This window comes from Rhinoraja longicauda, unplaced genomic scaffold (assembly GCF_053455715.1).
Source record: "Rhinoraja longicauda isolate Sanriku21f unplaced genomic scaffold, sRhiLon1.1 Scf000283, whole genome shotgun sequence".
Taxonomy (NCBI): domain Eukaryota; kingdom Metazoa; phylum Chordata; class Chondrichthyes; order Rajiformes; family Arhynchobatidae; genus Rhinoraja; species Rhinoraja longicauda.
Genome location: NW_027601501.1, coordinates 11,836 through 134,347, shown reverse-complemented (window position 1 = coordinate 134,347; position 122,512 = coordinate 11,836). Strand labels below are relative to the sequence as shown.

The following is a 122,512-nucleotide window of genomic DNA, read 5'->3' as shown; positions in this document are numbered from 1 at the left end:
GCCTCAAACGCTAGGGAATAGAAATAGGTTTTGAGCCTGACTTAAAGGAGTCGATGGAGGGGCAGTTCTGATGGGGAGAGGGATGCTGTTCCACAGTCTAGGAGCTGCAACCGCAAAAGCGCAGTCACCCCTGAGCTTAAGCCTAGACCGCGGACAGTCAGTAGCCCCAAATCGGCCGACCTGAGGGACCTGGAGTTTGAGTGGTAGGTTAGAAGATTTTTGATATGGGGGGGGGGGGGGGGCAAGCCCGTTTAGGGGTTTGTATGCAAATAGGAGGAGCTTGAATTCGATTCTGTACCATACTGGTAGCCAGTGGAGAGAGGCCAGAATCGGGGTGATGTGGTCCCTTTTACGGGTACCCGTCAGGAGTCTTGCTGCGGCATTTTGGACCAATTACAGCAGGACAGGGATGATTGGCTGATCCCAGTGTATGGGGAGTTGCAGTAGTCCAGGCGGGAGGAAATGAATGCGTGGATAATTTTTTCTAGATCGTCAAATTGGGGAATGGTTTGATTTTAGCTATGGTACGAAGCTGGAAGAAACTGGCTTTTACCACAGAGTTGACTTGCTTGTCAAACTTAAAAGCGGAATCAAATATCACGCCAAGGTTTTTGACATGAGGTTTGACTAGAGAGGATAGGCTTCCAAGGCTGCCTGTTATCGTTTTGATGGAATCGGGGGGGGGGGGGGGGGGGGGGGGGAGGGAACGGAACGGCAGTGCATGAGGCTGATTAAATTTAACCGGTTGTTGGGTTTCAGGGGAGATAAAGCTGTGTGTCATCAGCATAGCAGGGGAAAAGAAATGCTGTGCCTTTGAATGATTTGACCGAGGGAAAGCATGTACAGAGAGAAAGAATGGCGGGCCAGGATGGAGCCTTGTGGATCCCCGCAGGAGAGGCTAGCTGGGGAAGAGGAAATATTGCCGATATTGATGGAGAACTCCTATTTTTGAGGTAGGAAATGAACCAGCTCAGGGCAGTGCCATCTACGCCAACCCCGTACCGGAGACGGTCAATTAGGATGGTGTGGTCCACCGTATCGAACGCTGCGCTGAGGTCGAGAAGGAGCAAGATGGCTCAGTCGCCGGTGTCGATGGCGCGTAGCAGGTCGTTGTATACCTTCAACAAGGCAGACTCTGTGCTGTGGTGGGCCTGAAACCTGACTGGAAATTTTCCAGGATGGTATTTTGGTGTAGGTAAGGCAGTGGTTGATTTAGAACTACCTTTCAAGAACTTTTGACAGGAATGGACGTTTGGAAATAGGTCTGTAGTTGCTAGGCAAGTCAGTATGTTTGGAAAAATTACGATAAATATACTCTTTGGAAGAGCAGGTTGAAGTAATTCAGCGGTGAGCTGAAGAAGTATATTGGGCACTGCATGGAATACTAGCAGCAAAGGTAGTGCTACTTAAAGATGTCAAATGTCTCATTTAGGCACCCAGCCCCTTGATCAAACAATAAAGCAAATCTTAAAAAGCTTGATAAAGATTTGACTTGAAGTCAGTCTTAAGGAGCAAAAAAAGGTAATTCCAACACTTGTGTATTTACTGGTTAAAACACAAAGTAGTGGAGTAACCCAGCAGATCAGGCAGTATCTTTAGAGCGGATAGTTAGGAAATGTTTCGGGTTGGGAGTCTTCTTCAGACTCTGTGTAGGTTTACTATTGTCACGTGTACTGAGATACAGAGGAAAATCTGTTTTTTGCATGTGATTCGGTCAAATCATACCATACATGATTACATACATGATTAGATTGATCTGACATGGTCTGAAGAAGGGTCTCGACCCGAAACGTCACCCAATCCTTCTCTCCAGAGATGCTGCCTGACCCGCTGAGTTACTCCAATATTTTTTGTCTACCTTCGATTTATACCAGCATCTACAGTTTTTTTCCTACACTATATATCATACATGATTACAATCAAGCCAACAGTAGTGCATATAGAAAAGTCATCAGAATGCAGAATATAGTGTCATAGTGTTACAGTTTCAGAGAAAATGCAAATCAATAAAAAGTGCAAGAGTATCAATTAGGTAGATTGGGAGTTCTGGAAAACGCCTGTACTTTGTGAGAGTACGAAAATAACTGCAGATGTTGGTACAAATCGAAGGTATCACAAAATGCTGGAGTAACTCAGCAGGTCAGGCAACATCTAGGAGAGAGGGAATGGGTGACGTTTCGGGTCGAGACCCTTCTTCAGACTGATGTCGGGGTCGGGACAAAGAAAGAATATAGGTGGAGACAGGAAGTCAGTGGGAGAACTGGGAAGGGGAGGGGAAGAGAGGGACAGAGGAACTGTCTAAAGTTGGAGAAGTCAATGTTCATACCGCTGGGCTGTAAGCTGCCCAAGCGAAATATGAGGTGCTGTTCCTCAAATTTCCGGTGGGTCTCGCTATGGCACTGGAGGAGGCCCATGACAGAAAGGTCAGACTGGGAGTGGGAGGGGGAGTTGAAGTGCTCAGCCACTGGGAGATCAGGTTGGTTAAGGCAGACTGAGCGAAGGTTGAGCGAAACGATCACCGAACCTGCGTTTGGTCTCGCCGATGTAGAGAAGTTGACATCTAGAGCCACGAATACAATAGATGAGGATGGAGGAGGTGCAGGTGAACCTCTATCTCACCTGGAAAGGATGTTTGGGTCCTTGGATGGAGTCGAGGGGGGAGGTAAAGGGACAGGTGTTGCATCTCCTGCGGTTGCAGGGGAAAGTGCCCGGGGATGGGGTGGTTTGGGTAGGAAGGGACGAGTGGACCAGGGAGTTACGGAGGGAACGGTCTCTGCTGAACGCAGAAAGGGGAGGAGATAGGAAGATGTGGCCAGTAGTGGGGTCCCATTGGAGGTGACGGAAATGTTGGAGGATGATTTGTTGGATACGCTGGCTGATGGGGTGGAAGGTGAGGACAAGGGGGATTCTGTCCCTGTTACGAATGGGGGGAGGGGGAGCAAGAGCGGAGCTGTGGGATATAGAGGAGGCCCTAGTGAGAGCCTCATCTATAATGGAAGAGGGGAAGCCCCGTTTCCTGAAGAATGAGGACATCTCTGATGCCCTAGTGTGAAACAACTCATCCTGGGCGCAGATGCAGCGTAGACGGAGGAATTGGGAGTAGGAGATAGATTTTTTGCAGGAGACAGGGTGGGAAGAAGTGTAGTCCAGATAGCTGTGGGAGTCAGTGGGTTTGTAGTAGATGTCAGTCACTAGTCTGTCTCCTGTGATGGAGATGGTGAGATCCAGAAACGGTAGGGAGATGTCGGAGATAGTCCAAGTATATTTAAGAGCAGGATGGAAATTGGTGGTGAAATGTATGAAGTCAGTGAATTCTGCATGGGCACAAGAGGTAGCACCAATGCAGTAGTCAATGTAGCGGAGGTAGAGTTCGGGGATGGGGGCGGTGTACGTCTGGAACAGGGATTGTTCAAATTGTATGTCAGGAACAGGGATTGTTGTACTTTGTGAGAAGTACGTTCAGAGTTGAATAAGAAGGGGTTAAATATGTCTATGAATGCTGCTGCCAGCTGGCCCAAGCAAGTTCTGAAGACATGGCCGGGGAATCTTGGCCAGTTGCTTTCCACTGGATCATCCTCAGGATGGCAGACACAAAATGCTGGAGTAACTCAGCGGGACAGGCAGCATCTCTGGAGAGAAGGAATGGGTGATGTTTCAGGTCGAGACCCTTCTTCAGACCATGTCAGATCAGTCTCAGGTTTTCAGTTTTTCATTAAACATCAGTTTTTCATTAGACATTTGGGATTGATTTAATTGCAGATATTGAATCAGCTCGTTTCAACCATTTTAAAACATTTAAAGTGTATTCATGAGAGCCAATGATTTAATATTAAAATGGTGACATTTTATTAACAGCAGAATGCTGGTCTTCAATCAAGACGACAGGTAAAGTGACGAAACAAGCGTGTCCAGTGGAAAGTTTCAACGCCGTGGACCTGTCATCCATTGTGGTGTTAGAAAACGTAACGGTAAGCATTCTGAACACCAGTTGTGTAAGTCTTTTGGTAATAAAATGAGCCATCCCGCTAAGTACTGATGGAACAGACGATAAAATCATTAGGTTAGCTATTCAAACTGAGAGAGTTTGTCCCCCAATAGTATTATTGGTAATCTAGTAGATGGTTGATCAAAGATCTTCTCCTTTGCTCTACCTATTGTGCTTGAATTTGACTTGATTGTGTTTATATTATCTGATCTGATTGGATTGATTGCAAAACAGTGTGGCACAGTGGCGAGGCAACAGAGTTGCTACCTCTCAGCGCCAGAGACGTTCTCCATGTGACCACAAGAGATTCCTCCTGGTACTCTGGTTTCCACACACATTCCAAAGATGTGTGGGTTTGTAGGTTAAATGGCTTCTGTAAATTGCCCCAAGTGTGTAGGATTTGAAAGTGGGATAACAGAACCAGTGCGGATGAGTGATCGATGGTTGGCCTGGACCTGGTGGGCTGAAGGGCCTGTTTCCACGCTGAATCTCTAAACTAAATTAAACTAAACAAACCGTTTCACTCTACCTTGGTACAGGTGACAATAATAATCATAAACTTAAACAGATAACTAGTTAACAAGTGCTGAATCGGAATGGCATTTTCCCTCCTGATTCCCGTGTTGTGGACTATTTCTTTCAATAAAGGGAACAATGAAGAATTTTTAAGAGTTGGTCAGAACACACATAATTATCAAGGTAATTAAAACTTGATATGCGTATTTTGCAATTTGTTAGGGATAAAGAAAATGCCTTGACTTTCATTTTTTTTTAAACTTTGAGGATGTAGGTATATCATAACTAAACCAAAATTTAAAATCATTTGCAGACTTGGATTCTTCCTCTTTGCATTACTACAGCAATTCAGGCTAATGCTCTTAAATTTAATCCATGGCACGTCAGTTTTTTGGGTAATTTGTCATGATCATCTAAACACTAATTAATGTGCAGCATTTCCATTTTTCGTACAATAGGGCTTGAATTTTGTTGTTAATATTTGGCAAAATGAAAAATTTAGTTGAGATTCATCGCCTTTTATGAAACATAAAAATGAAATCAATAACAACATGCATATTCAAAATCTCATTTCATTACAGTTTAGGATTTGTTTGTGCTCCAGCACACTTTTATTTTAAGGTGAGTACAAAACAAAAAATACTTAAATGTAAAGCTGGGATTGAAGTGTCACTGTTCACAATCAACATTTAGAAAATACATTTGAGTCAATGTTGGTAGATTGAATGAAACTGTAGATACTGATGCGACTCCTTTGCAAACATGGTTCTGCATATGTGAGATAACAGTTAACATTACAGGCTGTGGGCATTGCCAACATCAAAGGACATGCTGGCCATTATGCTGGTTGCCCTTTCTAGCACACCCATGTTGTGACATCTAGACCTTCAAGGTGGGATGAGCATGCCCTCCATGAACTGATTATGCAACACCTCTTCATCATCTTTCCATGCAAATACTTAAAGATTAAACTGTCTGTCATCACTGCTCCACAAATGCAGCCTCATCTACTTGCACATCAGTACAGAATAGCCTTTCTCCTCATGCAGTGCTATGCTGAAGTGCTCTGTTATCTAAACAAGAAATGAGAAGACAAATTGTGCGACTTACTTTAGACTTAGACTTCAGAGATTCAATGCCGAAACAGGGCCTTCGGCCCACCGAGTCCGTGCCGACCAGCGGTCACCCTATACACCAGCACTATCCTGCACACTCGGGACAATTTACAATCTCACCGATGCCAATTAACATACAGACCTGTATATCTTTGGCATGTGGGAGGAAGCCAGAGCACCCGAAGAAAACCCATGCAGTCACAAGGAGAATGCACAAACTGCGGAGAGACAGGGCCCGTAGTCAGGATCAAACCCAGGACTCTGGCGCTGTAAGGCAGCAACCCTACTGCTGCGCCACTGTGCCACCCTTTCAATTCGAAGTGAGTGCTTGGAATTTTGTAGAGCAATGTTTCCATGTCTGATCATTTTGTTTTTACAATTTTAATTCAGATTCCTATGCGCACTGTAAACTCAGTAAGCTTTATTTTCTGAGGCTTTGCATGATTCCGTCAGAGGACACTTACCACCAGAACTTTTAGCTGACATAATAAAGAGCACTTCCTTACTTCAGGACTGATCAATTTGCTTATACTGGAAGATTTGTTAGGAAAGCTTTCACTTTGCAGCAAATTTGTGAATGGTCTCAACCAAGCAATTAACAGCAGCAGTGAGAGAAAACGCAAAGCAGTAAAGTACGAGCAGTCTTCACCATCACACCGTAAAAAATGACAGGAGTCCCATACCTGTATGGCTCCAAAATCAGGATCAGTGGATTTTAAATTGGAGAACCGCTTCATACAGCTTGCAGAATCTCTGCAGAAAATTTGTGACATAGCAATCCAAGATGACTTCTAGTAGGCAACGCAATGTAAAAGGGAATTAAATACTTGTTCAATTTCCATATGGACCATTAAGTATTCTTCTGTTTTTGTTCTCATCATTATAGAATGTACAGGGAATGTGCACCTTGCACACAGTGTATCTCGGCTTTCATCAAGGATAAAGGACTTTTTAATATTACCTACTATGCTTGTAGTGCCTCTCAAATTATTTCCCAAATCCTGGCAAGTGCATCTTAAAGCTGGTGTGCATGTGCTGCAGGAGCTCCTGTGAAACAGCTCACCAGGGGATCCATCTGTTTAATTCACTCTCATCCCAAATGCACCATTGCCTGCACACATTCATGAGTGATCCCTTTCTACTTTTCTAGCCTTTTTGCCATTTTAGTTGCAATTTCTGTAAGTGACATTTGTACCATCCCAGATTGAGGTTATAGTTAATTTATGTGCCAAGATGCGTGGGTGTTTCAAAGTTCAATAGGCAGTTTTTCTGGAACTCTACAACTCCGTTAATTACAGACGCGGGCATTTCTTCAATTTCTTCAAATCTTTGTCTTTTACAAATCTGAAATGTCTTTTGCTTTCCGCTTATGTTTTACCCTTCCGTCTTTGCTTAATACCATAATGCCATTAAACAGCTCATCCTACAAACAAACCAAATTGGTCAGGCATCCACATGCACAAATTATCTTTAAACCAAAGTGGATGGAAGATACAAGTTTTGCATATTTGACATCTATTGCCAGTACAGGGTGTTGCCGAAGGGGTAATAAAAATAATTTTGCTAAATTGACAACTGGGGATATTCTATGGAAATAACTGGGAAATAAAAAATGGAAGTTGCAATCACTGTCCTGCTACTTGTCATCATTCTTCTCTAAATAAATTGACTGACTAACATTCTTGAAGACCAAAACTGTTGCACCCTATAATCAGAGTGAGTAGAAATGTACACAGCACTCCAAATATGGCCTTGCTAACGTCCTGACGTCCTTGAGGTGTTCAATATCCTGAACATTGAAAGCAAGAATGCCAACGCTGTCTTTACCACCCTGTCAACCTGTGTGAATACTTTCAAAGAACTATGGACCTGTACCTCTTGGTCTCTGTCTACAACCTTCCCGATGGCTGTCTCATTTACTGAAATACTGACTGTGTTCTGTCATATTTGATCATATGTGAGACAAATGAACCTGCATTTAAATTGTACTCATTTGAAATCTCACTAAAAAGGATGGTGTACGGATCGATGCTGCTCATCCTATGAGTGAGTTTAGTTTAGATTGAGTTTAAAGATGCAGCATTGAACAGGTCCTTCGACCCACCAGGTCCATGGCAACCCCCGATTACCCATTCACACTAGTTCTATGTTATCTGAATTTCTCATCCACGCCCTACACACATGGGGCAATTTGGAGAGACCAGTTAACCTAAAATAGTCTTGAGGATGTGGGAGGAAACCGGAGCACCCGCAGGAGACCCATGCGGTCAAAGGGGCAACGCGCAAACTCCTCCCTCCATGATAAAAACAGAATCGTAGCTTAAACTGTTAAAATCAGGATTTCCTATTTCAGAGGAAACCTTTTGTGTAAAAGAAAACTTGTAAAGTGTGAGAAGGAGACTGGCATCGTTATTACTTTCACAGGCAGCTTACTTACATCAGTTCATTTTGGCTGCTTGATTCCACTATTGATCAGAGTAATTGAGATAGGGGCTTTAAAAGCTTATCTCCAATGACAATACATGTGGGAACAAAATACATTGGGCACTAGAAATCTGAAATAAAAGTGAACGATTGTCATAAAATTGAACAATGAGGCAGCAACAGCGGGAGGAGAGGGACCAGTCATGATGAAAGGTCATACGCTTGAAAGGTTAACTGTAATGCACAAATATTTGGCCTAGTGGATAAAGGGGTTTTGTTGTTCTCTTTACTACAGTAAATCGCAGGATTGGAAGTTTATCTTTCAAATTTAAGTTGTTATCTAATGTAACACCCAATGCAAAATATAGATATTAATGATCAAAGATTCTGGGAAATTCTGTTCCTCTGTCATTATCTAACATGCTTAGGACACTATTGCATCTTGTAGTATGGGCATGTAATATCAGTTACTTCATCCTGAGAAACTACTTGTGTGTAAAGAATTAGGATTACAGAATTAAAAGAATTTGTTAGAAATCAATATTTGTTGGGGAGTCTGTATTCGTCAATGTACAATTAAACTTAAACAGTACACAAAGTTAACAGTCCTTCACAAAAAAACATAATTGAAACAAATATTCAACAATATTTGGATTCATTATTGTTTTTCTAAAGTACATTTCTGTGGTATATGTAACTTGGCAAATTTTTGAGAGAGCTGGAAAGAGTATTGCCAAAGTTCATTTAAATCTAGTACAACAAAATTATATGTTTAACTGATCTGTTTAATTTAGTGTTCTTGTTTGTTTTCAAAATATTAAATTTGCATTTGACATTATTTTATATATTTTGAAATGTCTGCCTTTTTACCCAACATTGATAAAAGGGGTCATTTAGTCTTTATTACATAGTTACTTGCAGGATCTTGCTCTACAAATTGGCCACTGCTGCCTCCATTTCAGTGGTGGGTACAATTTGTAAATAAATATTTGGTGTGCCTTTAGGTGGGGCAGAGGGGATTGCATCAATGCCATGTTTTTTTTCAGGCCCTTGTGGAGTCAGAGCTCAGTTCTTGATTTGTAAAATCCCACGAATAATAAACAGAAAGCACAGTGGCGCAGCAGTGGAGCTACTTCCATATGGTGCCAGAGAGTCGGGTTCGATCCTGAACACGGGTGCTGTCTGTGGAGAGTTTGTACGTTCTCCCTGTGACTGCCTGGGTTTTCTCTGGGTGCTCCGGTTTCCTCCCACTTTCCCCAAAACATACAGGTTTGTAGGTTAATTTGCTTCTGTAAACGGTCCCTGGAGTGTAGGGCTAGAACTAGTGTACGGGTGATCGTTGGTCGGCACTGTGGGTTGAAGGGCCTGTTTCCAATATGTATCTCTGAAACTAAAACTGAACCAAATGGGTGAAGACTTTCTCCTCTTTCCCTCCCCTCCTCCTCGCCCACCTCAGGTTTTTGAAGGAATCTTGGCTGCAACTAGACGAGATTCCCCGTGCCTTATTTGAATTGTTTTATGGGATCCATTACCTGAACAGGTAAACTGGATTTTGATCTCACCTTAAGGTTTTGGTTCCTTGGTACTGCATTTCAGTATCAGTTTAGAATGTATTTTAATAGGAAAAATTAAAAACCAAACCCAGTTGCCACAAAATGAGTATGTTGATAGTTGAAGTGCATTAATCCATTGTAAACATGAAAACTTAATTGACTACAATTTTTGTATCAGTATAATGTGACTTGAGAGCATTAAGCATTTGTTAAGAATTTATTACAATTAATCATTTAGTGTGAATACTGCAAGTAAGCAATGCATGTAATTAACTCGCTGTTAAAGAATTAGCTGACACATTCAAATATTTCTGTGTGTGATAATGATGTTATGTCTGTAAATTTGCTCCATTTAATGTCTTAGGTAAAAGGATCCGATTTCTCTTGCATTATGGATGAGCAACCACAACAGTTTGCTGGTCATGTTGCAGTTTCTGCATTTCAGTCACAGGTAGCAGTTTTAAACTTTTAAATGTCATTGTGATAAAAATGATACAAAAAAGCAGTTTTTTTAGTGTGTTTTAAAAATAAACAATAAGTTTTCATAACTCGGGATTATTCCACTGGGTATTACCTCCTTTAGAAGTACCTTTGAAGTATACAGGTGCTCCCCAGCTTACGATGTTTCGACTTGCGATAGTTAGACTTTGCGATGGTGCAAGCAGCAGCGAGCAGCCGCTCGCTTCCAGCCACTTGATCGCGTATATTCAATGCATTAAGGCATACATTGAGGCATGCAAGAAGCTGAGGAGCACCTGTATGTACACGGAACTTTTTTTTCTTGTTTATTATATTGTTTGCAGTGTACTCTGTTGTGCTGCTGCAACTAAGAATTTCATTGTTCTATCTGGGACATATGACACTAAAACACTCATGACTCTTGACTAAAGTGAAGTTACTGTTGTATCCTATGCACTGCCAGGTTTTACAAAGACCTTGTGATGGTGCCCTGTTACTCTGCTTTTTTTTTTAGCAGGGTTTTAGGGGAGATCTTTAGTCTAAACATGAAGACCACTACCCTGTGAAGATTTGAATCTAGTTATGGAATCTTTTTGGCCTGCCTGTGGAAGGCAATGCATCTCTGCTTGCACCTCATCCAAAAAACGACATCTCTAAAAATGTAGCAACCACTTGCCCTTGCACCATGCGAGAAACTTGGATAATGCGGCAACATTGCTGGAGTTCCAGTGAATTACCTCACCAAACCTAATCTGACAGGATTTTAGCATGTACTAGACCATGTGGACCCGTTGGGGCCCAAACCTCTCCTGCATTGGTGCAGCACCCACTCCTCCCCCATTCCCCCCTCCCCTCCCCCCCACTACCACTCCCCTCTCTCCCCCTCCCTCCCACCTTCCCCCCCCCCCCCCCCCCCGCCCTCCACTCCCCCCTCCCTCCCTAGGAGATAGATTTAAACTTTAAAATGTGAATAACTATAAATTAACACCAATTTCAATGAAACTTCTTCCATTAGCATCAAAGGGACAATGGTGAGTAAGGTGGGCCTAAAATTGTCACCCTTTCGTGTACCGTTTTGGCTTTAGTTCAGGAACAAACAAACAACCAAAAGTTTTAGTATATAGATGCTGCTGATGCCACATAATCTTAAAAAAGAAGACACAAACACCATTTACTGTAATATATGTCTGGAAATTCACCTTTTCAGATATGTTAGCCAATCCTTGACCTCTTGAGATTAAAATGGGACATGCATTAGTGTGTTATGTGTTTGGAAATAAATCCATAGCAATATTTACCTCTGTGAAGCTGTGATTTAACTAATTCAGTTGCAAAGAAATTATACTTCAGAAACTTAAGAACATGTTTGATTCTGAAAGCATTTTTGATTACTTTTGGTTCAATGGTGCATGTGTATTTTATAGTCTTAGAGTCGTACATCATGGAAACAGGCCCTTCAGCCCAACTTGCCCAAGCCAACCATCAAGCCCCATCTATATTAGTCCTACCTGCCTGTGTTTGGCCCATATCTCTCTAAACCTATCCTATCCATGTACCTGTCCAAATGTTTTTAAAATGTTGTGATAGTACCTGCCTCAACTTTCTCCTCTGGAACCTGAGTCCGTATACCTGCCACCCATTGCGTGGGGGGGGAAAAAAGTTGCCCCTCAGATTCCTATTAAATCTTTCTGCTCTCACCTTGAACCCATGTCCTCTGTCTACTATTCAGTGTTTGAAGTCTGGGGAGTTCACAGATAGTGGTGGCTTGGCACTTTGGCTGCAAGTTCATGAATATGATTTCAGCCACCAACTAGTGATAATCATGCTGGTCATGAACAAAATTGTGCTGTATCTATACATCTACCTTCTATCATCAATTAAAGCTAGCACTACTGGTTAATATCATACCTGCACATTTCAAGGGCACTTCTCTCCTAGATGCTGCCTGACCTGCTAAGTTACTCCAGCATTTTGTGATACCGTCCTTTACCCTGAGAGTGCCAGGAGGTATACCAGGAAAATAGCAGATGGAGGTCGCTAATAGAGACCAAGATGAAAGAAGCATGGCAAGAAGCTTGATCTCTCAATGAGAACAATGATCTCTCGTGTCTGGCTAAAACTAGTATAGAGGTTAAAAAAGGAGAGGTATAGGAAAGAGAGTAACAGGCACAGGATCAGAAATCTCAGAAACATTCTCTCGTGCATGGCGAGTGAATACATTTTCTACCAACTGCACTGCCAACATTAAACACACATGGCATTTGTTTAACCTCTTGCAAATATTTCTCTCATCAATTGTTTGTTTCATTATAAACTTTGAAATGCAATTTAAAACTTGAAAAATATAACTAAACATAATTTTTCACTATTTACTGGATATTGTTGTACCAGTTCAACACATGCAACCTACTTCCTATGACAGGATTTTTCAAACCATTTAAAAGAAACTAACAGATAGGATTTCAATAAAATATGTGTGAAATGTTTCCACCAATTCTTAGACATGGCCCACTCCAGGCCTGAATACCAGACAAATTATTTGGACAAACCACTTTTAGCATGCTTGGACTAACTTGGATTTTTATACATTACAGCTGTTCTACTACCATGGCCCATAATAAATGCTGAAACTTTAACGATGAATTAAGCCTGGGTTTTGCCAGCTGTCATTAGCTGTTCAAACACTAAGTAATTGATATGATAGTGAACAATCCCTTCTTAGGAAGTAGGTTGACTGCGTTGAACTTGTGCATTAATCTCCAGTAAATAGTGAAAATCTATGTTTAGTTATGTTTTTCAAGTTTTCAATTGCATTTCAAAGTTTCTGACATTTCTGATCCTGTGCCTGTTACTCTCCCCCTCCAACCTCTCTACCCCTATACCTCTCCTTTTCTAACCTCTATACTAGAGACACTAAATGACTGCAAATGGTGTAATCTGGATCAAAAAAGGCAAAGCGTTGAAGGATCTCAGCGGTTCAGACAGCATCAGGGATGCAAAGGGATAATGGACATTTAGTGTCAGTACTGCAGAGTTTGTTCACCAGTTTGTTTTTCCACTAGTCTGCAATAACCTGGGTCTCATCCTTCTTCGCATCCTCTTCTACTCATCCCTAGTGTTCAGCCTTATCTGGTTCCAATCTTATCACAAAAAGCAGAGTCAACAGTAGGCGTTTTGAACGGAAAACCGTTGACAGTAAATTTGTGGAGTGGGTCACTGAGCTTTCATCAACTCTTTTATATGTAACCTCACACAAGAGTTGCTGAAAACAGGCACACAGGAGCAGCAAACTGGTCGGTCTGTTGTTGGTGGGAGGGCTTATGATGGGTGGGGTGGGGAGCTGGGAGCAGCCCCTAAATGAAGAAAAACATTTGCACCGTATCAGCTATTGTAAGTATAAGCAATGAAGCTGGGTGGTCACCAATTTCATTAGAATATCATTGAGGGAGTAAAATAAGGACAAGGTAAGCTTGGGAACTGCAAGGCAGAAGATGGTCTGGAATATTGGGAAAAATGCAGATTCACAGTGGGAATATTGGGGGAAATTTGGTCAAGGAAAAGAAAGGGAGCAGCAGACAAAGTTATGTAATCCTAAATGTAGTGCTGTAATTAGCCTTGTTTTTTATTGGGGATAAAGATGGAGGTGGTCGAGGAGGATGGTGTGAAAAAATAGAATAAATGAGAATTCTTTCCAGTGCTAACAATGTAATTATTTCAAACTCAAAACAACCCTGACAATCTCCAAATCTGTTTTGTTAGACATTTTTGAAATTCTAATTTTAATTATATTTTTAAAAAGAGATGGAAGACACTTAAGTTCTAGATGAGTTATTATTTTATAGGCCAATCAGAAGACCTATGTGTGAGAACTTGGAAATATTTTAAGACTTTACTCGTGTTGACCAGATAGAAGTATATATTATTATGAGAGGCATAGAGTGGGTAGACATTCAGAGTCTTTTTCCCCAGGGCGGAAATGTCAAAAGCTAGAGGGCATAGCTTTAGCGTGAGAGGGGCAGAGTTTAAAGGAGATGTGCGGAGCAAGTTTATTTTTATCCAGAGCGTAGCGGGTTCCTGGAACGCGCTGCCAGGGGTGGTGGTGGAGGTGGAGGCAGATACGACAGTGGCATTTGAGATTTTTAGATGGGCACATGGAAATGCCGTGGATGGAGGGATATGGGTTATTGCAGGCAGATGAGATCAGTTGAACTTGGCAGCATGTTCGACACTCACATTGTGGGCTGCTGGGCCTGTTCCAGTGCTGTTCAGTTCTATAAAATGTAGTTCTTTGGCCGGTTGTGAAAATGAATACTGCAATTTTACTTTGTAGTACATAGTTTACTATGTACTTCAATTGTTTTTGAAATATATTATAATTCTTTGTCTCGCTCAGTAATATTTTAAGTGCCAATATAATTATCCTGGTGCTCTTTAATTGTTCAGTAAGTTCTAAATGATATATTTGTACAATATTGGGAATTGGAATTTTAAACAGAAAGGAAGCGTCTTTCTAATTTACTGTGTGGGAAAGGTTATAAATTATGTGGCTGTAAATCATAATTTAACTACTCCCAATAGAACAATTTGCTGCTTTAAAATTAAGATGATAATTCATGTGCTCAGTTATCCTTCGTGTTTCCACCACAGATTATATTGTATAGCTGCTTTACAGATGACCTAAATTCCCATTTCATCAGGGGTCAAAGAATGGAATATAACACTTTTAATGAACCTGAGGGAGATTTTTGCATTTCATCTAATATTAAAAAGAATAACAATTGGTCAAAAAATGTATTTAAGTCTAAGTATCTACTTTTCCATAATTACGGAATTTTCTAAAATGTTCAGATATACATATTTTAGAGATACAGCACGGAAACAGGCCCTTTCGGCCCAAAAGATCCGTGCCGACCAGCGATCGCCGCACATTAACACACTATCCTATACCCACTAGGGACAATTTTTACATTTACCAAGCCAATTAACCTACAAACCTGTACATCTTTGGAGTGTGGGAGGAAACCGAAGATCTAGGAGAAATCCCACACAGGTCACGGGGAGAACGTACAAACTCCGTACAGACAAAATCCGTAGTCGGGATCGAACCCGGGTCTCCATCGCTGCATTCGCTGTAAGGCAGCAACTCTACCGCTGCGCTACCGTGCCGCCCCAATATAAATTGTAGTTTTATTTGTTGGTTCGCTGAGAATTAGTGCAGGCTCAATATTAGGGTGGCGTAGTGGTAGAGCTACTGCCATACAGTGCCAGAGACCTGAGTTTGATCCTGACTACAGGTGCTTGTCTGTATGCAGTTTGTACGTTCTCCCCGTGACCTGTGTGGGATTTCTTCGAGCTCTTTGGTTTCCTCCCACACTCCAGACATACAGTTTTGTAGGTTAATTGGCATGGTGTAAATGTAAAATAAAATTGTCCCTAGTCTGTGTAGGATAGTTTCTGCGCCGTATCCCTAAACTAAAAAATAAGTGTTCGCCATATTGTACATATCTGCAGTCGATAATGTGATCATGCAATACTGAGAATTCTGAGGTATTGGATGAGTTTAGTTCAGTTTATTATTGTCATGCGCACTGAGGTTCAGTTAAAAGCTTTTGTTCTGTGCTATCCAGTCAATGAAAAGACTGTACATGATTACAATCAAGCCGCCCATTATACGGCACTGGTTTGACTTTTCCCTGTCCTCTTCAGTTCACAACATAAGTTGCTGAAGGTGCAAGTTCACAATAGTACAATGATTCGAGTGAACAGAGAAAACAGTATTTCCTTGATCAGATTCAAGGATTGAGAAGTAATGGAAATTCAGTGAAGGGTAAATGCACTGTCAAATCCAGTACAAGAAAATTATTTGGATGAAAACATACAGGGCAAGATTAGCAAGTTTGCTGATGATACAAAAGTTAGTGGTTTTGCAGATAGTGAAGATGGTTGTGAACGATTGCAGCAGGATCTGGATCGATTGGCCAGGTGGGCGGAGGGATGGTTGATGGAATTTAATACAGAGAAGTGTAAGTAAGGTGTTACATTTTGGGACGTCAGAACAAGGGCAGGACCTACACAATAAATGGTAGGCCTCTGGGTAGTGTTGTAGAGCAGAGGGATCTAGGAGTAAAGGCGCATGGTTCCTTGAAGGTCGAGTCGCAGGTCGATAAGGTGGTCAAAAAGGCTTTTGGCATTTTGGCCTTCGTCAGTCAGAGTACTGAGTATAGAAGTTGGGAGATCATGTTGCAGTTGTATACGACATTGGTGAGACTGCATTTAGAATATTGTGTTCAGTTCTGGGCACCATGTTATAGGAAAGATATTGTCAAGCTTGAAACGATTCAGAAAAGATTTACAAGGATGTTGCCAGGACTAGAGGATGTGAGCTATAGGGAGAGGTTGAGTAGGCTGGGTTTCTATTCCATGGTGCGCAGGAGGATGAGGGGTGGTCTTATAGAGGTGTACAAAATCATGAGAGGAATAGATTGGGTAGATGCACAGTCTTTTGCCCAGATTAAGGGAATCGAGGACCAGAGGACATAGGTTCAAGGTAATGGGGAATAGATTTAATAAGAATCCTAGGGGTAACTTTTTCACACAAAGGGTGGTGGGTGTATGGAACAAGCTGCCAGAGGAGGAGGTTGAGGCTGGGACTATGCCATAGTTTAAGAAACAGTTAGACAGATACATGGATAGGACAGGTTTGGAGGGATATGAACCAAGCGCAGGCAAGTGGGACTAGTGTAGCTGGGACATTGTTGGCCGGTGTGGGCGAGTTGGGCCGAAGGGCCTGTTTCCCCACTGTATCACTCTATGACTCTATGATCAACATTTGTGAAAAGTATATAACATTATTAAAAGGATAGTTGCACTTGAAATGACCCAAAAAATTGCACACAATGAAGCCCACCATTTAGTGCATGTCATCGATGAGAAAAACAGTGAGATGCTAATGTAGAGCACCATGGACAACAATGTTGGTGGCTTTTGAAAATTGCATTTAAACAGGCATCTGCTGTCTGAAGTTGATGCAGCATGCATCTTTGATAGAAGTAAGTAAATACTAGCCCATTCAAAAGTCGTAAATTGCTGGAGTAAGTCAGCGGGTCAGTCAACATCTCTGGGGTACATAGGTAGATAACGTCTTGGGTTCAGACTCTTCTTCAGACTGATTGTATGGCGGAAAAGAAAGGCGGGAGAGGTGAGAGGCAGGACAAAGCATGGCAGGTGTCCCAGGCGAGGAAAGTATTTGGTAGGCAGATGGTTGGAACAAAGGCGAGAGATTAAAGCAGAAGGAAGGTGTGAGATGGGATTGAAAAGTTGCAAATTGTGAGGCCAGAAGAAAGAATTTAGGGGGAAGGGAAAAGTAAGTTCAAGTCCAGGTGGGGCACAGTGGAGGGAGGGGAGAGTAAAGGGGGGGGGGAGGGTGGAGTAAGTGGGAGCTTGGGGGACAGAAGGGAGGGGGAGAGGGGTGTCGATAGAGGTTATCTAAAATTGTAGAATTCAATGCTCATTCCGTTGGTTGTAAGCTCCCCAAGCAGGTGCTTTTCCTCCGGTTTGTGTGTGGTCTAACTCTGGCAATGGAGGAGACCAATTCCACTTTTTTTTAAAGGGTAAATGAAAATTAACTGTTTTTGTAAAGAAGGTTTACTGATAATAAATTTAAACTTGTTCAACAGCAATCTCAATAGTCAATAGTCGTTTATTTGTCACATACACATAAATGTGTAGTGAAATGAAACATTACCTGCAGTTGAACAATAAGACCAATAAGAATAATCAATAAAAATGCAATAACACATACAATCACAACTAACACCAAACAAAAAGAAACATCCATCACAGTGAGTCTCCTCCAGTCCCTCCTCACTGTGATGGAAGGCCAAAATGTCTTTTTTCTCTTCCCTGCCGTCTTCTCCCGCGGTCAGGCTGTTGGAGTTGCCACGTCGGGGCGGTCGGGGCTCCCTATCTAAAGTTAATCTTAATTCTTGGTTGGTTATAAAGCTGGTGTGTTGACTTGTCAAAAGTTGTTTTAGCTGATTGGCTTAGTTATAAAATAGAAGTAGTTTTGAGATTTATTGTTGCTCCCACAATTTGAAGATCTAACACGTTGAATGGGTGCCTGATTTGATTGATTAGTTCGGAAGCCACACTGGTTTATCTCTCTTAAGGCTTGTTAAATAGACACTCAATTTAACAACATTCACTTAGCAATGATAAATGCAAAATTTTTATAGATTTTAACTGAGTATCTTTAATGGGTAGAGCAGGCTTGGTTGAGCATAAAAATGTGAAAAAAGAAACTAGAAGGTTTTTTTTTCCTTTAGTAAATTAGAAATGTTCGTCGATTCAAAATTTAATGATTAGGTATGTAACTGGATATACCTTAAGTGCTTTGCTGATAGAGTGCTGCACTGTCAGAGATGCTGTCCAGGGATGAATTGTAAACTGGGAGTCCTGAGGCAGATGTAAAACAGCAGTGGACAACTTAAGTTTTTGGGAGGTCCAAACAATCCAAATTACTTCAGAGGGCCTTGGTTCGACTCACAGGAAGTTTGATGCCTTTCACAACACATTAATAATAGATAAGGTTTCGAATAGTTAGAGTACAACACACTGTCTTTGCCCCAGAGCAAGGGAATCAAGAACCAGAGGACGTGGGTTTAAGGTGAGAGGGGATATACTGGATATCTTAAATAAAAGCAGGAAGCAGTGTCTGTAGTTTTCAAGTCAGGTAGAATAAACTAAATGTAAGATCTCTGAGTCTGTACGTGATACAAAGCTGAGGGTTGGGTTATGAAGGATAAGAGGGAGATGGGAAAATACTTTATTACAAATTAGACAGATTGGGTGTGTAGCCAAATGCATGGCAGGTGCAGTGCAACATGGATGAATAAGGTTTGAGAAATCCAAGGGAGATTATTGTCAGAATGGTGAAAATCTAGGAAAAGGGGAGATGCGAAAGACCTGAATAACTTGAAACAAGAGTTGCTGACAGCAAGCATTCTGGAGCAGCAAGCTTTGAGGTGTATTATAAACTCTAGTCATACTTAGTTTAGTTTATTATCATAGAGCCATAGGTTTTGAATATACAGATACTCCCCGTCTTACGCAATAAGTGACTTAAGTAAACAATTTTGTGCTCGGTCCCGAGTGCAATCAAGGCCGTTTGTAATTTCCATAACATTGTATGATCACTCAAGTTTATATCGAAAGTAAGCTGGCCTTTACCGAGTAACACGCCATTGGTTTCTTTCCAAATAGGTATAGTGATTCATCTTTGGATGGATGGGAATTTTAGCAAGCCTCTGCAATATTTTGAGAACTATTTGAAAGCACTTTAATAATAAAACTTGTGGGCAGGTCGGGCCGAAGAGCCTGCTTCTGTGCTGCGTGACTCTATCGCTCTATAATCAAGCCTCAGCACCACATTCAAAAAGCAGTTTATACTGGTTATTGCTTCTACCAAACATCCTTTCTGTTTGATAAATTTGCATTGATTATATGTAGCAAGATGTTTATATGTGACCTGAACATTTTACTTTGCACGGACTTTGCTAATTTAGCTTGAGGGATTTGAGCTAGCAAAGATGTTAAAAAAAAAAAAAAAATTCTGGGAGTTGACTGTGTTTCTACCATTTCTGCATTTTAATTGCCTTCACTGAGGAGCAGGCTATTTTTAGTTACTAACATGAGAACAGCAGCAACATGCTAAAATAAATCTGCTGACCTGTCTCTGGATTCCTTGTATCACATAACTCCAGTGAGTGGAAAGGACCAGTAGCTGAAAAAATAATGAACACTTACCTTACCCATACATACTATAAAAATGGATCATTGAACTCTAATCATATTTGAGTTTCATGTAAATCCTAAGTCCATTAGTCATAAACTCCATGCTTACTCTTGTAATTTTACATCACCAGAAATTTTACTTGGAATGCATCTTTTGCTATTCACTATGGCATTGATCATATTGCTGCCTGTTTTATACATTGTATTGGAAAGATAATAGTGGTTTAATATTTGCAGTCTAAGAATGCTCAAGGGTCAATAGCAGTGAGACCGTGCAAATCTTTTTCTTGAAATACATATTCATGTCTACAACCCAGTAGTTTTTTTTTTCAGATCTAACTTAATGTTAGATTTTAATTAAAGGGATAGAACTGGGGGAAAAAAAGTTAGGTCCACTTGGGTTGAATATAGTGGCGTTGACTGAAATAAGTACTTTTCTGCAACTTCTGGCATAAAGCTATTTGCAGTTGTCATGACAACATTTGATCTGATCTCATTCGCACCCAAGTTAATGATATTTAGAATTACTTAACCTTTGCTACATTATCCGTTGCTTGAGGCTGACCATTTCATAATTAGTCAAAATCTTAACTGACATTTGGCATTACTGCATTGGGAACTTAGCAAAGACCATGTGATCTGAGTGCGAAATGATACCTCTCATACGATCTGCACAATCTTTTCAGAATAAAGCGGTTATGGTATTTTCCTTTCTATCTGCAGCTTGTTAAACCAGTAATTTGGCTTCGTCATTTGCAAAATGAACAGGAGTATGAGGGTGTGCAATTCCAACTTACTTTGCATTATTGATTTATAATTTTAAGAGAGTGATTTTACCTGAATTTGCTGCTTTGTCTCAGTAGTGTACCTGGATGCTTATCTGTGCCACGTTAATGGCACAAAGATGGTTGCCAATTTATCCTAATAGTTCATTGTGATATTTCTGATGATGCATTGGAGTGTGAAGAGTCCTTTGTTCCAAACTAATGTATGCTGATTCCTTGAGGTCTCTCACAGTGATATAGTGGCTTTTTAATTTGCCATGGTGAGACTGTATTACAAGGTTACAACACACTTTAGGCGTTCTGATTATTTCCTGAGCTGAGAGACTACAGCTCAAGCAGTTTAGAATTTCATCATCACCGTATGATTATATTACAGCGTGCAAAGCTGGCACATCATTTTTATGCTATGTTTACTGTTGTTGACTTCTTAATGGATTCCCCAGGAGTTTGCTAGCTGCTCTCAGTGAGCTGAGATGTGTACAATCTTTTGTTTCTTTCTATAGTAAGTAGTACAGTGACGTGGTGTGGCTAGTATTTTGAAATATGACAGGGATACAAACAGGAGATTTTACTGCAATAAATACACTGAATTACAAGGGATTAATTGATTTATGTTTTTCTGTATTTGTAATTTTTGCCAGTGGAAGAAGCCATAGATGAGATCTATCAGGAAATAGGTACTTTTGTTACTGATGAGCTAAGATAATGTTGTTGGTGTATTTCACCAGGAGTTTAATTCACTTCTGAAGTTGAACACTGAATACACTTTTGGTTCACCTTGCTTAGATGGCTTGATCAAAATTGTACTGCAATGTTTATTATGTGATTGCTTGGAATTTGTAGCTCCCTTTACAATTTTGGCCTAAACGTCTTGAGTTTTATTCTCATCATAGGGCATTGGCCTAAGGAGTGATTACAAAAAGCAATTATAATGTAGTGCTACAGAAAGGAAATGACAGTGACTTTGTGCAGAGTGTCGGTTCCCATGTCTTTTAAAAATTCATGTCATATCTGACATATGTTCTGGTTTAAACTCCATAAATGAATAAATTCTGAAATATTAAATTATTAATTTTCCAGTAATATCAGCTGTTAAATTCTGTAAATGGATTTTTTTGCAGGATGCAAATTTTTGTAAAAATTGGATATCTAAACATCTCACAAAATTTGAATTGTGTTTATTAGGTTTGAGTAGTGTTGCTTGCATTAACATGAAATGAAAAAGCTTTTAGAGTCACACAGCAGTGACCTGAATGAAAGCCCTTGTTGGTCCAAAATTCAGAATTTGGAACGAGAAACAAGCAAAATGTATTGTGAATAAAAGTGACCCAGTGGTGGTTAGGAATGTACAGTTATGTTGTTCCTCACGTCAGCTCTCCATGTCTAAATTGTATGACAGGACAAGGCAGCAAATGAGACGAGCTGTCGCTCAGCCTCTCTGGCCTTTTGAAGAGAGGCCATGGGAGGAAAAGGTGCTGCAAATAGGCTGTGAAGTTTACATACACTGCCCACTGTTAAACAGATTACCTCTAATGAAGTGTCTAATGCTCAGCCTGTATCAGCCTAATCCTAGGTGGCAGTTTGTCCCTCAGCTGCCAAGAAACACCACCCTCTGGCCTTATATCACCAATGTCTTCACAGTGCACTGGGAGGTGCGTGGCTTTAATAAACCAAGACAGTGTGTGATCTGACATGCAAATGTAGGTCATTGCATATGTAAATGTGTGATTACAGACTTGCATGCCAGAACACATTAGTGAGACTTTCCTCTCAGCATGCGGTTGTCAGAGTTCCTCAAAAGCTGATGCTAACATTTGTCAAGTTATCACATACGCCAATAAGACAAAAAATTTGCTGTAGATTACATCTCCTTAATGAATGTAAAATACCCAAATTCTGAAATAACAAAAACAATATATACTTATTTTTAACATTGGTCACTCTGTATTTTCAAATACTATGTAATATAATTGATGGGTGGCAGTGGCTTCTCATGTACGGTGCCCTCCATAATGTTTGGGACAAAAACCCATCATTTGTTTATTTGCCTCTGTACTCCACAATTTGAGATTTGCAATAGAAAGAAATCACATGTGGTTAAAGTGCACATTGTCAGATTTTAATAAAGGCCATTTTTATACATTTTGGTTTCACCATGTAGAAATTACAGCAGTGTTTATACATAATTCCCCCCATCTCAGGGCACCATAATGTTTGGGACACAGCAATATCATGTAAATGAAAGTAGTCATGTTTAGTATTTTGTTGCATATCCTTTGCATGCAATGACTGCTTGAAGTCTGTGATTCATGGACATCACCAGTTGCCAGGTGTCTTCTCTGGTGATGCTCTGCCAGGCCTGTATTGCAGCCATCTTATGCTTATGCTTGTTTTGGGGGCTAGTCCCCTTCAGTTTTCTCTTCAGCATATAAAAGGCATGCTCAATTGGGTTCAGATCGGGTGATTGACTTGGCCAGTCAAGAATTGACCATTTTTTAGCTTTGAAAATCTCTTTTGTTGCTTTAGCAGTATGTTTGGGACCATTGTCTTGTAGTAGAATTAACTGCCGGCCAATGAGGTTTGAAACATTTGTTTGAACTTGAGCAGATAGGATATGTCTATACACTTCAGAATTCATTATGCTACTACCTCAGGCAGTTGTATCATCAAAGTGAGCCAGTACGTTCAGCAGCCATACATGCCCAGGCCATAACACCCCCACCACTGTGTTTCACAGATGAGCTGGTATGCTTTGGATCTTGAGCAGTTCCTTCTCTCCTCCATATTTTACTCTTGCCATCACTCTAATATAAGTTAATCTTCGTTTCATCTGTCCGCAAGACCTTTTTCCAGAACTGTGGTTGCTCTTTTTAGTACTTCTTGGCAAACTGCAACCTGGCCATCCTATTTTTGCAGCTAACCAGTGGTTTGCATCTTGCAGTGTAGCCTCTGTATTTCTGTTCATGAAGTCTTCTGCGGACAGTGGTCATTGACATATCAGCACCTGACTCCTGAAGAGTGTTTCTAATCTGTTGGACAGAGAATTCTTCTGTCATCAGCTGTGGAGGTCTTCCTTGGCCTGCCAGTCCCTATACGATTAGTAAGCTCACCAGTGCTCTCTTTCTTTTTAATGATGTTCCAAACTGTTGATTTTTGGTATGCCTAAGGTTTGGCTGATGTCTCTAACAGTTTTATTCTTGATTCTTGGTCTCATAATGGCTTATTTGACTTTCATTGACACAACTTTGGTCCTCATGTTGATAAACGGCAATAAAGGTTTCCAAAGGTGATGGAAAGACTGGAGGAAAGACTCGGTGCTGAGAGCTCTCTTATACCTGCATTAAGGAGGCATTTAAACACAACTGAGCAATTACAAACACCTGTGAAGCCATGTGTCCCAAACATTATGATGCCCTGAAATGGGGGGACCATGTATAAACACAGCTATAATTTCTACATGGTAAAACCAAAATGTATAAAAATACCCTTTAATAAAATCTGACAATATGCACTTTAACCACATGTGATTTTTTTTCTATTGCAAGTCTCAAATTGTGGAGCACAGAGGCAAATAAATAAATGATGGGTCTTTGTCCCAAACATTATGGAGTGCACTGTAGTTTTTAAATGTTGACTTTTCCTCTTTGTTGTCCTATTTGCTTTGTTTTTACTGATGGGAGCTGCTAATCGTTTTCAAATTGCATTGCTTATATAAAAAAAATAGATACACATGAACGTCGCTTTCTATTTCCAGAAATCTAATTTAAATCGGAGTGTTGATTCTTTTGAATCTGTCATCATGACCATTTTGCTTTGTAAAACAAATTCCAAATGGACAAGTAATCTGTTTACACATTTGCCACATTGTCTCTGAATGAATTCCTTTAATCAGGACGAGGGAAGTTATGTGGTTGCCAAAGCAATCATTTTGGAGCTTGCTTTTTGAAATGTTACTTTTACTTTAAAAATGTACAATATTAAACTTTTCACTTTTCACTTATTAATCTAACGATAGTCTGGGTCTTATTAATCTAACGAGGGTCTGGGTCTGGTTGCATATTCTGTACATGCATAAATATCTTGAGTGCTACTGCGTTTAAAAAGCCTAGAACCTGACAGAAATTAATCAACATCACTCACGCCAATTTGGAGTTATTTTTACTGCGCTGTGGTGCTGAATGATAGAATACAAGGTTGATTTTATATCCACCACCCACCAACTTAAGTGTAACTGGTCATAAATGGCTAGTTGGAAGTGAACCATCCCTACAAACCCTGGGATCAAGTTGCTGTTTTTTTAAATTTTTTATCTAAAGTGGGAGATGGAAGTGGAAGATTATTATTTGCCTTAAAGAAAACACAAAATATGGGGAATGTTTCAACTATTCTCTGGTGTTCCAATGATTTGTGGTAACTGATAGTTTACAATGCTCCCATATCGTATAAAATAGTACGTATTAAATAAATAACATTGTTCAAAATGCATGTTTACTACATGATTGAATTCGTTGGTTGAATTTGTTTTGCGGTATAGCGTTTGTACCTACTTACAAAATTTGTGTGATTTTATTTTTAGTGAATGCAGGGAACACAGTGGTGTTAAATGCAAGAGTTCTGCATCTGTCAAAAAACATTAATCTTTACAGAATTTCCTTTTTTAAGGCATATGCTGTCTGTCATGTGGGATTTAAAACTCATCCCAGACTGATCAATTGTATTTCCATTTGTTTTCAGACTAGGTCCATGTTTTATATATTAAAAGAGAACTGTATCTAGCTCCTCGTGTGTATGTTGTGTTGATGCATCAACATAACATACCTGAAACTACTCACATGATTAAGAAGCACTTTTTTTTAAAAACTGGATTTGAAAATTTTGTAAACATGAATTGTGGGAATAAGGAGCAAATCTGTCAGCATCTGAAGTGAGCAATGCTCATGTTGATTACTGGAATCCTTTGGTAGAACCTATCTTTAAATTTTGATATTTAAAGTATCTCTTCTCACCTATTGGTGGAATTATTGTACATTTGTGCATTAACTTTTACATTTGGTATTAAATCGTTTGATACAGTGGTCGAATGTTTATTTAACATTTTTCTTAGCAGTTACTTGTATAGATTCAGAGAATGTCTGGGTTGAAGAATGCAAGGGCAAGTTTGGGGGAAGGGATAGGCAGGCACTGGCCCAATATTCAAGTAGGCTGGAAACGATTGGATCCAAAACTTGCACGGAATGAAAAACAAGATGAGATTGGCATTGACTGAGGAAGGAAGGAACGTAGACAGATTTAAGGGAGGTTCAAATAGAAAATTATGAAGAATTCAAATGGCAAATAGAAAATTGTGAAGAATGTAATCTAATATACTATAATTAGATGAATAATCAAATTGTTTTGGAATAAAACTTAATAACCAAGAATATTTGCTAATTAAATTACTATTTTGATATAAAATGAAAATTAGCAACAAATCAACAAAACAACTGGAGCATAAAGACGCAGTGGTGGAACCCCAGACGTTGCTGTCAGTTATTTTATACTCACCCACTCAACTTGTAAATTATTTTCACTGAAGTATCACAAATGGTATTTTTTTTTTTTTTAAACTGTGTAGATACAAGGAACTGAAGATGCTGGCTTACAAAGAAAGACAAAGTGGTGGAGTAACTCAGCAGATCAGGCAGCATCTCTGGGAAGCATGAATAGGTGACGTTTTGGTTTGGGATCCTTCTTCTGACTTGACCCAAAACATCACTTATCCATGTTCTCCAAAGATGCTGCTTGTCCAGCATTTTGTAATTTTTGTAAACCAGCATCTTCAGTTCCTTGTATCTACACAGTTTAGAATTTTTATTCCAATCATTATTTTGTGCACTCAAATCTTTCAAATTCATTTTTAAAAATTGGTTTCCATTCCGCAGTTTTTTCTCTGAGTTTGGCTGCTCGACCGGCTTCATGATAACGTTATCATTGCATTTCAGACAACGCCTTGAACTGATACCAGGCAACACAAGTCCAATTACAATAAAAACCTTGAGAGAAATCCACAGAGTTGAATACGATTTTAATCTTTATATTAATGCAAAGGTTCTGCGTGCTGCAGTGTTTAACTTCATGTACTTCTCATGTTCATAGAAACCTCTGTGTCCTGATTTGGGCCTCAATACACTGGGAAATTTCCAAATAGTGAAAAAGATTGGCCGCGGACAATTTAGTGAAGTCTATCGAGCATCCTGCCTACTAGATGGGATGCCTGTAGCTCTGAAGAAAGTGCAGGTATGTACACTTGGATGATCATAATTGGCCGTGAACCACAACAGTCAAACGTTGTAGGTACATAAATCAGAATCTACTTGATGTCTGACCTAACAATATAGTATATCTAGGTACAAGGAGGGAATATTGGAAAAAATAATGCATCTATGTTTAAGTAAAATAATGATAACTAATTCTCCCAGAAGCAATTGAAAAACCTTCCTAGGAGCATTGTAAGAAAGGTGGATGAGCTTAGAGCCTGGATTGACATCTGGAAGTATGATGTTGTGGCGATCAGTGAAACATGGTTGCAGGAGGGTTGCGATTGGCAATTAAATGTTCCAGGATTTCATTGTTTCAGATGTGATAGAATCGGAGGGGCAAGAGGTGGGGGTGTTGCATTGCTTGTCAGGGAGGATATCACAGCAGTGCTTTGGCAGGACAGACTAGAAGGCTCGATTAGGGAGGCTGTTTGGGTGGAACTCAGAAATGAGAAAGGTTTAGCAACACTTATAGGGGTGTATTATAGACCGCCAAATAGGGAACGAGAATTGGAAGAGCAAATATGTAAGGAGATAGCAGATATTAGTAGTAAGCACAGAGTAGTGATTGTGGGTGATTTCAATTTTCCGTATATAGACTGGGAATCACATTCTGTTAAAGGGCTGGATGGTTTGGAGTTTGTAAAATGTGTGCAGGATAGTTTTTTGCAGCAATAAGTAGAGGTACCTACCAGTGTTGGACCTCCTGTTAGGAAATGAGACGGGTCAGGTGACGGAGGTATGTGTTGAGGAGCACTTTGGGTCTAGTGATCACAATGCCATTAGTTTCAATATAATTATGGAGAAGGTCAAATCTGGACCAAGGGTTGAGATTTTGGATTGGAGAAAGGCTAATTTTGAGGAGATGAGAAAGGATTTAAAAGGAGTGAAATGGAACTTTTTGTTTTATGAAAAGGATATAATAGAGAAATGGAGGATATTTAAAGGTGAAATTTTGAGAGTACAGAGTCTTTATGTCCCTGTTCGGTGGAAAGGAAAGAATAATAATTTGAAAGAGCCGTGGTTTTCCAGGGAAATTGGACACGGTTCGGAAAAAGAGGGAGATATACAATAAATATAAGCGGCAGGGAGTAAATGAGGTTCTTGAGGAATATAAAGAATGTAAAAGGAATCTTAAGAAGGAAATTAGAAAAGCGAAAAAAAGATATGAGGCTGCTTTGGCAAGTAATGTAAAAGTAAACCCCAAGGGGTTCTACAGATATGTCAATAGCAAAAGGATAGCGAGGGATAAAATTGGTCCATTAGAGAGTCAGAGTGGACAGCTATGTGCTGAGCCGGAAGAAATGGGGGAGATATTAAACAATTTCTTTTCTTCGGTATTCACCGAGGAGAAGGATATTGAATTATGTGAGGTAAGCGAAACAAGTAGAGTAGTGATGGAAATTATGAGGATTAAAGAAGAGGAGCCTCCCTAATCGAGCCTTCTAGTCTGTCCTGCCAAAGCACTGCTGTGATATCCTCCCTGACAAGCAATATAAAAGTGGATAAGTCTCCAGGTCCTGATAGGATATTCCCTAGGACATTGAGGGAAGTTAGTGCAGAAATAGCAGGGGCTATGACGGAAATATTTCAAACGTCATTAGAAACGGGGATGGTGCCGGAAGATTGGCGCATTGCACATGTTGTGCCTTTGTTTAAAAAAAGGTTCTAAAAGTAAACCTAGCAATTATAGACCTGTTAGTTTGACGTCTGTGGTGGGAAAATTAATGGAAAAGATACTTAGGGACAATATATATAATTATTTGGATAAACAAGGCCTGATTAGAAACAGTCAACATGGATTTGTGCCTGGAAGGTCATGTTTGACTAATCTTCTTGAATTTTTGAAGAGGTTACCAGGGAAATTGATAAGGGCAAGGCTGTGGATGTTGTCTATATGGACTTCAGTAAGGCATTTGACAAGGTTCCACATGGAAGGTTGATTAAGAAGGTTAAATCGTTGGGTATTAATAGTGAGGTTGCAAGATGGATTCAACAATGGCTGAATGGGAGATACCAGAGGGTAATGGTTGACAATTGTATGTCTGGTTGGAGGCCAGTGTCTAGTGGAGTACCCCAAGGATCTGTGTTAGGTCCACTGTTGTTTGTCATTTACATTAATGATCTGGATGATGGTGTGGCAAATTGGATTAGTAAATATGCAGATGATACTAAGATAGGTGGTGTAGTTAATAATGAAGTAGAGTTTCAAAGTCTACAGAGAGACTTGGGCCTTTTGGAAGGGTGGGCTGAAAGATGGCAGATGGAGTTTAATGCTGATAAGTGTGAGGTGCTGCATTTTGGTAGGACAAATCAAAATAGGACGTACAGGGTAAATGGTAGGGAATTGAGGAATGCAGTGGAACAGAGGGATCTGGGAATAACTGTGCATTGTTCCCTGAAGGTGGAATCTCATGTGGATAGGGTGGTGAAGAAGGCGTTTGGTATGCTTGCCTTTATAAATCAGAGCATCGAGTATAGAAGTTGGGATGTAATGTTAAAATTGTACAGGGCATTGGTGAGGCCGAATCTGGAGTATGGTGTGCAGTTCTGGTCGCCAAATTATAGGAAGTATGTCGACAAAATGGAGAGGGTACAGAGGAGATTTACTAGAATGTTGCCTGGGTTTCAGCGCTTAAGCTACAGAGAGAGGTTGAGCAGGTTGGGTCTTTATTCTTTGGAGCGTAGAAGGTTGAGGGGGGACTTGATAGAGGTTTTTTAAATTTTGAGAGGGACGGATAGAGTTGACGTGGGTAGGCTTTTCCCCTTGAGAGTGGGGAAGATTCCAACAAGGGGACATAGCTTCAGAATTGAGGGACAAACGTTTAGGGGTAACATGAGGGGTAACTTCTTTACTCAGAGGGTGGTGGCTGTATGGAATGGGCTTCCGGTGGAAGTGGTGGAGGCAGGCTCGATTTTATTATTTAAGAGTAAATTGGATAGGTATATGGATAAGAGGGGATTAGAGGGTTATGGTCTGAGTGCAGGTAGATGAGACTAGGTCAGGGAGAGTGGTCGGCGTGGACTGGTAGGGCCGAACGGGCCTGTTTCCGTGCTGTAGTTGTTATATGGTTATATGGTTATATGGTCTTGGGTAGTAGGTTGTTACTATTTACAAATTCTTGAAATTAATGATTCTGTTAAATCCTCTCTTTACAACTGTTGACTATTAACATGTTTTAGATAATGCACTTTGCTGTGCGTAATATGTAATTAAATTACTGCATTGATATTAAACACATCCCCAAGCCATTCATTGGGTACTTTCAATATTGATTGGTGTAAAATTATTTTTGTGTATCTTTTGGTTGGATAAATATTGCTCAGATTTTTCAGTTGTATTTGTTAGAATATTCTCCTACCACATGTGCATACTTTTGCAGCAGCGTTTTATTATTTAAAAAAATACAGCAGATAATGATGCAGAGAAAACGGAATGAACCCTGCATCATTTAGTGATTTGTAAGCATTGGACATGAAAAGGAAACCTGAAATTAATATTTTATTCCAGATATTTGAAATGATGGATGCCAAAGCTCGTCAAGATTGCATAAAAGAAATAGATCTCCTAAAGGTAAAAAAGGCATCTTCAAAACAAAATTAGAAACATGAAGAAATAATTTAAACTATCTTTGGATATTTAATGGTTTGCCAGGTGTTCACTTTTTCGTTGGTGCAACAAAAAATGCTGGAGGAAGTACTTGTTAACTCTTTATCTTCTAACTTGATACTTTAGATTGTGTAAACTGATAGTAAGAGTTTGTAGCGGTATTACCATGAACGTTGTTATACTCTATCACTGTGTTATGCAAGTGAGAACATAGACCTTCTGTAATTGTGACAACTGTGATTATGATTATGGTCTGGTCCTCCATGTTACTCAGTGCGAATTATCTTGACAGTACTGTAGTGTGCAACTTTATGAGTTTATCCGTGGCAAGTTGATGTTTCGGCTAGTTAAATTGAACTGAACCATTTGCTCCATATACTTAAACACAGTACAAGGAAGAGTTGATCATAAGGTCATAAGGGATAGGAGTAGAATTAGGCCATTCAGCCCATCAAGTCTACTCCACCTTTCAATCCTGGCTGATCTAACTCTCCCTCCTAACTCCTGCCTTCTCCCCATAACCTCTGACACCAGTACTAATCAAGAATCTATCTATCTCTGCCTTAAAAAATATCCACTGACTTGGCCTCCACAGCCTTCCGTGGCAAAGAATTTCATGGATTCACCACCCTCTGACTAAAGAAATTTCTCCTCATCTCCTGCCTAAAAGAACATCCTTTAATTCTGAGGCTATGACCTCCAGTTCGAGACTTTCCCACTAGTGGAAACATCCTGTCCACATCCACTCTATCCAAGCCTTTCAATATTCTGTTTGTTTCAATGAGGTCCCCCCTCATTCTCACTCCATCAAGTACAGGCCCAGTACTGACATATGTTAACCTACTCATTCCTGGGATCATTCTTGTAAACCTCCTCTGGACCCTCTCCAGAGTCAGCACATCCTTTCTCAGATATGGTGCTCAAAATTTCTCTCAATATTCCAAATGCGGCCTTACCATCGCCTTACCAGAGCCTCAGCATTACATTCCTGTTTTTGTATAGAAGCCCTCTTGAAATAAATGCTAGCATTGAGTTTGCTTTCTTTACTATTGATTCGACTTGCTGATTAACTTTTTGGGAATCCTGCACCAGCACTCCCAAGTCCCTTTACACCTCCGATTTCTGGATTCTCATCCCATTTAGAAAATAACATTGTCGAGAGTGCAGAAGGGATTCACCAGGATGTTGCCTGGAAAAGAGGCCTGGAGTTATAAGTTTATTCTCAGTGGAACTTGGGAGTCTAGAAGTTTATAAATTTATGAGGGATAGTTCGTCTTTTTCCTCGGATAGGGGAGCCTAAAACTAGAGGGCATAAGGTTAACGTGAGGGGGAAACCTGTAAAGGAGTTCTGAAAATATGAAGAAGGGTTTCGACCTGAAATGTCACCTATTCCTTTTCTCCAGAGATGCTGTTCGACCCACTGAGTTACTCCAGCTTTATGTGTCTATCTGAGAATTAAGTTGTTCATGGAGATGGTGATTATGCAGAGTGAGCTGCCAAGGATGTGGTAAAGGCAGATCCAATTACAACATTTAAATGGCATTTGCGCATGTACTTGGATAAGAAAAGAGTAGAAATGATGTCTGAATTAGGGGGATATTATCCAGAGGGTTGGACAGATTTGAATCATTTTCTCTGAAATACCAGAGATTGAGGGGAGACCTGAGAGAAGTATATAAAATTATGGGACGCATAGACTGGGTAACCAGTCAGAAAGTTTTTCTCACGATGGAAATATCACATACTAAAGAACATAGGTTTAAGGTGAGAGGGGCAAAGTCAAAGGAGATATGCAGGGCAAGTTTTTTTACACAGAAGATGGTGAGTACCTGGAACACACAGGTGGTTGAGGCAGATATGATAGTGGTGTTTTTGTGATTCTTAGGTAGACACATGGGTATGCAGGGAATGGAAGGATATGAATATGGAACATATGCAGGCAGTTAAGAGTTGGTCTTGGCACCATGTTCGGCGCCATGGAGGGCCAAAGGGCCTGTTCCTGAGCTGTGTTCTGGAGGGAAACAGGTCAAACGTAGGCAGATGGAATTATCATAGATAAATATCATGTCAGCAGGGACATGGTGGACTGGGCTGTGGGGTGGAAGGGATGCTTCTGGTACTGTAAAACTGTAAAATTCAGTTCTATATGGTTTTGACTTACACGTGATAAATTCTTTTAAGCAGTATTAGTTGGTTCAATGTTTGCATTCCCAAACATTTACTGAACATGACAGTTGCTATTGGTAAAAGTTATGGACCAATGATATAATAAAAACATCACCATACCTCTGTAGAAAAGAATTCTTTGTATCTGCACAAAAACCCAAGAGGAGGCAGTCTGGCCCCTCAAAGCCAACCTTGCAATTCAATATGATCATGGCTGATTACTGAAAATCTTCAACACTTTCTCTTTTTTAATTTTATTTCAGATTTTCAGCATCTGCTGTATCTTTCTTTTCAGGGACCAATTGGATACTTCCCCAGAAGTGAGGGGCAACTTTTATCACACAGAGGGTGATGGGTATATGGAACAAGACAGGTACATGGATAGGACAGGTTTGGAGGGATATGGACCAAACGTGGGCAGGTGGGCCTAGTGCAGCTAGGTCATGTTGGTGGGTGTGGGCGTTGGGCCGAAGGGCCCGTTTCCACACTGTATCACACTATGACTAAGCTGCCGCAGGAAGTAGTTGAGGCCGGTACAATCACAGTGTCCAAAAGGCATTTGCACATGTACATGATAAGAAAGATTTAGAGGGATAAGGGGCAAACACGGGGCCAATTAACATGGGCGCCTTGTTGGGCATGGACGAGTTGGGCTGAATTGCCTGTTTCTGTGCTGCACGCCTCTATGTCACTGACTTTGCAGAAATCAATTTCTATGCACCTCTGTTTTAAATGATCTGCCCCTGATGTTGCAACAATCTCTTCTCATTCCAATCTCTCCCACTGTATAATTGTGAATGGCTGAAGTGAATTATCATGTTATTTTTAAGATTGACTAATTTATTAGATTAATCTAGAAAGATTAAAATGACCGTGTATTTTCATTTTATCTCTAGGAATTGATTAAAAAATCTGCAAAATTCTCAATGAATATTTGATTAAATGGTTTTATGCTTATGTATTTTACAGCAATTAAACCATCCAAATGTAATAAAATATCTTGCTTCATTCATTGAAGATAATGAGCTGAATATTGTACTAGAACTGGCAGATGCTGGAGACCTTTCGAGAATGATTAAGGTAAGCATTTGCAACTTCAAACAATCTTTTAGCCTTCTAATGTAATCATTGTTTGATATCCAGTCTTGTTTATGTAAGTCATTTATGGAATAAGCGATGGTGTAAACTATCGATGACAATATATTGAAGCAAAACAAATTATGTTGATCTGCTTTAATATTGAAGTAGACCTCACTTTTTTCTGGTTTTCACAATTAAAAATATAGCTTTTATTGCCAGCTTGGAAACACCATTCATCTCTAGTCCCATCCTTGGGAGTTGAGCAAGATTTTTGTTTGCTTGCCCAGAGTGAAATGCGTTTATGATAGCAATTCCTGTTGTGGCTTGCATTGATATAGCATCTGATTTGCACATAATACATTTTTTGTAAAACTTTGAAAACTGGTGATGGCCTAGATTTTGCTTATTGACGATTTTGATCACTGCGGAACAATAAACGTTTCCTGTCATTAATCTGGGAAGGCCATAAGACATAGGAGCAGAATTAGGCCATTGAGTCTGCTTGGCCATTCAATCATGGCCGATCTATTATTCCCTCTCAGCGCTATTTTCCTGCCTTCTCCCCATAACCTTTGACGCCCTTACTAATCAAGAATCTGGGAAGTTCGCAAGAGCTCCAAGATTTCCATCCATGTTTAGTTTAAAGTGGAAATTCCAAAGTTGCTGTCAACAATTCATTGTCCCTCCAGGCTGTATTGTTTGTAACTTTCAATGCTACATTCAAAGTTAATTTATTTCTACAGATTTGAATTTAAGTTGTTTATGAATGAGACCTACTGCAAAATGCTCTGAAAATATTTTGCTTTGTTGTATACACTCCCAAAGAGTGTTTTATGGCCTAATTATTACTCAGCGAAATATCTGGTTCTGGGGTAGATTTATTTCTTCTAACATCCTTGAATTAATATGTCATAACATAAGGGTTTTTTAAAAAGGCATGTTTAATGGAATGTGTATTCAATACATTACATTAATCAGCCATGATTGGATGGCAGAGTAGACTTGATGGGCTGAATGGCCTAATTCTGCTCCTACAACTTATGATCTTATTGTATTCATCTGTGTTTTGTTCGCTCCCTTCATGTTTGAACAGTTGGTTTGAAAAATGATTGCTAACTCCAGAAACGTTTTGATGTGATTCATTGCTCAGCCAAAGTATGTTGAGAGGAGCCAGGGATTCCTATGAAATGATCATTGACAGAAAATTCTTGTCACAGAAATTGGGAAATAGTTGAGAATTTTTTTTCCCTTTGAAGGCCAGAACTAGCTGATTACCAATTTTGGGCCACTGAAATATTGCACACTTCTCAATAGTAGCTATCACAATAGTTTGACATGCCTGCTAAAGCACATGTGCTTTAACTTGTTGCTTCTGTAATAAATAGTATTTGTCACTTGTCATTTTAATGGACTGGAAGATATGAGACAATCTAAGAGCTGTAAAACTGTCAACAATGCTCCATTAATACAATAAAAACGATTAAAAGCCAGCAAAGTCTGAGTAAAAATGCTTTGAAAATACTCTGGAGAAGTAAATACACCGTACATATCTGCAGTCTTTTGCTCAGAATAGGGGAATCAAGAACTAGGGGACATAGGTTTAAGGTGAGAGGGGAAAGATTTAATAGGAATCTGAGGGGGCAACTTTTTCACTCACAATGGAACGAGTAGTCAGAGGAGGCAGTTGAGCAAGGTATTAATATCCACATTTAAAAGACATTTGAACAGGGTCGAGAATAGGAAAGGTTTTGAGGGATATGGGTCCCAAACACGGGCAAATGTGATTCACTTCGATTGGGCATCTTGGTCTAAAGGGCCTGTTTCCATGCTATATGACTCTGTAATGCTATATGACTCTGTAATGCTATAATTCCATCTTCTGAAAAAGAACTTAATTATAAAGAAGGTAGACACAAAATGCTGGAGTAACTCAGTGGGTCAGACAACATCCCTGGAGAGAAGGAATGGGTGAGGTTTCGGGTCTAGACCCTTCTTCAGACTGACGTCAGGGGAGTGGCGGGACAAAGATAGGATGTAGTCGGAGACAGGAATTATAAAGAAACTCAAAACTATTAGCATGTGAAAGAAATGTAATTTCCACTTAATTCTCTTTTTGAAGATACTCTAAATTGGACACCAAACAGTACAGTTCTCCTCCAGGATATTTGTGATCTGTGTGAATAGGGCGTAGTGTACTTCCTTAACCATCAAATTCAAGTATTATTTGTAAGCAGCTGCATTTGAACTGAGCCTTACAAAGTCTATGACTGCAGTCAATGACCAACTTGTCATTGCCGAAAAGTCTGCAGCATCTCTGGAGAAAAAAGATGGGTGACGTTTTGGGTCGGAACCTTTCTTCAGACTGTGAAAGAGTTACAATTTGCAGAAACCAATTAACCTACAAACCTATACATCTTTGGAGTGCGAGTGGAAACCGTTTCACCCAGAGACATGCGGTCACAGGGAAAACATGCAATTTCCATACAGACAGCACCCATAGTCAGAATCGTACCCAAGGTACCTTACTGAGAGAGGTGCCTTACAGGTCTCTGGCGCAGAGAAAGGTGCCACCCATATGACAAGATGAACCCAAAAAATATGCTGTTGAAAGGATAAGTTTACACTCTTGGATGTAGTTTCAAATGACCATACAAGGAACTGCAGATGCTGGAATCCTGGAAGAACTCAGCGGGTCAAGCAGCATCTGTGAAGGGAATGATGAAACGACGTTTCAAGTCAGTCTGAAAAAGCGTCACCTGTCCATTCCCTCCATAGATGCTGCCTGCTTCTTGAGTTCCTCCAGCACTTTGTGTTTTATGAGTCTCAATGGGTTAGACTAATAAGCAGCTTTCCTTCTTGAAACTTATTAAAAATATAAGATAAAACAGTCCATAAAAATGCGTGACAGTACAAAGCACAAATATACATTAAGCTAATAGCTCTAATACAAATTATGAAACAAGTCTGTTTTTTGTTCATTGTCTCTTCCAATGTGTCTTCAAATTGACACCAAATTTTGTTACTGAAAAAATATATTGATCAATGTCATTGGTCTATTAAATCAACACAGTTGGTGAGATTAACCATAATACAATTTGAATGAGATGTATTTGGATTTAAAGTGATGAAAAAGTTGACTAAAATCCAAAACTGAGAAAGTAAAGTTGAAGTCATGCCCCGAGATGATGCAGATCATTCAGTTGATGTAACTTCTCAATATTAGCAGGAGAGTGGAATTGGGAGTCAGGAATATGGTATGGTCATGGAACCCGTGCTTTGTACCTGGAGCTGCAAAGTGCAGGGTTGTCTGTGTGTTCATTAGTAATTAAGTTTTTATGGGCAATACCTTATGGTGGCCTGTGACAAATGGGGTCAAAAGCAAGTGCAGGCTTCAACTCAGGAAAGTATAATTTGTCCAGGGCATTCAGATGTACTCCAGCCCCTTGTTTTTAAATATTTTTTTGTCATTTCCAAAAACTGCTCAAATTTTCATCGAAGATTAAATAGGCAGAAGTACGCCTATTTGGGAAGCAACAATTATTGATACTTTGGAGCTTTTCTTGAACAAGGGGGTTAAGGATGAAAATATGAGATGGCATTTGTATGTTTGTAGTGGTCATGTGCATACATAATAAGTTAACAAAGGAAATTTCGATTACACATGGACATTGAGGGGAAAGCAAAAGATGACGGTACAGAGGTAAGTTTAGGTCAACTTCTGAGTGGTATTTAAGATCTTTCCTGGCAGGAAGTTTAATATATCAAAACTAACTTGAGTGTAGTGCCGCAGGATAGTGTGAGGATGAATGAAAATGAAAGTGTGACTGGAAGGGGTAAAAATGTAAGCAAAGCTTTGTAGCAGAGTTTCAAAACCGAAAGGAAAAATAGTTTAAAAACATCAAAGCCTGTGGTTCCAGACTGCATCTAGCAATTGTAACAACATAGGTACGTTGATGGCACAAATAGAAATATATGAATTGTATTCAACTTGCAATTACAAAGATTACAAAGATGGTTCCATAGTAAGTAGAATGGAAAACCCTGTATTCCGGGTTGAAAATGGGCTTGTGGAAAGGGCAGCAAATGAGCAGACATTTTAACGATTTTTTTCATAATACTCAGTAGAAAAGATATCCTAATCACAAAGAGCGATTCAGGAAAAAAAGATTAAAAGTGATAGAAAATTGACACTGAGGAAATGACAAGTAAGATGAAAACAATCAGCAAGGGCCATGAGTATAAAAAAAGGAAGAGGGTGGCTGAGGTCAGTGAGGTCCCTGAAGAATGAGACTGGGGAACGTCATGAGGGGACTCTTTTTCCCAGGATAGATGAACCAAGAACTAGAGGGCATAGGTTTAAGGTGAAAGAGGAAAGATTTAATAGGAACCTGAGGGGGGACTTTTTCACACTGGGTGGTGGGTATATGGAATGAGCTGCCAGAGGAAGTAGTTGAGGCAGGCACAATCACAACATTTAAAGGACATTCGGACTGATACATGGATAGGAAAGGTTCAGAGAGATTTGTGCCAAGCGGGGGGAAATGGGAGTAGCTTAGATGGGGCTTATTGGTCAGCAAGGATCATTTTGGCCAAAGTGCCTGTTTCCATCCTGTATGTCCCTGACTCGAAGGGGGAAACCAAATAGTTGGAAACATGCATGTTAACATCTGTTATTGTAGAGTTGCGACAAGAACACAAGAAAATAGGAGCAGGAGTAGGTCACCTCGCCCCTCAAGCTTGTTTCCTCCCCATTCAATATGATCATGGCCAATGGCGTCACGTCTTATCCATATCCTCGTAGCCCTCAATCCACTATCTTTCAAAAAATTATCTAGTTCCACTTTAAATGCTTATATGAACTATGCTCCACAACTCTGGGCAGTGAATTCTAGAAATTCAGCATTTTAACAGACAATAAAATTAAGAAGCATCTACAGTGCCATATTTATCCCGTATTTATACACTGGGCAGCTTGGGTGTAATCATGTTATCATGTTTTTCCGCTGACTGGCGCGCAACAAAAAAGCTTTTCATTGTACCTCGGTGCAAGTGGCAATAAACTAAACTAAACAAATTATTGTTATTGGCAAAAGTATTTTATTGTCATATGTACCGAAACAGAACAACAAAATTCTCACTTGCAGCAGCACAGCAGATGTGTGAACATAGTACTCTGTAAAACCCCATTTAAACAAAAAAAGTTTTATTTGTATATATTTGGAGGTTGTGATGTTTAATAGCCTGATGGTTGTAGGGAAGCTTGGACTTTACCAAAGTGTTATTCTCTACATTATACTTTATTTACCAGTTCTTAGTACTAGCGTTATTCCCTCAATTAAGATCGCCTTTCTTTAGTTACTTCAATATTTTATAGTATAAGAAAATAACTGCAGATGCTGGTACAAATCGAAGGTATTTATTCACAAAATGCTGGAGTAACTCAGCAGGTCAGTCTGAAGAAGGGTCTCGACCCGTAACGTCACCCATTCCTTCTCTCCTGAGATGCTGCCTGACCTGCTGAGTTACTCCAGCATTTTGTGAATAAATATTTTATAGTACGTCATTTCGGAAAATAGCACTGAAATGTTGTTTGCTGTTCCCAACCTCCGCTGCTAACTGTCATGGCTGCTACCACAGGAGCTTTTATTTAAGCTTTGTTTGTCTGGCAATCAGAAGGATGTGGAATACTTTATGAAAGCTCAGAGAGCCAGCTCTGATAGTAGATACAAATCTCCAGCAGAGAAGTCAGCAGCTGCTAAGTTGGCATTGTTTGTCATTCATTGCCAGGGCAATGCCGTCGGGAGATATATTCTGCCTCAACAAAAAAGCACTTTTATGACTTGAATATCAATTCATACATAATATTGACAACATAGGGAGAACCGGGGAACTAATATAAGAAGGATATCCTTTGGTTTTAGAGCTAGAATTCTTCAAATTTGCAGAAATTGCTAAATTGTGAAACTCTCAATTTTGTTCTTGTCTGTCCTCTGAAGTGATTGTCCACTTACTTGAGATAGAAACAAAATGCTGGAGTAAAATAACTCAGCGGGACAGGGAGCATTTGTGGAGAAAATGGATATGTAACATTTCAGGTTGGGAGTCGCCTTCAGTCGCTACTCCAAATGTCACCTATCCATGTTCTCCAGAGATATTGCCTGAGCCACTGAGTTACTCCAGCATTTTATGTCTATCTTTTTATAAACCGCCATCTGCAGTTCCTTTTTATTACATTTAGCCCACTTACTTGAGCTCCTTGGCCTAAAATTTCATTTTTATTCCTACATTTTTAGGTTTTTTCTTTCACTTTACCTCCCCACCATTTCCCAATTCCTCCCTCAAAAAAGGATATACTTGTCTGTGAATTTTATTACAATTCTTAAGTCAACAAAATAATTTTGTTATTGTAAAATATAGACACAAACTGCTGGAGTAACTCAGCAGGTCCGGCAGCATCTCTGGAAAAAAGGAATAGGTGACGTTTTGGGTCGAGATCCTTCTTCAGACGAGTGAGATTGAGAAAAAGGGTTTCAACCCAATACACCATCTATTCCTTTTCTCCAGAGATGCTGCCTGACCTGTTGAGTTACTCCAGCATTTTGTGTCTATCTTCGGTGTAAACCAGCATTTGCAGTTCCTTCCCACACAATGTTGTTATTGTGTTCCGCTCCAGTAAATTGGCTCGCCCATAATAAAATTCAAGCTAACATCATCCACTGCATCACAAGTTCCAGATGTTTCACACCTGGTGAAGGAAGTACCAGCAACATTTATTTCTTTTTGGACTTGCATCTGCGCCGCAGGGATTTACAAATCACCTTCCTTACTACTGCCTGTTTGGGGCTACAACTAGTACATGTGTGCACTTAATTGGCAAGTTAGTCCATGAGCATCTTGACAAGAAGTCGCAAGTTCTCATTTTTGAAGGATTTGCTTGTTTACCAATGAAATGAAACAATTGCTTGAAGCCAGAGAAGATGCTCATAATTTATGCGTGCCAAATATCTCTGGAAATTATTGGCTTTTGAAGTGATTTTACCACTGTGGTCATGAGTCTTGGCTGGAGGACTGAGGAACTTTTTTTTTTCCAGTCATTATGGTAATGGGTGTATGATATTAGAAAGTGGATTTAATTAATATTTTTCAGACTGTTTGCCATTGCCACCCTGTGGTCTCTGGTGGTAATAGCACACCAGATACATATTCTGGCATTGAAAGGAAAAGTTTGGAACAAAATATTCTGTCAGGTTACATGTGCCTCCTTTGTCCTTAACAGCCTGCAGTGTGCACAACCTAACTGCATGGATGGAAGCTCTTCCAAGCAGCAGAAGATCAGGCAAAAATTATATTTTCCTTTGACATTCCTTCGTACAGAGCTAATTTTATTATCAAAGTTTAGTTTCGAGATACAGCATGGAAACAGGCCCCTCAGCCCACTGAGTCGTGCCAACCAACGATCACCCAAACGCTAGTTTTATCCAACACACCAGGGGGAATTTACAGAAGCCAATTCAACTCCAATCCCGCACGTCTTTGGACTGTGGGAGAAAACCAGAGCACCCAGAAAAAACCCACGCAGTCATAGGGGAACGTACAAACTCCCCAAAGACAGCACCCATAGTCAGGATTGAACCCTGGTCTCTGGTGCTGTAAGGTAGCAACTCTACCACTGTGACACCCCATTGTCATTTTTTAATTAAAAAAAAAAATTGCTTCCTTTGATCAGTTGATCAATTGTTTTGATAAATGTATATCTGACTGTTGGCTTTATACCACTTGTCTCATTTCCTTTCACCAAATTCATTACTTCACCCTTCTCAGGATTGAATTCAGTCTTTTTTTTTTGTTGCCATTTCACCAGAATTTGTCTCTGCTATCTGAGACAAATAGCAGCAAGAAACATTTGCCCAGGCAAGGTATAGCTATGAAAGTGAGTTTTGGTAATCACAATATAAAAAATTGAAATGAATAACCAAACCCACATGAATCTTTGGAGAGAAAGATTGTTAAAGGCACTTCCCAGAGGGAGGGATCCAATAATTTTGAAGTTCAGTCAATGGACTTGCTCTCTGAGCAAGACATCTGGACTAAGACTAGCCACTAGCTCTCTCAGCTTTACACCTGGAAACCTCATTAATTTACTTAAATAGGATAACGTTAACAGTATTATTTAATCTGTTTTTAATGGCAACGACTAGTTCCTTCCCACTTTGCAGTGAATTCCATGCTAATGGACTAAATGTCTGACCCGCACACTGTTCAGGTTGTACTCCCTTAACATTCACATTTTGATGAACTCCAGTCTTTTTGATTATTTCCAGGGATCCCTTGTCCCCTTTCATTGAAACCAATGTAGAAATCTTGCTGCCTTCTCGATTGTGGTCCACCTTGAAATTCTTCTCTGGATGTTTATGATGTTGGATATCCTTTCGCAATCCCTTGCCGAATTTGCCTTTCATTCGACTTGAAGGCCTGACAATTAATTGCCCCGACAATGGCATTTTCTAGAGATTCCCTTGGAAAGGTTTTTTTTCATAATTTTTACAAAACTAGTTTAGATTATCTTTCAAGATTGACATCTTGTCACACTTTCGCGGAACACCCTCGCTCAGCCCGCGTGAACCAACCTGATCTCCCGGATGCTGGACACTTTAATTCTCCTTCCCAATCCTACACAGACCTTTCTGTCCTCGTTCACCTCCATTGTCAGAGTGAGGCTAAATGCAAATTGGAGGAACAGCATCTCATATTTCGCTTGGGCAGCTTGTGGTATGAATATTGATTTCTCTCACTTCAGGCAGCCCCGGTATTCCATCTCTCTTTATCCCTCCCCCACCCAAGTTGCACCAGCTTGTCATTTTCACCCTACAAACGGCTTACAATGGCTTGTTTCCTTTATCATCGTTACTTTTTTGCACACATTTATTCACAAAATGCTGGAGTAACTCAGCAGTTCAGGCAGCATCTCAGGAGAGAAGGAATGGGTGACGTTTCGGGTCGAGACCCTTCTTCAGTTTTTGCATATCGTTCATTCATTGTCTTTTTGTTTGCATATCTTTCATTCTTTATCTCTCCACATCACCATCTTATATCTCTCGTTTCCCTTATCCCTAACCAGTCTGAAGAAGGGTCTCAACCCAAAACGTCACCCAATCCTTCTCTCCAGAGATGCTGCCTGTCCTGCTGAGTTACTCCAGCATTTTGTGTCTATCTAAGGTGTCTTTTATTCTCCTTTTATATTTGCCGTAGTTTGATGCCTGCAAGACAGCTGCTGCATTGAAAATTGCTTACTTTCTAGCATAATTTTGTGAAGAGAGAGCTCCCACATGTCAAGATCCATCTTAAACCAGCCTTGCTCAGTATTTCTTCAGATAAAAGGATAGCAAATAAAATGTAATTTTATTGTGTTTAACTGCATTCACTTTTTTTATATGCAGAAAATAAATCTCTTTCTCCAGATCCATAAATTTCACTTTGCTTTACAGTTGCATCCAAACCAGTTATCTGAGTGTCAGGTTATTAATTTTTATTGTCAGCAGGCAGCACAATTGCTGAATTGCAACAGTCCAGCAATGTTTCGGCTCACTATATATTCAGATAGGAATGTTTTTTAATGTATATGCTTCAATTCATATAGAGTAGCCTGGTGCAGCTGCTTCTTGTGCACATATTCTATATCAAAAATAACACTGGGCTATGTTAAATTTGCAGGAAATGACTTCCTCTATGCATAAATCTTTATGATCACAGAAGATTTTTTCTTGTTCTAGGTTCTATACTTATTAAAATTGCAGGCATCACGTCATTAAAAATAATGTTATATATCAAAATATCCAGTAGGTTTTAATCTCTGCTGTTTTCAAAATAATATGCATCAAGACTAGAAACAACTTTGTTAATTTTAGACCTGCATTATAATAAAAGCCTACGTTAACATTTAATCCCAATTAAAGTAATTTACACTGTGTAGAAGGTATTTGGTGAATCCAAATGTGTTTAACGCAAGCTGCAGTCCCCATCATCAAGGTTATACTAGTGGAATAATTTCCAGTTAACTCAGAGTCATTAGTCTTGATGTGGTTAAATATGAAGGTTAGTGTTAGAATCTTGAGCTTTATATTTTCTACCAGTTCATAGAATTCCCAGAGTTATTGCTGTATTGATATGACACCCAAGCCAAAATTTAAGCATCCATTCATTATCCATTCTTTTGCATTTATAGCTGTAATAGTTGTAAAATATCCAGCCTCCAGTCATTCGTTTTGTTGATATTAATCTTGAAACCCTTGATGATACTCCGGTATCATTTGCAGAACTTTATTTTAAACCCCTGCTAATGGCATTAATCCCCTTTCATATAGGACTGTATTCCATTCTCTTATTGCAGTATTTGCTTTCGTATTCCATGCAATATTCTTTTACACAATTTTTGTTTGGAATCCTTTGTTCCAGTCTCAATAGAAATGGCAATTTTTATACATTTGTTTTTTTTCCATTTGGCTGCGCATGTTATATAGAATACACCTCCTGAAAAGAAAGCTGTTTCATATCCTTACCCTCCCAACATCAAACGAGCCTCTGATATGTAAATGCAGCCTTGGGAAGAATAGATGCAAAGCCTCATTTTGGATGGATGCCAAAACTTTCTTTCTTATTTGAAACGTGAGAAGAGCAGCTGACCAACAATTTACATGTGAACCACAGCAGAACACATCTGGGAGGCAAAACTTGACTGTTGGTCTGCGGTGGTCTGATATCTCTTTTGAAAGAGTAGAAGCATTACATTTGGTATTTTTGACATGATAAGAAACTAATATTTAAATGTATTAATTGGATTTGTATCAGAGTAGTATTTAGTACCAACTCCCATCATATAATTTTGCTGACATTTACTGCATTTTATGGAAGGCCAGATGTGTATTTCTGAAGATAGACATAAAATACTGGAGTAACTCAGCGGGTCAGGCAGCAGCTCTGGAGAACATAGAGAGGTGACGTTTCACTGAATGCTAGAGTAACTCAGCGGGTTAGGCAGAACCTCTGTATAAAAGGAATAGGTGAAATCCTTCCTCAGACTGTAATTCTAATTCTAAATATTATTGAGTATTATTCCTTTTTGTATAAAATAAAAGTAAGTACTTTGCTACCTCTAAAAATCAAGTGGTTCCATTATTCCCATGCATATTGAGAGATTTTTTTTCAAAAGAAATATTACAACATTAGCAATGAATCAGCTTCCCAGCTTGCCTCTGTCATTGTTAATTATCGCAAAATTATTTTTGCTCTTGTCAGATTCCTACAGGCAACAAGGTACATCAATGTCACTGTCATCAGTTTTAACTTGTAGAAGTTTGCTGTCTGATTATTTGAAAATATGTCCAATCCAGTTATCATATTACTCCATTATGGCAAAGCTATTCCATAAGTATTTTTGATGTAGATGGAGAGTATCCCAAAAGTAATGTTGGAGAATACAGAGAGGGGAACTCAGGGATTGGTATGGAGAGTATTGGGATGGTGCCCCAGCATTGGGCTTGGACAAACAAACCAGGACTCCTCAGGCGTTGAAAATCCAATTGCTATCTGTTCAAGGAAATGGCTGGGAGCTACAGGCCAGTGAGTCTAACATCTGTGGTCAAAAAGTTACCAGAGAGTATTCTGAGGAATAAGATATACATGTATTTAGATGGACAAAGGCTGATTAGGGATAGTCAGCACGGTTTTGTACGTTGGAAATCGTGTCTCAGGAATCTGGGTTTTTTGAAGATGTAACTCATAAGGTAGAGGTGGGCGGAGCTGTGGATGTTGTATATATGGATTTCAGCAAGGCATGTGACAAGGTTCAGCATGGTAGGTTGCTCTGGAAGGTTAGATTGCATGGGATCCAAGGGGAGAAAGCTGACTGTGTAGAATATTGGCTTCATGGAAGGAAGCAAAGGGTGATGATGGAAGGTTATTTATCAGACTGGAGGCCTGTGTGCCTCAGGGTTATGAGGTTAGGCCCATTGTCATCTACATCAATGATTTGGATGAGAACATACACGGCAGATTATCAAGTTTTGCAGATGATACAAAAGTGGGTGGTATTGTAGATAGCAAGGATGGTTGTTAAAAATTAAAATGGGGAGCTCAAATCACAGAATGAAGTTCATAGCGCATGTCAGAATATAACATGTGATGCGGAAATTAAATGAAAAATGAGAAACATTCCATTTTGGAAGAAGAAGTGGCAACACCTGTTTAATTTGTGTTAAAGTGCCTGCAGGGAAAGCTGACAAATATCCAGTAGCCCGGGCCAATGTGACACTCAAAGAAACCGTACGAGTTTCCAGAAGAGGAAGTGCATGTGTGTATGTGTGTGGAAACATGTCTTGAAGAAACTTCTAGTGTCTACAGAAATACATCAGCTGCAAATTAGAATCAGAACACATTGCAAACCTTAGGGAAGAAAGGAAAATTAACCTACAAATGATGCATCCAATTTTGGTCGTTTTAGGAAGAAATGGACTGAAGAATGGAATATTAGAAGATATTTGTACATGTTTACATTGGGTAGTTCAATGATATGTGTAATAGAAAGCATTCTAAATATCACTTGGCTATAATTTATCTACAGAAATTGAGGTTGGATTGAATGCATTTTTATTCCGTGAAACAACAAAAGCGATATGTGGCAATATATTAAAGGCAAACCTGATCTTAATTTTTTGTTCAGAAAACTGTAGCAAAAGTTTCAGCTGGTGGTATTGAGTTTACGTGTTATATTGGTCCTGCCTCATTGCGGAAAGAGTGGTATTACGGAGAAAAGTGGATAAATTAATTCAACAATTTAAGATAATTAGTAATTCCAGCCTCATCTCACATTGTCACAGATGACTGCCAATTTATCAATCTACACTACCTCCGGTTTCCTCCCACATGCCAAAGACAGGCAGGTTTGCAGGTTAATTGGATTCTGTAATTACTCGTGTATGGGTGTGTATAGGATAGAAAGTGGGATTGATGGTCAGTGTGGACTTGGGCCAAAGGACCTGTTTACAGGCTATATCTCTAAACTAAAGTAAACTCAATGTCCATTATTCACTTCATCGGTATTTGTTTCCAATAGAAATTGTTTCCGAAAATGAATTTTCTTTACATTGCCTTGTGAATTATTATTATTATTATTTCAGTATCATCCACATTTTTATAGCATGCCATTTATAGTCCTATTTGATATTTTTACAGCATTTTAAGAAACAAAAGCGGCTGATTCCAGAAAGAACAATATGGAAATACTTTGTTCAACTTTGCAGTGCCTTGGAACACATGCATTCTCGGCGTGTCATGCACAGAGGTATTGTATATACATAATGCTAGACGGCAAATCTTTATGCTGACACGGTCTTAACACTGGGAATTGAATTATTGGAATGGTCCACATCTCAAACCAATTCTGCAGAAAGGACAAAGGTAGCTAGTGGAGCCCACCTGACATACGGGTCGATATCAATCCTTTTAGTTCAATCAGCTCTTTCCAATGCCAGTGGTAGAATTGCTGGTAATTAGTGAAAACATTATGAAGGAGTTGGTGAACAAATGTAGATAATGTGGAAGGAAAGGATTTTGAGGTTCAGACAAGTGAAAAGAGAAGCCTTTTATTCTGCATTGTATTATAGTTTATAATAAATAACGCTGGAAACACATGGCAGCTGATTTACTTAGTTTGCTCATGAAGAATTGACCATGGTATTGATCTCACTGTGGATGTTAAAACTTATCTTTTTAATTTAAAGCAATGTTAAATCCTCCTAGCTACATACTATGTTTATGACTAAAATAACAACATTTGTTTTATAAAGAAGATTCAAACTGCACTGGCATAGTACAAGTAGTGTAGTATAAACAGGGCTCCTAAGGTCAAATAGTTAGTTTGATAGGCTTTATCACTTGAGTGTGGATCTCTGGTTATATAAAGCTGTTGAGCTTTTCTACTCTCTCACCAGAGTTGACAGTATGGTAATAGTGAGCATCACACAAATGTCAGTCCCGGATGAATAGTGTTCCTGTTGTGTGTGCAAAAGTGTGGGCCTCACTTCAGTTTGAACAAGTGAACACAAAGTTCTGATCAAAACAGTGGGCCACAGCCAACACATTACATCTGATTTCTTCCTCTTTCACACCCTGACAAATCAATTTTAACTGCTTCCACACTGTGCAGTTCTTAGCTTCAAACTTTGCTCCTCCCTACTGCTTTAATTAGAGGCCATGTCATACATGACGTGGATGTCCTGGCAGCCTCTGACAAGATAGACAGCTCAGGGAAAGCCTTGTAAAAAGGGGTATGTTTTTATAATGTCACGATTATGTAGTTAAGGAGAGGTCGGGCAAACTTGGATTGTTTTCTCTGGAGCATCAGAAGCTGAGGGGAGGCCATTAGAAGTATATAGAAAATGATGGGTGGCATAGATAGTGTAGATGGGAATCAGGAACAAAGGAGCAGAATCTTTTTCCAAGGGTGGAAATGTCAAAGCCTGGAGGGCATATCTAAGGTTAGAAAATGAATGTCCAATGGAAATGTGCAGGACAAGTTCTTTGACACAGAGAGTGGGGAGTCCCTGGAATGTGCTACCGGGGGTGGTGGTGGAAGCATATACAATTGTGGTGTTTCAGAGGGTTTTGGATAGGCACATGAATATGCAGGGAATGGAGGGATATGGATTATGTGCAGGCCGATGAGATTAGTTTAATTTGGCATCATGTTCGGGGCAGACGTTGTGGACCAAAGAGCCTGTTCCTGTGCTGTGCTCTGTGTCGACTCTATTCACTTTCTTTTAAAAATGGCATACCTTGTACTCATGAAAGAAAAGAAGCATGAAGTATAATAAGATTAGATTCCTTAAATAGGTAATTGACAGAATATACCTATATCACTCTGATAATTTTATTATGAGGCCAACATTGTGAAGGACGAGAATTTGATGAAGCGTGGGAAATGTCTTATCCTTTGAGTTATTTGCAGATTCAGTGAAAATTTATAAAAACAAAGGACCCATTGAGTCTGCGCCAACCAAAAAGTGCCAGCCAACCTATAATTAATATTTCTGTTTTCTGTGCGGTCTAGACAAAGTAGATAACAGCTCCTATCCGTGATCTCTATTTCAGCTTGGGCACTGCTTAGTGTGGTCCCTGGGATGCCAGAGGAATTGTAATCCCGACAACGTCAGGCAGAGGTTTTCAGCAATAAGGCAGAAAATGTGGTTAGAAGAAAAATAATTTTGAGGCAGTCAATAAGGAAGCAAGAGCAACGAGCCTTTAACACTTCAGCATGTTAGTACAGTCCTGAGCATAAGATATGGGGGAATACTAGGGATAAACGTTTTTACATCTGATGTCTTGTGCAGAGGCGAATTGGATAGGTACACAAAAGGAATTATAATCTACTCGGCTACAGGCAAGGAGCATTCGAAACAACTGCACTATTTTACATAAAGCCAGAAAAAGAAGCTGAGTGAATAACCCAGTGGGTCAGGCAGCATCTCTGGAGAATGTGGACATGCAACTTTTCGCGTTGGGACCCTCCTTCAGAATTATCCGCAGCTGCCTAGAAAAAGGTGTATCATTGTGTCTGAAGAAAGGTCCCAACTTGAAGCAATCATTCTCCCATTTCCCACTGTTTTTAGAAAAAGCCAGTGTGGATTTGTGAATAACTTCCTGCGGTGAAACAATTCAATAATTTTTGTACAAATGAACCAAGGTTCCGTGCTTTGCCTTTTGATAATGGTTTTGGGGAACAAATTTGCTTTCTTCGTGTGAAAGCACCATGTAAATCTATGACGTGAAGAAATAATTCTTGTTGCAAAAATAGTAACAAGAAGAAAGTACGTTATCATTCACAGCCTTGTTTCAGTTCTCTTGCAGAGCAATAGTTCTTGTGTCAAAAATAGTAACAAGTCAAAATGTACGTGATCATTCACACTCTTGTTTCTGTTCTGTTGCAGATATAAAACCAGCTAATGTGTTCATTACAGCAACAGGAGTAGTAAAGCTGGGAGACCTCGGCTTGGGCAGGTTTTTTAGTTCGAAAACTACAGCAGCACATTCTTTAGGTGAGCAATCCTGCACAACACGAATCCATCTAATTACAGGAGTGGGATGTATTTCATTAGGAGTGTGAACAAAACCATGTGTCTGCTGTAAATGTAGGCAGCAAAAGGCAGGCTCCCCGACGACTATTGGGTTATCTATTTCTTTGTGCAGTTAGGGGGTTTCCTGTTTCTTTGACCTTTGCCATTACACAGGGCATGTCTGGAAGTAACAAGTCCAATCTTGCTACTGATACAAAACCCTGATTAGACAACAGTGTAATAAAGACCAAAGAGTTTATGATGAATAGACTGCTTTAAGACTGCACGCTGAGCTAACCCATTGATCTTTCCTGAAGTTTATAATGCAGAGAACCTTGAACAATCGGACAGCTTTTTTATTGCATTGCTTCCTTATTTTTCAGCAAGTGTTTCCAAAACATGGTCGCACCGACAACTTAATACTTTGTTTCTTCAACCAAAATTTTAAATGAAAGAACCCAATACTTAGCTGTAGGTATTAAAAAGGACAAAGTTAATACACAGCTTTCAACAGTCCTAATCCATATGGGAATATGTAGGGCATTGGATTGCTTGGACTGCAAATAACAATTTCAAATATTTTGAAACTCCCTTTATCTTCCTTGCTTGGGAATGTAGAGCTGATATTCCTCACACAGCAGTGGATATACAAGATACAGAAGCTTGAAAGAGCACCCCACCAGACTCGGGAATAGCTTCTGGCCGGTCCTTCCGTAAACTGGGGTGCTCTCAGATTCTCCTCTACCTCATTGCGGACATCAGACTTTGTCTATGGAACTGGTGCACTACAATGCTGAGCACTATATTTTGCACTGTATCTTCCCCTTTGCTCTACCCATTGTACTTGATATTGGCTTGATTGTATTTATGTATAATGATATCTGATTAGATTGAATAGCTGCAAAACAAAGCTTTTCCTTGAACCTTGGTACACATGACAACAATAATCCTAAACCTGAATATAAGCAAGATAGTTGCTGCGCTGGTTAGATAGAGATTATTTACAATGCTTATGAAAGCGAAATGTGTTGGAGCACTTATTACAAGCTGGTATAATATGTGCAGGGAGATCTCCAGTTACTGGAACAAGGAGAATATCATTTTCTAGGGTCCACCTGAATGTCCAAAATAGTGAGATGATTTTTATTGGTTTAGAAATCTAGTTTGAGCACACAACCAAACCTTTTATTTTTCAAATAGATAAGGGATCAAATATGGGGCGACACAGTGGCGCAGAGGTAGAGTTGCTGCCTTGCAGTACCAGAGTTCCGGGTTCGATCCTGACTACAGGTGCTGTCTGTATGGAGTTTGTACGTTCTCCCTGTGACCAAGTAGATTTTCTCTGGAAGCTCCGGTTTCCTCCCACACTCCAAAGATGTACAGGTTAATTGGCCTTGCTAAAATTGTAAGTTGTGTAGGACATTGCTTGTGTTCGGGGTGATTGCTGGTCGGTGTGGTCTCAGTGGGCGTTTCCACGCTGTATCTCCAAAGCCTAAAATCGTACCTGATGGTGGTGCAGCAGTGACTGCTACTGCCTTGTAGCTCCAAAGACCAGGGTTTGATCATGACCTCTGTTGTATTCTGGGTTTGCACGTGCAATGTGTTACAGAAGAGACTCTGGTTTCCCACCTCTCAAGTATGTGCTCATGGGTTAAATTGGAGAAAATAAGTTATTAACAGCAGTTTTCATCATATGCATTTCTGATGGGAAATCAAGGGTGATAAACAGCACAACCTACATGAACAATTTATGCTGGTTAATATATTTATTCCTGCTCATAATGGTGTTGTAACTCCTGTTGAAAACCAGCTGCAATCGTTCCTCAGTTAGTGTTCCTCGGTCAGATCTGTGAACTGAGTGCTGTCTTGACCTCTGTCACTTACTGCTTCCAAACTCAGGAGCATCTTCACAGTACAGTTTATTATTGTTGCGTGTACTGAGGTACAGTGAAAAGATTTTGTTTGAGTGCTATCCAGTCAAAGAAAAAACTATACATGATTACAATCAAACTGTCCACAGTGCACAGATCAAGGGAACAACATTTAGTGCAAGATAAAATCTGATTAAAGATAGTTCAAAGGTATGATTATTTTCTATAGCTTCAGCTTGGAATTTATCACCACCCAGTTTTGCATTGCAGCAAGAGACCTTTTGAAACTGAAAATGTAATCTGCCACCATAACAAGAGTGCGGTCTGTAAATTCTCCGCCCTGTTTATTAAAGAATTGGTATCAACAAACACATCAGTCCTTTTCCAGGAAGAAGCAAAGGCTTACGGTTCCCACATTGGATGGCTTCATTGAAAATGAATAACATTAATTGTAAAGTTTATAGTTAAAACAGTATTGAAATAATGCTTTCTGTTGGCTGTTAAATGTAAGTCTTTGTTGGTAACTGGTGAGCAAATTGATGCAAGGCTCATCTGAAGTGTCACTTGAGAATGAGGGTAAATTTTCTGGGTGTGGCCTCAGTAGTTGAAAGGGTTCAAAGGTCTTTTATTGTCACGTGTACCAATTAAGGTGCAGTGATATTCGATTTGCCGTACAGCCATACTAAAAATAGCAACAAGATACACAACTACATAAAAGTTAACATAAACATCCACCACAGAGGATTCCCCACATTCCTCACTGTGATGGAAGGCAATAAAGTCTAATCTCCCTCTTTATTCTCCCGCGGTCGGGGCAGTTGAACCATCCGCGTCGGGGCAATCAAAGCTCCCGCAGCCGACGTTTGAAGCCCCCACGTCGGGGCGGTCGAAGCTCCTGCGGCTTGGAGCTCCCGAAGTTGATCTCTAACCAGGGACCGTGAGCTCCTCGATGGTAAGTCCAGCAGGCTCTCGTGGTTGGAGCTCCCGAAGTCGGTCTCCAGCAGAGGTCGCCAACTCCTAGATGTTGGGCCGCAGTGCGGACGGAGATACCATACAGAAAAAAAAAATCACCTCTCTATCGAGGAAAGAGATTTAAAAAAGTTTTCCCCCCACATAAATCATCATAATCATAATCATACTTTATTAGCCAAGTATGTTTTGCAATATACGAGGAATTTGATTTGCCATACCAATAAAAAGCAACAAGACACACTCCGCGTCGGGGTGATCAAGCTCCTGCATCGGATGGATCTGGGCTCGCATGTGCCGAGCGATCGGTTGGGGCTAGTCGAACCTCTTGCGACTTTGGAACTTCCTGACATCTGTCTCCACCCGAGACTGCAAGCTCCTCGATGGTGAAATCTGCAGGTCGCAGTTGCAGCATCGATACCAGGCAAGGGATCACAGGCTTCGATGGTAAGTCCACGGTCCCACAGTGGGGCTCAGTCAGTCCTGAGCAAGGCCTCCAGCTCCATGATGTTAGGCCGCAGAGCGACCGGAGATATGATCCGGAAAACAATCGCATCTCCGGCAAGGTAAGAGATTGAACAAAGGTTTCCCCCCACCCCCCACATAAAACAAACCAGAGAACATGAACACCAACTTTTTTTAAACAAAAAAGACGAAAAGACAGACAGACCATTGGCTAAAGAACACTAAAACATACATTTAACACATACTATAACACAATAAAGGAGGAATGGATGAGACCGACTGTTGGCTAGGCAGCCATCGCTGGCGCCACCCGGTGGTTTTTGGGATTGGCAGTTTGGAAGTTTTTTTAAATGTACCTTTTTATTACATGTCCATAAATTAATATTATTGGAAACAGGCAGCCATAGAAAGATGACACAATATCACCCGGTGATAGTGGTGGACAATTAACAAATTATGCACATAATTAAAGTCCTAGAGTCATACAGGACGGAATCAGGCCGTTCGCCCCACTTCGTCCTTGCCGGCCATGATGCCCCACCTACACTAGTTCCACCTGCCTGCGTTTGACCCACATCCCTTTAAACCTTTCCTAACCATATACCTGTCCAAATGTCATTTAAATGTTGATATAGTACCTGTCTCAACTCCCTCCCCTGGCAGCATGTTCCATGCACCCACCGTCCTCTGTGTGGAACAAAATTGCCCCTTGGGTTCCTATTAAATCTTAATGGGTCATAAGTTGAAAATAAATCATCCAAGAAGTAAAATGAAATTGCCAACTTCAGTGAAATCAATAATACGGTTTGCAGTTTGTCAGATCATTTCTCTCTGTTACATACTTTAAATGGGTCTGAATATTACCTCTATATGTTTACTCCTGATAAGGTATCGATGCTTTACAATTGGTCTAGCCATTCTTTTGGCCCTAAGTAGAGTGCATGTTTTCAAATGTTTAACTTTCGATCTTCATTTAATTTCAATGGTCTTTTTTATGAGTAGTTGCTTTATTGCCCAAACTATCCGGGAAGATCTGTTAAAATACAGAAGGATACAGAAGGATGGTAAAGGTAGATACTATCGTGGCATTTAAGAGGCACATGGATATGGAGGGATATGATTATGCAGACAGATGGGATTAGTTTAATTTGGCATTATACTCAACATAGACATTGTGGGCTGGGGCATGTTCCTAACTACTGTTCTATGTCCCAGTCTAAAATTGTAGTTGTTTGAATGCTTCAATTTTTAGATTTGTGAAGACTAGCTCAACTATCATTACCTCTCTGAATCTACTTTTGGAATTACTCTGACTTTCAAAAAGCTGAGAAGCTGCATACTGAAATGTTTTTCCTCCCCCCTGTGGATTGTCATGTAGATTCTCCACACCCACAAGCTCGCATGTTCTTCACTGCCAATTATTTGCATCATATTTTATGGTAACAAAAGATGATTGTTGTTGACCTGTGCTGCTCATATGGGCTGACTACATGTTATGCTTAATAATTGCTTCAATGTGATTTGGTTTCTTGTAGGGTAAAAGATCTTAGTTGCTGGTGCTTCCAAATTATTATAATTTAAAACATGCAAGAATGCATAACTTTTAAAGTAAACCCCACAAATAATGTATTTGTTTTCCTGAAAATGATTAGTGCTATAAATAGTGGTAAGGATAGAGTTGGGGAAAGAGATTGTGGAAAGATTCGTTGATGGAATGAATTAGTGATAAATTAGCAACAATATGGGGAACCTGGCATTTATTTTAACTATGCATTGCAGTGTGGAAGTAGTGCCATTGAACAGGACTATTCTGTGTGTAAGTGACATTGGTGGTGCTAAAAATTATGAGTTGAACATCAAAATTACTTTCTTGGTTAAACTAAACAATGAGTGATTTGAGCATTCGCACCTTCAGTCCTACTATTTAAGTACCTGTGTTTTTCTTTTTTCCTTTTACTAATTATATTTTGTTACATATAGTAAAGATTTTACAGCATACTGTATGTGTATTTATGTGAGGAATTCATTGCCACAGATGGCGGTGGAGGCCAGGTCAATGGATATTTTTAAGGCGGAGATTGACAGATTCTTGATTAGTAAGGATGTCTGGGGTTCTGGGGCGAAGGCAGGAGAATAGGGTTGAGAAGGAAAGATAAATCAGCCATGATTGAATGATGGAGTAGACTTGATGGGATGAATCGCCTAATTCTGCTCCTAGAACGTATGAACATGTGCATATGCTGTAATTATTGTTTGCTTCGCGCACACTTTATTTCGTCATTGGTTGCCCAAAGTTTGTTCTTTGGTGGAAGCAAGAAATTGAGGTCATTAGGTTGTTTTAAAGCAGAGCATTGTTGCAAAACGATTCCTGCAAAACTCATACTGCTTCAGGTTAATAAATCTTGTAGGGGCTGCACAGTGGCGCAGCGGTAGAGTTGTTGCCTTACATCGCCAGAGACCCGGGTTTGATCCTGACTACGGGTGCTGTTTGTACGTAGTTTGTATATTCTCCCTGTGACCGTGTGGGTTTTCTCCAGGTGGTCCAGTTTCCTCCCACGCTCCAAAGACATGTAGGTTTGCAGGTTAATTGACTTCTGTAAATTGTCCCTACTGTATAGGATACAGCTGTATACTGGCATTCGTCCATCTGCGAGAGATGATGGTGCGGCTTGGCGTTGTCCTGCTTGGAGAGGGGGATTTTTCATCTGTGGTTTCATCTCACTGTGCCCAGCAAGGATGAAGTGTCTTCTCCATTTGATTTGGCCGCTGAGCCTGGCCAGGTAAATGGGAATACAAACTTGCCCAGCATCTGCATTCTCCTCTCGACCTGATGGGCTGATTCCAGAGGAACGGCGTGGCTGCTACGCCTGGGGCCTACTCGGTTGCAGGAGTTGCCGGAAGGCGGATGCACGAGGGATCAGTCGACCGTCTTTAGGGACTCCAGCTCCAATGCCTTTGGCTCTCCTGAGCCTTACCCACAAGGCAGCGGGGTGCTATTTAACCCACAGTTGGGACCTGGTTGATGGACGTCAGGACATGTCCACACGCCGGTGGGCCTGCACGTTGCATCTTTGGGGGCCAGAGTTCCTCCCAGATCCCCACGCAGTTCAGCCTGGGACTGAAGGTGGCCCCAGTTACCATGTGTTGCCACGAGGAGGCACTGCGAGAGTCTTGATGATGCAGAGGTTATGTACTAGCAGGGGGAGGCTTACGCACTCGGCTCCCTTTTTCGCAAAAATTGCTAGCCAGCGGCATCTGGATTTATACCAGAGCACTAGACACATGCAACACCCTGTGGCTCACGCCACCAACACACAGGATACAACTAGTGTACGGGTAATTGATGGTCGGCATCGACTTGGTGAGCTGAAGGGCCTGTTTTCACACTGTATCTAAACTAAACTAAAATATTTTAAGCATTAACACCTTAATGTAAATTGAATTTTCTCAGAAATGTCTGAAGTTCCGTAAGTTTTATTAATGAAACAGTGTTTTTTTTAATTCAAATTTGTTTAGTTAGGGAAGAAATGACTTTAAGCATCTGAAATCCAAAATGGGAAAAGATGCTGCAGAAATGATCCCAAATCTTGAAGTTAAGTGTGCTTTCCTTCAAATGGACTTGAAGACCAATTCAAGTGTATCATGTTACATCGGACCTGACAACCTGTATGATATGGCGCTGAAGCATCTGGCTTGAGTTCTGTTCCATGATTCTTCTGTGCATTATATTTTCATTTCTGACCAAAAGGGTACATTAGGAAACTTGTCGAAACAAAAAACTGCTGGTGCTGGTTTATACCAAAGATAGACACAAAGTGTTGGAGTAACTCAGCGGGTCGGGCAGCATCTCTGGAGAAAAAGAATTTGTGATGTTTCGGGTCGGGACCCTTCTTTAGACTGAAGAAGGGTCCTGACAAAAAAAAAATCACCTTTCCTTTTTCTCCAGACCTGCTGAGTTCCTCCAACACTTTGTTTCTACATTTGGAAACTTGCCTATTAATATTAACACAATACTGAAGTATTTAATTCTATATATCATTAGCACGTGTATTTTTATAAACCTGGGACACAAAAGAAATGTAGCCAATGCAGAAAAAAATAGATAATTGAAAGCACTGTACTTGAGAAATAATTGTCCTATTCATTGTGTTTTATAATGTACACATTATAACATTTTTATCCTTCTACAGTGGGAACGCCATATTACATGTCCCCAGAGAGAATACATGAAAATGGATACAACTTCAAATCTGACATCTGGTCATTAGGTTGCCTGTTATACGAGGTAAGCTGATATGGTATGAGCACCCCAAGTGCCAATGGTGTTCTCTAGAGGTAGGAACAGTGACCTTGAGAAGGCACTGAGTAAAATGCGTTTTTTCCAGTGTACAGATAAAGGGTACAATTGATTGTAATCATGTGCTGTCTTTTCTTTCACTGGATAACTCACAAACTAAAGCTTTTCACTGTACCTCGGTGTACGTGACAATATTAAACTAAACAATCCTTGGTGCTGAATGTGTGGAGTTTGCAAGTTCTTCCTGTTCCTCCAGACATTCAAAGTCCTCCATTCCAAAGACATGCCAATTGGTAAGTTAATTAACAAAAGATAAATGTTCCCTAGAGTGTAGGTAAGTGATTGAGAACAAGGAGAATTTTTTTAAATGGACTGTTTTTGGATTGGTATAGCTATGGTTGATGGTTGGTATGGGCTTGATAGGCCTATTTCTCTGGTGTATCTCTCTGTGACTCTTTTTGTACAGATATCCAACAGTTTCTGGCATGAGATATTTTATTCCTCAGGTAAATTGAAAGTGTGGAAACTCTCCAAAGAGCTTTTTAATGATTGCTGACCATGAAAATACACATTTGCCTATTAGTCTGGCCAAAATTCCAATCCATATCTGATCATCACATCCTTTCAGACCAAAGATAGACACCAAAAACTGAAGTAATTCAGCGGGTCAGACAACATCTCTGGAGAAAAGGAATAGGTGATGTTTTGGGTTGAGATTTGTCTGAAGAAGGGTCTCGACATGAAACGTCACCTATTCCTTTTCTCCAGAGATGCTGTCTGACCCGCTGAGTTACTCCAGCTTTTTCTGTCCATCTTCGGTTTAAACCAGCATCTGCAGTTCCTTCCTACACATCCTTTCAGATCTTGAGTTCCCTTAATTGGGTAAAACACTTTGAAATGGAACGTTGCATAAATAGCGCTTAATGTAAAAAGTTTTTATTTTACTAAAGTTAAAAGTAGAATGGAGAACAAGTATCATTTTGCAAAGAACTTCACCTCAACTCCCATGATCTTATCAAAGACCATATTTGTAAATAACCCAAGCCCATTTTGAGCTGAATTTTGACATTGGTATTATTGTAGGATTCTATCTTAAGTATTATAACTGTGATCACAATACCTATTGAACTCTCACAAAAATCATCATCTACCAATCCACTTTAGTCTATGGGGCATGGGCTGTAAACTATAAATTGCATTTATTACAAGAGACAACAAAATCTGACGTGAGCATACATTTTCAATTATCATTAAACCTCCTTAAGGCTTGAAGAAAAGCCTTCAAGGCTTTTTTGAGTGGATTAATAATGCTCAACCTGGACCAGAATCATAACAAAACTTGTAATTAGTGTCTCATTAACCACCACAGGTCCTCAACCTCAATTTCAATGACGTCTGAACATGAAGAACATTAGAATTAAGAAGAGAAGTAGTCCGCTACTCCTCAACCCTGCTCAGCTTTTCAGTAATACCTGCTTTCTTCCAGAGCCTCTCCATTAACTCTTAGAGTCATAGAGTTACACAGCACTGAAACAGGCCCTTCCGCCGAACTTGCCCATGCCAACCTAGATGCCCCATCTAAGTTAGTTCCACTTGGCCGCGTTTGGCCCATATCCCTCTAAACCTCTCCCATCCATGTCCAAATGTATTTTAAATGTTATTATTAGACCCTCCCTCAACTATTTCCTCAGGCAGCTCGTTCCATATACCAGCCACCTTCTATTTGGAAAATGTGACACCCCCCCAGGTTCCTAAAAAAAAAATTACCTTGCACCTTAATTCTTCTCAGAGCGGTTTCTTGTGAATCATTCACTGTTGTGGAGAAGTGTAGGAAAAAAACTGCAGATGCTGGTTTAAATCGAAGGCAGACACAAAATGCTGGAGTAACTCAGCGGGTCAGGCAGCATCTCGGGAGAGAAGGAATGGGTGACATTTCGGGTTGAGACCCTTCAGTCTGAAACGTCACCCATTCCTTCTCTCCCGAGATGCTGCCTGACCCGCTGAGTTACTCCAGCATTTTGTGTCTACCTGCATACTGTTGTGGAGAAACTCTGTTTCTCCCTGCTACTTATCACAGATCTCTGAACAGCAATCCTGTGCACAGTGAAAGGCCATTGATCTCCACTACAGAACACATACAGTTAGATGCACTACCAAGCACTTTCATTTAGGTGAATGAAATGAAACAATATAAGCAATGTTGTGTCTCTGATTTTCAATCTGGACATATTTCGCGCATAATACAACATCTGAAGAATTATTTCCAGAATAGCAATTTATATCCATAGACAAATATGGATTATGGATTCTGTATCAACCCAAAGAAATTCATCCTTTTCTAAGAAAAAATGGTTTCAACCAGAATGAATAATATAGTTGAAACAGTCATATAGACTTTTACATATGATTGATGTCCTACAGTTATAGGTCCTTGATTTGCAAGCATATTATCCACTTTTTTGTTGTTATTGTGAAATAACAGAAGGCATAGCACATAATTCTGTTAAAGGAGTATATGTTGCTTTCGTTTTAAACCTCATAGACTAAAGGGTGAAGTATCCATGAAACACATTCACAAGAGGATAGCACAGTGAATGGTAGGCCTCTGGGGAGTGTTGTAGTGCAGAAGGATCTAGGAGTGCAGGGAGATAAGGTGGTCAAAAAAGCTTTTTGCACATTGACCTTCATCAGTCTGAGTATTGAGTATAGAAGTTGGGAGGTCATGTTGCCGTTGTATAAGACATTGGTGAGACCGCATTTAGAGTACTGGGCACCATGTTACAGGAAAGATATTGCCATGCTTGAAAGGATTCAAAGAAGATTTACGAGGATGTTGCCAGGACTAGAGGGTCTGAGCTATAGGAAGAGGTTGAGTAGGCTGGGTCTCGATTCCTTGGAGCACAGGAGGATGAGGGGTGATCTTATAGAGGTGTATAAAATCATGAGAGGAATAAATCAGGTAGATGCACAGAATCTCTTGCCCAGAGTGGGGGAATCGAGGACCAGAGGACATAGGTTCCAGGTGAAGGGGAAAAGATTTAATAGGAATCTGAGGGGTAACTTTTTCACACAAAGGGTGGTGGGTGTATGGAACAAGTTGCCAGAGGAGGTAGTTGAGGCTGGAACTATCCCAACGTTTAAGAAATGGTTAGACAGGTACATGCATAGGACGAATTTGGAGGGATATGGACCAAACGCAGGCAGGTGGGTCCAGTGTAGCTGGGACATGTTGGCTGGTGTGGGCAAGTTGGGCCGAAGGGTCTGTTTCCATGCTATATCCCTATATGACTCTATATAAGTGGTGTAAGACTGGTATGGAACAATGGCATGAAACAAATCAAAAATGGGGAATAAAGGAAGGGGGAAGGATACACACGGATACAGGAATATTTCTTTATTATTGTCACATGTACCAAGATATAGTGGAAAACATTTGCTATCCCGGAGAAAGAGTGCAATGAAACCAGACACGAGTACAACTGGTAGTGCAAAAGAGAAAGGAAGCATATTGTACTGTAAAATATAGTGTTACAGCTAAAGAGAGAATGCAGATAAAGAAAAGTGCAAGGGCTGCAGTGAGGTTGATTGGGAGATTGCAAATATATCCTTACGAAATGTCTGTTCAATAGTTGTTAACAGGGGGAGTGGTGGTTCTTGAATCTGGTGGTATGTACTTTCAGGGTTTTGTATCTTCTACCCGATAGGAGCGGTGGGAAAAGGGATTGACTGGGTATGAGTGGTTCTTGAATGTGAAGTGTAGATGGACTCTGTGGGTGGGAGGTTGGTCTGTGCGATGAACTGGGCAGCATGCATGACTCTCTACAATTCCTTGTGGTCTTGGGCAGAGAAGTTGCCATCAAAGATGAAAGGCCACATCATTAACTTCCATGTTGGAGTTTGTGTGGGATTGAGTCAATTCCTTGTGGGAGTTGAATGTGATTTTTCTTTTGCCTCTGACTGAAGTAATTGCTTAATACGCAGAGAGTATGTGACACTGACACATCTGGGGCAAAACAAATCTTGGCAAGTAGTGGGTGGAAAATAAACTGGACTGCAGATTTTTACATAAATATTGACAGCATAAGAATTTCCAGGAATTCCGCTCAAAGGAGGATTTTTCTGCCAGATGCTTGTCGACTAATTCGTCTGGTTTATGAACAAAGATGAAAATCTCATGGACTTCGCTTGTAATTTCATTATATTGAACAGCTCAATTAAAAAAATATATACGATCAGAGTAAACTAAAACAATGTAATTAAAAAAGGAACTACCAAAGATAGACACCAAATGCTAGAGTAACTCAGCGGATCAGATGGCATCTCTGGAGAACATGGACAGGTGATGTTTCGGAGGAAGGGTCCTGACCCACTTCTCCCAATGTCACTTGTCCATTTTCTCCAGAGGGCATCATGCCTGACTCTCTGAGTTACTTCAGCATTTTGTGTCTAAACTTAAAACAAGTTCTCTAAGAATAAGCAAGTATTCTGTCAGAATCTTAGCTATTTAGAATATTTATTTTGGGCCTATCTTCAGACCATACTACTTTGTTAGGAAGTTTGCAATCATGTGTTTTTTGTGGAGTTTGCACATTCTTCCTGTGACAGCGTGGGTTTCCTCCCACATTCCAAAGACACGCAGGTTTGTAGGTTAATTGGCTTCTGGAAGTTGCCTTTAATGTGAAGGATGCAAAAGTGGGATACCATAGAATAAGTGCACGTGTGATTGTTGGTCGGCATGCAGTCGGTGGGCCGATGGGCCTGTTTCCACATTAAATCTAAACTTAAAAGCTTTAGATAGACAAAAGACTACCTGTTTGAAGTGTATGACAAGGTAGATGTTGAAAGGCCCCTTTAGCAGGCTGAATAGTGCACTTGCAGCAACCGTAGTCTCGGGATGAGGGCTGAGCAGTTTAGGACTTGGGCGATAAATTTCTGCAAGATCAGCCCCAATTATATTTCATGGCAAAGATTAAGAGAAGATAAACGATTTACACTTTAGAGATACGGTGCGAAAACAGGCCCTTTACAATTTTACTGAAGCCAGTAAACCTGCACATCTTTGGAGAGTTGGAGGAAACTGGAGAAAACAGGGAGAATGTACAATCTCCGTACAGACAGTGCCTGAAGTCAGGATCAGACCCGGATCTCTGGCATTGTAAGGCAGCAGAACTATCGCAGCGCCACCGGGTTATTATTTCTTAGGTTATTCATTGAATTCTTGACAGCATCTAGCAATCCATTCAGTTGTATCAAACCACAACTAAAAATATCCTGTTGTACTAATTTGGGAGACGGTCACACCATCCCCTTAATGGTAAGTAGTATCATGTGTAAGTGATCTTCACTTTATGTAAAGAGATCGTAATGTCTAATAAAAAGCCTTTTTTTCTCTGAGCATTTGCTTTCTGTGTAAGCAGCCTGTGTAATAATAGCAGTCATTTGCCAGTAAAACTGGGCTGTCCAGAGTATGACTACACCCTGTGTTTCCTGATTAGTGAACAGTGTGTTAATTGCAGGGTGACACCGCAGTATTTATCTTGCCCTGAGTCGTTCTCTTCCATGTGAGATTGAACGTGCTGACATCCTGGTGTGTTCAATGTTTGGATAGCAGCCAAACTGTGTTAAAACTCCTTCAAATCCTGGAGGGCCAATTGCTCGGTAGAATACTTTGTTAGCACAACTTTTCCAGGCAATTTTGCGAAGACCAGTTTCAGATGACATTCTAATATTTTGTCACCATCGCTATGATTGTTTTAGCTAACTATTCTAAACTTTTACAATCATTTACTGGAATCCAAACTCTGGATAGAAGCCCCAATAATCCAGTCAAAGTATTTCCTTTTCTAGAAACAAGGAACTGCAGATGCTGGTTTCCTTTTCTTTACTGTGGAATGCTCTTTCGAACCATCTGCGCTTCTACACCTCCCGTTATTATTGATGGAAGACAAAAATATTATGAAGATAAAGATATTTCTTATAATTTTCTTCTATTTGCCAGTCATTACTGAATCCCAATTTTAATACAAACAAAATTAGGAAAAAAATGCACTGTTTTGAGCAAAACTTGGTGACATTGAATATCTTAAACATAAATAGAAAGTGTTATGAAAGTGATGCTCTTTGCCAATACCAAAATGAAAGACTTTACAAGCTTTAAAGATAAATTAAACTGATAAAATTTAGCACAATTTACATTTTGTAAAAGTTTATTTTATGCTTTGAGTTCTTCCATGCGTTTTAAACTGTCAAGGTTAAAATTGCACCTCATAAAGATAGGGACTAAAACCCCTAATGATTGCTATAAAACTTTTAATGCAACATTATTTTGTTTTGGTGTTATAATCCTGAAGGAAGTTCGTAATAATTAAACAGATGACAGCCGATATGGCTATCTTTACAAGGATAATGTTGTTCTTACTTTTAATATTTTTCTATTCTTGTAAAATGAAATATATAATATAAAAATTATATATATTACACAGGTAGCAAAATACATAATTGTGAATGTGATGATAGTAGCAATGCAATTAACTCTCTGGGTAAGTTGTGCATGTTAGGCAGCTTTCAATTTGCATTAACTCTCTCTGCTCAAAAATCGCCAGTACTTTATATTCCAGCTGCATTTTGTTCCTTGTATTAAAGTTTAAAGTTCAGCAAATCTTGTGCAAAAGCTATCCCTGTGTGATGGGTACATGGGATCCAAGCTGATTTGTCATTAATACAGATCTGCGAGAGTAAAGTAAGCTGCCCTGCTGATGTGGTGTGGTGTAATGGGTTCTCTCGATAGCAGAATTTTACTTTTGTTTAATTCTGCTGATTTTTTTTTCTAAATGCTAATTATAAACCATGCTGATGATGCTTTGAGCAATATATCAAAGTGTGTTCATTTTGCCCAGATTCAAAATTCATAGATTCTTGCTCACTGGCTGCAGAAGACTGTTGGCTCATTCAGTGGCATATGTAATGAGAAAATAGGAGCTGACTGGAAATACAGCCATGCATGCATAGTTCATGCTAAACTGTACTGGTCAAGAATGAGCCTATGTACTCAGTCTACATGTCTAGTTGCTATTTATTCCCCAAAACAGATGTTTAAAATAGTTGGCTTAATTTTAAATTATCCAATAATAGGATTTTATATTTGGATCAATTGGAGAATATGCTCAGAATTGTAGATCTAAACAACTAGCAAGTGCCGCTTGTAATTTTTGTGAGATTATTTAGACAAGATACAGATGGAAGGATATAAACCCCTTGTCCATCGTTTGCCAGTCAGCTGGGATTTAGTGGGAGATTCTTTCATTTTTAAGATGATTGGTACAAGTGGAGATATGTGTTACAGATGGAGGAAATTATGGCCAATGTGATCTCCAATCTCACAGAAAAAGGCTAATAATGTAAAAAAAACAATAAACGTATGTCAATTATTTAAAAGCCTTTTAAAATTACACCCTGCAGCTAAAATTTGAAACTTATTGGATAATGGTTGTTCTTAAATGCAGAAAAGCAAATGTTGCAATTTGATAACTGTTTATTAATTGCAACAATTTGATTTTTGGATGTAATGACTGGATAATTGTTTTATTTTTATCAGTTGGTAGTTTGCTCATGAGTTATAGGTTATAGTTAAAATATTTTTTGTGGTGAGGATGTGTATGATTTTGAACTTCATCAACAGTATGTAAGTTTGCATGGAATTGAGCCACAGACATCACTTTTTTATTGCAGTGGCTTATCATAGTTACTTAAAATTCAGTGTCCTTCCCAAAATCCTTATTTGTGTTTACGGACTGACACCACTATTTTGGCATGCTGCATGTTACTTAATTGCAACAAAATTAATTAATTTTTTTGTACAAAGCATTGTGTTGGATCCATTTGGCCATGGTTATGTATCCAGGGTTACAGACAGAGAGTGGCCGAGTTTAGGTATGGACAGGAGCTTCAGTGCAGAAGTCTAGAATAAATATCTCGGGGTATAGCCAAACAATACAATTTTTGGCTATACTGTTTGTTTGAATATGCATTTGGATTAGTTGGGGTGCCAGAAGGAGCTGTACAGCGTTGTAGCAGTAGAGTTGCTGCCTAACAGCGCCAGTGACCCGGTTTCGATCCTGACCACGGGTGTTGTCTGAAGGGAGTTTGCACATTCTCCCTGTGACCTGAATGGGTTTTCTCCCACACTCTGGATTGGGAGATATACTGGTTCGTAGGTTAATTGGCTTGGTATAAAATGTAAAATTCTCCGGGTGCTCGGTTTCCTCCCACATTCAGGTTTGTAAATTAATTGGCTCTTGTAAATTGTCCCAGATGTGTAGAATAGAGCTAGTGTGATCATTGGTTGGCGTGGACTCGGTGGGATGAAGGGCCTATTTCCATGCTGTATCTCTAAAACTAAAATTAGTAACTCAATGAGTTAATAAGTTATAACTTACAATGTTATTTGTTATAAGTAACTAACAGTTAAATTTTGAAAGTTTATTTCAACCTGCCATTTGAAACAGCTGGACAGATGAAATCCAGGTGTACTCCAGAAGCTAGACTCAACATACCGCTGAGTGATTGTTTGTGGCCAGGGAAGGATTTAGTTAAATGCTCCTCTTTAAATAGCGGATCCTGGGAGTGCTGAATGATGCGACAGTGTTCCCCTGCAATCGTGCACGAGGAGTGTCGCTTGACTGAAGGCGCTGCTCCGTGGGCCTCGGATGCAGATATTGCATCAGGATGACACGTGACTGACACCAGGAAAAGCCCAGGTGGATTTCCAGAGTAGCACTAATCAACCCAGAAACACTCACAACCGTGCTTTACTCACGGAAAGATCTATTTTAATTTCCATAATGCCGAGGTGGGGAGATTTCAGTGGGTGTGGGCAGAGGTATTTCGCCATTGAATTATATGACTTTTTTTATTGATGCACAATTTAAGGTCATCCTTGAATGCAGGTAATGATTCTTGGACATTGCAGTGGGTTGAGTTCGAACGATCAGTACCACATTTTCAAATGCAGATGATTTTAACAGTAAAATGTACAGGTAACTAGTCTGGGAACCTGATACAGTAGAATCATTCCTAGTATTAATTAATGACTTGTTGTTCAGTGTCACCAATTATTTGCATAAATTGATAGCATAAATCAGCTACTCATCTACACGGACCTTGACATCTGAAGATGAAGTTTTACATGTTTCCTTCATTGTACACAGCAGCAGTTGCCTCCTTAGAAGGTTGTAGGTTGGTGGCTTACAGTAAAAGAGAGAGTGCAGCCACCAGCCCTGAAGACAGACAGGATGCTCCCTTATCTTGAACATATCCAGAATACTAATAAGGGAAGTCGGACCCTTGAGGTCAGGGAGCAAGTCAATCATTTCAGTGATCGTCTCAGTGAGGAGAATCAAATTAGCCTGAAAAATTCAGCTGCTGGGAAGAGAGGGCAAGCAGCTGTCAGGGGCAGCAGCGATCGGCACTAATGAACCAGATGAATAGTGCAAAAGCTAGAAAATAAAAACAGGACAGTTGACATTTTTCATCTGTCAAAGCAGAAGATGCATGAAAATAGGCCCAGTTTAACTCTTTATTGAATATGCTTCTCATCTGTTAAATGTATTATAAAATGTTTTCTGGACTACTATGTTTTAATGGCATGAGGTAGGAAGGTTCGCAGTATTTTCTCTCACAGTTTCAATCAAAAGTTTAGTGATATTGGGGGATTAGGACAGTGGAGTAATTTAATGAGAGGCGGACTCTGTTGACTCCGATGTAAATAGTAGTTCCGGGAAGCAAATGGTTAAGGATATGTTTCATAGAGCAGCCGACAGATGAGAGGCATTTTCAGCTTGTCCTGTCCCTGCTAAAGCTCACTGAGTAGCACAGTGGCCTGCGTGTTTCGCAGAAGGTCTGCGTGTCTGGGGAATGTACACGTTGTCCTTTGAAAATCAAACTTATTAGCACATGCAGAAAAGGGTGACTGACTTTTGGGCTCCACTGTGCACACTGCAGTGTTGATGCTGTCCATGTTAAGGGATTTAAAGGGTACCACTACTCATTCCCAAGGGCATCAACAGCAAAAAAAAAGTCTGCAGGATTTTGTTGCTGTTTCTGTTTTAAAGATGCAAACATGTTATAGTCCACACACCTCATGCAGCAATGATAATTTTTGGATTTTGCATAACATATTTTTGCAGTAACATTTAAAATGCAAATATGCTAGAGCAATAAGCCTGTTTTTGAGATCGTGGGAGCAGTCACATAAAAATATTTCTGAGTAACTTAGGCTATTTATTATGCAGAATTCTGGATGCCATTTTGAACATAAGTGTTTCACTTTCAGACAAGAAGATAAAGATTTAATTGCTGTGCAAACCATTTTCTAAATGACAACCACTGTTTCGTACCAACAATCTGCCTTAATTATTCTCTTCAGCATACCATAGTTAGAATAAAATTGTACCCAGCATTTTAAATATTATGTAGAAAAATATATATGTGCATTTCACTAATTTACATTCTGCCATTAGTATTATTCTGAAGGTTCAAGACTATTGGTGACTGGCTGAAGTAGAGGGAGGCAAAATTAAACTGGTAAATGTTATTTTAATCGATTTATGAATTAAAATCATCTAAGCCCTGAGAAACATAAACAGAGGAATGCATACCTTGCAGTAAGGCAGAAATTATTTAACAAATGCAGTGGCTATTATTTGATTGAAGAGATGAACTGTTTCTATTCCAGTTTGAGGTTAACTGTCCTAATAAGATTTTTAAGCACACTTTAATAACTATGACCATGACACTTAATCTAGTACTTCTAGGTGCAGGTGGCATTTTAAACATTCTGAAATGCAGGTATATTATTATCGTTGGTCTGTATTGCTGGAATACTAATTCAGGTAGATTTTCACATTCACAGTTGCTTTAAGTATAGAAATGTAAGTTATTTTACTGCTTCAGATATATGGTTCACTTGGCAGCTGATGGAACATTGGCAAATTATCTTTATTGAATTGTGTCGATCAAAATATTTGTTTCATCCACCACCGAAGGCTGATTCTATTTATTAACACTCGCAATAAACCTAGGTGGGGGCTCAAACAGGGATGGATGAAGGTTTAGTTTAGAGATACAGTGTGGAAACAGGCCATTCGACCAGCCGAGTCTGCACCAACCAGCGATCCCCGCACAGTAACACTATCCTACCCACACTCAGGACGATTTTACACTTATACCAAGCCAATTAACATTTGGAGTGTGGGAGGAATCCGAAGTTCTCGGAGAAAACCCACGCGGTCACGGGGAGAACGTACAAACTCCGTAGAGCAGCACCCAAAGTCGGGATCGAACTCGGATCTCCGGCGTTGAAAGGCAGCAACTCTACCGCTGTGCCGCCCCTGGAACTGAAGGACTGAAACTTTAACAGAGGAGGCAGAAATAAATAGCTAAAGCTTTAATTCATAACTTGGGGTCTACCAGCACAACAGAAGAGTGGAAATATGGAGTTCTGAACATCCAGAGATCCTGGTTGTTCCATGAATTATCATTGGCATCCCTGTGAGTTGACAGGATCAGCATAACTTTGTTACTTACCAAGTCACTCATTACATCTAAGCTAAATCAACGAGGATTTAAGAAGGCAAAACCATGCAGGATTTTCCCAACTAGTATGGAATACTTTCACATGTGACAAGGCCCAGTGAAATACTTTGCTTGCATACCCAAGGTATTCTGGTAATTGAAGGTATAATTAGCAGGATAAATAAGGGGAACCTGGTGGATGTACTTTATCTGGATTTGTAATCAATAAAGTAAAAATCAAATTGTTTCTTGAAAAGGGTCCCAAGGTATTTGGATTGACCTAAAAGCGTGGATCGAAGATTGGTTTAAAAAAACACATAGTATAGATGCAATTGAGTTGTTTTCAGTTTTGCAGTGTGTTGCTAATGTGGCAAAATGTATATGTGTGTTTAGACTGCCAGCCATTAAAATTTATATTAATGACTGATGAAAGAATTGGTCTTGTGTATCCAGATGTGATGAAGTTGGGGAAAATGAACTGAAAGAATCAGAGTCCACAAAAGGATGAAGGCAGGTGGATAAGAAGTTGACAGAGCAGGATGTGAGACCATTCAAGATGAAATATGGCACTTTTAAATTGCAAGAAACTTAAAATTGCTGTTGCACAGAGAGATGTTAGTCTGTTGGTTTTGAGACGCAGAAAATAAACCTGCAAGTAGAACCTGATAGCAACAGATACCTTGGGCTTTTTGGAAAGAGTTAAAGAATAATCAAAATAAGAAGTCTTGTTGAGGTTTTGCAAGGTTTTGGTGCAACCTCATTTGAAGTAATGTATGAAGTTTCAGTCTCCCGCCCTAAACAAAAGCAATATGTTTGAAATGAAAAATGATCCTGTTCAAGGGAACTTTTGTGCAGAAAGTAGGAATGAACCTTTTGAGTTGATGATCTTTCTCTTGGGCTTCTGACTAAAGATTTCTGACCATTTTGCTGTCTCCATAGATGCCGCCTGACGCCATGATTTTCCTTTTGTTTTTGCCTTTTGGAACAATGTATTATCTGTTGCCCTGCTGCAGTGTAAACTCAGCAGGTTGATTCCAATATGGAGTGAGTTACCCCATGTAAAGAGACTGATTGAGATCAGATATGATCACTGGAGAGTGGAAGAATGAGGTCATCTCACTGAAACATTTGAAGGCTCTTAGGGGGATTGACAGGGTTGGTGTTGAGAGTCACTACCGTTTAACTGGAGAGTCTAGAATTCGGGTCAAAGACCTGGAACAGTAAGTCGACCATTTTGCACTGACGCACGGAGAAATATATTTATGCACAATTGTAAATATTTGGAATTCTCTTCCTCGAAGGATGTTCAGTTATTGCGTACATTTGAGATTGAAATTGATAGATTTTTGTACCCGGAGAATTGGGGCTAATGGAGATTGGATGGCAAGATGGATTTTAGGCAGAATATCAGCCATAATCCTGTCTCTTATGTTCATTGCAGAACTGATGAACTAACGAGGGTTGGCTGTATTATTGTAGTATCATTCATTACATGAGATCTCCACCTGACAGTGTTTAGCTGGCCATTAAAACAGGGACACGTCCTTTTAGTTGAGTTTAATTTATTGTCACATGTACCAAGGTGCAGAGAAAAGCTTTTGTTGCGTGCTATCCAGTCAACAGAAAGACTATACGTGATTGCAATCAAGCCGTCCACAGTGTACAGATCCCTCAATGGCTTGCACTTTCAGCTACTTGCCACACGTAAAATTAAACTAGCAGGTACATATTTAACCAAAGACTGTTGCCATAAGGCAGGTACATGTGGCACCTTATTACAGATAACAAGTACCAGCTCTCACGATTGTGTCATCTGAGGTATTAAATGGTTCGATGACTTTTAAGGGATGGTAAGCAATGGATTTTTTTGCGGCTTAATCGGATACAGGAAGAGATTGTTAGTACATCAGAAAGTAGAAGCAGGGGTAGGCCACTCTGCCCTACAAGCTTGTCCTAACTTTCAATCTGATCATGACTGATCTGCCCAGCTCTTGTCTCCTCTTTGCTGGTTCCCCATAACCTCATTGCTCCAATCTACTTTAAATACCCTCAGTGATCGAAACTCCTCAATCCTCTTGTAAAATAGGGTGAGAGAGATTAGGTTGGTAGATTGAAAGTAAAATTAAACAACGTTCAGAATTTAGATTTCAAATATGTTAAAATCTTCAAACCTAAACCTGAAACCCAGTGGAGTGAGACTCCACACTTGCAATGTTTAATTTTGTTATTAAACGAGTATTTAGCCTGAAATTAGCAGGACTGTGAGTTTTGTTTGCACTTTCTGTAGAAGTTTAGCATCCTGATGCCAGTGACATTTCTCTGTCATTTCCACATGAGGACTGTGACAAAACTCTCACCATTATTTGGACAGCAAATTCTGGATAATTAACTCCCTTTAAACTATTCTGCAAACAGATATAACTAGAAATTAGAACAGAAATGCTGATGATACTCAGCAAGTCAGGCAGTACCCATGGCTAGAGACACAGTTAATGTTTCAGGTCAATGAACCTTTGTTGCTTTCTAACTAAAATGTACATATGTATTGATTTGCAAAATATATTGTACGCCTTGAATGTAAGCAGTCTGAACTGCAAGGTTAGACACATCTCCCTAACTTGGTAACCCCTGGGATTTTGTTGTAACATTGTTATGAACAATATTTTAGATTTTCCTCTCTTGTAAACTAACCTGGATATGATGCTTCGTCAATTTGTCTCCTGCATTTATGTTTTATTAATGATTCAAAGAAATTAATTAATAAATACAGCTCTGAGTTGCAAGACTTCCTGCACGATTTTTCTAAATGTCTTAAAAGTTTGGTTCCACAATGTTAATATCACAAAAAGTCAGTTGCAAGAGAAAGCCAAGTTACTCCAGCATTTTGTGAATAAATCGATTTGTACCAGCATCTGCAGTTATTTTCTTATAAGCCAAGATGTATTCTTGGCACCACAGTGATCAAGTTTAATACATCAAAAATCAGTGCGAGGTACGTGTATATGTCATTTTATCACTAAATTTCACGCATTCTTTAAAGAATAAAAATATAGGTGTCAACAACTTACTAGTTCAAATAACGCTGCAGTTGGAAGTAAGTTTTTTGCCATTACACTTATTCAAATATCATAAATCATAGTAAAAAAAATGCTATTTTGTTCAACATATAATGCTGCTAACTTACTGTAGCATACATACCATATGCCCTGTTATACCCTGGGTATTGCTGATACCCTGTGACGTGCCACAGCTGGGAAACTATTTCAGATAAACTGCATTGGGCTATTCCCAACTCCACAAATTGCAAGTTATATTTCTATTGTGATGTTATGTGTGGCACCAGTTTCATGCACTCCAGTAATTGAGTTAAAAATTCAGGGATCTGTCTGTTTAATGTTTTAGTTTTAGAGATACAGTGCGGAAACAAGCCCTTCAGCTCACCAAGTCCACGCCGACCAGCGATCCCCGCACACAAATACTATTTTACGTGCACGAGGGACAATTTACAATTTTACCAAGCCAATTAACCTACAAACCTGTACGGGGTGTGGGAGGAAACCGGAGAACCCGGAGAAAACCCACACAGGTCATAGGGAGAACGTATAAACTCCATACAGACAGCACCCGTAGTCAGGATCGAACCTGGGTCTCTGGCGCTGTAAGGCAGCAACTTCTCCACTGCACCACCGTGCCGACTCTCGTTTCTTCAGACTGAGGGGCCAAAGCAGGAGGCAAGGCTGAGAAACTAAATTTCATTGATGTTTGGTAAGTTAACCTAAAACCTTGCACTTCCGATCTTGCAGGTATTGTTCAAGTTTAATTGGATGATTTATTATTTAAAATTCCTGGATTTATGACTCTTGTGAATGGAGAGCATAATTCTGGTGCCATATCTTACGTGGCATTGTAGGGCATAATGGAAATTCACAGTGCAGTTCATACATACCCAACACAATGAAATGTAGCTCAACATAGTTTTCTTTACTATGGAATATTATCAGCATATGTGCTGAATAAAAAATAGATTTTTTTTTTCTGTGCTATGATTTATGGTACTTAAATAATTGCAAAAATGCAATGGTAAAAACGTTACTTCCAGCTGCTGTGTTATTTGGGATAGTCAGTTGTTGAAACCTATATTTTTATTCCTTAAAGAATGCCTAAAATGTAAGTAATTTAAGTTCATCATTTAAAGTGGAGGGTTGTGGTATGAGGGTTGTTGTTCTTATAAATATTTGTTACTGCTATAAAGTCTGGTCATACAACCTTTTCTACTTCTCCAACATCTATAAATAAGAGTTAAGTTGCTGCTTTTCCCTTTTTCATTAAATTAGTCATTCCACATTTTGTTTTACATCTTTATTTTACTTAAAGAAGATTTCAGTTCCTTCCCCAATCTGGTTTGCATTAGATAAAGGAAAGAATAAATCCTGGCAAAGCTTTCTGAAGCTGGGAGAATAGTCAGTGGGGATCCTGGAAGCTAGTTATATTCCACCCAGACACTCAGACTGGCAAATATGAAGCCAGTGCAGAGAAATGTGTTTTGTATAAATGTGATGCATGTACACATACAAGTATGAACTGGAGCATTAGATCTGGCACTAAATGACAGGTTTTTGGGTTATCCAGACCTCAGCACCTCACTGGGATCTGAAGAGAGAGCTACCCTGAGGTGGAAATATAATTGCCACACAGCAGTATTTGTTTTAATGGCTACAGTTGAACAACAAGTCTTCAATTTGTTGAACAAGTGTACTATATCCACGCTGGTGCTGAAAATGTGAATGGATTCAAAATGTCAAAATATTACTAAATTCATTACTAATCTGGCCTGCTATTCCACAACTCTGGAAGGTAATATGAGAACTTTTAAACATCACAGATGATGGCTTAACTAACTCTTGTCACTTAAGCATATACCTAAATGAAACCGAGCTTCATAAATGAGGGTTACAAGCACTTGACCATGAGGTGACACAGCTGATGTCGGGCTTTATGTTTCTTCCTTCAGTTCTTTGGTTACTGTTGAATTTGTATACTTGTGAAAGTGCAAATTGTCAAAGTGATACAACGTTGTGCAGAGCTTAATATTTTTCAAAAGGTTTGAATTCTCTAAATGAAAGATATATATAGATCCCTGTTTTATTGTCCTCGGTGTTCATCACAAATATCTTGTTATAAGCAGAGGCCAGAGGTTAAATCGGTGAATCGTTCAGCAATGTATGGATTCTGAAGATGGCCATCTAATCCAAAAGTTTTAAACGTTGTTATGGCGGTTCGTTCCATAAAGACTCTGTGCATTCGCCCTATCTATTCAACTCTATAAACTCACCCCTCATCCTCCTGCGCTACAAAGAGTATAGTCCTAGCCTGGCCAACCTCTCCCTATAACTCAGGCCCTCAAGTCCTGACAACAACCTCGCACATCTTCTCCACGCTCTTTCCAACTAAATAGTGCCTTTCCTGACCTAAACTGAACCCAAAAGCAGTCTCACCAATATGGTAAGTCAATTGAGATTATATGAAATAAAAGCGAATGTAGCAATATATTTTAAGATGAAGAGATTAAACCACATGTTGCAATACTCTACAGTAGTAAAATAAAGTCCTATTTAAACATGATATGCTTGTGTATTTTAATTTCTTTCGCATTAATCTTTTGCATGATTTCTCCCTTATTCTCTAGATGGCTGCTCTCCAAAGTCCATTCTACGGTGATAAGATGAACCTATATTCTCTCTGTAAAAAGATCGAACAGTGTGATTATCCTCCTCTTCCTTCTGACCACTACTCAGAAGAGGTGGGTTCTTATTTGTTCTGACTGTTGATCAGCTTTTGGATTGAAGAACACAGGAATTGTGATGAGAAAATAATGTTGGAGTATTGGCTCCACCATTGGAGGAATTCTGCTTTTATTGCACCTAACTTTATTTTGCTTTTAATTGTGGGTTGGGGTGGAGGGGGTGTGTGTAAATCACCACAAATTTACCAGTAGCACAGTTGTTTTCTGTTGTCTAAGTTAAAAATTGGGAGGAGAATCAATATCTTGATTTTGTTTTTGGGGGTGCCATATCTGCTGAATGATTTCTTCATGACACAAATCCTTGCAGTGAGGCTGACTGATTTCAGTCTGACTTATAATAGTAGCTTCACTCCCGTCATCTGAGCGGATCTTAGGCTGGCCGGCTGGAAAAGATGGTGAGACAGGGAAAATTGAAGAAAGCTACTTTAATGCTTAGTTCAGGAGCAAGGAAACTTGCTTATTCTCAACAACACACATTTTATATAAAATGAAAAGGAAAATGTTCTTGCAAACTGATGCAGAACAGTACATTTCTTAACTCAAAAATTAACAACACTGCTCTACCACAAATAGGAATACATCTAAATATGTGTTAAAAAATGTTTGAATCTTATATAATTGCAGGATAACAGTGCTCACAAAGTAGTCTTAAAGGTTTAGAGTTAATGAGGAACTAATAGTGTTGGCATTAGTGTAGGAGTGTGTATTTGAGGGTCAGTTGGGGGAAATTCTTAGTGCAAAATTTTGTTTTTGTTTTTTACATCTACCTTGAATTAAAATTTATTGGGAGTAACTTATTTTATTTTGTTTTCTAATTGTTCAAAAATCCCTTCCAATTCTTTGCGTTTCCAGCAATGTGCATGTCTTGTGTGTCAGTGTCTGTGGTCTAGATGGTAAAGCTAGGTGTAAACAATAACGTGGGAGATGGCAAAAATGTCATAGGTTGTTCTTTATTGTGTCATTCAGACTGTCTGCTTTTGCTATGATGCACATGAATATTTCACGTACCTGCATCTTCATCCCCATTCTTCTTGACTAATTTTCAGACTGTCTGAATTTGCATTTCACATGGTAGCTGATTAGGAGATGTTGAGTGTGGTGGAGCAGCCTCAGCAGGCGGTTGCTATGGCGACCTTCGGCAGGATTTAATGATGGTGCCACTAGTGGTTGGTTGAAGTCGGCCTGCCTGCAGGGCTACTCTGCTCAGCCTCTTATTGTGGCTAAGTGTGAAGTGGGGGTTGTGTGTTCGCAGCCAAGGGGCAATTATCAGGGACCGGCCCAGATGGAAGGTCCCAGAGCTGGCAAAGGCTGAATCCGATCCATTCCTCCCCTGCCTTCAGCAGTGCCAGTGCAGAGAGATAATTAGCACAAAGCAGGAGCATGTCTTTCCTTCCAGCCTGACACAATGTGAATGTCTGTGGAAATAGATTGGCTTTGTTTTTGTTAGTATTCTTGGCATTTGCTGCTTTTTCTAAAGGCATGAGAGAAAGATTTACTTTGTTTAGCTTCCAAATATGGAGTTATTGTGTATAGTTACTGCCAACCATGCTTACTCATTATTTTATGAAAATGTGCAAATACTTTAAAAAAAATACAAGCAGCTCTTTTTTTCTGTAATCAGCACGTTTCATTTCAGTCTGCTAGGGATGGTAAGACTGGAATTTTTGACATTTGAACCTCTTTCAAACTATTCAGACAGTCTTTAAACGTAAAGAGATTTTGGTTAAAGTAATTTTTTGTTTGCCATATAACAAAAACAACATTTTACAATTGATGAATTCTGTTTCTGTATCCTACACTTGATGGGCTCCGCTATAAAATGTGAGTCAAAGCATAAATGTAAATGATGCCATTACAAGGGATAATTAATGCACCTATAGCAATTTTATTGGCCTTAGCTTTAAAAGTACAGATAACTGAAAAATACATGAATCTAATCCAAACATTGTGTGCATTTCTCGGAGCCATCTGATGCTGCTCAGTATAATTAAGCTGCTGATTTCCTCACGTATAATTTTGTCCCTGGAACTCATCAGAAGGTGAAACAAAAATAATATTTGAACTATAGTTACATGGGTGGTTAATTTTGGATTAACTATAAAAAAAACAACAATGTAATTTATAAAAAAAAATAAGAAGGCAAATATAAACATAATGCATAATGCCTCCCGGTAAAATATGTTTCTAATTTCCACAAGGGACTGTGCTTATAACTCAGTTGTAGAATCACTAACTGTTTCACAGTGACGTTGGGTATCAGTATTTCCTCACAGCATGAAGTAGTAACGCAATGCCAACAATAGTTTTCTCTTAATGAGGGGCAAAATTTTATATTGTCTAATGCAAACAAGCATTTGCCACTCAAGAATTTCAATTCAATCTTCATAATTAACTCTACTTGATGAAATTTATCCAGATGCATAAAAAGTCTGAAATATTTTATGTCTAATTTGGCAGTATTTTTATAGAAATCCTAATGGTATAGATTGTGTCCATTTAAGCATGGTTTTATTTGTTATGTGGCTCCAAACAGTGCTAATCAGTGCACCACAGCTCAGCATTTAGAGATGTACATGTTTAAATTCAACATTTCTCCAAGGAATTCAGGAAATCCCTAGGTCCATTAGGTCAGAACAGGGGAAGTGAAGATTCAAATGACCCGATGATTTCTCTGCAGCAATCTGTAGAATTGAAACTCGTCATCTGGAAGTTAAAACCTTATAGCAGTAGTTTCTAGTGATCAGGAATTCCTTTCAAAATGCATGAGATTATTCCAAGCATTTTGAAGAACTACAAACTAATGTTAATATGTTGTTGGTAATATGACATGCCAGTCATTAATACAACTTGAAGAACATACCGACTATTTTAACTTGAGTTATAATTGTGCTTTGCATCTTGAATTGTAAGTCAAACTAGGTAATACTTTGGGCCTCCTGTGCAAATTGCCAGTCCTAATTTTCCCCTCTGCGCCATGTTCAACAGGGAGTGATCATCCTCTCCTATATTGCCCAAATATGTGACAGTAGAGTCGAATCGTTCAGTCTCTGCACGGTAAAAAATATAACAATTAAATACAACCACAGGTGCTACTGGAGGAAATGAGAACATAAAGAGAATGAGCAGGAGTAGGCAGTGTGACTCAGTGAGCAGGTTCTGCTATTCAGTAAAATCTAACTTCCACTTTTTTGTCTTCTCCCCCAAGTTCCTTAGCATCCAGACATTCTGTTAAATGCCAGGGTGAGGAGTCTTGAAATTGAGGTGACACAAAATTGTTTTAAAAATAAATGCAAATCCAATAAAAAAGTAGACTGTGACAGCCATGGGTTAGATAGAATTATTTTTTGCTCTCTCCACTGACTTGCTTTTAATTTGTGTGCAATTAAACACGTTGGAATTTTGAGTCACAGTTGGAGAATAGCGCTCGTCAAACGTTACGTAATCTGAAATGGCACAAGTTCAATTATTATAAGTGTAAATACCTGTTCTGGTGATAAAGCATCACTGAGTATCACGAAACAAGGTTAATCAAGTTTGCTATCTCTGAGATTTAGTTTACCTTTTCCAGATGGGTCTGTTAACTATAAACACGTAATACATTTGAGTAGTTTTTGATTGGGAACTGCATTTCACTCTTGAAAAGACATCATAACGCACTCACAATATGTAGACTGTGATTTATGTTTCTTTCAGACTGAGGAAATGAACCTCTGCCCTAAGAATACACATTACATTGCTAAGCCATTTTATAATCTTTGTTCTTTAGAATGGTTCTTTTCCCATTTACTTAATGAACTGTTTTATTTTCTAGCTTCGCCAATTAGTAAATATCTGCATTAACCCGGATCCAGAGAAGAGACCAGATATTGCCTATGTTTATGAGGTTGCAAAGCGTATGCATGCACTTTCTTCAGGAAGCTAAAGCAAATTATGCACTGTGAAGATGGAAAAGCACAAGATATGAACATAACATTTCACTGTTTCTGTATTCTATCATTAGTCTACTATTCTACGTCTAAGGATAGTTGTACAGAATTCAGTAGTTCAATGGAATGAAAGTTATACAGGCCCATATGAATTCTTAATGACATGGTTCTGTTTGCTGAACTGCATTTATTTTAATGATTACATCCTCTCAGTGCCGTCAGTGTTTTAATTTGTGCACTGTTTCCATATCCACACTTGATATTTTGAAAATAAAATTGGTGTGCCTACAGATTTATCTTACAATCACAAGCAAACCTGTTTTCTGTAGGCCTGTGGACCAGGCTTTATTGTGCCTTGTTAGATAAACTCCTGCTCTTATTTATAGCATTTACCACATGCGGCAGCCTTTGCGATATTTTCTGTGACCCTTAGATGCATGGTGGCATTGTATGAATTTGCAGCAAGTTTTGGTATGTTATGCAAATCAACATTTGGTTTGGATGGACCAAATTCTCAATTGCTTCAGTGTTCCTTGTAAGTCACATAAATGCTAACCAAAACATTATTAAATGTTCATTGACATTTATGGTTTTTAAAAAGTGCCTTCGTTTTTTTAGTTTTATTAAAGAAAACCTGCAGATTAATTCAATAATGCGATTCGCCCATTGATGTTAAACTACCAATAAGAACAAATATTATTCAGTTACAGCTATGCGAGGAACTCAAAGGTTTGCAGAAAATCGTATTAATTGATACCTTGGTTTGGCCGCCTTTGTTGTGATTGAGCCTATTTTGTCTTCTTCTGATTTGCCAGATCCTGTATACAAGACCAGTTAACCTGCTTATCACACTCTACCACTGAAGCTCAATACACCATTTTGCCACCAGGTGCACAAGAATGGCTGGGCAATGATATCCCTTTTTGTTCGTCTCAGAGAAATCCAGTTGAGATTTGTAACTGAGAAGAGAAGGGGGAATTCAACTTGCCTCTTGTGATGAGTGGTCTCTCATCATATTATTTTTCACATTTTAAAAAAGGGTTATAGTTTCACTGCACCCTAATCATTTGAATTTTAAACATCTATTTTAACAAAGCTTTCAATTTATACTTGGAGAAATCCTACAGGGTTAGACATTTTAGTAAATTAATTTATTAATATGGTACCAAGTGAATGTGAAAAATTTCATTGAATAAGACAATCAATGAAGAACAGTACCGTGTCACAGTCATAGACAAAATCTGTCGGATTTATTTTGAGAATGCACAACATCTTATAGCTTAAAGAGTGACATTTGTCAGTTAGCAAGGCTTTCTTGGAAACCCATTACACCAACTTTTTATAAGGTATACAGAAGGATACAACGTGCTGGAGTAACTCAGTGGGTCAGGCAACATCTCTGGAGAACATGGATAGGCAATGTTTCAGGTTGACCAGAAATGTCACCTATGCACATTTTCCAGAGTCGCTGCCTGACTTGCTGAGTTACTCCACCACATTATGTCCTTATATGTATTAACCGGCATCTGCAGTTCTTTGTTTCTCATTCTTATAAGGCATGATGCTTAATTGTGCAGACCAAAAGTGCCTGAATCTCAGTTGTTAAATTGCAGGGATGATACAACTGTCTGTAGTTTCTTTGAATTAGGAAGAGAAAATAACTTAAGGGTTCTGCTCTAGATTGCAATCCATGTCCACAATTGCAATAATCCCAGCTGAAGATATGGTCTGAACTCGCTGATAAAAGTTAGCTGCTTAGCCAAAATTGTTAAATTGAATAGAACGTGTGGAACACTACTTGAAACACTTGCCTCTTTTAGGACACAAGGCAAAAAAAAAAGCATTGGAGAATTTGAGAGGATATGACAGAAAAAATGTTCCTTGAGAAATTAAATAACTACTACACATTTCCTTCAGTACTTTAAAATTATTTTGCCTATAAAGGTGTTACTATATGTGGAATGTGGTTTAATATATATACTGATTTAAATTACAATTAATGGCCATCCAAAAGTGCCATCAGACATAACTAATGAGTAGTGATGAATAAATTAACTTGGGATTTTCAGCCCCATTTTAAAATTGGTTGCAATTTTTCCCCCAGGTTTTGGACAAAAAACTAAGTTCTCTAATTAATAAATAATCTTGTGATTAATTTGAAGAGTCGGGTATTGAATGGAACAAATGACTAGTTTACAACGGTTAATTCTTTTTCTAAGACATTTACATGGAGTAGCTGAAATTGATGTTCCATGTTTTGAAGCAAAACAATTTAGTTTTTGTTGATCATTTCCAGCCCAAAGGAAGCTTTTGTGATGGATAGTATGAGATGATATGCAAACAGTATAATCTGGTACTGAGTTTGATTTTAAAAATAGGTGAAATTCTTCTTCCTCTGTAGTTTATGTACCAGTTTAATAGACACAGTTTGTCATAAAACATCCATCTCAAACTCTCTGCTAAAATACTGTGCTGATGTGGACTTCTTGTGCGAGTTAAGGTTTGGATTTACAAATGTAATTTTTGCAAATTATATGCCACTTTTGGGGAAAAAAATACATTTTAAATTGAGTCTGTTCTGTTTTTCAATATGAATGATATTGTTAATAGAGCCAGGTTCAAATTGTTTCTAGATTTGAATATTCTTGGGCAAGAATTTTTGTAGGGCAAACCAGAGTATGTTATAATGTGCCTTATGTTTTCCAGAAATGTTAAAGTGCTTGTACCTGATTGTCGTTAAATGCATGTTGATAAAGAATATGCCATTAAAGATTCCACTGCAGAAATTGTTATGGCTTTCCAATACATGAACAAGAAAAATACATCTTTTGCTAAAGAGCTTGTATAATCTGTCAACTGGAAATGGTATCACTTTATTACAAATCCACAAGTTAGATTTGAGGATGGATTTTGCTTTTTTAAATGGAAAATGAATATGCTGCCTGTCCATAATAAATTTACAGATAATTGGCCTGGATTAGTTTATTTTCTGGGAATTGCTCTGGTGGAGTGCAGGAGACTAAAGAGGGATCTTGTAAAGATGTATGAAATCATGTGAGGAATTGATAGGGTGAATGCACAGTTTTTTTCCCACAGGGTAGGGGAGTCAGGAACCAGAGGGCATAGGTTCAAAGTGAGAGGGGAAAGATTTAATAGCAACCTGACGGGCAGCTTTTACACTCAGAGGGTGGTGGGTAGATGCAATGAGCAGCCAGGGGAGGTAGTTGAGGCAGGTACTATAAACAACATTTAAAAGATACTTGGACAAATAAATAGATAGGAAAGGTTTAGAGGGCTATGGGCCAAACATGGGCAAATGGGACGAACTTGGATGGGGCATCTTGTTGGCCTGGGCAAGGGCCAAAGAGCCTTTTTCTGTGCTCTATGACTGGTCAGCATGGATCATCTTGATCAGCATGGACATGTTGGGCCGAAGGGCCTGTTTCTGTGCTGTATGACCATTGTCATTCTATTACAACCACTCTTGAAAGTAATTGACATCTTTGATATCATTTAACAGTAGATTTTTCTTTAAGTGAGTATTTCTGTGCATGAACCCTGGCCTCATACCTGGAATTATATTAATGCCAGGTGATGTTTCCCCACTTCCATAATGATGTTCACCTTGTCTCCAAATTGTTGTATTTAGCCTGAACATCGTTCCAAAACCCGGCCTAATGTGAGTTGCAAGAAATACCTGCTAACTCGTAATCTGATTGTAATTGTTGATCACATAAATATGGCTTATTAAACGGCTAGAAGAAGTGGCATGGCTATTAATACAAGATGGGTGTTTACATCGAGTCCTGTTATAGATACGAATAGATAATTTTCCATCTAATACAGTAACTATTAGTCACTTTGAAAGGCCCAACTAGATTTTATTACCAATTCATGCATTTTATTACCATGGACTTTTCAATTTAAAAGCTGCCATCATTATTCTGATAATAAACTGCTAATGTTACCAAGATGATTCTTTTTGCAGGGATTTTTTTAATTGATACAAGAAACAATCTCTGTAGTCTGTCAAATATTTGTATGGAATTTAGTTAATGAGATCTAAAAAAGCTGGCCTCCAGGTTTGCATCACAGTTGATTTGTGTGAATCTTTTTAAATTTTCACTTGTAGTATTTGGTGTGTGATTATGTACAGCCATGATAAGGAGAGATGATTTTCTTTCCAATTCTGATATGTTCTGTGTTACCCCCCTTTTCTGTGAGTGTCTTCATGGAGTAGAATCCATTCCTTGCAAGTCACTAGGGTTTTATTGTCATGTCCAAGAAAAAAAATGTTTACTTGCAGTAAGTAAGTCAATGTACACAAATTATTGATCCATAAATCGAGAGCATTCTTCTCTCAATCTTTCCTAATGAGAAAAAATAGGTAGAATTGTTGATAACATAACATTATTAGGACTGTTAAATTTAAATACATGGTTTGCTGTGGTGTGTAGAAATGCATCATTAAAATGACTACTCTGGTGCATTTTTGCATCTAAAAGTTTAAAATTCAAGATTGTATATCATTGAGAAAGAAAAACTGCTTCATTTTAATTAGGAAGTGTACAGGTACAAAGTAATGCTCCTGGTGAGGTTAAAACAGTTTGAGGTTTTTTTTGATTTTGCTAAATCAGCATGATCCCACAGTTTGTTCTTTCAGGATTGCTGATTCAAGGAATGAAGCCTGCTTGAATCTAGCAAAATCCAGTGGTGGGTGCAGGGATAAGAATGTTAGCTGAGGAGTCGGTGCTTGTTAATATAAAAACACTTCATCCTTTTTCATGTACTCAGAGTAAAGTTGGACTTTATTATATTAAGCCAGGACATGCTGCAATTTTTAAATATTTTTTTAAAGGAATGCAATTTTTCATGAACTTAAGATTTAAGTGTCTGAATTCACAAATATAAACTGTGACGTTACTCTGGAGTTCACAGAAAGAGGACATTATTTTGTAAGCACGTTGTTTATTTGTACAGGGTACCATATAATTGCTTCTGACAAATCGTTTTAAAGCGTATACTGTGACTATTAAATGCATTGGCGTATTCTGTGAAATTGAAAATCAAATGACATGACCTAAAATGCACAAATTACCTGAGATTTAGTGAAGTGCTTCGGTGTTTAAGCAATTTTTTTTGAATGGGAGGTTAATTATACCATTGTACTTCTGCTTTGTTAAATCTCAACAGTTATATATGCCAGAAAGATCCTGTCTAGTGGCAATAATAGTTTTACTATCTCATTGCCATCTAGTGTTAGCACAGTTATGTTGCACTTTCAAGACAAGACTGAACAAAAATGAAATCTATTGTTTTTAAAATGGAAAAAAAAATAGGTTGTATATAAATATCATCCGCATACATCCTAAAACATTTGTTCAGTCTCTGCTTCTTTCTGATTCTAAGTGGTTATTCCACTTTTGTTTCACATATGGGCATTGTTCGATAAGACTGGATATTGTTTTTGTATTTAAACATAACTCGACCGAATCACCAAGTGCATCTTACAAGAAAAATCAGTCTCCAAACAAAAGATCTTATTCTCCTCAAATGCCAGCAGCCTGTAACTCTTTAACATTGCTGTTTTGTAGGTTTCAGTAAGCCAATAAAAAAAATTTGAAGGTAGGTATTTTCATTCCACTTGCTGTTATTTATTTACAAAGTAGCTTTATTCCTGTTGAAAGTGGTTTGTGGATTTTCTTCCCTTGTATTCTGCAGTGATGCTGTCGATGAGGGAAGGGAAAGACCACTGCATTTTGACACCAGTAGTGTGGATCTGCAGTTGACCAGGTGTGGTTCCCTAGTCACGACAATATGTGAACGGACGCACTTCAGCTGGCAAAATACAAGAAACTAATACAGTCTAAAGGACACCGAGCGTGTAGGAAGTAACTGCAGATGCTGGTTTAACCCAAAGATAGACACAAAATGATGGAGTAACTCAGCGGGACAGGCAGCATCTCTGGAAACAAGGAACGGGTGATGTTTCAGGTCGAGATGTCTGAAAAAGGATCTCGACCCTTAAAGGACACTTGATGTGACTACAATAATCCAGATTGGCTCAGAGCACAACTAAGGCCATGGTGCACCATCAGAGGTAGTGTGTTTGTTGAGGTGTTAAATTGAGGCTTTCATGTACTCATTCAGACATGAAAATCTACTGACGCTCTTTTGCTGAAAAGCAAGGGGATCTCTTGGTGCACATTTACTCTCCAGTCTACACCATTTGGTGTCCTTGCAATTTTGTTCCAATGTTCCTTAAATTACCCTTGTGACTACATCACACTGACGCCGAGGCTTCGCGGAAAATTCTCAAGCTGTGAAGAGGTGTTATATGCAATTATTTCTTTTAACTTTTCAGTGGAGGAATTTTTCACAGAACAATGCACTTGCAGAGTAACAACATGTATTTAATGTGAGAAATACGTCCCAAGGCACTTAGCAAGCACATCATCAAATAACATAAATGGTGTCCATTTGTTTGCATTTGGCCCATAGTCTTACAAAGTCTTCCATCCATTTATCTGTCTGAATTTCATAAAAATCACAATTCAATCTGTTTCTATAGCTGCCTTGGGCAGCTCATTCCATAATTGGAATGTTTTGTTAAAGATTTATCTTCAGGATTTTCTATGGGGGGGGGGGGGGGGGAGAGAAATGAATGCGTGTGACAGAGGGGTTGGGTTGGGACAACTATTGGCAACAGACTAGAGCATGTTTGAAGGAGCTAAACATAATCAATGCTTGCTGTGGGAACAATTGAGTTCCTGCTGCTCTCCTGTGTGAAAACAATTAACTGTCCTACTGACCTTGTGCAGTTGGACTTATAAATGGATGTCAATCATCATCATCATCATATCATACTTTATTAGCCAAGTATGTTTTGCAATGTACGAGGAATGTCATTTGCCATACAGTCATACCAATAAAAAGCAACAGAACACACAAAATACATTTTAACATGAACATCCACCACAGTGACTCCTCCGCATTCCTCACTGTGATGGAAGGCGAATTTTTTTTTCAATCTCTCACTTCTTTGTCCTCCAGTGGTCGGGGGCCTCTAACCTTCCGTTAACGGGACGATCTTGCTGCTGCATGGGGGAGGGGGGCTTCCTCGTCGGGGTGATCAAGCTGCTGCATGGGGGAGGGGGGGGGGTTCTCAGCTGCCCCACACCAAAGGATCTGACCCCGGGTCGGGACTAGTCGAACATCGTGCAGCTTTTGGAGCTTCCAAACGTCAGTCTCAACCCGAGACTGCAAGCTCCTTGATGTTAAAAGTCCACAGGCCGCGGTTGGAGCATCGATCCAGATAAGGAATCGGCTCCGATAGTAAGTCCACGCCCTGCGGTTAGGCTCAAAATCAGTCCCGAGCAAGACCTCCAGCTCCACAATGTTAGGCCGGAGATACGATCCGGAAAACAATTACATCTCTGGCAAGGTAAGAGATTGGAAGAAAAGGTTCCCCAGACTCCCCCCCCCCCCCCCCCCCCCACATAAAACAAACCAGAGAACATTAACACATACTTTTAAAACTCACAACAAATAACAAAAAAGGACAGACAGACTGTAGGCGAGGCTACCATCGAAGCACCACCTGGTGTTCAATCAGAAAATACATTGCTGGAGTAATTCAGCGGGTCAGGCAGCATCCCTGGAGAACATGGCTACGTGATGTTTCGGGTTGGGTCCATTCTTCATACCATCCTGACCAAAAACATCACCTATCCTTATTCTATGCTGCCTGACCTGCTGAGTTACAACAGTATTTTGCTTTTTTTTTTTTGTAAGCCAGCATCTGCAGTTCCTTGTCTCTAGGCTGTTACTGTGCTTTTGCACCACTGACTGCTTGACCTGCTGAGTTCTTCAAGCACTTTATATTGTGCTCAAGTTTACAGTATCTGTAGTTCCTAGTGTCTCCATTTTGCCAGTGTTAGTCTTAAAGTAATACCATTTTGCAGTTATCCTGTCTAAATAATTTCACTGGTCCAATAATTCCAACTAATGTGAATTGGCTAATTCGGTTCAATCAGGCCAATCAATGCTACTTTCATGGGTCAAAAACACTAAGTTCTGGGGGAACTTCAGACAGAGCCTGAAGAAGGGTTCTGACCTGAAATGTCACCAATCCATGTCCTCCTTAGATGCTGCCTGACCCGCTTAGTTCCTCCAGCACTTTGTCCTTTTTGCTCCAGATTCCAGCACCCGCAGTTCCTTGTGTCTACCATTTGCATGATTAGATGCAGATCAATGACAGGAGTGATTTTCACAGCTGTATTTGGCCAAAGAACATTGAAAACGATTGATTCTGCAAAGTTAATGCGGGGAGATATGTGTTTGATATATCTTAATGTGTTAGAGGGCATATTTCTGAAATTAGTAAAAAGTTGAATCAGATCCATCTTTGTTAGAAAATGAAGGTTTCCTGTTGAGTGATTCTCCTCATTTGCTTTGTTTGATGCTCAGGAGAAGACCACATTTCAGCTCTAATGTCTGTGAAGCTTGCTGTTTTACAATCCCATCGTGGTTCTTCCCAGAATCTCAACTGGGTAGTACCTATGTTAGTTAAATCCTGCATTGAAATCTTCACACACACGGTTTTCTTTATAATAGAACAGTTGTAATGCATCTCTGCTGAGCTTTATTAGAGTATTGTCAAACAGTCGAACCGATCAGGGAGGTTTATCACAAAACATGAGCAATGTTTGCAAAGGCTAAGGTAAATTGCACCGCAAAATTAGAGTCATAGTCATACAGCACAGAAACAGGCCCTTTGGCCCAAACTCGCCCATGGCAACCAAGGTGCCCCATCTACTCTCGGTACGGTGAAAAGCTGTTTTGTTGCATGCTGTCCAGTCAGCAGAAAGACTACACATTGATTACAATCAAGTAGAGGAGAAGAGAGGGTGAGACTGGTCCTTGATTATGCTGGTGGCCTTGCCGAGGCAGCATGAAGTGTACATGTAGATAGACTGCGACCAGTGATATTTGTGTAAGTAACATTGTATTGATAACATTGGGATCGATCACCACCGTGTCATTATTTTCACTGTCAGAGACATTGTTGTAACTGGCATTAACGACTCCAGCGAAGTATTCTGGCACCTCAAGGTTTGCTTTGGTGGATGTTGGGGTCAGGCTTTGAAGCCTGGAATGGGAAGAAATGGCAGCTGCTGGAATCTTCAGCAAAACACAAAATGCTGGAGTAACTCAGCAGGTCAGGCAGCAACTGTGGAGGGAATGGACAGACAATGTTTCAAGTCTTGCTGTGTCGGCATAGGTGAACTGTAGCAGAAACCTGGGGACAATTATAAGGCTGTATATCTCAATAGAATGCGATACAGAGACTTGAACTTACTCTATGTGCAGGAAGGAACTGCAAGTGCTGCTTTATACTGAAGATAGACTCAAAGTGCTGGAGCAACTCAGCTGGTCAGGCAGTATCTCTGCAGAAAAGGAACAGGTGTTACTTTATTATCCCATGTACCAAGGTTGAGTAAGATTATTTTTTTGAATACAGAGGTAGTTGAGGCAGGGACTATCGCAATGTTTAAGAAGCATTTGGACAGGTACATGGGTAGGACAGTGTTAAGCGGGATATGGGCCCAACGCCCTAAGATTATTGCCATACATAAGTACAATCCCCTCTTTGGTACAAAATGCATCAAAACAGCCCACTGAGTGCATATGCAAGAGACGACAGGTTTTGGTGCCATTTCCAAAGTCCCAGTTGCTGCCGCCACCTCCATCTGCTCGTCCGTCTCTTCGCCCGGCCATCTTCATTCAACCTTCATGCCACAGAGCGCCTCACACGGCTGACCTTGCAGGTGCAGAAGGCAAGTCGTCGTCCCCCCCGGTTCTTCCTACCGTTCCTTATCCAGCATCCGTCACTGACGCACAGTGCTGGAGGAACTCGGTGGCACAGGCAGCATCTGTGGAAGGTGGGGACGAGCGACATTTCAGGTCAGGACTCTTCTTCAGACTGAAGAATGAGGATGATATTGTGGTTGATGGATGGGGTGATCTTGCTACAACGTGAGATGGTAACGGTTTGAGTATTGATGGATGACTCTTCAAGCTTTACATTCTGACAGAAGCTGGTGAATCAGATTATTGGCATTTGACGGCTGTCGAGAGCTCTCCTCCTGACAGAATAACCTTCTCTCTGGCATCTGCACTCAGCACGACTGGAAAATCAGGTTGAGAGGAATAAGAGAAGCAAAGACAATCAATCAGGGAACAACTTTTTAAAAAGATTGAGTGTGAGGGAAAAATACAGATTCCATTTCATTCTGTAGGAAGCAACTGTGGATGCTGGGTTAGACTGAAGATAGACTCAAAATGCTGGAGTAACTCAGCGAATCAGGCAGCATCTCTGGAGAGAAGGAATAAGTAACGTCAAGACGGAACCCTTCAACAGATTCCATTTCATTCCCTGGAATCTGCTTTTTATGCTTATTTTATTTCATTTTTTTGCTAGGACTAGAGGGCCTGAGTTATAAGAGGAGGTTGAACAGGCTAGTACATAATCCCTTGGAGTGCAGGAAGATGAAGGGTCATCTTATCGAGGTGTGTAAGATCATGAGAGGAATAGATTGGGTGAATACACAAAGTCTTTTATCCAGAGTGGGGGAATCAAGGACCAGACGACGTAGGTTTAAGGTGAGAGGGGAAAGATTTAAGAGGAGCCTGAGGGGGGCAACTTTTTCACACAGAGAGTGGTGGGTCGAACACGGGTCTCTGGCACTGTCAGGCAGCAAGTCTACCACTGCACCACTGTACCGAACCCCAGTTGTCTGGTACAATATAACGCCTCCTCCATCTCTGTGCTCGAGGCATTTACCAACCAGCATCATAGAGTCATGCAGTGTGGAAGCAGTCCCTTCGACCCAACTTGCCCACACCGGCCAACATGTACCATCTACGTTAGTCCCACCTATCTGCGTTTGGCCCATAATCCCTCTAAACCTGTCCTATCCATGTACCTGTCTAAATGTTTCTGAAACGTTGCGATTGTACCAGCCTCAACTACCTCCTCTGACAGTTCGTTCCATGCACCCCCTCACCCTTGGTGTGAATAAGTTACCCCTCAGATTCCAATTAAATCTCCCCCCCCCCCACCTTAAATGTTCAAGTGCAATGTTTTAAATGTGGAAGACACTCCTGCAAAAAAAATCTTGCCTAATAATATGCAGTCATATGGTGCTTTGGAATAGAGTGCACAATCTTTGTGAAGTATGCTGGCACTTTAATAAGGTAGCAGCTTTTGACAAAGCAGAGCATTCCATCCCGATACTTGTGCTTATTACCAGAAAGTTAAAGTGATAATGAAGTGCAAATGGGTTTAACTGCTGAATGTGGAAGATTAATATAATTCAGTTCCAGATTTTCGCCAAAATTGGGATAAATTCATGTGAACATTTCACAGTCAGATTAATGTATCTGATAGCAACGATTCAAAAGCAAAAGACTGCTCTGATTCTACAACATTTGCTTTGCAGGTTCACTGGCACTAAAGGGCAAGTTAGCAGGTTGATTTCCCCCCCCCACACACACAATTGACCAAGAGCTAATAGGTTGGCATTTCAGAAAGTAAAAAAGGGCAGAAGTAAACAATGGGGACTGAGACTGCAGATGCTAAAATCTTGAGGGAAAAAAAACCCACAAAGCTGGAGGAACTCAGTGGGTAAGCTGGCATCTGTAGGGGGAATAGACAGATGAGTGGGGGAGAGATAGGTGAGGGTGGTAAGCAAGTCTGGGACTACAACACAACCTCTCCTCACCTGAATACACCCAGCACTTGTCAGCTCTTGCCCAGTCCCTCTCTGCTCACTTTCACCCCTCTACTCCATCAGACTGAGGAAGGGTCCCGACCAGAAACATCATCTGTCCATTTCCTCCACAGATGCTGCCTGAGCCGCTGAGTTCCTCCAGCACCGTGGAACAGCGACAGATGCTGGACAAGGGACGGTAAGAAGAGCTGGGGGGGGGGGGTTCTTACCTTCCTCGCCCTCAAGGTCGGCTGCAGGAGGCACCCCAGGGCAGGAAGCTTGAAGATGGGCCTGGCGAAGAGAGGGCTGGTGGTTTACGCATGGAGGCGATGGCTGCAACCGGCCTTTGCTTTCTGCAGAGGAAACCAATACCTCATAATCTGTGTGCCTCTGTTAAATGAAATGTTGCCCCATTACCTGCAGTTTAATGGGAGATGCTTCAGTATTGTTTTGAGGGTTAAAATTGGCAAGCTAACAGAGCTGGCTTTTAATTAATCTTTAGTTTTGCAAGGTGGGATCAACAATAGTTGGTAATTTGTGATTCCGAAAAGCCTGTGTGATATTTCAGGAATCATTAATAACTACTGTCTAGATTTTTAACACACAACAAACAAAATATCAGGTTATGGCGAGAGTCGGATTCTGCCTCCTCTGTGCATGTCTCGTTATGAATTGAGATGCTGCTTTTCACTCTTGACATTTAATCCATAAATGTAAATCCCCTTGGAGTCCCATTATTTCCTGGAAAATAATTTTATGTTGTGTGTGTTCCCGTGCAAACTCCGAAAGATTTTTGGATGCTAATTTTCTTTAAAGCTCTTCCAAGCAAATTGTACAGTCTCCTTATTGGTGTGGGTAGGCAGATCACTTTCTGTTTTCATATGCCAAGTGTTCAGATTTGGCTTTAGATTAACTTTTTTTATTTTAAATAACCCATGGAGAATGAATTACTGCCGAGCTCGGGGGTGGCCTGGTGTCCGAGACTATCCCATGTAAATGCTATGTTCGTTATCTTAGTGTATTCCAGGGGGCTCTGCAGTCAGGTATAGGGACGGAGCAGGGAGCTGATGTGAATTGCAAATCATGGGAAATCGGAACTGTTTTAGGAAAAGTCACGAGCGGAAATGGACAAATAATATTTGTGGCAAATCTACCAGGTGTGGGAGTCGGCATGAGTGATTTTTATATTAAATCAAATGTTGACTGGCTTACGAAATTATGGCATTTGAAGCATAAAAAGCCTTTGGAGTCGTGAGGAGCTGAGTTGTACCGAAATATTAATCTTCAGATATCATCCTTTCTGGCTTGTTGCTGAGGCAAAATTGCATCCCTGTTATTGTGAGAAGATGTCTGGCATCTACAGTGACAGGTGCTACAGGGCGCCCTGCAGTGGCTTCCAGTGACATGTTATACCAGGATGACATATTTAAGATGCTATAAGAACAGGAGATAAACTCGTCAACATCTATCGAAGCTTAATGATATACTGAGACACGTGCCCAGTTTAGAGGATGTTATATTGAGACTCTTTCCAAAGCAGCAGCTTTCTGAAAAAGAGTCGGTTGGGATGTTTAACCATGTTGAGATGGGGGTGGATCACCATACCTTATTTTTAAAAATATGTTATTTGCAGGAATATTGATCTTCACTTCTGAAATTAATCAAGGGAAATTTGTACTGACAATGGAATTATGATTGTTTTGTACTTGCAGGGGCTTAACAGGCCTATAAATGTAATGACACACAGATAAATGTATAACAATTCAAAAATACTAAATTAATAACCGTGGTACTAGATAACTGTATTTGTGCAAAGGCAGAAGTCTGTAGGTTACATGTCCAGTTTACACAGGCAAGAAAAATATAATTCAATAATTATCTTGCAAAATAATATTTGGATCAATATATTCCAGAGGTTGTTCGGTTCAGCAGAACGACATGTTACAAGTGTGTGCGGATGGCTCAGGCTGCAACCATCAAAGGTATTTATTTCACAAAATGCTGGAGTAACTCAGCAGGTCAGGCAGCATCTCAGGAGAGAAGAATGAAGAATGAAGAAGGGTCTCAACCCGAAACGTCACCCATTCCTTCTCTCCTGAGATGCTGCCTGACCTGCTGAGTTACTCCAGCATTTTGTGAAATAAATACCTTCGATTTGTACCAGCATCTGCAGTTATTTTCTTACACAGGCTGCAACCATCGATCACCAGTGCCCATGAATTATTTAAAAATCAATGCAAATTCCAACATACCGAGCAATTGCCAGCAAAGACAGACACAATATGCTGGAGTAACTCATCGGGACAGGCAGCATCTGTGGAGAGAAGGAATGGGTGACGTTTTGGGTCGATCCCGCTGAGTTACTCTAGTAAGTTGGAAAGTTACGTTAGTCAGATAGTTCAGTTATATTTCCAAGACCAGGAGGATTCAGTTTTCCCCTTTTTAGAAACCAAGTGAAGATTCAGTCGTCGAAAATTAATGTTGCAGAATGAGGCCATTCGGCCTCTTGTGGCCATGCGTGTCTAATAAGATCAATGGAGGGCAGTGCAGAGACATTGTGTGGCCAACCACGCTGCTCAGAGGAGGAAGAAAGCAGAATGTTATGTCAATGGTGCGAGAATATTGAATGCAAGTTAGACAGATCTGGGTGACCCTGTACAAAAATAAATAAGAAGGTAGACGCAAAGTGCTGGAGTAACTCAGCATGTCAGGCAACATCTCTGGTGAAAAGGACTAGGTGACGTTTCGGGTCAAGATCCTTCTTCAGATTTCATAAATCACCAATCTACATTGGTAGAAAGATGGAGCTAGTATTCAGCATTCGAGCTAACCCTACTGCATATTGAATTTTAAGCCCTTACAGCAAAGTGATCCATTCCTTCTGAATGATCTTGACACAAAACGTCACCCATTCCTTCTCTCCAGAGATGCTGCCTGTCCCGCTGAGTTACTCCAGCATTTTGTGTCCGTCTTTAGTTAAACCAGCATGTGCAGTTCCTTCCTACACATGCCAGCGTAGCTTGCTGGTGGTGTCAAGTACTTGATGGGCTATCTCGGTAAGTCTATGTTGCCAATCATTTACGGTATAACAGACAAATGTTATTATTAATTATTTTCTTTTCTAGTTTTTGGTTTAAATGTTACTAAAATTAATTCTTTGAAAAAACTTTGATCCCCAACCAAAATCAGTGACTAAACTTCAAACTGGAAAAACAAGGAACTGCAGATGCCAGAATCGTGAGCAGGAAACAAAGTGCTGGAGGAGCTCAGCGGGTCAGGCAGCATCTGTGGAGGGAATGTACAGATGTTGTTTCAGTCAGTCGACTAATCAGTTTGAAGAAGGGTCCCGACCTGAAACATTGTCTATTCATTCTCTCCACAGATGCTGCCTGACCTGTTGAATTCCTACAACACTAAACTCCAAAAACTTTGAGGTTAAAGTGCTCGTATGCCTTTTAGTTTAGTTTAGAGATGCAGCATGGAAACAGTCCCTTCAACCCACCGAGTCCTGGCTGAGCAGCGATCGCCCGTTCACACTCATTCTACGTTTTCCCACTATTGCAGCCACTCCCTGCACACTCGGGGCAATTTACTGAGGGCCAACTATCCTGCAAACCTGCACGGCTTTTGGATGTGGGAGGAAACCAGAGCACCCGGAAGTAATCCATGTGGACACAGGAGAACGTGCAAACTCCACACAGAGAGCACCCAAGGTCAGGGTTTAACACGGGTCCCTGGAACTGTGAGACAGCAGCTCTACCCGCCGTGCCACTGTGCCGCTTCGTGTCATGTGTATTCTGTCATGGGCTAGAATGATTCTTCCCTCGAAACATATAAGATGAAGATTATTAAGGGGTTGGACACATGTTCCCAATGTTGGGAGAGTCCAGAACCAGGGGCCACAGTTTAGGAATAAGGGGTAGGCCATTTAGAACGGAGATGAGGAAAAACTTTTTCAGTCAGAGTTGTGAATCTGTGGAATTCACTGCCTCAGCAGTGGAGGCCAATTCTCTGAATGCATTAAAGAGAGAGTTAGATAGAGCTCTTAAGGATAGCAGAGTCAGGGGGTATGGGGAGCAGACAGGAACGGGGTACTGATTGAGAATGATCAGCCATGATCACATTGAATGGTGGTACTGGCTCGAAGGGCCGAATGGCCTACTCCTCGTCCCGTTGTCGCCAGTGACCCCCTCCTCCTCAACTCAGGGCTGAGCTCAACCCGTGGGTGTGTCACGCACCTGACGGCTGCAGCAATGGGAAGCTTGTCAAGAATCATCACGGGATTCTCTGTGCTTGCTGCTGTGTGAAGTGGTGCATTGCCACAGAATTCATTGTGTCCGGAGGCACACTGAGGTAAAATCTTCTTGTTCTTTCAGCTGAGAATGGAAGGCACACACTGCATGCATTCCTCTGCAAAAATTTGCATTGACCTTCTTAGAGATACAGCAGGAAACAGACCCTTCGGCCCTTCGAGTCCGCGCTGACCAGCGATCCCCATACACTAACAGTACCCTCCGCACACGAGGGACAATTTACAATTTTACCAAGCCAATTAGCCTACAAACCAGCACGTCTTTGGAGTGTGGGAGGAAACCGGAGCACCCAGAGAAAACCCACGCGGTCACACGGAGAACCTATATACTCCATACAGGCACAAAATGCTGGAATAACTCAGCGGGTCAGGCAGCATCTCGGGAGAGAACGAATGGGTGACGTTTCAGGTCTAGATCCTTCTTCAGACTGAAGAAGGGTCTCGGCCCAAAACGTCACCCGTTCCTTCTCTCCCGAGATGCTGCCTGACCCGCTAAGTTACTCCAGCATTTTATAGACAATAGACAATAGGTGCAGGAGTAGGCCATTCGGCCCTTCGAGCCCCTTCGAGCTGACGTGTCCAACCCCTTAATAATCTTTTATGTTTCAATAAGATCCCCTCTCATCCTTCTAAACTCAAGTGTATACAAGCCTAGCCACACCAGTCTTTCAACATATGACAGTCCTGCCATTCCAGGAATTAACCTAGTAAACCTATGCTGCATGCCCTCAATAGCAAGAATATCCTTCCTCAAATTTGGAGACCAAAACTGCACACAGTACTCCAGGTGCGGTCTCACTAGGGCCCTGTACAACTGCAGAAGGACCTCTTTGCTCCTATACTCAACTCCTCTTGTTATGAAGGCCAACATTCCATTGGCTTTCTTCACTGCCTGCTGCACCTGCATGCTTCCTTTCAGTGACTGATGCACTAGGACACCCAGATCTCGTTTCCTAACTTGACACCATTCAGATAATAATCTGTCTTCTTATTCTTACCACCAAAGTGGATAACCTCACACTTATCCACATTAAACTGCATCTGCCATGCATCCGCCCACTCACAAAACCTGTCCAAGTCACCCTGCAACCTCATAGCATCTTCCTCACAGCTCACACTGCCACCCAACTTTGTATCATCTGCAGATTTGCTAATGGTACTTTTAATCCCTTCATCCAAGCCATTTTGTGTCTACCTTCGATTTAAACCAGCATCTGCACCCATAGTCAGGATCAACCCCAGGTCCCTGGCGCTGTAAGGCAGCAGCTCTACCGCTGCACCACTGTGCCATCCAATTTCCTCAAACAATTGGTCCCTCTATTGTTTTAGGAGTTTCTGAGACTGGTGAAGGACTCTTACAAATGTCCCAATCCAGTGTTTCCTTTCACCTTGAAAACCATGGTCTGGTTTGTTGCACTTGGAATATGTATACCTTTGTAATTTTTCCCTTGGGTCAAACCCAATATTCCAGCAAATATATTTGGCAGGATGTGATGATGAGCTCAAACACATGTTGTTCAATGCACCATTTATTTAGGCCTCCATTGCAAAGAAATACATTCACCAGGGATTTGGAACTTTTTCTCTGAACACCTGAATTGAGTAAAATATTCAAAGTGCCTCACAGGTTTATTTTAGACATCCAGCTTGTATTTATTTACATTTTAATTGACGATAATAGCTGTTTGTAGGGCTATAAAATGGCACTATTATACTTTTAAATGAATAATGATAACAGACAGAATTTCAAATGCAAAACAGGTCCACGCCAACCTCTTTCAGAAACCTGCTAAGCAACTACACTATTGTATGGAAAGAATGGGAAAAGCCTTTGGAAAATAAATGATTCCTTTTTAGCAATTCAGAAATGCATTTACAATATTAAGAGCAGAATAATAATGTAAATGTAACCTTTTAAAATGCACTTCATTCACTCGCTCTAAATGATATTTAACGCATAAATCATTGGCACAGAAATGATTTGCCACTCTAAGTTTTTTTGTAGGTTTGACCTGTCCAATATCTCTGGGCTGGTGGAAGTGTGAAAATGAGTGCAGAAGATGCTGCCGTGTAAACCACTGTGCCTTCATTAACACTTTCCAAATCCTAGCTCTGGTTTCATTTCAGATCATCCTCTGTCATGTATTTAAAAGGTTGTGTGTGTATGTCTGTCCTTCCAGCAAACTGCTGCTGCTTATATTAATGGGCCACTGTACGCATCTCAACAGTATTCTGTTGCTAATCCGATACACATTCAAGGCAGCATCGAGTGTAGGAAGTGAGAGCTCTAAACCCAGACAGCTTAAAAGATTTGGGTAGAATTGAACAGTCTGCCTGAAGCTCTCTGTTTTAATCTACCTTTTCTCCAGGCTTACCCAGACCTGAAGGTGGAACTATCAATGTGATGTTCCCACCTTTGGGAGAATTTGGATTCAGTCTCTTTGGCAATCCAAGTATAAGTGCGACGTATTGTCGTGTTCCTCTTGGTTGCTGCTTGCATAAGAAAATAGATTTATAAACAGAATGTGCTTGATTGAATGCAGTTCCTGACTAAAGTGCAGATGTCAGGATACAACGATGTACCGAGAGTCATTTCACTGGGAAGAATTTATTTCTGTCAGGGACCTGTGAGGCTTTGAAAAGGAAGAGAACTAAACTCAATTAAACACAGGAGGGCTTCTTGGCACAATATGTAGATAGTCTGAAGATAGACACAAATTGCTGGAGTAACTCAGCGGGTCAGGCAGCATCTCTGGAGAAAGAGGATGAGCGATGTTTCAGGTTGGGGAGCTTCTTCATGCCGAATTCCCATCAGGGAGAGGAGTAGAACTTCTTAACAGTAGGTATACCTTAACAGTAGGTATACCTTAACAGTAGGTATACCTTAACAGTAGGTGTACCTTAACAGTAGGTATACCTTAAGGAGATTTTGCAGTGGAGCCAACAAAATGTAGAAATAAAGAACTGCAGATGCTGGTTTATCACCAGATAGACCAATCTGATATAGGGCCATAACATTGGGGAGTGTGGCTGGCAGGGTGACTAAGGTTTCAGTGGGCATATATTTGGGGATCAGTGATTATATTACCTTCGGTTTTAAGATAACTATGGATGATGAGACTGGACCTCGGGGGTAAATTGAATTTGGTTTATTTTTAATTTAAATTTAAAGATACAGCGCGGAAAAAAGCCCGTTGGCCCACCGAGCCCGCACCGACCTGCAATCTCCACAATCCTACACACTGGGGCCACTTTTACATTTTATACCAAGCCAATTAACCTACAAACCTGTATGCCTTTGGAGTGTGGGATAAACCCCCATTCAGGTCACGGGGAGAACGCACAAACTCTGTCCGGACAGCGCCCGTTGTCTGGATCCAACCTGGGCCTCAGGCGCTGTAAGGCAGCAGCTCTACCGCTGCACCACTGTGCAGGCCTATTCCAACAGCATTTGACTGTGTCTGGAGAAAGTAAATACAATGAATACGTTGTAAATACATTGTTGGTTTACAAGAACCTATCACGAGTGAAAACCTAATGTGGACCGTACACGAAGAGAACTTGGGAACAAGTTCTGGGGGATGTTCCAGAAGGTTCCAGCAGGTCCGTACCTGATCACAGTGAGCAACTCACCACTCCGATGAAATACAGACAGACAATGGGCAGCACAGTGGCGCAGCAGTAGAGTTACTGCCTTGCAGCGCTAGAGACCCAGGTTCAATCCTGTCTTCAGGTGCTGTCTGTACGGAGTTTGTAAGTTCTCCCTGTGACCGCGTGGGTTTTCTCCAGGTGCACCAGTTTCCTCCCACACTGGGAAGACGTATGCTTTGTAGGGTTAATTGGCTTTGGCAAGTTGTAAAACTGTCCCTCGTGTGTAGGAGAGTGCTAGTGTACAGGGTGATCGTTGGGTGGCACGGACTCAGTGGGCCAGTGAGCCTGTTTCCGTGCTGTAAAGTCTAAAGTTTAAATGGTTGTGCTTCAGAGCCAATCTCCCAGTACAGGAAAAATAACAACACAGCTTCCTTCGATAGAACATTGAACAGTATGTATGGTACAGCACAGGAACAGGCCCTTCGACCCACAATGTCTGTGCTGAACATAATGCTAAGTTAAACTCATCTCCACTGCATGTAGGTGCTCCATACCCCTCCAACCTCTGCATTTCGGTACGCTGAGCCAAAAGCCTCTTAACCACCTCCCCTGACAGTGGCTTTCCACATATACATATAAACAAAAGGCTCTTACTTCTCCTTGAAACTTTCCCTCTTTGACCTTAAAGCTCTGCCCTCAAGCCTTTGACATTTCCACCCTCGGAAAAATATCTACCCTATCTATGCCTGTCATATTTCATACACTTCTATCAGGTCTCGCCCATCCTTTATCTTTAGTACCAACGGCAGCTTCAGTGAGGCAGTGTTATATAATCATCCCGCACCGGGTCCGCTGAGATGTGGCAGCTTTCTTAGACCGCAGCCTAAGACTTGGCCATAGAGGAAATTTGTAAGAGCGGCATAGTGGCGCAACGGGTAGAGCTGCTGCCTCACAGCGGCAGAGACCCGGGTTCGATCCTGTCCTCGGGTGCTGTCTGTGTGGAGTTTGCACGTTCTCCCAGTGTCTGTCTGGGTTTCCTCCAGGTGCTCCGGTTTTCTCCCACATCCCAAAAACGTGTAAGTTTGCAGGTTAATTGGCCCTCTGTCAATTGCCTATAACGTTAAGGGAGCGGATGAGAGAGTGGAGTGACATAGAACTAGTGCGAACGGTCAGCTCGGACTCTGTGTGTTGAAGGGCCTGAAGGATACAGAATGCTGGAGAGTCAGGCAGCATCTCTGGAGAAGGTGCCAAAGAAAGACACAGAATGCTGGGGTAACTCAGAGGGTCATACCTCGGAAGGACACAAGGATGCTGCCTGACCTGCTGAGTTACTCCAGCACTTTGTGCCCTTTCTTGCCTCTTCTGTTCCTTGTCTCTATACTTAGACTGCTTCCATGCTGTATCTCTAAATGGAAAAAACAATGTTTGGAGGTGGAGTGGGTGGATTGTTTCCAGCTGTGGTCTGTGTGGTAGGAAGCAGAAGTGTCCCATCCAGTGGAAGGACCTCCATCTGCCCCTCGTACGGGTCCGTGGCCAGTGGCGATCGGGTAGTCAACCTCCGCCTCTCCAGCACGGAGACCAGTGAGGCACAGATGCAGGGCAGAGTTTGCAGTGAAATATATCATCGGCATATCTCGACGCCCAGAGGGAAGAGTATTTGAAACGTGAAGGAGCCCAGCTGGGAAATTTGGCCAAGGCAGGAGGGTTACGGCCGCTGTGGTGTCAAGTGGGAGAGGACTAGATGCAGGAAGCAGCCAAGCCTTGCTCTTTGTTTAACAAACACTGCACTGGGTTACACGGGGCAGGCGGGTTATTGTGGGAGCCCCCAGCTCCTGACGTCCGTCCGTCCGTTCTCAGAGTTTAAACACATTTCCACAGCGTTCCCCAGGCGAAGATTCAGCTGGGAATGGCATTAACGAATAGTAGAAACAAAGAACTGCAGATGCTGGTTTATACCAGAAATAGACACAAAGTGCTGGAGTAACTCTGCGGGTCAGGAGAACATGGATAGATGACAAAGACAGACACAAAATGCTGGAGTAACTCAGCGGGACAGGCAGCATCTCTGTAAAGTTCCTTGGGCAGCTTACAACCCAGCGGTATGAATGTTGATTTCTCTAAGTTGAAGTAACTCCTCCTCCCCCCCCCCCCCCCCCCCCACCACCCTCCCACCCTAGTCGTACTACCTGTTCCATTGGTCAGATCCTTGTATCCCTCATGTTCTCATATCTTCCCCAGCCTACAATGGGCCATTATGAGCTCCAGCCTTCCTGAGGTCATCTGTTGCCGGCCCTGATTTGTTTTGGCCTTCTCTCGCCTACAATTTATTTCGCAGCCCCCCTGCCCCCCCCCCCCCCCTTTCCTCTACTTTCAGTCTGAAGAAGGGTTTCGACCTGAAACGTCACCTATTCTTTTTCTCCAGATATACTGTCTGATCCACTAAGTTACTTCAGCGTTTGTGCCTATCCTCGGCTGAAAGTTGAATTGTGTCAATGAATTAGCACTGTCCACTGGAGCTCACTCTCGAAATAGCAGAAATGACAACCTTACCAACATTAAATGAGCAATCTAAATAATCTACCAGAGTGTGTAGAATGGAGGCCGATTAAAGAAAGGCAGGCATAAAAAATGAAACTAATGTTGTTGCTCAAAATTTCTTTATTTTTAATTTTAAGAAGATAATCCCTCCAATCAGTCGGGTTTCACCTGGAATATGTTACCCATCTCTCTGTTGGTCAAATGGACAAACAAGGAACAACACGGAATTCATTGCCACAGATGGCGGTGGAGGCAAATTATTGAGTATATTTAAAGCAGAGATTTACAGATTCCTGATTCGTAAGGGTGTCAAAGTTCACAGGGAGAAGGCAGGATGATGGGATTGAGAGGGATAGATAGATCAGCCACGAGCGAATGCTGGAGCAGACACAATGGGCCGAATGGCATAATTCTGCTGAAGATAGACACAAAATGCTGGAGTAACTCAGTGGGACAGGCAGCATCTCTGGAGAGAAGGAATGGGTGACGTTTCTGGTCGAGACCCTTTTTCAGTGTCTTGTGGTCGAAACACACGATGAACAATCCCAGGAAAAATAACCTAAACCAGAATCGGTGCCAACAGGAATGAGGGGAGGTGTACCTTTACTCTCAGCTTTTCTCCAGTTTTGCTGAGTTTTCATTTGTCCTGTTTTCTAGTTTTCATATTCCTCAGCGCTGTGTGTGTGTTGCTACCCAACAATGACCTTTCAGTCTCGCTCTCCTTTCAGCACGCTGTATTTGCATAGTAATGATCCCCTCTTTTATACTGCAAGGCAGCGACTTTCATTTCAACTGCTTCTTCTCTTTAAACTTATGCCTATTCACCATGTTTGTGATTATAAAGGAATTTTTATATCTGCAATGGACTACTGAAAATGTTAATTTTAGGGCACTGTGCAGTAAAACGCTGGCTAACAAGGAATTACAGCTAGAGTTTAAAATATTCATGTAAAAAGAATGCTTACTAGCCTGCCAAGCAGTTATAGCGTTATTGAGCTGTACAGCATGGAAACAGGCCCTTCAGTCCATCTTGTCCATGTTGACTAAGTTGGCATGCTGGGCTACTCCCCTTTGCCTTCATTTGGCTCATGTCCCTCTGAACCCTTCCTATCCATATATATGCCCAAAGTCATAAATGTACCCACTTCTGTACCTTCCCCTGGCAGTTCGTTCCAGATACGGACTACCCTCTGAGTGAAAAGGTTGCCCCTGAGGTCCCTCTCCCTTTTCACCTTAAGCCTGTGCCCTCCAGTTTTAGAATCCTCAATCATAGAGTCATAGAGTGTGGAAACAGGCCCTTTGGCCCAACTCGCCCACGCCAACCAACATGTTCCACCTGCACTAGTCCCACCTGCCTGCGCTTTGTCCATATCCCTCTAAACCTATCCTATCCATGTGCCTGGCCAAATGTCTCTTAAACATTGCGATAGTACCTGCCTCAACTACCTCCTCCGCCAGCTTGTTCCATACGCCCACCACCTCATTGGGCTGTCTTTAATCAGACTTTACTGGACTTTATCTTGCACTAAATGTTATTCCCTTTACCCTGTATCTAAGTTAGATAGAGCTCTAGGGTCTCGTGGAATCAGGGGTTATGGGGAGAAGGCAGGCACGGGTTACTGATTGTGGGTGATCAGCCATGATCACAATAAATGGCGGTGCTGGCTCGAAGGACCAAATGGCCTCCTCCTGCACCTATTCCCTATGTTTCTACACTGTGGACAGCTCAATTGTAATCATGAATAGTTTTTCCACTGACTGGGTAGCATGCAACAAAAGCTTTTCACTGTACCTCGGTACACGTGGCAATAAACTAAACTATAGTGCTCATTGGTGAAAGTGAGAAAAAGAAGCAGTTCACTGCTCAATACATAACAACACAACATTAGATTTCAACAAACAGTCAGTTTCCAAACTTTCATTTTATATTCATAGAAGCTACAGCACACAGATCATAAGATGTAACAAAAATCAAGGCCATTTATCAGATGTACTTGTGCATAACCTTCACCTGAGAACAGGTTGTACTTGGTAAAGAATCATTTCCTGCAGAGATTGGCTGGATCATACAGACCATGACTGTACAAACTGATTACTTGCACAGAATATTTACTCGGTGTGAGACTATTCAGCCCATTAGATTCATGCCTGCTCCCAGCGGCGCAATCCCTCCAGCTCGGTTCCCTCACCTTGTTTTACTCTGTGATGCTGTGATTTATTCCCACTCAAGCCCATCAACCTCCCGGTGGAAATCCTTGCCATTTACTCATGACACTGAAAGGTAACTTTACACAGTGAAAGGGCCGCACAGTGACGCAACGGGAGAGTTGCTGCCTTACAGCTCCAGAGGCCCGGGTTCGGTCGTGACCACATATGCTGTCTGGACAGAGTTTGGACGTTCTCCCTGTGACCACGTGGGTTTTCTCTGGGTGCTCTGGTTTCCTCCCATATCCTAAAGATGTGCAGGTTTGTAGGTTAATTGGCTTCAGGAAAAATTGTAATTTGTCCCTAGTGTTGTGGGGTAGAGTTAGTGTGCGGGATGATCACTGGTTGGCGCAGACTCGGTGGGCCGAAGGGCCTGTATCCATGTTGTATCTCTAAAGTCTAAAGTTTAATATTTTCTCGGTATGACACCATTCAGCCCATTAGATCCATGCTAGCCCTCCAGCCCAGTTCCCTCACCTTGTTTTACTCTGTGGTGCTGTGATTTATTCTCCCTCATAACCTCACTGACCTCCCGTTGGAAATTTATGGACACTGAAAGGGAACTTGCCCATATTTGTCTCCATTTAAACTCTCAATCATAGGCAAAATGCAACTCAGACAGCGCCCGCGATCAGGATCGAACCCTGGACCTTGCAGCTGTGAGGCAGCAGATGACTATCGAGTCAAGAGTGTTTGATTGTCATATGTACTGACAAAGGAACAATTATGTTGCTACTTGCAGCAACTTAACAGCGCCTAAATGCAATAACACACAGATCATATACAGCAATCAATAGTATAATAAATTGTTTGGAAGTTGTTTAATGGTTCACCTCGAGGAAATGGGTCAAGCAAATAAGAAAAATAAAGCAGCTGTAGAATGCAAGAACGTCACATTAATGGACAGCTTCATGGCATTAGGCAGTGAATCTGAAGCCACGTAAAGCTGATGATAAGAATGTACAGCTGCTGAGAGCATCTAGCACTCCAGTTTTACAAATAGCAAAATGCATGCAGGTGTCAAAGGTGCAATAGAAACATTGGTCTGCTTGCCTGCTATTGTAAATCGGTTTTAATTCCCAGTGGTTATATTAACAAAAACATTGGGCAAAACCATACACATTCACACACACAAAACCGAGCAGTGATTTAATGCATCTGCCAGATATCCCCTACATTACTGCTGGTGAACTTAATATATCTGCCTTATTCCAGTGACTAAGACGGCACATCTGACCATGAAATTTGGGTGAGAGGGTAAACTGTTAGCCTGGGTGGTATTTAGTGTTTTATTGGTAAAAGGAACTACCTTTTTGATTCCGCTTAAATGTACTTGCAATGAAAAATACGATGGATCAAGTAAAGTACTGTCCAAAAATCAAAGTGCTGGAGGAACCCAGTGGGTCCCTTGAGCAAATTGCAAAAACAAACCTTCAACACTTTGTCTTTTGCTCAAGGTTCCAGCTCCATGTGTCTGAAAAATACTGGAGCAAGATTATAAACTAACCACTGCAATAAGCGTGGAAGGGAACAATACAGAACAGAATCCAGGAGATGCTCCTCTGGAAAAATGAGAAACAAAGGGAAGAGATATTTACTATTGTGTATGAAAGAACTGCAGATGACACCGAAGATAGACACAAAATGCAGGAGTGTAACAGCGGCTTTACAATTCAATGGTGAAAAAATGTGGTGATGCTCTTCCCTACGTAGTGGTTAGTGTTGAGGTAACCAGGTTGGAATGAAATGAAATGTCCATTATTAGGAAATGATTGGATGGAGGTGCAGGCATGGGATCTGAACGTCACAATTCTGTGTTCCATTCCATTGCAATCAGAACCCTGGAATTGGGTGTCATGACTATTTAATTGATTATAAAATAGTGAGTTTAGAGACACAACATGGAAACAGATCCTACCACCCACCAAATCCACGCCGACCATTGATCACCCGTTCACACGAGTATATTAGACTAGTGTCTACACGGGGCAATATAATTGTAATTTACAATTTGCAAACTCCACACACAGACAGCACCCGAGGTCAGGGTCAAACGCGGGTCACTGACGCTGTGAGGCAGCAGCTCTACCTGCTGCACCCCTGTGCCGCCCCTAATGAGTTGGTTCATTAATCGTTTGACTACTGGACTTTCTCGAATAAGAAGACCGTGACATCCAAAACCATTTTTTTTCTCAGAGCTGCAACTGTGATTAGATCTTGAAAAGGGAAGCATTCTCATTATTAAATCTATACAGACTCCTCTCCCCAACCCCCTCCCCTTTTGTTTCCTATTCCAGCATTTCAATTAAATATTTCAATGCATGCTTCATTATTTAATCAGCACAGGCCATGCAGGAGGCAGGTTCCTTTAAATAATGCACTGTTTGGCTCACTTTACTGAATCTGATTGTCCAGTATAATTTTTTCAAATGATCTTTTCCTAATGAGGGTGAATCTGGCTATCCAATTAAATACACCTTTTAGCAAAACTCATTAAAACTAGCTCAGCAGCATTTGGTAAAGTATCTCTATTGACCTCTTTAATGTAGGTATCTTAACACAATGTCATCGTTCTTACAGCAGTAGAGTTGCTGCCTACAGTGCCAGAGACCTGGATTCCATTCTGACTACGGGTGCTGTCTGTATGGAGTTTGTATGTTCTCCCTGTGACCCCTTTTCTCTGGGTGCTCCGGTTTCCCCCCACAGCCTATAGACGTACAATTCTGTAGGTTAATTGGTTTCTGTAAATTGTCCCTAGTGTTTAGGATAGAACTAGTGTACGTGGTGATTGCTGTTCAGCACGGACTCAGTGTGTCAATGGGCCTGTTTCTACGTTGTATCTCTAAAGTCTAAAGTCACTGAGTATGATCTGCAGATTTATATCATTCACTGCCCTGTGATTAAGTAAAGCATTTAAAATAGCAACGTATATCCAGCAGGAACATTAAACAATAATTTGAGGATTGGTCGGACTAACACTCCAATTAAATTCTTTGTACAAACTTATTGTAGACTCGATCAACAGATGGCTGTCTGTGATATATTTTGGCAATAGCTGTTTGTCAGACCTGCGCTCATTAATTCCTTAACTTCCCAAAAAATTTCAGTGTTTAGTCCTGCACATATTTCATTTCCGATTCACAAAGCTGACATCTCCAATAGCACTCTTAGCCTTGCCTTCTGAATGTTAATGCCTTGGAATTCACAGATGTGCTAAATGTCTTTGCTTGCTCTCATTGCCCTGACAGAGTTATGGCTGGAGCTGAGAAATAAAAAGGTGTTGATCACCTGGTTGACATTGGAGTACAGACCCCCAAATATTCAGTGGGAATTAGAGGAACAAATATGCCCGGAGATTGCAGAGAGTTGCACGATTATAGGAAAGATGTTGTTAAGCTGGAAAGAGTGCAGAGAGGATTTACGAGGATGTTGCCAGGACTAGAGGGCCTGTGCTAAAAGAGAGAGGTTGGGCAGGCTAGGACTTCATTCCTTGGAGTGCAGGAGGCTGAGGGGTGATCTTATAAAGATGTATAAAATCATGAGGCAAATAGATAGGGTGAATGCACAATGAGAGAATATGCACAGAGTAGGGGAATCAAGAACCAGAAGACATAGGTTTATGGTGAGAGGGGAAATATGTAATAGGAATCTGAGGGGCAACTTTTTTTGCACAGAAGGTGGTGGGTGGTGAGCTGCCAGAGGAGGTGTTGGAAACTATAACAGCATTTAAAAGAGACTTGGACAGGTACATGGATAGGAAAGGTTTAGAGTGAATTGGGCCAAACGAGGGCTGGTGGGACTAGTGTAGATGCAACACTTTGGTCGGCATGGACAAGCTGAGCCAAAGGGCATGTTTTCATGCTGTACAACTCTACAACTCTAGAGTTGTCATATAAGGGGGGTTTCAGTTTCCCAATATAGACGGGGACTGCCAAATGGCCAAACACTTAGGTGGGGTGGAATTTGTAGAGTTTGTTCAGGAAAGTTTCCTCAGGCAATATGTAGAGGGCCCTACGGGGGGGAGAGCAAAGCTCGACACAGTCTTGGGAAATATGTCTGAAGTGACTGAAGTGCCAGTGGGAGAGTACAATGAGACCAGTGACCACCGTCCTATTCGTTTTCAAATAGTTATGGAAGAAGACAAGGCGGGCCCACAAGTTAAAGTTCTGAATGTGCACAAGGCAATTATTTGATGGTATTAGACATTAACTCGCAAAAGTTGATTGGAGTAGGTTATTTGTGGGTATAGGGACATCTGAAAAGTTGGAAGCTTTTAAAAGTGAGGTGGTGAGAGTTCATGATTTACATGTTCTCATAAAGTCATACAGCACAGAAACAGCCCCTTTGGCCCAACATGCCCTTGCTGACCAAGGTGCCCCATCTATATTAGTCCCACCAGCCCACGTTTGACCCATATCCCTTTAAACCTCTCCTATCCATGTAGCTGTCCAAATGTCTTTTAAATGTTCTTATAGTATCTATCTCAACTACCTTCTCTAGCAGCTCATTCCATACATCCACCACCCTCTGTGTAAAAATGTTGCCCCTCAGGTTCCAATTAAATCTTTCCCTTCTCACCTTTAAACCCATGGCCTCTGGTTCTTGATTTCCCCTCCTCTGGGTAAAAGACTCTGTGCATTCATCCTATCTGTTCCCCTTATGAATATACATTTGAGGTGTGTGTGCTTTGTTTTTATGTAAAATCGATGCAAATGTTATCAAAATCTTTTTTTAACGTCCAGCCTTGCAGACTGTGAGAATGTTTGATTGGTTGTCCGGCCTGACAATGACTTCGCTGCTAGCTGCTGTCACCACCCTGTGGTGGACACCAGACTGAGAAGCTAGAATATCTCTGTCACAGAACTCGTGAGGACAGCTTACTGCAAGCCCAACACTGATTGTCAATCCTTTATTCCGGGGATTTTAAGATATTAAATCCTTTAGATGGAGTCCTGTTTTATTAGCATCATGTAAAGTTAATGGAGAGAAAATAAAATTTCCAGTATTCAAGTTTCGGCAGTGCGGTGGCGTAGCTGGTAGAGCTGCTGCCTCACAACGCTTGAGAGTAAGGTTCGATCCTGACCTCAGGTGCTGTCTGTGTGGAGTTTGCACGTTCTCCCTGTGACCATGTGGGTTTTCCTCCAGGTGCTCCGGTTTCCGATTAATTGGCCCACTGTAAATTGTCCCTCATGAGGGAGTGGATGCAGAAGTGGGATGACATACAACTAGTGTGAACGGGTGACCGATGATCAGCGTGGACTCAATGGGACGAAGGGCATGATTCCACGCTGTGCAACTCTATGACTCTCTGATTCGGAATCGTGCAGGGCCGTGGAACAAGTTTTGGCCAGAAGGATTCGCCTAGAAGTTGTGTTGAGACAGCAGGAACACTGCAGGTCGTGTGGCCTCGGTCTGCGCTGTGAATCTCTATGGTTCTATCAATACCCAGACAACAAATGTGATTTGATCGACAAATTCCCTTTTAAGTGTTTGTTATTTTCTAAATTAGTTATTGCACTTTTGAGTTTTGTGATGGCATAATCTCCATGTCCGAAGAAGGGTCCCAATTCGAAACGCTGTCTGTCTATTCCCTTCACAGATGCTGCCTGACCGACTGAGTTCTTCCAGCACCTTATGTTTCACTAATCTCCATGTGCCTTGGGTTCAAAAGTACTTTAAAAGCTGCTTCCAATGGCCATTCAAGAAGTGTCAAATCGATGTTCATGAGTCAAGATTGTTCAATTGATGTATGTACCGATAGCAGAACAATGACATTCTTACTTGCTGCAGCTTAACAGGCCTGCAAACGCAATAACAAACTTAATGTACAATGATCAAAAATTAATAGCCTACACATTGATTGTAATCATGTATAGTCTTTCTACTGACTGGATAGCAAGCAACAAAAAAGTTTTTCACTGTACCTTGGTATATGTGAGAATAATAAACTAAACTGAATGACACTAACCATGAGTCTGTAGTGCAAGCAAAGACACAGTCCATAGATGATCAGAGTTGCTGAGGTTAGTGTTGTGCAGTGTTCAAGAGCCTCATGGTTGCTGGGAAGAAGCTGATCTTGAACCTGGTTGTCAGGGTTAATTCTCCACTGAAAACCCAACTGTGCTGATGCATTCTGCGGAGGTAGAAACTGCCTTCAATCTTAATTCACTCGATCCTAACATTAAAAATACATAGAGAGTGAAGAAATAGAGAAATGTAATTTATCCTTATTTTCACATAACTTACAAGCCTGAAGGTAGTCATCTTGCATTGCAGCAGATTTGCCCTGTTAGTGAATTCATTACTGGAAATGAAGTTAAAAATAGCAGAGTGGTGAGCTGAGGCAAGGGCTGCAGAGATTGTTTTAGCAATACGGCAAGCCGAGTTGTCTAAACCGACAAGGATTTTTTTCATGTAAAGTTACTTATGGAGTAGCTTTAAACACCAGGGCCCAATTCCTTAAAAATGCAATGATATTATTCCTTGACTGAAATGGTAATATAATGTGAGTGATACCCACCCCTTGCCATTGTTTCCACAGTGCCTTTCAATCAAGATCTACACCGTATGAGAGATACTCTAGCAATATCTGACGTCTTTCATTATATATACATGACCCTGACCCTGTTTTAGGGAAATTTATTAATATCACTTCATTCTCGGTTGTACAAAATAGCTCTTGTATTGAAGTATTACTCATGAGCAGATCTAATGGAGGACTGGTGCAGTCAGGGCATAAATATTGCAGCAATATTTTTATTCTCCCCCCACACTGCATTTTATTGCATTGAGAAAATATATTATTGCGCCCTCTGATCTCTGCTTGATTTGACGTCTCTTTGAGTTTTATTGTCCCACGGTGCCAGTAAACATAGAAATGGCACCTGTAAGTTTGCTGTTGAGAGAAGCTATGGAACAAATCCCTTTATAATGTCAGGGGTCCCACACGTAAAATTAAACTGAAGTGAAGAAAGGGTTTTTAATATAGAGCAGTCCCCTCCTTGAAGATCGAATTAAATCATTCTGTTGTTTTAAGCACCATCTGGTGAATAATGAGATGTATTGATTGTTCAATTGTATTAATGAAACTATCTTTGGCAACAAAGCGATCATTTAAAACTTTGCAAGTGATGTACAGTCACTGCCTGTAACTCTGTCCTTGGCAGTCTTCCAAATGGTGTTACTGTAAAGCGTATAATCACAAGGGAGGCCGTTTACATGTTTTAACTATTAGAAGAAAGGAGGCCAATATATAAGGCAAGTTATAATAGAGGTTCTGGAGTTATTCCTGCACTAAACTACCAAATGCCGAGAATCTTCAGCATTTAATTTCAAATGGATTTCGAGGACCATTATCATCAGGATTTGCACCTCCATGAACAATGAAGCACTATTAATGGTTCAATGGTATTTTATTGTCACCTGTACCTTGTAGAGAGAAATTATTTTTTCTGCATAGACTTTAGACTTGGAGGTACAGCATGGAAACAGGCCCATTCGGCCCACTGAGTCTGCGACAACCAGCAATCCCCATACACGAGCACGATCCTACACACCAGGGACAATTTACAATTTTACTGAAGCCAATTAACCTTACAAATGTGCACACCTTAGAAGTGTGGGAGGAAACCGGAGCACCCAGAGAAAACCCACAAGGATTCCCATATGTCTCATACTCTGTCCTTGTTCACCGGAAGTCAGCTTGTCATTTCCTGGTATTTTACTATGAATTCAGTTGCATCTCTTTCCTAAAGCTAGTTTTATCCTACACACTAGGGATGATTTACAGAAGCCAATTAACCTACAAACCTGTACGTCTTTGGAACGTGGGAGGAAATCGAAGCATCCGGAGAAAACCCACGCGGGAGAATGTGCAAACTCCGTACAGACAGCACCCATTGAAAGGATCGAACTCGGGTGTCTGGTGCTGTAAGACAGCAGGTCAACCACTGCTCTACTGTGGTACCGATGTCTTTGTGTCTTCCTCGTTGTTTAGTTCAGTTTAGACAATCTGCACTGCAATATGGCTCCTGCCAAAATAACATGATATTTTGAAGTTATTTTCCAATTTTTCAAGTTTGTTAACATTTACATTTTGTTACCGAGCTACACCGCAGTCTGGTGTCATTGCAATTTTAAAATCGTACATCCTATATGAATTTATCTCAATGATTAGACTTTAGAATTTAGATTTTAGAGATACAGTATGGAAACAGGCCCTTCAGCCCACTGAGTCTGTACCGACCAGCAAACACCCTGAACACTAGCACTATCCCACATAATAGGAAAAATTCACAGAATTCAAACCTTCACATCTTTGGGAGGAAACCGGAGCACCCGAAGAAAACCCATGCAGTCACAGCAAAAACGTACAAGCTCCATGCAGACAGCTCCCGAGGTCAGGATTGAACCCCGGTCTCTGGTGCTGTGAGACAGAAACTTTACTGCTGTGCTACTGTGCCACCCCAAAGATGGATCACAATGTTCCAAATATCAATCCTTCTAATCCTCACCCTTCCATTGGGGTTTCTGGAAGGCCTAAGTACACACACAGCAGGACATTTGAAACTGCTTTTCTATAAATACCCTGAGTCCTTTTGTATTCGTCCCCGACGGCACTGATAAGTTTGGGAACTAATTGTTTGTAGAGCCATTGGCCTTGTCATTCCATGGCATGGGTTCATTGGAGCACAGCTGCTCCATATCAACACTTTATCTTTAGCAACTTTTCTCATAGTATAAATCTTACATTGCTCAGGGGAATCTTCTCTCATGAAAAGTTTCCTGGTAACTCGAGGTTCTGGCAGCTGCCTGCAATAGATACAAGATCAGAAAGTGATCAGTTCCCTGACATTTTTCAGTTTTTGTTTTTAGTTATAGAGAAACAGGCCCTTTGGCTCATCTGAGTTCATGCCGACCAGCGATCACCCGCACACTAGTTTTATCCTGCACGCCAGGGATAATTTACAGAAGCCAATTAACCTACAAACCTGTACGTCTGGAACATGGGAGGAAACCGAAGCATCCGGAGAAAACCCACACGGGAGCACGTGCAAACTCCGTATAGACAGCACCCAATGTAAGGATCGAACTCGGGTGTCTGGCGCTGTAAGACAGCAGCTCAACCACTGCTCTACTGTGCTACCGATGTCTTTGTGTCTTCCTCATTGTTTAGTTCAGTTTAGACACTCTGCACAGCATGGTGCACAACCTTTGCATCATTTGATCACAAGGATGGCGCAGCGGTAGAGTTCCTGCCTTACAACGCCAGACCTGGGTTCAATCCCGACTACAGGTGTTGTCTGTACAGAGTTAGTGTATTCTCCCTGTGACCACGTGGGTTTCCACCAGGTGCTCCGGCTTCCTCCCACATTCCAAAGATGTGCAGGTTTGTCGATTAATTGGCCTCTGTAAATTATCCCTGGTGTGTAGCATAGGACTAGTGTAGGGGTGAACGTTGCGGACTTGGTGGGTCAAAGGCTCTGTTTCCACGTTGTCTCTCTAAACTAAACTAAAAACTAAACATTGCAATAATTGCACACACAAGCTGCATATTCACATGGGATACAAATAATATGGGAACTAGATGTGTAAATGTGATTAGATCTTACATGGGAGGTGCAGGTTGGTGCAGAATAGTGGAACTAATAACCTGTTTGCTTCTCACATCTGTGTCTACAGACTAAATGCTGTTATATTAAGCTTGAGTTTGTATAAGAATTAGGATTTATCACTGGATTTTGTACTTGCTACCAGTGGAGTAATTTTTTTCTCAACCATGTCAACAGATTTGGGTGATATTTAAACTCTTATTTTACTTGAATTGATCAGTTTCAGATATAATTGGAACAGAGTGCATTGTAGACTTCAAACTGAAATGTTGTTTCTCTTCCCACAGATGCTGCCTGATCTGCTAAGTTATTCCATCATTTTTATTTCAGATTCCTGGCATCTGCAGAGGTTTTTTTAAATTACAATACAGAAATGTATTTTTGAATTATGACTCGAGGGCCTGAGCTATAGGGAGAGGAAGGGCAGGTATTTATTCCTTGGAGCGCAGGAAGATGAGGGGTGATCTTAGAGAAATAGATTAGCATAGTCTTGTGCCCATAGTAGGGGAATCGAGTAGGAACCTGAGGGGTAACCTTTTTACACAAAGAGTGGTGGATATATGGAACGAGCTGCTAGAAGAGGTAATTGAGGCAGGTACTTTTGCTATATTTAAAAAACATTTAGACAGGTACATGGATAGGACAGGTTTAAAGGGATATGGGCCTAGTGTAGATGGGGCATGTTGGTTGATGTAGGCAAGTTGGCCATAGGGCCTCATTTCCATGATGTATGACTCCATGACAGGACAATAAGAAAAATAGGTGCTGGCTGCTTGGCTGCCTAACGAGTGGTTAAGCATTCTACATTCTGCTCATTGTTTCTTTGGGTGAAACACCATGGTTGCTGATCGCTCATTGTTCAATAGTGCTATAATTGTCACATATGCAACTGCACAGTGATATTCTTTTTGTATATATTACGGAGCACCACCAATTTAGGCGCCATTTCCAAAGTCCGGTCGGCCCGTGCGCTCGATGTACCTGAGCAGCTTCCGTGAACTGAAGTCCCTCTCCAAGCCTGGCCATCTTTGTGTCCTGGGGGCTAGCCCCCTGCAGCGCACCTTGAAGGCGCTGGAGGTACTACCCCTGTCCTTCTCCTCCCAGCTCACTTCCAATTGTACTGACTTTGCTCAGAATGCCCTGGCCGATCCCACCATTTACTCCAGGAGCAGAGGCAGTTTGGGAACAGGAGAATCCATTCTACCCTTTGTGATGGTTCCAGAGGTCAGTTACATCCATGGTTTTTTGGTGCGATACACACCTGTATGCCGTACCAGCAGCTCGGAAAACATAATCGTCATAACATATTTTGTTTTACAGCTGTGCGGGACCATATGTTCATTAATTACCAGAACCTTTCCATCCACCAACAATGCATTGGTGACATCAAAGATGGTTTGGCGTTCAACTCTATGTTCACCTCAAGTTGTCCAATATCCCATCTTACCAAAGACCCGCCAAGCTCTAATTGAATTCCCCAGTTGTCCCATGGACACCACCTGAGGAGAGAGTTCCAAACTTAAGCACCTATTTGAAAGAAAAGAGATCTCTCTGGGTTTTTTTCTTGAATGAGTTAGCTTTAACTTCAAGGTTGGATTCTCAATTCATGTCACAAACTGAAATAGCTATTTCAATCTCCCAGCTGCTGTCCTGGAAGCAATAGTATCTGTAGATTAAACTGCACACAGCTGTGCCCAGGATTCATTCCACCCTCTCCAGTATTAAAAGATTATGACATTTTTGTGACAGTTAGTCTAGCAGAGGATAATAGGGGCTGTACAATGGTGCAGCTGGTAGACCTGCTGCCTCATGGCACCAGAGACCCGGGCTTGACCCTGACCTTGGGTGCTGTATGTGTGGAGTTTGCACGTTCTCCTTGTGACCACGTGGGTTTCCCCTGGGTGCTCCGGTTTCCTCCCACATCCCAAAGACGTGCAGGTTTGTAGGTTAATTGATCTCCTGTAAATTGCCCCTAGGGTGTAGGGAGTAAATGAGAAAGAGGAGTAACATAGAACTAGTGTGAATGAGTGATCGATGGTCGGCGTAGACTCGGTGGGCCAAAGGGCCAGTTTCCATGCTGTATCTTTCAATAAATCAATAGCAGGGAGAATGTAGGAAGCAAGCCATGTACCAGAGTGAAAGTTCTGGTTAGAGGCAGATAAGCTGCTAATAACTCTTTAAAGGGAAAACAGTATTCTGTAAATATCATAATAAACAAAAAGTTTGATTTTTTAAAAAACAATATGTCCTTACCCTTGCCACCAACTAACAATGCCCAAGTTTATTCATTGTTCTTTCTATCACTATGTTCGTAAGGGAAAACATATCCAGTGTTGAAGATGGCTGGGATATTTTAAATAGCGGAACTGCGCCTTTATTTGTGTTTCTTTTGTTCAAAGTGGGGCCCAGACAGCCTAACTTAAAGGTCTTGCTACTACTTGAAAGGTAGGCACAAGCAACTACAGATGTTGGATTACAAATAGAGACACAAAGAGCTGGAATAACTCAGCAGGTAAGGTGGCATCTCCTAGAGAACATGGATAGTTGACATTTCAGAGTGCTGGAGTAACTCAGAGGATCAGGCAGCATCTCTGAAGAACATGGATAGGTGATGTTTCACAGAATGTTGGAGTAACTCAGTGGTTCAGGCAGCATCTCCTGGAGAACATGGATAGGTGATGTTTCACAAAGAGCTGGAGTAACTGCGGGTCAGGCAGTATCTCTGGAGAACATGGATAGGTGACGTTTCAGGTTGGAACCCTTCTTCAGACTGATTCTGGTGGGAGGGTAAAAAGCTGTAATAGAGGTAGGGGCAGGACAAAGCCTGGCATGTGATAGGTGGATAGTGAGAGGGGGGGGGGGGGCGTTGATAGGCAGATGGTCAGACAAAGTTGGGTCAGATGGCCAGAATTGAAAAGACATAAGGTGTAAGATAAGGATTGAAGAGTTGCGAATTGTGAAGCCAGAGGAATGAATGTAAGCAGAGGGGGAGGGTAGAAATGGGTGCAAATCTAGATGGGGCACAGGAAAGGGGGGGGGGTTGTTATTGTTAGGTTAGTTACTTAAAATTGGAGAATTCAAATGAAAAAGTGTCTTTGTAATGAGAGCATCTTGTGGCACCCAGTTTCTGTGGATTGATACACCAGCTCCGTGCAGCTATGACAATGCACTCAATACCTGGCTGTTCACATCAGTCTTATTAATGTGTGAGCGTGGCAGAAAGCTGCATTCATTATTCATACTGATCCAGTCAGAGGCCACTCAAAGACCTGATAAATTCTCACTTAAATGTCTGTGTCTGACAAAGCTCGGGGTTTTATAGCCTTCGCGGTGCTCCAGTGTGGCGCTCTGGGCAAAGGTCTGCGTTGATTCCTCGCTAATGACCCGCATGATATACGAGCAGCTGCAGTGTTTGTGACATGAGCTAACAGCGCTCAGCGTACAGGCAGCTATCTGCACCGAGCTCCGGGCAGGAGACAAACGACTGACAGCCAGAGGCGGCGAGCAGCGAGCCGAGAGCCTCTGCACTAGGGAGGGAGAGTCTAGTGACAAGGGGCCGCCGTCTCAAACAGCTCCCTCTTCCCCACTCTTTTGTTTCCTTGCGTCGTGACATGCGGAAACTTGAAAGGAATTTATGACTTCAGCAGGGAGAGTAGACAGGGGAGAGAAAAAGAAAATTAAACTGGTTAAACATCCTCAAACCTTCCCTTCACCGTCTATCTCAACTTCTTGGAGCTGGGATGGGGAAAATCATTTTTTAATTGGCATCGAGTTCAGCACATATATCGCGGGATGAAGGGCCTGTTTCCGTGCTGTTCCATGTTCTATGTTCTATTTACAGAGCTCCCTGTATCAGGCGAAGATGTGGAACTATCCTTCCGGAGACTAGAAAACATTTTCACAGTCAAGTCCTATAGCACATGAACATAGAACGTAGATCAATACAGCTCTGGATCAGGCCCTTCGGCCCTACAATGTCTGTACTATACATGATGCCAAATCAAATTCATCTCTGCCTGCACATGATGCATTTTCCTGCTTATCTATATACCTAAAAAGCCTCTTAAAGACCACTATCGTGTCTGCCTACTACTACCATTCCTGCTAGCACGTTCCAGGCACCACACCAACCTCTGTGTACAAACTAGTCCCGCACATCTCCTTTAACCTTTGTCTCACTCGCCTTTAAGTTATACCCTCGAGTCATACTTCCAACCGGAGAAAAAGGTTGTGATTTTATCTGTGCCAAAATTAGATTGCAATCACTTTGTGCATGTGAAGTAACCTCATTACATAATTCCCCTTTTGTTTGCAGTGTTGGCACTTACAAGTTGGTGTGTGTCACATTTAGAGGTGCACAGATTAATTTACTTGATCTTGCATCCAATTATTCTTAATCCACAAACCCTCCACCCGGGCAGCACTGGTGCAGCGGTCGAGCCGCTGCCTCGCAGCATCAGAGACCCAGGTTCAATCCTGACTACGGGTCTGGCTGTATGGAGTTTGTACATTCTCCCTGTGCCTGCCTGGGTTTTCTCCGGGTGCTCCGGTTTCCTCTCACATTCCCAAGTCGTGCAGGTTTGTAGGTTAATTGGCTTCTGTAAATTGTGAGTATCTGACCCCTCCTCAAATGAAGTAAACAAAGTAGATAGTAGCAGATTATACATGGCCTGCAATTAATCTCTTGTAGGTGCTGAACTTTGCTTGATGTTGTTAAACTGGGAAGGGTGCAGAGAACATTTTCGAGGATGTTGCGAGGACCCGAGGGAATGAGCAACAGGGAGAGGTTGGGCAGGCTAGGACTTTATTCGTGGATAGTGGGGTTCAGATGATGGTCCAACATGGAGGGCCTTCACACCTGGAGCCATGGATATCTCAGTGCTCGTGTGAGATATCTGGTCTTCAATCATTTTGGTGAATGACTTAGGCAGTCTACTTGGGGAACTACCCGACACATTCTGCTGCCTCCTTTTCCCACAGGTGGCCAAAGGTGATTTCAACACAGATTTTTCAAGCTCGTCGTGGAGGTATGAGTAGTAAGTAAGCTGGCGATATTGGCAGTGGGTCACCCTCAATGGAATATGTTTGCCGCAATCAAATGAAGGAACGTCATTATTTCCTTGGTGCACCCTGGGTCAACTCTTGTACCAACATCATCAAAATAACCAAAGGAAGCTCCTTTGTGCCTTTAGTACCTTCTCCACGTTATAGAGTTGCATCCTCACGATATTCAGATGGAGGCAATAGCTCTTGATGAAATTCTAAAGAAGATTTAAGAAAGGTTCCTGGCTCTTTGGAGCCATGGGTCACATGTCTGAACCTCCTGAAAAGCTCTATTACCCTACTGAAAACTTTGGTGAAGATTTATGTGGGAGAATGGGAGCTTTCATTGAGCAGATGTTTGTTTTAGTAAAGTGACAATCCAGATGTTTGGACAGAGCATGGATCACTATGGAAATGACTCGGAACGGGACTGAGGACTTTAGGAGCTCTTCAGCACTTCCATCACATGAGTTGTGCCCTTTGCTGGAAGATGACTCTCTCCTGGCTTAGCAGAAATATTGGATCATAAATTGTAAATACATGCGGATTTGGCCACAGGATATTGTCAATGCAGTTGAAGGATCTTTTTGTTCACTTCCTCAGTAATTGAGTATCGAGTAACTTCAGCCACAAGGGCGCAGCAGTAGAGTTGCTGCCTTACAGCCCCAGAGACCCGGGTTCAATCCTGACTACAGGTACTGTCTGTACGGAGTTTGTACGTTCTACCGGTTACCGCGTGGGGTTTCTCTGGGTGTTCTGGTTTCCACCCACATTCCAAAGACTTGCGGGTTTGTTGGTTAATTGGCTTCGGTGAAGATTGTAAATTGTCCCTGGTGTGTAGGATAGCGCTAGTGTACGGGGATTGCTGGTCGGTGACTCGGTGGGCCAAAGGGCATTTCCGCACTGTATCTTTAAACTGAACTGAACTAAACTAAGCATAGATGTCTTCACTGGATGTCATGAATTCAGTATCTCTTGTTTGCAAATTCCACAGCCCCAATGTTTTCAAATTCTCAAATCTGTGTTTGCCATTTGGGCGAAGACTAGATTTTTTTTGGACTGTTTGTCTGATTTCCGTTGAACTTTACAAGCTCCTGTGAAATATGAATTGTGCCTTTCAACAATCAAACACTGGGAATTGAGATGGGAATTGCTTCCTGAGGTACAATCTGACTTCCTTCATTTTTTATTCGCTCTTTGTCAGGTGCTTGAGGTGTTAAAAGAAGCATTATTATTTGTGTGTCATGATTGGAGGGTTCACCAAATTATGTTTAAGGAAAAATATTTTTTCTTTAAAAAAATGAGAGTTGTCACATTTTACTCATGGTCCGGACAAGCAAAATACCTGGTGACGGTAATCGTAGTTATTTTACATAACATTTTATAGTTGATTGAGGGAGTAAGCTGGCCACACTGTTAACATGGAAATAAATAATTTAAAAAATATTAACTTATTTTTTAGCAAAGCACAAAGTGCTAGAGGAACTCAGCAGGTTTTTTTTATTTAGTTTTTAGTTTTAGAGATACAGCGCGGAAACAGGCCTTTCGGCCCACCGGGTCCGCGCCGACCAGCGATCACCGCACATTAACACTATCCTACACACACTAGGGACAATTTACATTTACCAAGCCAATTAACCTACTGGAATGTGGGAGGAAACCGAAGATCGGAGAAAACCCACGCAGGTCACGGGGAGAGCGTACAAACTCCGTACAGACAGATCCCATTGTCAGGATCGAACTTGGGTCTCTGGCGCTGCATTCGGAGGAACAGCAGAAAACAGGTAAATCTATCACTCATCAGGCTTTGTCCTGTCCCCACTTCTCTTTCCTAGCTTTCTCACCCCCCTCCCACCATCAGTCTGTAGAAGGGTCCTGACCCAAGATGTTGCCTTTCCATTCCCTCTGCAGATACTGCCTGACCCGTTGAGTTCCTCTAACACTGTGCTTTGGTTAAAAAAGTCAATCTTTTAAAAATTATATATTTCCATGTTAACAGTGTTACAAGCTTTCTTTCTCAATCAACTGTAAAATGCCTATATAAAATAACTCTAGGATTACTGTCACCAGCTATTTTGCAGTCTTCATCTTAACTATTTTTGTTTAAGTTCTTGTACTGATATTTCCACAACCATGCTATGTATTTGAAGCAAACGTGACACATTTCGTGATATATTTTTAGCCGGTATGTTAGATGTCGTGTACTGGCGTCTTGTGGTATCAGGCCAGTTCGGTCTGATGATCAAAGTCAAAGTCCATCCTGTCCAGGTTGTGGTTCTCGTTGATAATCATTGAGATAGAAGGAGTACTGCCAAAGTTTCTTTGTTGTCAGCAGATATATTTTTTTAAACCCTCCTCATCGCACAGATACACACTTGGTTGTAGATGTTTGATGAATCTGAAGCTCTTAATTCAAGCACACTTCCAAGGAAACCTCCCCATAATTCTCAAGCCTCGCTTCATATTGGCGTGCTTTTAATTTGTTGTAAATAATGTTCATGATATACTCACTTGCTGTATTACCATTTCAAGTGAACAGGATATTTCTATAGATGACAGTACAGCCCTGAAGGGCCCGTTCCTAGGACAGCCCACAATGTTTGTGCCGAACATGATGCCTAGCAGAACCGATCTATCTGCCTGCAAGTGATCCATATCCCTCCATTACCTGTGCTTCCATGTGGCTATCTAAAAGCGTCTTAAACAGCACTTTCATATCTACTTGCACCACCACCCCTGGCAATGCATTCCAGGCCCCCACCATTCTCTGTGTAAACAAAACTTTACCTGCACATTTCCATGAAACTTCTCCCCTCTCACTTTATAGCTATGCCCTCTAGTGTTGGATATTTCCACCCTGGTTTGATAAAATACATATCTTGATGCTCCTGAACATACCATCAGTGATGTAACCTGGGGTCATTGGATGTTTCGGGTCTTTCAACATCAGACACCCTTGCCAGGCGACCCAGCCCTGGTTGATCAGACCACGACTTGTGTTCAGGTGGCATTCACTCCTCCCCATGGATCTCCTCTCCTGATCCAGAGCCATCTCGAGGCTTTGTCCACTGCCTCTGTGGTGTTCTTGATGACTCTTCTCCTCTCCATTCCGGTGATGCCCAGTGCACTCAAGGCTTTGTAGAGCTATTGCCCTGCAAAACCTCTACAGCCAACTTCGATGGCATACACCTTGCCTTCCAGCCCTGCTTATGGCAATCCATGACCAGCTCTTCGTCAGCGTCCTCGTCAAACTGATGCCAGATTGCCCACTTGCAGGCCTGTGGCCATTTGACTTGAACCTTCTCCAGAGGTCTATTCTGAGGGACTAGTTGCGCCACTTGGTGGCTTCCGGTTCTATGGGGTGCTTCCGGGCCTGGCTCCTCCTGCGGCTCACCAGGTAAGATGGGGATAAGGTTCTAACTGACTACCCTATCTGTGCCTCTCATAATTTTATATCTGTCTTTCAAATCTTCTCTCAACCTCCAACATTCCAGAGAAAAAAATCCAAGTCTATCCAACCTTTTTCTGTAGCTGAAGTCCTCTAATCCAGGCAGCATTCTAGTAAAGACTGAAGGGTCCAGACCCAAAATGTAAGGTATCCATTTTATCCGGAGGTGATGCCTGACCCACTGAGTTACTCCAGCATTTTCTGTCTATCTTTGGTATAAACCAGCATCTCCAGTTCCTTGTAATTAGGATATATCTATGAGGTGCATATGTAATAGTCATAGATTCAGGCACAATAACTGAAATTTGCATTGCAAATCTGACATTTCAGACGTCTTTTCTATTTCTCCACTGCGGAGTAATGTTGGCCAATCACACTTTGGTTCTGGCACAGACAACGCAAAATTAATAAAATTAAATATCCTTTTGTTTCCCATGAATATCATCAAATACTGATCAAAGAGTAGGCAACTCAGCCAGGCAGTAACATTAGCTGTTACAATTTTTATTTTAGTGGAATATTTTTCACAGCACACTCCATTATGGATGAAATTATATTGGACGTTTAAAAAGCTACTGACCAATCTTCAGGGTGTAACTCAGGAGCAAATAACTGTACAGGTTGCCTCCAGTGTTGTGAGAATCATTCCCTTTGTGTTTCATTACAGAGTACTTCCTCTCCTCTCGTCAAAATTTATTCCGTACTCGCTCCTTATAATCATAGAGTCACAGTGTCTCACAGTGTAGATACAGGCACCACGGCCCAACTTGCCCACACCAACCAACATGTCCCATCTACACTAGTCCCACTTGCCTGCATTTGGCCCATATCTCTCTAAACCTGTTCTATCCATGTACCTGTCTAAATGTTTCTTAAACGTTGTCTTCGATATTATTTTCATCTCTGTATGTTGTAACATACTCTTTCTTTACATTTCTCTCTTCTGTGTTGATAAACCTAACCCTTCATAAACCTAACCGTTAAGGGAGTGTCAAAGAGGGAGATGGTGACATTGGATCTCAGGTCATGGGAAATGGTGTGGAACTGGTACAACATTCAAGACCCATCTGGAATGTTTGGGCAGACCTTATCCTAGGCTTGGGTATGAAGATAATCACGACCAAAGGTCATAGATGCTTCTACAGATGAGCCGTAGAAAGCATTTTATCGGGATGCATCATAACATGGTTTGGGAACAGCT

At 40.8% G+C, this 122,512-nt stretch overlaps 1 protein-coding gene across 2 annotated transcripts; it reads left to right on the top strand.

Annotated features, from left to right (window-relative positions):
* Positions 1 to 3,844: 3,844 nt before the first annotated feature.
* On the top strand, positions 3,845 to 81,588 carry LOC144590751 (serine/threonine-protein kinase Nek7). 2 transcript variants are annotated; one of them, XM_078395167.1, is made up of 11 exons: positions 3,845 to 3,968; positions 9,497 to 9,580; positions 9,958 to 10,044; positions 26,765 to 26,905; positions 30,437 to 30,499; positions 33,671 to 33,781; positions 47,009 to 47,117; positions 49,762 to 49,869; positions 57,383 to 57,477; positions 74,747 to 74,860; positions 78,675 to 81,588. In XM_078395167.1, exons 3-11 carry the CDS (start codon positions 9,985 to 9,987, stop codon positions 78,783 to 78,785), a joined length of 912 nt encoding a protein of 303 aa, XP_078251293.1. In that variant the 5' UTR covers positions 3,845 to 3,968; positions 9,497 to 9,580; positions 9,958 to 9,984; the 3' UTR covers positions 78,786 to 81,588. The 2 variants fall into 2 exon arrangements, with proteins under 2 accessions (XP_078251293.1, XP_078251292.1); XM_078395166.1 differs by lacking the exon at positions 9,497 to 9,580 and having other exon boundaries at positions 3,861 to 3,968.
* Positions 81,589 to 122,512: the final 40,924 nt, after the last annotated feature.

Bases quoted from the DNA above. Each gene is read 5' to 3' on its own strand.
- LOC144590751 (XM_078395167.1), top strand. From the start codon at position 9,985: ATGGATGAGCAACCACAACAGTTTGCTGGTCATGTTGCAGTTTCTGCA. The intron at 10,045-26,764 runs GTAGCAGTTTTA...TCATGTTCATAG, and splicing joins TTTCTGCATTTCAGTCACAG to AAACCTCTGTGTCCTGATTT. The intron at 47,118-49,761 runs GTATTGTATATA...GTTCTGTTGCAG, and splicing joins TCGGCGTGTCATGCACAGAG to ATATAAAACCAGCTAATGTG.